The sequence below is a fragment of the Humulus lupulus genome, chromosome 9 (assembly GCF_963169125.1).
Source record: "Humulus lupulus chromosome 9, drHumLupu1.1, whole genome shotgun sequence".
Classification (NCBI taxonomy): Eukaryota; Viridiplantae; Streptophyta; class Magnoliopsida; order Rosales; family Cannabaceae; genus Humulus; species Humulus lupulus.
In genome coordinates, this window is record NC_084801.1 from 127,654,267 (window position 1) to 127,798,445 (window position 144,179).

At 39.7% G+C, this 144,179-nt stretch overlaps 1 protein-coding gene across 1 annotated transcript; it reads left to right on the forward strand.

Moving 5' to 3' along the window:
- The first annotated feature begins 5,972 nt into the window (after positions 1 to 5,972).
- LOC133802394 (BTB/POZ domain-containing protein At1g21780) lies at positions 5,973 to 9,059 on the forward strand. Its single transcript, XM_062240689.1, has 4 exons — positions 5,973 to 6,207; positions 6,280 to 6,425; positions 7,321 to 7,436; positions 8,056 to 9,059. The coding sequence occupies exons 1-4, from the start codon at positions 6,095 to 6,097 to the stop codon at positions 8,659 to 8,661; spliced, it is 981 nt and encodes a 326-aa protein (XP_062096673.1). The 5' UTR covers positions 5,973 to 6,094; the 3' UTR covers positions 8,662 to 9,059.
- Positions 9,060 to 144,179: the final 135,120 nt, after the last annotated feature.

The window sequence follows — 144,179 nt, forward strand, 5'->3', positions numbered from 1 at the left end:
TCATGCAAACATCTTCCTATTCAGGCTCGGTTATACTGGGTGTCGATAGATGTTCGATTGGCATGACATTCAGCTTGTCGACCTCGGTGGACGTGGCGAGCCTGGCTAAGGCGTTTGCATTCAAATTTTTCTCTCGGGGAACCTGTTCTATCGTGTAAAATTTGAAATGCTCGAGTGCTGCCTTCGCTTTTTCTAAATATGCAGCCATTCTCGTCCCACGAGCCTAGTATTCCCCTAAGGTTTGGTTGACCACCAACTGGGAGTCACTGTAGCAATGTATCACCTTAGCCTTGAGTTCCTTGGCTATTCGAAGTCCTGCCAGTAGAGCTTCGTATTCAGATTCGTATTTGACGCTTCGAAGTCAAATCTCAAAGCGGAGTGAAATCGACTTCCTGCTAGGGTGATCAGTATTATTCCTGCCACCGACCCATTTTCATTAGAAGACCCATCAACATAAAGTTTCCACAGCTCGCGGGTTGGGGTTATAACTTCATCGTGAGTCACTCTAGTGTATTCCACTATGAAGTCTGCCAGGGCCTGCCCTCTTATGGTTGTCCTCGGATGGTAGGTGTTCTTGAATTGTCCGAGTTCAACGGCCCATTTTAGTAATCGGCCAGAGGCTTCTGCTTGGATAAGACTTGTCTTAGTGGTTGATCGGTCAACACATGGATGGGATGCGCCTGGAAGTAAGGCCGGAGCTTTCGAGATGAGTGGATTAGGCTGAGAGCCAACTTCTCCATTAAGGAGTATCTCGATTCTACCCCCAGTAACCTCTTGCTGACATAGTATACAGGCTTTTGCACCTTCTGTTCTTCTCGGACGAGCACGGCGCTAATGGCGTGCTCGGTCGTAGCAAGATATAGGTACAAAACTTCCCCCGTGATAGGTTTCGACAAGATGGGAGGCTCCACGAGGTGCTTCTTGAGCTCCTAAAAAGCTAGCTCGCATTCTTTTGTCCACTCGAATTTTTTGCCTCCCCTCAAAATGTTGAAAAATGGAAGACAGCGGTCTGTAGATTTCGAGATAAACCTACTTAGTGCTGCCATTCGCCCAGTCAAACTTTGGACATCCTTATGCTTTCGAGGTGAGGACATATCAATTAAAGCATGGATCTTGTTTGGATTAGCTTCTATTCCCCGGGCGTTTACAATGAAGCCTAGGAAATTTCCTGACGATACTCCAAAAGAGCACTTCTAGGGGTTGAGCTTCATGTCATACCTTCGTAACATGGCAAAGCACTCTTCAAGGTCATCCACATGGTTACTGTTATGTTTAGATTTAACCAACATATCGTCAACATAAACTTCCATGTTATTACCTATCTGTTCGGAGAACATCATGTTTACGAGTCATTGGTAAGTGGCTCTAGCATTCTTTAGTCCGAATGGCATGACATTGTAGCAATACAGTCCTTTTTCTGTCACAAAACTCGTATGCTCTTGGTCTGGGGCATGCATGGCGATCTGGCTATATCCATAATAAGCGTCCATGAATGACATAAGTCCATGCCCAGTTGTGGCATCTACAAGTTGGTCGATCCGAGGTAGGGGGAAGCAGTCCTTAGGTCAAGCCTTATTGAGGTCTGAGTAATCAATACAGGTCTTCCATGTCCCGTTAGGTTTCGGAACTAGCACTGGGCTGGCGACCCAATCGGGGTAGAAGGCATCTTGTATGAATCGATTTGCCTTTAACCTATCGACCTCTTCCTTTAGGGCCTTCTTCCTGTTGTCATCCAGGAGCTTCGCTTTTGCTGCTTCGGGGGAAAGCTTTTGTAAATATTTAAAGTGTGGCTTACCACATTTGGATTTATCCCTACCATGTCCGAATGTGACCATGCAAAAACATCTTGGTTCTTTTTCAAAAATCAAATTAATTGCTATTTCGTTTCTTCTGGAAGGTTTTTCCCCACCTTCACTGTCTTCGGGGGGTCTACTTCTTTGAGCTTGACCTCTTCGAGCTCTTCTAATGGCTCGAGGTCGGCTCTTTCCTCTATTCTCAGATCAATTTCTTCATCTATCTCGAAGACCGTCCCATCCTTATTCTGAATTATGACAAGTGTTTATGCACTTGTGTGTCTCTTTCCTCTAATGGAAATGCTATAGCATTCCCTTCCTGCGAGCTGGTCTCCTTTCAGCGTTCCGATGCCACTAGAAGTTGGGAACTTGATGGCCAAGTGCCTCATAGAAGAAACTGCCCCCATCCCTACTAGGGCGGGTCTCCCGAGCAGCATGTTGTAGGCCGATGGTAGATCCACTACTACGAATTCCATCATCTTGGTTGTCGAGACCGGGAAGTCTCCCAAGGTTACCGGGAGTTCGATGGATCCCATACATGCAATCCCTTCTCCTGAAAAGTTGTGCAATGTCATTGCACAGGCCTTTAGGTCACGAAGCGTGAGTCCCATCTTTTCTAGGGTGGCCTTATAGAGGATATTCACTGAGCTCCCGTTATCAACCAGGACTCGGTGAACCCTCTTGTTCACGAGCTGAAGGGTGATGACCAGTAGGTCGTTGTGAGGAAACTGCACATGAGATGCATCGTCCTCAGTAAAAGTGATAGGTTGAGATTCAACCCTCTGCTGTTTTGGAGCTCTGGGTTCGGGTTCGTAAGGGGACCCGTCGCCAGTTTTCAGCTCATTCACGTATCGTTTCTGGGCATTCCTGCCCGATCCCACAATATGCGGTCCCCTCGAGATGGTTACGACATCTTCTCCATCAATCGGAGGGGGTCGCTCGTCCTCCCTTGCTCGGGAGTTGCTGTTCTAGGCAGGTGGTGCTGCTGCTGCCCTCTGGCTGGTAGAAGCCTGATTGGGGTTTTGATTCCTTACATATTGCCTGAAATATCCTCTCGAGATCAGGCCTTCAATCTCGTCTTTTAGTTGCCTGCATTCATCAGTTGTGTTCGATATCTCTATGGAATCTGCAGTATTTGCTGGAGTCTCTCTTTGCTTTATGGTTTCTCATGGGGTTTGGACGCCTAAAAGGGACCTAGTTTTCATTAGCTAGGTAGATATTCTCCCAAGACTCATTCAGCTCGGTGTACACTTTGTACACGGAGAAATATCGTTCCCCTTTCTTCTTCTTTCCCTCTTCCGCCTCTGGATTATTCCCTTCATTCTTCTTTCTTTTAGAAGGGTTATCCACAAGGGGCTTTGAGGCCGTAGGATCTGCCGAGGTCGAAGCAGAGTTTACGTTTGTTGTGGTAGTTACGGGCTGAGAGGCCATATTCAATGCTGACCTCGCCTCTTCTACATTAACAAACCTCTGAGCTCGTCATTGAACTCGGTTAAGGACTTCACGGGTTTCCTCTGCATATCTTCCCAGAGAGGGCTTCCAGGCATTACCCCAGCTCGGACAGCCATCAAATGACCGTTGTCATCTACGTCACGAGCTCGGGCGACTTCCAAATTGAACATTGTAAGGTAACTTTTCAATGTTTCATTCGGCTGCTGTCGGACATTGATCAAGGCGGACGCCTCGGGCCTTATTCTAATCATGGCTCTGAATTGCTTCTTGAAATCTCTAGATAATTGATCCCAAGAAGCAATTGAATGCCTCTTATATTTTTTGAACCAGTTTTTTGCTGGTCCTGTGAGCAAGGCTGGAAACAGCATGCATCTGAGCTCATAGCCCACGTTACCCGCTCTCATAATTGTATTGAACGTACTCAAGTGACTGTATGGATCGGAATTCCCATCAAATGGTGGGACATGAGGAATTCGGAATCCTTGAGGAAACGGGGTGTTGGAAATATGGGGGGCGAAGGGCTCGAGTTCCTCGTTGAACTCTTCGTCCAGATCCCGACCTCATTCATTTTGTAAGAGCCTGAACGCTCTTTCTAGTTGTTCGATCCTTTCTTGGACTTGATCCACGGGGGGTCTGACTTGAAACTGGTTATCGTTGATCACAATTCCAGCTTCGCGCCTCCGCATAGGATTCTTGCGTCCATTGAGGTGATCCCTCAGGTCTGGATTCGAGGGGTTATCATTACTCCGATTCTGGTTCAGGTGTTCCCGTAAATCTGGGTGATCCCTTCGATTCCCAGTATTTCTGCGTCCCTGGTCATACATACTGATTGATCTAGTGTCTCCTGAGCCTTCACTGATATGGCTCGTCGCACGGTTGTTTCGAGATGGATTCCTTTCTGGTCGTCTCGTCTCAATGTTGTGAGACCGAGACATTTGGCTTCTCATGGATTAGGTACCCCTATGCTCCCTAGCAGTCTCCCCATTTCCATGTTTTTTCCCAGCTCGTCTTTCCCTATCACCCTGAGTCGGTTGCGTGTTTCTCCTAGTTGGTGAGGGATACCTTATCGGCGATGGTGGGTGCCTTAAGGGTGATGGTGGCTGCCATCCATTACGGGGCCTAGAAGGTCCCGAGTTTGCCTGCACTGGTTCAGGAACATTCTGCGTGTTACCAGGATTTTGGGTCCGAGCCTCCGTGGGGGCTCGGTTCTTCCTAATCTCGGCCGGTACTTCAGCAGTTGAGTTGGTAGGAGCTCCAGCCCGGGTACTTCTCCGGGGCCTTAAAGGAGCAGGCTGTTCTGCAGGTGGCGGAGGTTGCTCCGTTCTTCGTGTGGCAACGTTTTTGTTAGGTCGCCCACAAGGCCTGCGTGGTGGAACATGAACACCTCGTGGAGGTGGAGCTTAGTCCTCAGGCAGAGGCGGGGGCTGAGCCGCCTGCGCCTCGGCAGCCAATCTGGCCAGCTCCTCGTTACGTTTCTTGGCCTCCGCCAACTACTTTTGCAGTTGACGATTTTCAAGCTCCACAATAGGGACATCGTTCAGGGTTGTAGTACATGTCCTCGTCATCCCTGGGGGCCGGTGGTCCTCGAGAGTCAGAGGACTCACTCCTCTCATCAGGGTCCAAATTCATCATCGGCTGCTTCCCAGGGCGCCAGGGGTAGTCAACTTCCTCTAAGATTTCCTCCTTGGGAACATTGGGATCATTCGCGGCCATAGTTGATTCAGGGAGGCTTCTTCGACTGAATAGACTCACGTACGTACTGCTTAATGCTCTCAATGAAAACACCAAACTGTTGATGCCGTTTTTCATCAACTTAAATCGTAGAGCAATTAAACAACGTAAACTATGAAGCGAATGAATAGTGAAGAAAGACAAGAGGGTTTTTACGTGGTTCAGCAGTTAACTCTGCCTAGTCCACGAGTCTATGTTATTAAGACTTAGGGATTCCTGGAAATTCTTCAGAGATGAATTACTCAGAGCTTTCTTTCAAGCAGTCAGATATCGATCCTTTACAAGTGGTCATTCCTCCTCTATTTATAGGGGAGGTTACAGAGTTCATTCCCACATATTTCGGGAAGATATTTTGTATATCAATTTAAATAATGACATTAAATGCAATATCTCCTATATACATGGAAACGTCCCATAAGAATCGGGAACGGATAACAGACTAAATGGTATCCCTTAAATATTGGGATCATACAACAATAAATATGTTCACACGAAACGAGCTATCTCAGGTGAATCATCAATCGGCATTGTGGCTGTCAAGACTTATGGAACTGTTACGAGCTTGCCACCCCACTTCAGGACATGCTCGGAGTAGATAAACACTGTCGAAGCTATCACACTCGAGCTTGCACTTCCCAAGCTTGGACTGTTTAATCTGAAGACTATCGGTAACTAATGTATCCCAATGTCATGCCATTTCAAACTCAGAAAGTATCCCGAGGTTATACATCTTCGAGGTCGTTGTTTTACTTCAGAGATTTTATAGCTGGACCATACAATATTTCCATACATTTCGAGCTCACACATGACGAGCCTAATTTTTGAGGTCATAACCTCTGGTTTTGAGTGTAACATAGTCAAACAAAGACTATTATGAAATCTAATGGACATTAACCACTTGAGGTGTTCAATCCCTCAAAGTTTGCCTAAGTAATAAACTAGAAGAGAAAATAACTTGATCAAAAAAAATTGATTCACTTCACTAGACTAACTATAAAAATAAAAAAGACATCTTTGAAAGTCTCAACAAGCTTAGACGCGAAGTTAGTCTCTGCCATTTTGAGTCGTCTCTGTTTCTGTGGAAGCCATATCTGAAGACCTGGAAGTAAAACTGGGTTATGGCGGATTCGAAGGTTGAGACCATCTCTCGCTTAGCTCAATGGAGGATCGAGAACTTCGGACCCTGCTCATACAAGAAATCCGACCCTTTTAAGGTTGGATTTTGGAACTGGTATGTACCTACTATGTACACTCAATTCCCTTATTTTTGAGTTATCACGGCAATTTATGAGGTGAGTTGTAGGCATTTGTCGGTGGAGAAGAATCGGTACATGTATATTCGTCTATTTCCAGAGCCTTCTCGGGTGTCCAAAGACCAGCCTCCGCTTGCTCGCTTTGTTCTCAGAGTATCCAACACCGGCAGTGGTCGCAGACCTTACATCTCTCCCAGTATGTCTTTTTTTCTATATTTCTTTTTGGAGGTTTGAACTGTGCTTCTCGAAGTTAATATCCATGTTTGACTTTTTCTGATATTTGAGAATCCAAGCAAAACTTTGATGAAAAAGGGAAAAAGGGAAGAAAAGAGGAAAAGGGCTTGTGATTCTTGGAATGAAATTTGAAACTTGATAAGTAGTTTGATGTGGAATCTGTTTATCAAGAGAGAAACCAAATTCATTGGTTTTTTTTTCTTTTAAAGATGGTGGAAACTGCAAGCTTTAATGGCATGTTATGTGTCACTGTCTATGGTTAGTAGTTCACGTTGATATGGAAGGACTTTGGGCTATGGCGTCGTTCAATTTAATGCATAAACGGAACCTAATTTTGGGTTGTTTCATAAGCTGATGCATGCTGATTGTTACAAAGGATTATGCATATTATTCTTAGGTTGGTTAGTTAGCTGGTTTGATGATTTTTCTGTTGAAGTTTCTTGTTTATGAGTATCTGATTAAACTCTTTGTTCTTCATAGAATTAGTCTGTTTTATATCATGAATTATAATAGGATATTTCATTTTCTATCTATTTTTTTGGTGCAAATCTGGACTCTAAATATGGTTTTTGGATTATTACCTGACTACTTAGCAATTTGAATTGTTTCTACTGAATTTAGAAGTTGGTGCTGAAATTGGGTACTGTTTAGAATTACACAATCATTGCAGCAAGGAAAATTGTTTTTGTTATTTAGTCTCTTCCAGCAGAACCTATTGAAACCAATATGTGTTATCAAAAGTTCCATTCCATGCTGATACTAATAATTTTAAATGGAGTAAGAAACATTTGAATGATTCTTTTGATGATTTTTAATGCTTGTTACTGAGCTCCTAAATTGTTATTATGATACTGCAGTTCATGAGAGGCTGCTTCGCAATTGTGAAGACTTTGTCTGGCCTGTAGATTCCACCTTTGTAGGTCGATTTATCATTGATGTTGAGTTTCTGGATTTGAAGATATGCTCAGTAAATGTCAGTTCCATTACTGTTTTTTTTCCATCAATTCTCATTTGTCTTAAGTTCAGTAATGGACTAACAACTAGTGTTCATTTATATCCATGCTGGGAAAGCCATTTTGCTCGTTGGTGCATGCATTATGATATGTTATGTATTATGAGGATCTGCTGGAGATTCATTTACACTTTGTTTGGTAGAGAGGAAGAGGAAGAAAATTAATAGAGATAGAATAATATAGATATATGAAAATTACTATTTTATTTATATAATTATAATTTTAATACCAAGATATTTTTGTCTCTTCTATTTTCTTTCCTCTTTTGGAAAGATATATTTGGGTGATCCCATCTTCATTTTTTTCTCTCTACTTTTCTCTTTGTTCCATTTTTCTCTTTTACCAAACACACTCATTTTAACTTTCTCTTCACTTTCCTCTCTTATATTTTATTTTCTCTCACCTTTCCACCATACCAAACACACTCATTTTAACTTTTTTTTCCACTTTTCTCACTCAAATTTCTTCACTTTTCCACCATACCAAAGTGATGAATGAAGTTATGTTACTTCATCTAGGATCTACATACTATTATTCTAAATGGAATGATCAGAACTTATGTTTTGTTCTTAATTGCAGGGCAGTGAAGCTAGTTCTATATGGCCTGTTGATGCAACAATGCAATCCATATCAAAACAAAGCACACTTCGATGCCTCTCAAGGATGCTTGATGAGTCAATCCATGCTGATGTAACCATCCACACAGTTGGTGGCACTTTAAAAGCTCACAAGGCCATTTTGTCTGCGAGTTCTCCTGTCTTCCATAGCATGTTCCATCACAACCTCATGGAGAAAGAGTCCTCCATGATTCACATAGAAGACATGTCAGTAGATTCTTGTATGGCCCTTCTCAGTTACTTGTATGGAACCATTAAGCAAGTGGACTTCTGGGAGCACCGTGTGGCGCTTCTTGGAGCTGCGAACAAATACGACATTGCAGACCTGAAAGATGCTTGCGAGGAGAGTCTCATGGAAGACATCAACTCAGGTAACGTCCTGAAGAGACTGGAAGAGGCCTGGCTGTACCAGCTGAACAAACTGAAGAAAGGGTGCTTGATGTACTTGTTTGAGTTTGGGAAGATATATGATATTAGAGAGGAAATGAACGAGTTTGTGAGGCGTGCGGATAGGGAGCTTATCACGGAGATTTTTCAAGAGCTGCTTACTGTGTGGAAGCCAGCTTAACCGAGCAAATTCGATCAAACAACCATGACCATCTAACCAACCAATTATAAAAGGGCTATTGAAAGGAAATATATGTACCGGTTGTAGATTTCATGTTTGATTTTCTAGCGTTAGCTACTTATAGTGCCCAACACAACTTTATGTTAATTAATAAAGCTGGCTAATCCATTTGACGGGCTGGTCTGATCCATGTTGTGCTGCCAACTAATCCGGCAATATCACCTGGATCGTGAGGCTGCTCTATGTTAATTGGTACAATTTAGTTTGGGTATTACATAAATCACCTCATATTAGTTGTACCAATAATAGTATGCTATGTTGGATATTTAACGTGGTATTGGTCACGATTGATACCTCAACTTCAATGGTAATAAGAAACAAAATCAAAGTTGTGTGCATTTGGTTTTAGAATCTTTGGACTCTTGTTATGATGTAATATTGAATGTAGAAAAACAGCCAGTATGAAATAAACTTCCTACGTGATAAATATGATTATGTGTATTCAGTATTTCTACAAGTTTTTGAAAAAACATGCTTACAGAAATGTCAGATAATAATAATGGCAAAATACAAATTTTGATATTCTGAAAAGGAAAAAAATACATTAAACATTATGCTGCAGTCTTATTTAAATTTTTTTTTTCTTATTCTCTCAATACTAAAAGGAATTTTCTTTAACAAATGTTAAACATTAAATCTACAACCGTAACTTTACAATATTTTTAAATACAATTTTACTATAACTCAAAAAATATATTTAAAGGCTCTGGAAAGCTCCCAATTGCTCCATACTAGGCAAAAAGGTCTTTAGCAATATTATAAAACAAACAAAAACCTTAATAGTTAAAAAAAAAAAATAGCTCAGAAAATTTCATTCAAATAATGTATAAGTTAGATAATCATATGGGAAAATTTGATAAATATCCAAATAAATCATAAATACGCATATGAATAGTTCAATTAAATTTTTATTCAATTCTAAATGTACATCAAACAAATTATCTTTGTTTATATTGATCAGGAGAGAACTTTCTCTCATATTTTTTTTCCAATAATAAAATATTTGTTATGTTTGTTATATTGGTAGAAAAATTTAATATTTTTAGAGATTTTATATTGTAAAAACAAAAAGAAAATTTATAAAAATGGATATTTTTCAATTTTTTTTTATAGTTCTTGAAAGTTTTTTCTTCAAAAATATGGTTTTTATAATATAAACTAGAAAACATAACTGTGATTCGCGCATTCTTTTATATAAAAAAAAAGAATAAATAGCATTTTTGCCCCCCGAACTATTATCACTGTCTGATTGATTGTATCCCCGAATGATTCGCGATATTTTAAATTCCCCCGAACTATTCCCGTTACTGAGTTGAGCGACTTCTATTACTTTCTATCATATGTGGCTAACGGAGAGTAGATTTGATATTTTTGGCACTGGCATGGCAGTGCCACGTGTTTAATTAAAATTTTCAAACAATTAATTTAAAAATTAATAATATTAAAATAATTAGATAATTAGTTTAAAAATTAATAATAAATTTTTCTAAAAAAATTAATTTAAATTAAATAGTTAATTTAAAATCAATTTTCTTATTAAAAATTAATTACATTAATTATTTATTTTGTTTGTTTGAGAAAATTAAAGTGAATTTGAATCAGCCAAAACTAAAATTAAACTCTTTAATTATACTTAACCCTAAGTTCTAAAATTAACTCACAAACAAACCCTCTCTTTGCAATCCAAGATTAGAGGGAACACAAAAATAGATGATAAATATATCAATAAAGTTGAAAAACCAAATCAGACATAGCTAAATCAAATGATTCAATCTGAGAAATTTCTAACTAAGCCACATCGCTGCAAATTGATTTAAATAAATAGTAAAAATTCAAAACAAAAATCCACATTGTTTGTCAATATACAGAGCACAAGCAAATAACTTAGATCCAAGAAAACCCAATAATCTATTATTCATCTTCAAGCTCGTATTCAAACAAAAAACTCAAATCTAAACTCGTACTCAAGCAAACACAAGAAGATTTCAACTTTTAAAACTCCATATCTGAAGAGGGGGGGGGGGGAAGCAAACTAAGAAAAAGAATGTTCAAAGTGGTCGACTAGGTTCATAGAGGCTTGCGATTGGGTGCTTCACATTTAGGTTCTTGCAGTTGTGCTCAGGGATGCGCGCCCTAGAATCACGTGGGTGCCTCAACTGGGCTCACGCACCTATGCGAGAGACTGGGCACGGAGGCAGAAGGAGCTGGGGGTCTCGGAGTTCATGGACATTGGTTGAAGAGGAGGTGCGGATGGGTTCTTGCAGCTGGGCTCGGGGACGCTCGCGCCTGTAATCACATGGATGCCTCGACTGGGCTCACGCACCTGCGCGAGAGGCTGGGCACGAAGGCGGATGAAGCTGGGGTCTCGGAGTTCATGGAGATGGGTTGAAGAGGAGGTGTGGATGGGTTCTTGCAGTTGGGCACGAAGTCGCGAATGGAGCTGGGGATGGGAGGTGGGTATGGCGGCTGCTAGGGTTCTAAGTGACGAAAGAAGATGAGAGAAATAGAAGATGGAAGAGAGAGAAAAGGGGGGGGGGGGGGGGGGTTATCGGGCAGGGTATTTTTTTTTTAAGTTTTAAACTAATTATCTAATTATTTTAATATTATTAATTTTAAAAAAAAAAATTTAAAATTTTAATCAAACACGTGGCACTGACCTGGCACTGCCATGTCAGTGCCCAAAGTGCCAAATCTACTTTCCATTAGCCACATAGGACAGAAAGTAACATAAGTCCCACAACTCAGTAACGAGAATAGTTCGGGGGGAATTTAAAACATCGCGAATCATTCGGGGGGCACAATCAGACAGTGATAATAATTGGGAGGGGGGGGGGGAACAAAAATGCTATTTATTCTAAAAAAAATTCACGATAAATCCAAAATAATTAAAGTACCAAAAATAAAACTCAACCAACTTGTTGTGAGCTTTGTTTTATTTATTTATTTATTTATTATTATTAATAATAATTATACGTTTTGCTTGATTTTTTGTAAAAAGTATAAATTATGTATAAATAAATCTATTTTTTGTGGAAGAGTTATTGAGGGATTACCCATTTAGATCATTTATTTTTAAAAATAAACTTTCAGACCACATGTTTTGTCAAAATGTTAAAAATAGGAATAGATAGATAAATTATTTGAATATTGCATTTTAGTCGATTACTTGTCTTTATTTCTAAAAATTAACCAGTAGGCCATGTATTTATTCAAAAGGCTAAAAATTATTTATAAAATGTAAATTGTATATATATAATTTATTTTTGTGCAAGGATTCACACCTTTTTTAATCTTGTATTTTAGCCGATTACCCATTTTGACTATTTATTTTTAAAAATGAACTTTTGGACCACATATTTTGTCAAAAGGTTAAGAATGGGAATATATAAATCGATTATTTTAAGCACATATATTTTGGTCAATTACTTGTTTGGAACCTTTATTTTTAAAAACTAACTTTTGGAACCCCTGTTTTATCAAAATGTTAAAAATAATAATAGATAGATTCTTAATTATTATATATGAAAATTTTTAATTGTCATTTATTATAATTATTATTAGAATAAAAAATGAGAAAAAGTTTTCCCCATAATTATTAATAAGCATAAATTAAAAAATAGAATAAAAAGTTAGAAAAATGACATTTATTATTATATTTATAATTTAATTAAAAAGTTATCATTATTAAATATCTAATTAAAGTTGAATTCAAATTAAATATAATTTTAATCAAATTTTTTATATAATTCAAATTCAAATTTAAATTATATATGTTGTTAAGATATATTTTTGTGAAACTATTTACGTTTAAATAAAAAAGTATAAATAATTTGAATAAATATTTATTATACTTATACTTCTTATTATTATTATTGACCATAAATTAGAAAAAATATAATTAAAAAAATAGAAAAATGCTTTGCTCTCAACTGTTTAAGCACATGATTATGTATAACATGGCGATAACTTATTGATTTTAATTGGTTTAAGTTAATTTATTTATTTTTACCATAGATATGAAAGGTTGCTAAAAAAATAATTAAAAAAATATGAAAAAATGTTAATAGTATAGACACACAAAATAATGAATCTAAATCCACATATAGAACACTTAATAACAACTTTTTGGCATGATATATTGTTGGGTTAATACCTAATACCAAACCTGAATGATGACTCTTTGAAATTGAATTATCATACACTAAGTATTTTTGGTCAAACATGAGACTAAAAACTAAGCACCAGAGACTAAAAAAAAAAAGGAAGTGAAATACCGAATTTGAAGTTTTCAACAATCAATCTTACAAACACAATGATAAATAAAAAATGAAAAAAAAAACAACAACAATAGATAGATAAGTAGATAGTACCATAATTAAATAGCATGAAAATAGTTTGTTAGCAAAAGTGGTTTCACAAATCAAAAGTGCCAATATGTAAAAATGATAGTAGTAAAAATAATTGAAAGAGAATTATCAATAAAAAAGAACATACAATATTTTCACCATGGAGAAAAATGATTACAAGTGAGAGAATTTTCTCTAGATAATTATAATTCAAGTCTCTTTTACCAATGAACTTCAACTCTAATTATAGTGAAGCATATAGGTAAACTTGATAATCTGTAAAATAAGATATTATAAATATCTTCACAACTTTTACAATATAAGAATAATTTAAATTCAATTAGAAACATATTTGAATTTAAGTTATATTATATATATATATATATAATATTTTAGTTATTTTTGTTGACGTCATTTTTCATCAACTTAATTATAAAGAGCACTAAACATGAATGTAGAAAAAATAGAAGAATTCAGAGATTTTTTACGTGGTTTAACAGTTAAAATCTGCCTAGTCTACGAGTCACTATTATTATCACTACTCTCTCAAAGCTTTGAATGAAAGCAATTTGTCAGAGTATTCGCTAGTATAGTTTGTGCGTAAATACAAATGAATTAGATCAGGCTATTTATAGACCTGGTTGTAGGAATATCTTCCCCCAAATCAGAGAAGTTACAATCAAGCATTCAAATTCAAAATATATGCATTAATAATATTAATTAAATGCGCTAATTAAGTAATATCCCATGATAATAGGGATTTAATATGCAGCTTTAATGAATCCCTAAGAAATAGGAATTTCCTAACAGCTATCACATGTGGTAAGCGCGTCATTGAGCTCGAACGTCGCGTTGACGCACTTTCGAGACTATCCAAGCTTCGAGCTCATCCTTCCAGTTGTTGTCTCCTCCTCATTCATGAATTCGGTCGAGCTCATTCTTCGGAAAATGTTGGTATCTTTGAGCCTGCAACTCATCCTCAAACTCTGATAACTGATCTAGAATCGTGTGTCAAATTATATAAGTGTACTGCTAACACTTATTATTTTCAAGCTTACTCAATTCGAGCCTATATTTCGAAGCTATTTATTTATTCTCGAAATTTGGGTGCAACATTTTTCCCCCTCAAAAGTGTTGGTTCGAATCCTTTGAGAAGGAAACTTTTGAACTTCACTTTTAGAAAATGTGCCCACCTACCACACTCGAGTGTGGACACGCGTCACCAGGGGATTGCTTACCGAGAGTACACAAGTACCCTTTTACATGCGCAAGTCCTTTCCCATTTTCTTTTTGCCACCAACTTTTTGAAATCAAATGTGATCCCTTAGATCATTTGTCATCCCATATCAAGGGTTTAGATCCATTCTGTAATGCCCTGGGTAACCAAGATCGTTACACTGTGTGTTTAAAATAGTGCAAGACTCGTTAATCAAGTCATTTGAACATAAATGTGTTTCTAAAGTCAACTGACAAGTTAGGGTTAAAATATTTTGATCATAGAACGGTTAATTTTCATTAAAATAAGAGTTTGATACATGGGATCCCAAAAATAAGGTTTACTTAGTGGATACATCCCTCAAAAGTTAGTACAACGGTAGCCAGTCTAAATGGAAAAATACAAGTTTGAGCTCTAGTCCCTGTAATTCCCTTGATCGTGGCAGTCGAGCAGATGGTGATGTACACTTCGCCCCCAAAGCTTTCCAACTCATGGTTGGTCCAGCTTCCCTTTTCCCTTACATGCACCACGTAGCACCGGTGAGCCAAGGCTCAACAAGAAAACCATAAACAACAAGCATAGACAGCAACAAGTGTATACAACAAACTTTAGTCCAATCAGTAGAGTACAAGTATTAAGTTAGGCAACGATAAACACATATACTAACAAACATATAATTCAATCTTTAATGCAATATTTAGGTATCGGCGCCCTTAGGCCGAGCCCTCTAGTTATTTAGCTGATCCGAGCTCGCTTAGGCCGAGCTGCGTTCAGTACGCTTAACATCAGCCCCGTCTCTCTTAGGCTGTACTTTCAGATTACACATAACAGAAATATAAATTACATAACACATATGTTCACTTACAGAGAATCTCAATCCCATTCAAAACCACTTGGGTGCAGTTTTCTTACCTCAAGTCCCGAGCAAAGGATAGAAAGAGGTCCCGAGCACGATCCTCAGTCTTGAGCCTTAATGGTAACCCTAGTCAGAAGCAACAATGGATAACTATCAAATTATAATCCAATTAAATGTTTTGGAAACAAATACTAGTCTCCGGGACCTCGAATTCTACTAAACCGGGTAGTAGAATTCGTCCCTAGCGCTTAGGTTTAGATCCCCGTGCCTCCCCGAGCCTAAAAACCAACCTAGGCTATGGCTGCCTAGGCGGGCCGCGACCTTGCCCTAAGGGTTGCGGTGTGTCTCAAGTCAGAGGTGCCAGCCTCATGCTTCAAAGGGGATGCGGGCCACGACTTTCCACCCTAGGGTCGCGGCGCACCCACAAGTCAGCAAGCTCCCAGGACCTTCTGAGGCACGCGGGCTGCAGTGCCCATGAACTGGGTCGCAGCGCGCCTCGTGAACCCAGAATTCCCTAGGTTTCTCCAACATTTTCCCAACTCAATTCAACCTAAAATCCCTTGCAACCTCAACCAAACCCAGAACCGAGTCTAGGACTCTTAACCACATAGTTTAGGCATAATAACTCACCCCAAAACCTACTAAAATTACCACCGCAAATCAGAACTCAATCAGCATCCAAAAACCAATCTAAACTCAACCTAACAATCTGAATTCCCAACAGAAACAAGACAGAATTCTTACCTCAGTTTTGTAGCTTGAATCCCCCAGTTGTTCCTTGGCTGACCCTAGCTTAATTTCCCAGATTTCCCTGCTGAATTCCTTGAGTTTTCTCCTCCAAAGCTTCAAAGTTCACTTAGGCTCTAGAGAGGGAAAGAGAGAACGTGTAAGAGGGAGAGGGAGAGAGTGCTTGAGAGTATTCCTAGTGATTCTAATCATTTCCTAAAGTATTTGAGTACAATCTTAACCCAAAAGATAGAAATACCCCTTAAATCAACTCAACCTCCTTTATCGCCCATAAGGGCATAATGGTCATTCCCCCCCCCCCCCCCCCTCGTTTCCCGCTAATTCCTTGAGTCGTCCTACAAATCCCCAATTAATCCCATCATGCCCAACTAATTACCAAATACTTACCCATTACTCGATAAATCTCAAATATACATTAAACTTCCCAAAATACCCTAAGCTCACCCTGAGCTGGGTATTATACCCTTTGTGACTATTCCGCTAATTCGCTTACTAGGATTGCCTCGAGCCGTATACTGCAAATATATCCACATAATAATGTGGTCCCAACCATTTAACACATATAATCCCATTTATGCCCTTAACGGGCCAAAATTACAGATATGCCCTTATAAACAAGAACAGGCCCACATGCATATTTAACATTCATAAACATGCATATAAATATATTCCTATCATCATATAAATCATGCATGCCACATAGTCACACATTTAATCAATAAATCACACACATATCCAATTATGCCCTCCCGACACGCTAATCAAGGCACTAAACCCTATTAGCATTTTTGGGTCGTTACACATTCGACCTTTATCATTCCTCTTGCCTATATATATCCTTTATTCTCCCCGACTTCATTCACTTTTGCATTTTAGCTTTCAGCAAAAGAAACATGAACCAGAGACCTCTTTACATGTTTTCCAAACTGAAGAAGCAAAGTACTCTCACCACCTTCGGCTCTGTGGGATTGTTCCTGCTACCCCTTCTCCAGTCAACGATCTCTTCGTTCCCACAATCAACATTGTGTAAGTTCTCTAATCTTTACCACTCATCATTTTTTTATACACATGTTTCTTCTTTGTATGTAAGAAAACTCCTCTAGTTCCTACCAGATTCTTGAAATCTTTTTTGCAATAGGTAGTTTTTGATTGTGTAGTCTTGTATTGATCAGAAACATGCTTTAGGAAAGAAATTTTAGTAAAAACAAATAAAAATGGATTTTTTTTTTTTTTTTTTCAGGTTATGGGGTATTAGGTTATAGGTTTTGTGTGGCTTAAGAAAAAGGGTTCTGGATTTGGGTTTTAACGCACGTATCCTGATAATATCTCCTTTTTGGGTAACTGCCCACTTTTTCCTAGAAGCTTGGGATACTCCAAACTGACAGTAACTGCCCCACTCTTGCGTGGGCCCACTCTCGATGCCCCGCGCTTATAATAGTTTGGTTTTGGCCTCTGAGTTAATCTCGCTATTTCGAGCCTTCCGGCTCGATTAATGAGATCTTGTTATCTCGAGCTTGTAAACTTGAGTTATCGAGATTTAATCTCTTCCACTATTTTAAATAATAGGCCCTCACCTTTTTATTTCTTGTTAGATGTCAAAGTCTGCAGAGAATTGGTGGGGGCCCAAGCTTGCGATCATTTATCACCCACCGTCTCATCAACCTGAGTCGCCTTTCACTCAAAACTAGCAGCTGATCCGGGAGCACAAAGAGCGTCTCGAAAATGAAGACATCCAAGCTCACTTTCGACGTTAGATCGATAAGGTCAAAGAGGGAAAAAGGAAGAAGCTTCAGTTTGCCGTTTACCCTGACCCAGATATCGAGATTCGACTAATCCCCCTAGATCCCAAGTGGAGGGTTACCATAGCCTTTCCCCAGGCGAGCTCTCATTCAGCTTCATGGAGGGTTCATCAAATCAACCATCCACACACACAGCCCCCAAATCTCTTTCCATCCCAGCCTTGAAGATCTCCTTCTTCGAGGTCGAACATTACTAATGCTCCATCACCTCGACCAGGCATATTGCAGAGTTGCTATCTTGCCATGGGTTAAAGCTATATGGCAAGCTGATGTGTCAGCCCACCATCTCCGACAAGAGGATTTGCTTTTCTCTCGACTAAGACGGCCCTTAAAGGAAGGTTAAGCTTGTGGCCTGAAGTCGCAAGCACATGCGAGCTGGGGTCTTACTACCCCTAAGGGACTATTTCCGGAGCTTCATGGATTATGCCGGCATCGCCCCGTTCCAACTCCAGACCAACTCATATAGGGTCTTGGCCGCTCTTAGATCCTTATACCACAAGATGAAGTGGGACGGGCCTTCGACATGGGAGATTCTATATCTCTTCTGCCTTAAGAGCAACCCATCTCAAGCTCATGGTGGAGACAGGCTTTACTATCTGTCGAGCTACCCAAAGGATAGACGGTTGTTCGAGGATATCCCCAAATATCCTCCCAACTTCAAGAACATCTTCTTCTGGACAGACGGTCTCGCTCCCTCCCATTTCTTCTAATTCCAACGGATTTGTAAGTATCCTATCATGGTCCTTTGATTTCTTTTTTTATTTCGAGCTCGAAATGCTCATCCAATCTTTTCTTGTAGCCAATTATCATCGCCCGCAGCCTACAGAGGCCATGAAGGACCACAGGGAAGCAATCCTCAAACTCCCTTACGGTCGACGATCCTTTAACTACCTTCTTCACAAGGACAAGCTCGGCTTTGTGGCCTTATTGGTGAGGGCAAGTCCACAGACGACTCGGGAATTCGCAAGTACGCGGGGTAGGAAGAAGTCCTAGTGCCAAAGGCTAAGCTTCTTGCCAGAAGTAAACCTATGGGCTCGAGCTCACACGACCTTATACTTCGCCCCGTCGAGCCCTTGTGCTTGGGTAACGAAGCACAAGACGAGGCCTTAATGAGCTCGTCTGAAGGAGGTACAGTTGTGCTCAACCTATCCAAATGGTCTCCCATTTTGCTTAGACAAGAACCCAATACCATAGTCTTATTTAACAACCCCCAGAACAATTTTACGGTCTGGTTAGGGGTAGACCTTAAGGTACATAGGTTTGATAGCTGGTTGGGGAAATACCAAACAGTGTATAGTCTAAATGAAGTTTGGGATGGGATAGTCATCCAATACGGGAACAACGACTATAGGGACCTTTCGAGGATGTCCTCTACTTTTAGGGAGGGGACTTCCTTAGCCTCGTCAGAAGATGGGGGGATTTCTTGGTCCCCGAGCTCGAGCTCAAAGGAGTCCTCCAATTAGTTTCTTAATACTTAGTCGTTTTCAATGTTAGACTTGTGTAGTTTCTCTTTTCTCAACATAACCGATCTTCCTTTCTCCTTTTCAAGTGAGATGGATTCCGATCTGGACAACATCCTGGGGATGCCTCTGAAGGCCCGAGGTAGGAAAATGGACACACCACCTCGAGCAAGGGCGCCCTTCCTTCGAAGACCACGAAGGTTGCTAAGAACCCTCTCTTGGCGACCTCGAAAGCTGCCCCCAATGAGCCCAAGGCCCAGACTCCTGACGGATGTTGAGGACGTCTCTCTCACGACTCAAAGGTAGCCGCAAATGAGCCTCCAACTGTCATGCCTTCTCCTCAGGGAAAGAAGACCCCTCCTCGGGGCCGACCTATGCTCGGACTTGCTGTCTCGGGCAGGCCAATCATGCAGCAACCTCAATGCCAATGTGTGGCGGTTTCTAAGGGGAGTTAACACCACAATCTCTTCGACCAAATTATGGAGCTTGGGATTTCCATAAGTCTGCTTTACTTGGATTTTATTTTTGCGATTATTTGTTATTTCTCTAACTGTTACAGTTTTGTCTTTCAGACTCTCCTTGAAAATAGATGTTGTCGAAACCCTGGTCAACGACACCCACCAATCTCGACTCCGAGCCAAGGACGACCTAAACGAGGCTAAGAGAGCCTAGACTAAAACCGAGGGTTTGCTCAAGGGGGCCAAGGAGACCCCAGCCCGTGCTGAAACTTTGCTCCAAGAGTCCAGGGAGGCCCAAGCCAAATTCGAGGATGCCCTCAATGCCTCCGAGGCTAAGCTCACTTTTTCCAAAGCCGATGCTAATAACTTGAAGGCTGAGCTCGACACCAGGACGGCTGATTTTGACGCTGCCAAGGCTGAGATTGATCGCATGAAGAAGGAGAAGAATGCCACTTATGAGTGTTAGATTAGCTTATACAAGATCTTTATTTATTTTCACGTATATCTAATATTAAACAAATTAATACGAGATAGCCTAAAACATGTTTCTAAAATTGAATTCAAAGAGAAACAAAGAATAGAATACTTATAGTATACGCAGCGGAATGAAACAGTCCTTCCTTCAATTTCTCTAACTCTTGTATCCTCTCTGTCGCAGAGTATTATCAAGAAACTGAACCGATCTTCTATTTTCTTCACAATCTTCCAATGTATCCTTAGAACCACCTAGACTAGTGTGGGAAATTCTCAATACATGAGATAGATATAGAGAGAAGAAGAGAAAATAACAAAGAGGCTTAAAAAGGACTTATGTTTAGAGAGAATCTAAAACTATCAGAAAATCTGACTTGTGACTTATGTTTTGACTTCTCTCTAAGCACTCCTTTTATAGACTCAATTAGACCATTTAATTTAATTAAAAATCAATAAAATAATAGTCATTTTGAAGCCCTAGGTCGAAATTATCATGGGCTATAGGCCCGTGAAATTTCCCATTTGATTATAAACCCATTGGACTTAAAATCAAGGCATGTATTATTTTCTATTGATTTAATTAATTAAATAATTATTTAAATCCTTTTATCAAATTAATTATTTATAATTTGAACCTTGATTTAAATTTATTTATTAATTTAGATACCAATTTATCTTAATTAATAAATCTGCCATAATTTCTCTTTTCTTCTCAAAATTACACAACTCTGTGAAACTATCCAAAATTGACCTGGTCAACTTTGATAATTCTAATTGATGATTAAATAAATTAATTGAGATTATCTAGAAGATTTTATCCAAGGTACAATGGGGACCATGGGCCTATGAAATCAAGCTCCAATAAGTTATCATAAATCTAACAAATAAATTTACTAACTTATTAATTCCTCGTGACTCCACTATAGACTCGGAATGTCACTCTTGAATTCATAGAACGCTATATAACAAATATAGATACGCTATTAATTATCCATTGTTACAACCATAATTTTCATTCAATCCTCTATAGACGGTCTACAATGAGATAGGACTAAAATACTGTTTTACCCATCATTGTATTTTATCCTTAAAACACTTAGTTCCTTGTAAATGATATTTCAGTAAACTAATTCAATTACTGAAATGATATCTCTATCATTTAACACCTTGAACCAAACTAAAAGGAAACCATCGTTTCACTTCTTCATCAAAAGCTATAATTGTTCATATCTATGATTAACACTCCCACTCAATTATACTACCGAGTTCCCAAGATGTAAGTATGGGCTAGTCCGTAGGGTACGCTGGTAATGAACAAGTCAAAGAACTCAAATAATACAATCAGTTAGAATACTAACTGTTAACCGAGATTTTCGGCAACTCTATTAATAACTATTATTTAATGACAATTATAATGAAAGCAGAGGATTAACACGGGGTTTTTACGTGGTTGGGGCGTTAACTAGCCTTAGTCCATGAGTCTATGTTATTAGAGCTTGAAGAACCTTTCACAATGGAGTTTCCCTCTGTATTTTGACAGAGTTACTGTATTTTTGGTGAAGAGAGACCCTTTTTACAGTGTTCAGTAGCTCGTATTTTTAGGCTTATGGGAACACTGGGTCTAGGCCGGGTACAACCCGGGCCCATCAGAGATATGGATATTCTGGGCCTCTTCAGAGGAAGCCCAATACAAAAGTTACAACATACATGAATTCCAGACCAGCTCAGGCCCAACAAGTTGACTCAAGAACTATATCTCGCCCGACAAAACGGTGCTTTTGGTCTGGACACTTCGAGTTACGAGGTAGATTCAGGAGACAAGACCAATCAGAGTACTTGACAGCGCAAACCTAAAACAACGGCGTGCAATCCCGAGGTGGCCTTTTCTGCAGGTGAAAAGTGGGGACAACGCCCACGCGGAGTGAGGCAGCTTCAGGGTCCTGGACGCTTGACCCCTTCAACCGGGGGTGAGGTGATCCGGGTCCGTTTACCTTTGTCCCGCTTCATTTACCACAGGCCTGGACCGTATCAGAGTTCGGGACCTGGACGCATAGGCCGCGGGGGTCCGAACGCCCTGTACATCACCCGGACTATCGTCCCGGAGAACGGACCCGGAGGGACATGCCGGACCCCTCTAATGGGCCAGACATGCATCCCCGGTCCATACCCCTCCCCTTGGACACTCTCCGTACCAAGAGGCCTTGGGCTGGGCCCGCATGCTTACATGGCCCTTGACAATGGGCCTGGACGAAGGCCCCGAGCCCATGCAGGAAATGGGGATAACATTTACCCCCCAAGCCTTCGCCTAGGTCTGCCAGGAGGAGGGTTGCATCATCCCCAGGACGTTCACGTGGTTGCCTCCCCAGTTCCTGCCCGAGATTGTGGGTCCGTGACAGCGGGCCGTGGCACTGGTTGGATGCTTGGCCCGAATCGTTTACCTTTGTCCCGCTTTATGGCAAGAATACACGTGTCACTAGGTGATTGCTGCACGGGTCTTGAAAGGTCGCCTAGCCCTCCCAAGGGTCGCTAGGCCTAGGCTAGGGTGTCAGCGCACGTCTCGAAGCGTCCCATCCGCATGGGGGGCCATCATTAATGTCCCTGGGACGAGGTGGACCGTAGGATGGGGCAACCTTTGGCATCCGTCACTCTTGGGCCATCAGATCTGAGACGGCGAGGATCCAACCTGAAAGGACTCATAAATGTCCCTGCGCGATTCCTGACCGTTCGATGAAGAGACACCTATCCGTTGGATTGTGGGCCAGGACTTAGGGCCATTATAAATACCCCACGAAAACCACATTTGACACTTTTACCTCTTCAAACCAGCTTAAGAACCGATAAACACTACTCGAGCCTTGCATGTCTGACATCACCGACGACATACACCGCCATCTGCTAACTCTGCGCCGCCGCCTGTTCCCCAGAACCCCAACTTCCACTCTTCTACCTGAAGACGCATCTCGGGTTTGTCCTGTCGACGAACTACAACATCGGCTGCACCACTTCAAGAACGAGGTTCTGCCGTCCTTACAGTCGGACAACCATCATCTTCTACGGCCGACACCTCACAGTAAGTTCTCCTGACTCTCTTGACAACTTTATGAACTTATGATGTTCTTTTGATGCGTGCGTTTAGGCTCTATGCTTAGAAGTTGTTAGGAAGGCCGCTTGGTTTGGGTTGCTCTGTATCCAGATGCCTCCCGGACAGAGAGCGGGCCTTAGTAGTCTCCTCTCCCGATCAGGGTCCCGGGGCTCTCTGGAGTCCCAGACCTGATCCGACGGGACTCCAAGCAGTCCTTAGGAGACTCCCCATACCTTGACCGACTTTCTTGGGTTTAGGTACTGACTGCTTGGTTTTCTTTCTTTGTTCCCAGATCGTCAGCTATGGCAACGGGTGTTACGCTCCATTCTGAAGAAGAGGTCAATAGGGCCCCTGTCGTCGTTCCTGGATCCCAGACGCCTAAGGGCAACAGGTGGGAAATGGACGTGACGCCCAACTCGTTCCAGAATTATCGGATGATGGTGCTCCTGGAGCAGCGTCTGGGCATCGAATCAACTCCGGGCCTCTTTCACAACTGCCTGGCCAGGATCGAGGAGCGGGCGCATACGTCCGTGGAAGGATTTGGAGCCTGGAGTGTTGGCCATATTAGCGCGGGAGCTACGCTCCCGCTTCACGCCTATTTCATGCGGTTCTTGATGTACGTGGGAATCGCACCGTTCCAGCTTCTGCCCCAAGCGTATCGTCTACTCGCTGGATGTCGGGTGTTTTGCGCCGCGAAGGAGATCGCGGAGCCCACCCCTGCGGAGGTCCTATACTTCTACAAGTTGGAGCCACAGGTTTACGTCAAGGACAAGACCCTGGACGGATTTTATAGGCTGAAGCCGCAGAGTAGCTATCCCGCTCCTACCAGCTCCTGGAGGCATCCCCCGGACGTCAGGCATTACTGGTTCATGACGTCCGGGTTCCTCGTGGACAAGAACCCCACACTGTTGCTGGACTTCCAGCGAGTGGGTAAGTAACTTTCTGGACCTCTCTTTTATTCCTCATCTTTTCTACTTGTATCTTATCATATATTCCAGGTGGCAGGGCCCTTCGCTCAAACTCCCCTTACTGGGTTCATTCTAGAAAGGAGGAGATTTTATTCCAAGTTGAGCACGGAGGATCTGGACATAGGGGGCTACGTCACGAATGACAATCTCCGACTGGTTGGGATGCTCGTGGCCACCCAGACCATTGTTATCCCGAACCTTCGGGGCATCCCCTGCGAGAAGAACGTCGACGTCCGAGAGCAGATGGCCCTGGACCACATTGCCACTGTGGTAAGAGCGGCGCTAGCCGACGCAGCCCGACGCAAGAAGGACCAGGCCCCGGCAGAAGTGGCCACCTCAGAAGAGCTGGAGGAGCTCTTCGAAGATGCCCTACCAAACGTCGGGACTCCCGAGGCTAGCATATCGGGGCAAGGTAACTCCCCTTTAATCTTAACTTATGCTCCCCGAGTCGGGGACTTAGCTAGGGATAGGCTAGTACCCCTGGGCCCCGCGCTTGGGGCCGTCGGGGAGATGAGACCTTTAATTCCCATCCCCGTAGGCTCGGAGGTCCTCATGTTCTTATCCGAGTTCCTCTAGTACGGGGGCTTCCTGAACCCGGACGACATAGGGGATCGGGTCCATTCGTTTGCTTTATAATAATTGAGTCATGCCCGGGGCACAGACGAGGGTTCGTCCCGGGTCATTTCTAACTTTGATTTGTGTGTTTTTATCTGATTGGTTTATCGTCCTAACTCCATTTTTTTTCTGTACTTTTGCAGGGGACTCCGATATGTCAACCCCTGCCAGCGAAATGAGGCGGCTCCTCAAGGAAAGGCGGCAAAGAAGGCGGCCAGGAAGAACAACGAGGCGACGGGCCCGGAGCTCCACCCTGACAAGGAATTGTCCGGGATGGAGCTTCACCCCGGTGAAGGTGCCCTGGCCGTGGTCCCTTTCTGGGCCGTGGAGCCTGCCTCAAACTCCGCCTCTGCCCCGCCCCCCGTGATTGACTTGGAGGCGGGCGCGGCTGTCAGCCAGAGCTCCGGAAAGAGGGGCCCAGATGCTGGCGCTGAAGAGGGCAACACCGGGAAGAGGCCCTGGACGAGGCGAGCCGGCTCGACTGAGGAGTCACATGGGGAGAGTCGGCTAGTCGCGAAGGAAATCCCTGCACCGCCGGTTCTCCCCCTATGCCCGACTCTTCTCGAGGAGGGGGAGTCAGCCCTGCGGGATGAGCCGTCCCGGCTGATCAACCGGACCTGGGAGAACGGCTGGTGCTGGAGGGACGAAACTTACAAGGCCTTGATGATCCGTCGTCAGGTTGAATTCGCAGAGCGTCCTGCCGAGTTCAGCACTTCTCAACCGATCGTGGACCGGCCAGCCGCCGAAGCGGGCTTTCGCCCTAAACTCGGCCAGGACACGGCCCCCCTGGCGGCTGACCTGCTGGACCAGGTTAGGAGCACCATGTCCAACCTTCAGCTCAAGAGGTACGCCACGATAGTCAACTCGGACGTACTGTTCATCTCTCAGGCTCTCCGTCACCAGGCCACCGCGGTAACTTTAACTTCTCTTACACTCCTTCCCTTACTTGTTGATGAGGGTTTTATTTTCTAACTTTTCTTTGCTCCAGGTTGACCTGTTGTCCCAACGGAGTGCCGAGCTTGCCATGAAGATGGAGATGGGCAAGCTGGAGTTGGAGGCAGCCGTGAATCAGAGGGAGGCCACCAAGGAGGCTCTCGGCCGGGAGACGGCCCGCGTCCAGGCAGAGGTGGCTCGCGTAAAGGCAGAGTGCGAGGAGCTCGGCCGTGCCAAGGCCGGGTTGGAAGAGGAGTTTTCCCGGAAGACTAAGGAGGCTGATGAACGGGCGACGCTCTTGGAGACGGCCACGGCTTAGTCCGCCCTGGATAAGGAGGAGATCCAGGCCTTGAAATCCCGAGTCTGCGAACTGGGCGATTCTCTGCTTCAGGAGAAGGCGGCGCACGAAACGACCCGTCGCAAAAAGGAGGAGGGCGAGGGCCTATTGGATGTCACCTTTGACGAGGCCATCTACATGGCCTGGTGCAAGGATAAGAGTATGAATCTCCTTGTCTTACCTGATCCCGAGTCAAAGCGGGCCGAGTACGAGGCCAAGGAGAGGGAGGATGCGGACCTCCGGGCGGATACGCTGTAGGCCCGAACCCCGGCCTTGTAGTTTCATTAGTGTTTTTGGGATTGTAATTAAATTTAAAACATTGCTACCTTCTTTGGTTTTCATGAAGGCTCCCTTTCGTTGTTCCAAGTAGAAATTTCATTTTGTTGCCGCGATTAACTGATTGCAAGGGTTTAGTTTCGGTTCCAACCGCCTGGACTAGACCCAACGACTTAACTTTCCAAGTTTTTAATCCTGGCACCCAGTCTAGGGCCCTCACGCTTGGTTTAACTCGGAGCTTTGATTCTTCTTTTATCAGTTTTAGCCCATGGCTTTGCCCTGGGGCAAGCCGGATAATTTTGTCTCCCGGACATCAATTGTCCGAACTGGACGAGCCTTGGGCTCCGTCCTCTTTATTTTACTTCCCCGGACGTCGTTCGTCCAGGGCGGGATCGGCCCTGGTTCCGGTCTTTCTTTATTTTATACCCCCGGACATCGTTCGTCCGGGGCGGGACCGACCGTCGGCTCGGTCCTTTGTTTTATACCCCTGGACGTTGTTAGTCCAGGGTGGGATCAGCCTTGGGCTCGGTCCTATAATTTATACCCCCGGACTTCGTTCGTCCGGGATGGGATCGGCCTTGGGTCGATCCTCTTTATACCCCTGGACATCGTTCGTTCGGGGCGGGACCAGCCTTCGGCTCGGTCCTCTAATTTATACCCCCGGACGTCGTTCGTCCGGAGTGGAACCGGCCTCCGGCTCGATCCTCTCTTTTTTTTATATCCCCGAACGTCATTCGTCCGGAGTGGGACCGGCCTTGGGCTCGGTCATATAATTTATTCCCCCGGACATCGTTCATCCGGGGTGGGATCGGCCTTGGTTCGATCCTCTTTATACCTCCGAACATCGTTCGTCCGGGGTGGGACCGGCCTCCGACTCGATCCTCTAATTTATACCCCCGGACGTCGTTCGTCCGGGGTGGGACCGGCCTCCGGCTCGATCCTTTCTTTCTTTTATATCCCCGGACGTCGTTCGTCCGGAGTGGGACCGGCCTTGGGCTTGGTCCTATAATTTATACCCCCGGACGTCGTTCGTTCGGGGTGGGATCAGCCTTGGGTCGATCCTCTTTATACCTCCGGACATCGTTCGTTTGGGGCGGGGACCAGCCTTCGGCTCGGTCCTCTAATTTATACCCCCGGACATCGTTCGTCCGGGGTGGGACCAGCCTTCGGCTCGATCCTCTTGTTTACACCCCCGGACGTCGTTCGTCCGGGGCGGGACCGGCCTTGGGTCGATCCTCTTTACGTTATACCCCTGGACATCGTTCGTCCGGGGTGGGACCGACTTCGGGCTCGTTCCTATAATTTATACCCCCGGACGTCGTTCGTCCGGGGTGGGACCGGCTTCGGGCTCGGTCCTATAATTTATACCCCCGGACGTCGTTCGTCCGGGGTGGGACCGGCTTCGGGCTCGGTCCTATAATTTATACCCCCGGACGTCGTTCATCCGGGGTGGGACCAGCTTCGGGCTCGGTCCTATAATTTATACCCCCGGACGTCGTTCGTCCGGGGTGGGACGGGCTTCGGGCTCGGGCCTCTTTATTTTACTTCCCTAGACATCGTTCATCTAGGACGGGACCAGCCTTGGGTTCGATCCTTCCTTATTTTATACCCCCGGACGTAGTTCTTCTGGGGCGGGACCGGCCTTGGGTCGATCCTCTTTATGTTATATCCCTGGACATCGTTCGTCTGGGGCGGGACCGGCTTCGGGCTCGATCCACTTTATTTTATACCCCCGGACATCGTTCGTCCAGGGTGAGATCGGTCTCCGGCTCGATCCCCTTTATTTTATACCCCCGGACATTGTTCGTCTGGGGTGGGATCGGGTGGTTTGCATCTCCCGAACCTTGGTGGTCCGAGCTGGGACTAACCTAAGCTTGCGCCTCGCCAGGTGTTTGCCTACACCCGGGATACCCCCCCGCAAGTGAGCGGAGACGGGTCTGGGGTCACTTGAGAAAGATTAGCATGGTTTTGCAATAATTTTTTTTTTATGACGTTTTGCACACGTCATTTCCATTGTTTGAAAAAGGTTTTCCCTAAGGCGTACATTGTTTACAACAAAAATATTAAACTGGGAAAGGCTCCCTGACTATTGATAGTATTTATGGAGATGCTCCGCATTCCAGGCTCGCGGGACTTCCGAGCCATCGAGCCGCTTTAAGCAGTACGTCCTGGGACACACTTCGTGTTGGATCTCGTATGGCCCCTCCCAATTGATGAATCCTTGGGCCCTCCTGATGAACTCTTCCAGGGTAGCCGCCTTGCTACGCTGCATGTCATCCTAAAGGGGGGACCCGGCCCGGATTCCGGACTGTAGTGCCACCAGGCGTTGTCCGTCGTCTACTTTCGTCTTGGAGGCTTCTTCAGTAAAGCACTGGATGTAGGCCCTCAGTGTCTCCGCGGGGAGTTGCTTAATATTTGCGAGGGCGCTGATTTGCATATCTATCCTCATGGCGGGCACGAACTGCTTTCGAAACGCTGACTGCAGCCCGGACCAGGATTGGATGGACCTCGGTTTAAGCCTCTTCCATCACTCTTCGGCGGGACCGCCCAAAGTGATCGAGAAGCAGAGGCATTTGCCGTCGTCACTGACATGGGCTACTGTCATGAGTCGGTTGTACTGGGACAGATGGTCCCTGGGGTCGGTGTTTCCAGTATAGGCAGTGAGGCTTGGCATCTTGAACCCTTGGGGAGTACGGCGTCCAGGATGTGCCTTGCGCAGGGCTCTTTATCCTCTTCGTCAGAGTCGGTGTCTACGCCCTCTTGCTTGCGGACCAGACGATCCGTGAACTTTTTCAATGCGACCATCTGCTCCATGAGCTGCTTGGCCGTGCCATCCTCCAGGGGGATTCTCTCGTTCCTCCTGTCATCGATGTTGTTCCTGAGGTCGCCATCTCGGGGGAGGATTTTTTCCTTGCGGGCCCGCTCCTTCCGAGCGTTCAGTCCATCGCGTAAGTCTATCCGAGGGTTGGTCAAATTAATTTTAGAGAATTTATAAGACATTCTTATCTTTATTGTTTAATACTTAAAATAACTCTTTATTTTCTCTTTTAAACATTAAAGTACCGCTTAGTTTGGTCAAGTTATGATTATCCACTCTCAAGCTTAATCATAACTTTGTGAGTGTAACCCATTATTTCGGAGTTCATGACTTAACTTAGGACATGCCGCCTTAGGGTCGGTCAAGCCTAAAATACATCATTAGTTCCTATCTATGTAAGAAATATAACCTTGCTATTGATATGTCCAGACACCTTCCTTAGGGGGACGAAAACAAAGCCGTCGCGAGGCGCTATTTATATCTCACGGTGTCATATTAATAATGGAGACCATGGGTTATGTTTGAGATATCAACCCTCTCCCACTCACTATTTTGTAATAAGTGTTTTTAACCTAATTAATTCCAAATTAATTATAGTTTCTTTAAACTTTATGAACACAATTAAAATTGGAAAGAAAGCGAGTTTCTAGGTCCATGTCCAATTTTAAATTACCAATCATGTTCATCTAAACTTTACTAAAAAACACTTTTTAAAATAAAGTTGGTTTAAAGAAATTAAGTCATAAAGACTTAAAAAATTGGTGTGACATTTTATCAAGTTTTCAAAATAAAACTAAGTAATTTACATGCAATTGATTTCACAAAACAATTCATATAAACATATAGGACAATCCTAATAATCATGTTTCTACTAATGAGATGCATGATTATGACTGTGTGGGTTTTTTTTATGTATGGCATACAATGCATGAACATGTTATCAATCACATTAACCACATGAAAATAATTATTTAAATAAACAAATAAACAATAAATGTTGAACTGGGTGCTTTTGGGTATTTCTAATTTTACAACCACTTTATAAAATTAAAATAAAATAAAATGCCTTGATCTCCATCGGGCTTCTTTACTTTACTGTCGGTAGGATTTGTGGCATTGTTGGTCCAGAACAATAATAAGAAAACAATTTTCAAATTATTTTTGATTAATTAAAACAAACTTTTAAATAATCATTCTTTTTATTTTTCTTTTTAATTAAAACAACTTTTAATTAAAAACTGAAATGAATTTAAATCTGTTATTTTGAAAAAATAAATTTTAAATAAGATATTCAAAAAAAAATTTGTTAAGACAACAAAAATATCTCATTGTTTAAATATCAAATTTCAAAAATAGGATATTTAAACATTTTAAAATTTTAAAAAAATAACAGATTAATTTCAGAAAAAAAAAAAATATTATGGACTGTCAGGCGGGGCCACACGGCGTCAAAACGGGGCCGCCGGGGCCAGACCGTACGGACATGTCCATACGGCCGTCCGTACGGAGTCCGTACGACGTCGGGCAGTGGCTCAGAGGTTGGCCTCGGAGGTGCGGTGGCTGATTTCTGAATTCCAGGCTCCGTTCTGACTTTTGTGTGATCGGAATTACAATTTTATGGTGTCGAAAACCAAATAAAATTACATAAATCCTATGCCCTTTAATGGCTTACACAATGATCTAATCATAAACAAATCGTAACCCAAAAACACAATACAATTAACGATTCAACATTCCCACGCATTCAATCATATTAAGCCATCCATTCATAAATAAATACATAAAATTAAACCCACACAGATTCAATATATATATGTGAAGATGGCTCTGGTACCATTTGTTGGTTTTTATTGATCAAATCAGAGATTATGCGCAGCGGAACAACAATCAAATTGTCAGATTAATCACAGAAGATTTCTAGATCTACTTCTTCACACTCATATATATATTGAATCAAGGACAAGAATAGAAACATTACCTCAGGTCCTTCCTTCCTGCTATCTTTTCGTATGGCTGAATCCTTGAGATCTCACACCAAGATCTTCCAAAATGTTCTCAGTCACACAAAGAACGAGTGTGGGCTCGCTATACAAATAATAGGCAATAACTATTTATCAGATATTCTCAACACATGAGATCTGATAAAGTTTGGACCTAGGTTTTGTGAAGAACAATGACCTTTGTTTTTGTCACTGATCTTTTTCTCTGAGAGAATCCTAGATATTTTTCTATCCCTGAAAACTTACGTTCTGTGAGAACTGATATCCAATATTTAATAATATCCAATATATTAAAATATTTGTTATTTTAAACAAATTCAAAATAACTGATCAGTTATCAGATTTTTGTTTAAATAATAATATTTAAATCAAATCAAAATATCTCATTATTTATTTAATATTTAAATAACTAAAATTGTGGAATCAAGAGACCAAGTCTCTCTCTTATGCGTGTAGCACAGTGCCTGTGCACTGCGCCACACGTGTACCACATGCATGTGCAGGCATGTGATTTTTCCCAATTTTATTATTATTTAAATACCAAAAATCCCAAAAAATAAATTAATTCAAAATTAATTATATTTTTGTTGAATCAAATAATTAATTAATTCTTAATTAATTAATTACACATAATTATTTAATAATTATGTTTGATACATAGAAAAATATTTTACTTATCACATAAGTCCTTTTTGCCCATTTTTGTATTTGCCTTTGACAGTGATTGTTTGAGCCATTTCGGGGACCATGGACCTATAACATTAAGCTCCAATAAATTGAAACTAAATAATTAAACTCTTTAATTATAATAGTTAATTTATTAATTCTGATATTACTCCACTATAAATTCAGAATTGCACTCTTTATGTTATAGATATACTTTTACATAAATCTTTTTCTTAAGTCGTCCATAGATATAACCATCTTGCAATAGTTCAACCCTCTAATTAATTAGTTCATAAATTAGAATGGAAGAATTACCATTTAACCTTTCTAATTTACTTCTTATTCCTTAAGTACCATTAATTCACTAGTGAATAATTAATCTATAATCTAATTATAGATTTGAGCTCAAAATCATTCAGTTCCAAAATTAACCCTTAAGGGAACTAATATACGATCCGTTAGGAAAGATTAGATTCCGTATTGTTGATACATGTTCCCAGCCATCCATGATATTAAATCTCCAAAACAAAAGTCATTAGCCTCATTCTTTGAAGAGACCTTAACGAATGAATCAAAAGATTTAATAAACATGAACAGGAGTTCATGCACACTCAGGATTCAGGTTGATCTATAAATGATCATCAGTTATGATATGAATTACAAGTCTTTATTGTTAAATGGTTTTTGGATAAAGACTTTAATTCACATCGGTCCTTGTCATATATAATCATATTATATAAAGCACCTTTACCGAGATGTCTTACCACATCAATAATCCGAATCTAGATTATTTGTATCATAATGATACTCAGTAAACCGTACTTACAACTCCAATTAAAGAATTCCATAACTTTAATTTGTTGTTGTTGACTATTTTTATTCATTCATGTGATCTTAATTCTCTCGTACTAATACAAGATCACATCCTCAATAATAAATATGGAATTTTTCTGATATTTACAAAATTATTCAAACAATAATTTAACAATCTAAATATAACAATAATAATAAACCCATCGTATTTACTTATTCACAGAAAAAACAAATGTCTTTACATGCTTTTAGGACACACTCCTAACACCTTCCCGCCCGTCTCGCCTTGGGGCGTGTCGGGGCTGTGCATTCCGTGGTCGCGTCCCCTGCGGATCGATCGGGTGGCCTCGTCTTGGGACGGGGTGCACCTTCTCTTTCTGAGGTAGCGGCGGGGAACGGGTCTCGGCTTTCGCGACGGGGGTGGTCTTCTCCCGGGTCTTCCGTCGCTCCCTGTCCGGGCCTCCTGGAGCTAGCTCGGGAAAAGGCTCCAAGGGAGGGACCGGGATGGCACCTCCGGGGACCCCAGCTTGCTCTCGTGGGGCAGGTTGCTGCGTTTCTAGAAGTGGGCCAGTTGCGGGGTTGGCTGCCGGACCCTGCGCGGCCATGAGTGCCTGCAGGGCTTGGAGAGACTCTTGTATCCGTCAATGCGCCTCCGCTTGTTCAACGATCCCGGCTTCCTGATCCAAGACTTGCTATCTTAGTCTGGTCACCTCCAAGTCTTGCTGATCGGGCTCTCTCTCGGGGGTCTTGGGATCCGCAGCTTCGTCGTGGTACTCCCCCTCATTTTCCTCTTCATAATACTCCTCGTTTTCCTCTTCGTACTCTGTCCCACCCTCGTAGTCTTGTGACTCGTCTTGGTGAGATGTTTGAGGAGGCGCGTTCTTGGGTAGATCCTGAGGGATATGCTGTGAAGGAAACGGGTCTCTGTTGCCTTGCTCTGGATTGCTAGGGTCGAAGGTGGTGTGTCGTGTGTTCACCATTGTAGTAAAGGCCTGACGTTAGCACTAGCTTCCTTCAGCTCTCAATGAAAGCACCAAACTGTTAACCGAGATTTTCGGCAACTCTATTAATAACTATTATTTAATGACAATTATAATGAAAGTAGAGGATTAACACGGGGTTTTTACGTGGTTGGGGCGTTAACTAACCTTAGTCCACGAGTCTATGTTATTAGAGCTTGAAGAACCTTTTACAATGGAGTTTCCCTCTGTATTTTGACAGAGTTACTGTATTTTTGGTGAAGAGAGACCCTTTTTACAGTGTTTAGTAGCTTGTATTTATAGGCTTATGGGAACACTGGGTCTGGGCCGGGTACAACCCGGGCCCATCATTGATATGGATATCCTGAGCCTCTTCAGAGGAAGCCCAATACAAAAGTTATAACATACATGAATTCCAGACCAGCTCAGGCCCAACAAGTTGACTCAAGAACTATATCTCGCCCGACAAAATAGTGCTTTTGGTCTGGACACTTCGAGTTACGAGGCAGATTCAGGAGACAAGATCAGTCAGAGTACTTGACAGCGCAGACCTGAAACAACGGCGTGCAATCCTGAGGTGGCCTTTTCTGCAGGTGAAAAGTGGGGACAACGCCCACGCGGAGTGAGGCGGCTTCAGGGTACTGGACGCTTGACCCCTTCAACTGGGGGTGAGGTGATCCGGGTCCATTTACCTTTGTCCCGCTTCATTTACCACAGGCCCGGACCGTATCAGGGTCCGGGACCTGGACGCGGGGGTCCGAACGCCCTGTACATCGCCCGGACTATCGTCCCGAAGGACGGACCCGGAGGGACATGCCGGACCCCTCTAATGGGCCTAGACATGCATCCCCGGTCCATACCCCTCCCCTTGGACACTCTTCGTACCAAGAGGCCTTGGGCCGGGCCCGCATGCTTACATGGCCCCTGACAATGGGCCTGGACGAAGACCCCGAGCCCATGCAGGAAATGGGGATAACACTAACCACTCATAATTGAGATTGAATTGACCTATGGTCAACTATATGATATGACTAGAATAGATAATAACGGTATGTTTACTTATCTTATCAACTGTCAATATCGGTCCAGTCTGATGTAACAAATACATCCGATCTTATCTACTTTGCTAATGTTCTGGAAAGAACATAACACTGTAATGTGTAAGTAAATCATATCGTAGATTGGCAAGTCAGTGTAAATCCTATGCACTGACTAATCTTAGGACTAACTTATTTTGAACATATAATCATATTTATATTCCACTGTGATGACGTCACTATAAATAAGATTAGCTATATGCTCGGGATTTAATAGAAGTTTATATTAAACATATATTCATGAAAATAAAACATGTGAGCAAAGTGATTGACCAAGTCAAAAAATGATTTCTATTCTTTTATTGATAATAAAATAAGATTACAAAGAATTTGGGTTTTAATTAGGGCATAAAACCCCAACAATGAGATCCTCAAGGATGAGAAGAAACGCATGCTCGAGGAATTCAAGGCGAGGAAGGATTGGGCCACCGACCAGGCCATGTACAAGATGTGGTCGCTAAACCTTGAGATGGACACCTCGTTCCTTTTGGACAAGGAAGAGGAGTTCCTAACCAAGTGGAAGGCTTGGTTGGCCGAGGAGGAGGTAACTGGCACTACCTTGGATGATGGAGGTGAAGAGGAGAAATGCGATGAAGCTGAATCTGCTCCTGCTGGCCAGAAGTGAACCATGTTTCTACAAGGGCTGTGTCCCTTATGTTTTATTTTATAATTAAATTTTTTTTAATGCTCTTTGGGCAAAGAAAATTATAACTCGAAGTTTGAGTGATTTATATTTTAATGGTAGTTTATATTTTGTGCTTAAATCTCTTTCTCGAAATTATTATGCATACTGTCTACCTTTATCGTTTTCCCTTTATCGTTTTCCCTTTATCGCATACTTCATATTTCTAGATTTGAAATATTTCGAGCATACCCATAAAGTACTTACTTCTATATTTGTTTATCTACACAAATACTGTCGTGCTTGAGTTCGAACTTCCATGTATTTGTACATAGTTCATTTGATTGCACATTTTTCGACTTTGTTAACTTCAAAATCGAATATTACTTTTACCATATATCTTCATTTAAAATAATTTTCGGCATATGACCTCGTTAGTCTAGTTATTTCTTGCTTTTTTATAGTAATTTTTCCTCATCCTCGAGTATGGTCTCGAGGTTGCGAGGTCGAAACTTTTTTGCAAAAATTTCCAACTTAACCTCGACTTCTAAATTTGGTTGGTTTATTTAAAATTCCAACTTTTAATTATGTCGAATAGAGTTTACCAGTTCATTCGAGACTTTTTTAGTGTGTTTTTGGTTAATATTCCATACACTTATTTAATTCGTGCATGGTTCATAATCTATACACTTTGACTAATTTTATTGCATTTTTATTGTTGCTATATTTTTGAACTCATGGTATGATTGTATACCACTTATGCCCCCTTAACATCCTATGATTGCAGTCTTAGGTTCTTGAATTTTGAGAGCATGCAAAAATTACAACAATAAAAATACACAACATTTGAATAAGAATCAGTGATTTATTGATAAAAAGAAAAAAATTAAGTACAATCTTAGTTACAAATGAATAAACATCATTCCTACATTACTGATAATAAGGTCGTAGATGTTCACCATTCTAAGCTCGTGGTACCAATTTTCCATTTAATCTCGCTAGTTTATAAACACTAGGCCGAATAATGGATTCAATTTGGTAGGGTCATTCCCAATTAAGCCCGAGCACTCCTGCTGAGGGGTCTTGTGGCCAAGAACACGCGTCTGAGCACCAAATTTTCTGTCTTGAACCCTCTTGTTGAAGTATCTTGTAGCCCTTTGCTGGTATGTATCATTCTTAAGTTGGGCTTCGTCTTGTTTTTCTTCGAGCTGGGATTGGTTTGAGGTCTGGTCGTATGCCTCACGTCTAATTGTTGGAATTTTGACCTCAATAGGTAGCATAGCTTCGCAACTGTAGGCCAGGGAGAAGAGTGTATGTTCTGTTGAGGACCAAGCTGTCGTTCTGTAAGCCCATAAGACTTGTGGTAATTCCTCTGACCATTTTCCTTTAGCCTCTTCGAGCCTTTTCTCAATGGAGCTCTTCAGAGTTTTGTTCACTGCTTTGACCTGGCCATTTTCTTGTGGATGGGCTACTGAGGAAAAACTTTTGACTCTCTCATTCTTTTCGCAGAACTGTGTAAACAATTTGCTATCAAACTGGGTTCCATTGTCTGATACTATTTTCCTTGGTACCCGTACTTGAAAATTATATTCTTCACCATGAAATCCAGAACTTTCTTCGAGGTGATAGTGGCTAGAGGATCGACCTTGGTCCACTTCGTGAATTAATCAATAGCAACTACAACATATTTTACTCCTTCTTTTCTCGTTGGTAGGGATCCTATGTGGTCGATTCCCCATACCGCGAATGGCCACGGGGAGTTCATCATGGTGAGCTCGGTTGGTGGAGCTCATGGGATTGAAGCAAACCGCTGACACTTGTCACAGTGCTTGACATATTTGAACGATTCTGCTTTAACTGTAGGCCAGAAGTATCCTTGCTTAATCACCTTTTTTGATAGACTATGCCCCCCAGTGTGGTCTCCGCAAAATCCTTCATGGATTTCTTCTAAAAAAAATTTTGGCCTTGGGTGGAGTTACACTTCTTAGCAATGGCATAGAATACCATGTTCTATACAATTTCATTTCCAAGATAGTGTTCCTTGGTATCTTTTACATAAGTTTCCTAGCCTTATTCCGGTCTGCTAGGAGGCTCCCGGTTTCGAGGTAGTCAATTATGGGGGTCATCCAGATAGGCTATGAGTCAATCATGCTGACATCTTCTTCTTCAGGCTCAATTATGATTGGGACCGGTAGAAACTTGACTGACACCACATTGAGTGCATCAACTTCCTTGGTTGTGGCGAACCTAGCTAAGGCATTTGCATTAGAGTTTTGCTCCCGTGAAACTTGTTCAATGGCAAGACCTTGAATTGCCCGAATGTTGCTTTGACCTTCTCCAAGTAAGCTGCCAATTTAATGCCACGAGCTTGATATTCTCCTAAGATCTGATTAACGACCAATTGGGAATCGCTATAGCAATGAATTCCTTTTGCTTTAAGCTCGGAAGCTATCCAAAGCTCTACTAATAGTGCTTCGTATTCAGCCTCGTTATTTGATGCCTCGAAGCCAAGCCGTAAGGCTGAGTGAAAATGATTTCCAGTCGGAGTGATTAAGATAATTTCTGCCCCCGATCCGTTCTCATTTGAAGACCTATCAACGTAAAGTCTCCACAGCTCACAGGCTGGGGTTATGACTTCCTCGTTGGTGATTCCCGTACATTCAACTATGAAATTTGCTAATGCTTGTCCTTTGATCGTCTTTCTCAGGTGATATGTGATCTCAAATTGTCCAAGTTCAACCTCCCATTTTAACAATCTCCCAGATGCCTCAGGTTTCGACAACACTCGTCTTAATGGTTGATCAGTCAATACGTGTACAGGATGTGCCTAGAAGTAAGGTCAGAGCTTTCGAGATGCATGTATCAAGCACAGGGCTATCTTTTCCATTAATGGATATCTCGACTCTGCCCCCAGTAACCTTTTACTAACATAGTAAACATGTTTTTGTACTTTCTTAACCTCCCGAACAAGTACTGCACTGATTTCATGCTCGGTTGTGGCAAGGTATAAGTACAATACTTCCCTTGTGATTGGTTTGGATAAGATTGGTGGTTCGGCGAGGTGATTTTTTAGGGCTTGAAAAGAGAGCTCGAATTCATCTGACCATTCAAATTTCTTGCCCCCTCTCAAAAGATTAACGAATGGAAGACATTTGTATGTAGATTTCGATATGAACCTACTTAAGGCCACCATTCGTACAGTTAAACTCTGGACATCTTTACGTTTTAGAGGTGAGAGCATATCGATTAATTCCTTGATCTTATCCTTGTTTGCCTTGAGCATTTACTATGAATCCGAAAAACTTTCCTGAGGATACTCTGAATGAGCATTTTTGTGGGTTAAGTCTCATGTTGTATTTTCGGAGTATAGCAAAGCATTCTGCGAGATTATTAACATGGTTACATTTATATTTGGACTTGACTAGCATGTCGTCCACATAAACCTCCATGTTATTCCCTATTTGCTCGGCAAACATCCTATTTACCAATCTTTGATATGTGGCCCCGACATTCTTGAGCCTGAAAGGCATCACATTGTAACAGTACAAACCTTTACCAGACATAAAGCTCGTATGCTCCTGATCGGGTGCATGCACGACTATCTGGTTATATCCAGAATACGCATCCATGAACGACATGATGCCGTGACCTGCTGTTGCATCTATGAGCTGATCGATTCGAGTTAGAGGAAAGCAATCATTTGGACATGCCTTATTGAGGTTCGAATAATAAATGCAAGTTCACCACTTTCCATTGGGCTTCGGAACTAGCACGGGATTGGCAATCTATTCGGGATAGAAAGCATCTCGGATAAATCGATTTTCCTTTAGCATTTTGACCTCCTCTTTCAAGGCTTTTTCCTTTCATCATCTGGGTGCCTTCTTTTTTGTTGCTTTGGTAGGAATCCTTTGTCTATGTTGAGAGCATGGCTTATAATTTTTGGACTGATCCCAATCATGTCTAAATGCAACCATGCGAACACATCTTGATTTTCCCTTAGAAAGTGGATTAATTGTTATCTTGCATCCTTTAGAAGGTTATTTTTTATCTTTACCACCCTAGTGGTATCCTTTTCATCGAGCTCTACTTCCTCGAGCTCTTCGATTGGTCTGAGATCGACCCTATCGTCTTCTATCCTGTGGTTAATCTCTTCTTCGACTTCGTAGACTATCTCGCTTATTTCTCGGATGATGACAAGTGCTTGTGCACTTGTTTGGCCTTTCCCCCTCATTGAGATGCTATAGCATTCTCGAGCGGCCAATTGGTCTCCTTTCAGAATCCCAATGCTAATAGGTGTTGGGAATTTGATGGCCAGGTGCCTCATAGATGAAACTGCCCCCAGCCCAATCAGGGCTGGTCTCCCGAGTAGTACATTGTAGACCGAAGGGGTGCCTGTTGGGGTTTTACGCCCTAATTAAAACTCAATTCCTTTGTAATCTCATTTTATTATCAATAAAAGAATAGAAATCAATTTTTGACTTGGTCAATCACTTTGCTCACATGTTTTATTTTCATGATTATTTGTTTAATATAAACTTCTATTAAATCTCGAGCATATAGCTAATTGTATCTATAGTGACGTAATCATAGTGGAATATAAATATGATTATGTTGACTTAGTTTTTCGCCAACGAGATATTAATGTTGGAAAAACTCATTGCAGGATCTTTATTTATTTTCATGCAATTTACATATTATCAAATAAACATGCAAATTCCTAGAACATGCTCCTATGAAATTGATACAAATACAGAGTAAAGTAAAAACTTACATTACGCAGCGGAACTGGAACAACTCCATCCTTCAATCTCTCTAACCCTTGATTCCTTTCTGTAGCAGAGTATTATTAAGAGATTGAACAAGATCAACAACACAGTCTTCCTCACCAAGCCTTTGATCAACCTAGAACTAGTGTGAGCTGGTTCTCAACACATGAGATAGAGATCTTGAAGAGAAGAAGAAGAGAGAGTGGCCAAGAAAGGTTAGACTGTCTAGGTTTTCTCTTACCAATCAACTGAAACTCACTTGCTTATGAAAACCCTAGATATCATATTCCTTATATAGGCAACTTAATGGGATTTATTTAAATTTAAATTAATTAAAAATAATAAACAAAAATAAAAGCCTTGGGCTGCCATAAATGGACTTGGGCCCAATCTCTTTGTTTTGAATTTAAATCCCAACTGGGCCTAAATTCAAAACCTTTTATTTATTTTTTTAATTAATTAAATACTTATTCAAATTAACTAATTATAATTTGAAACTTGATTTAATATTATTTATTTATATTGATACCAATTTATCAATATTAATAAATTTACCCAAAGATTCTCTTTTATTCTCTAAATCTCATATCTCTGTAAATTTTCCAAAATTGACCTAGTCAACTTTAAAAATCCTAATTGATAATTAAATCAATTAATTGAGACATTCTAGATGATTTAATCAAAGGTGATATGGGGACCATGGATCCATGAAATCAAGCTCCAACAAGTTACCGTGAATTTATTTACGAATAATTACTACCTTATTAATTCCTCGTGACTCCACTATAGACTTGGAATTGAACTCTTGAATTCATAGAACGTATTTTCAAAACCATAAATACGGTATCCATTGTTATAACAATTACAATCAGTCAATCCTCTATCGATGACTTATTAACGAGCTGGGTGCAAATTACCGTTTTACCCCTCATCAGTATTTTATCCTTAACTCTCACTAAGTTCCTTATAAATGATATTTCCGTGAACTTAATCACAGAAATGAGATCTCAATCATTTAACCTTTTGAACAAAGCAATTAAGGAAATCATCTTTTCACTTCTCATACAGAAGTTATAGATTTCGTATCTATGAATAATACTCCCACTCAATTACACTAATAAATCTCCAAGATGTAAGTATGGGCTAGACCGTAGGGTAAGCTGGTAACGAACAAGTCAAAAGATTTAAATAATATAATTAGTAGAATATTATCACTCAGAATTAATATCGACTTAATAAATGGTCAACGTTGTGACATTGATTAGATTTGATAACAACGATACTTATTTATCAATCAATAATCAATATCGGTCCTAGTCCGATGTAACTAAATACATCCGATCTTATCTACTTGGTCGAAGCCTTGGACAAGACATCACACCCTGAATGTGTAAGTAGATCATATCGTAGATTGCCTAATCAGTGAAAATCCAATGCACTGATCTAATCTTAGGACTCGTTCTTTTGAACATATAATTACAACTATAATCCATTGTGACCTAGTCACTATAATTGTAACTATCCATATGTTCGGGATTTTATAAATGTTTGTATTATTTCAATAATCGTGTAATAAAACAAGCAAGAAACACAATTGTCAAACTAAATGATTTCTACTACTTTTATTGATAATATAAAATCGTGCTACATGTCCGACATGGTTTTATAAGGGCATAAAACCCAACAATTAAGAAATAAAAAGGGCAGATTAGCGCTTAATATTAAACCGTAAGGAAATAACTAGAACTCACTCAAAAGGACAGAACTTTTACGTGGTTCAGTGGTTAAAATCCACCTAGTCCACGAGTCAATATTATTACTGTTTCTCTCACTGGTAGAGTTTCTGTAATACAGAAAAATGGTCCCCTTCCCTGTCCAATATTCCCAGTATTTATAGGGGAATTTCATGGACAGGTTTGGGTAACTGTGTCAACACATCGCGTAATAATTAATACAGATTATTCTCATTTACATTGGGATATGATTTGATAACATAATAAACACGTTCCTGCTTTTTCGTGTAATAAATGACATAAATACGATACAGCCTGGTCATTAATGAGTGTATAAAGAATCACCGAGTCTCTTGGGATCCTTCAGTATGCATTATATCTAGGTCCTCACGAGCTGAATATCTCATACGAGCTCAAGCTTGACAACTATCTGACTTCGAGCTCGTGTTTGACAACTATCTTACTCTTAGCTCGTAATGAATTTTGGACGCCTAATATTAGGTCTGGTCATTATGAATCTTGAGCTGCTCACATGGTTAATAATCAAATATTCTACTTGGTTATCTTTCAATGTATTTACCTGCCAATTGTACCCTAGCTGATAGAGTGAACGCGTGTTAAAATCAGGGTACAACATTTGCCCCCCAATCTCATGCTCGTGTTTGATGTCGTCACTTTCTGACATACACAGTAGGGGATTTTAGACTTCTGTCACATAAAATCGTGTCTGCCCTATTACTCAAGTACTAGACACGTGGCTTTCTGCAATTGACGTCTGTTCAGGTTTCGAGGACTGAAATAACTGTCCTATCAACTTTTTTCTGCCATCTGGTCTATTTAATCTTGGCCCTTGGATCTCGAGCTAACCCAATTGGATGGCCCATATTAATTTCCATAGTTTACGTATAAATAGGGTGATCAGTCCTCAGACTTCACCACCTTTGTATTAAAAAAATCTCCTTTTTCAAACTCTCAAGCTTCCTTTCTTCTTCTCCAGAATCTCCATAACTTTTCATCGTATCCCAGACCTTCAGAAGCTTTCCAGGAGCATCCCGTGGCCGTATCTACACCCTCTCCGAATCGAACATATTTCCTGTAAGTATTTCATCCCCTGGTTTGAGTTTTTTTTTTCATTTCTACTTTGAATATGTTCGATGTTCGACATCGTTAGGCTATTTTTAAGTGCTAATAGGAAATAGATTTTGGTTTAAGTTCCATGAGTGAATCCATACGTATTTTAAAAATAAGACATTCATAAAACTGGGCAAATTTCTGGGTTAATCTGGGGTAGCTCTAATGGAAAATCAGTTTAAAGAATACCTACTTGGGGTATAGAAACTGAAGGGATTTAGGTTTAATACCATGTAGCTTAGGGGTTACGATTCCTTAGGCAGTTTTGCACTAAACCGCTTTCCAAAGGAAAGTAGTGGGCCTGAAATTTTTGACACGTGGATCCCAAAGTATCTAGGGATTTTAAGAAACCAAGGCACGTAGCCTAGGATATCGCGTGGCATCACGCGATGAGACTAGGATAAACTTTAGCTCGTATAAACTTTCAAACATTGAAAGTAGTCCTTTTCGTCCTCCGTACCTCCACGACCATAGTTATAGACCATCTTAGGTCACCTACTAACTAGGTCGCTTTGTCGTCAGGCGATCTGAATTATGGCACCTCCAAAGAAGATCGTCGTGAGCTCATCTACCTAGTACAAGGACAAAGGCAAACAAGTCGCCTTCGAATCTCATATCCCACATTTTGGTCTAGTGGTGGAGAGGGAGGTCGCCGTTAACCCCAATGCTTTCTTCGAGGTTGAACATATAGTCTCAAAGATTACAACTCAGGGGAAAGTAAACAAAATTTTGCTGAGTCATAACATCGAGCTAGGAGCTGGCGGTCTCCTCGCCCGACCTGCCTTTGAAGGAGAGCAGAGTTGTGCCCCCTTCCAAGATGATTATAGGGCTTGGAGTGTCGAGCACCTGAAGGCTGGTACTTTCCTTCCATTGGACAATACTTCGTAGATTTTTTAAACAACGTCAAGTTGGCTCCCTTCCAGCTCCCCCCAAATTCTTACAGACTTTTGGCAGGGCTAAAATATCTGTTTCTGAGGCATGAGTGGGATGTCTCTACTCCAGCAGATATTTTATATTTCTTCTGCCTCAAAGCAAGTCCAGACCAGAAGGGACGAGGTGATGGATTTTACAACCTTACTCGGTTTCCGAACTCCACTTTTGTCATTGAGCTCCCAGCCATCCAAATGACTATAAAGATTCATTCTTTATGTTGAATGGATTCAGAAATTGTGAACATCGCTACTTCAATCAACCTCGTAAGCCTTCTATCTTTGTAAACTCAGCACGTGATTTTTTATCACTTTCATTGTAATTTTTTTTATATATATTCTGATTAAGTTTGTTCCTTGTGCAGCTATATTCGTGAGGACGGAATGATCTGAGACCCTCGGGGGTCAATACGAGACTTTGTCCCATCTCCCTCCTGAGGAAAAAGATTATTACTAGGTCGTGAATGATGCCACCATGTTGGCATGCAAGTTGTTCGGCGAGGGTCAGCACTAGCTCTGAGGACCCAAGCTCTGCTCCCGGTTATCCTTGAGCTCCCCTCCTCTCAAGAGGCCTTGCCAACCACTGAGGAAACTGACGAGGAAGAAACCGTGGTGCCCCTCATGCGAAAAAGACAGGCTCCCGAAGTTAGCTAGGGGCCCGATCTTGACCGAGCTACGTCGGGGCAGTAGCAGGCCCCTCCGGCCAAGGTAACCCATACCCCTTTAGAGAGTTAGATCGGGTTGCTGCCAGCTTTAGGTTAATATGCTTTAATCCCACCAGCTCGTTAGTCGCCATCCCACCGATCCAGACCTAAACGTAACCCTCCTCCAATGTGTGGATTGTTTAGTGGTACACTATGACCACAACAATCCCAAAGGCACCATTGTAGTGGATAACACGCTAAACCTTAGATCCTCTATCTTTGAAGAATATGGTACTAACCGTAGGACTTGGCCTTCTCTGCTCCAGGGTGCATTTTCTCCTAGGTTCAAGCAGTACGTAGATGAATCCAGCCCCGAGGAGGGACCTGAACCCCCTAGGATCCAAGAGGTTGTAGCCTTAGATTCCCCCCTCCCCTCCATTAATCCAAGAGTTGGAGGTCATGCCTAGTCTGGTTCATACACCCGAGCTGATCGTAATAGATTCGTCCCCTAGCCCGGAGGGTAGGATCCTTGTTCTTTTTTTTTTTTTTTTTTACCTTTGAAACATTATTCCTGTCAATTAACTCCTCTTTGTTCTTTTTAGGTGAAGAGATGGAATCGAAGGAGCTCCTGATTTAAGGAGTGCCTTCCAGGCTGGAAGGTCTAGAACTGGTCCCATCGTGAAAAGGCCTAGGGTGGCGAAGAAGGCCACCCTTAAAACGGGGGATAATGCAAAATCCCCCTCTAAGGGTAAAGATGCGAGCTCTGCTCAAGAGCTAGCTCTGGTAACAACTATCACTGTTCGACAAGTTCCTCCTCCCCCTCCTCGACATATGCCTCCCTCACACCCCCAAGTAATTCAAACCGAGGCCCTTGTCGTCCGGATACCAGTTGAGCCATACGATCTGGACAAGATCCCTAAGGCATTTTGGGGTATCGTGTATGAGACAGCGAGTCACATGGTGGTCCATGCATATAAAGCTAGTGCTAGGGATCTAAGGGCCATAGAGGAGCGCAACCCGAAGGATGTCATTGAGTCTTCTGTGGGGATGAACCTCACCGTGAGTCCTTTTCCCACTTCTGATTCTTTTTCTTTACTATGTGTTCTTCCTCCCCCTTTTTTTTATTAACTTGATTTGTTATTCTACAGTCCGTCCTAGCTCGTGCTAAGGCCAAAAACTAAGAGCTCCGAGCCAAGCTAGTCACTGCCAAAGTCGCCCTGAATGCTACTCAAGAGAGTGAGCATGCTGCCAAAGCTGCCTTGACAGTTGCTCAAGAGAGTGAGCATGCTGCTAAGGCTGCTCTTATCTCTTCTCAAGAGGGTGAGTAATCCGCAAAGACCGCATTGTCCGCCTCTCAGGCTCAGGTCACAGAGGCGAGCTATCATGCTGAACAGCTTCAGGCCGAAAATGACGAACTCAAAGCGAAGCTAATCGAGGCAGAAGTTAAAGCCAAGGAGGAAGAAGCATTGTCATCGTCAACAATGGAGGAGATGCTTTACCATTGATGGGCTTTCAACCAGGAGGGGAACTTCTCCTTCATAGAGCCTGGGCTGTGGGATCCGTATCTTACTAAATTCAAGATTCAGTTTTTGCAAGAACCCTCAGAATCTGGCGAGGCTTCCGAAGCAGCTGAGGGAGACAGTGAGGAGGTTACTTCAGCGGGGCGAGCTGACGGAGCCCAATGACTTTATTTAAGATTTTCTTTTATAATCATTATCATTTTCTAACAATCCCTTGGGATTTAAACAATTGCCTTCGAGCTTAGCTCGAGGTTTTTTCTCTTCGATGTGACGAGATTTTTCTTATTTGAATATACATCTAACTTGTGATCTATTTGTCTTTCCTTTATTATTTTCTCATGTTTATGAATCCTTAGACTCTTGCACATTAAAAATCTTAAGGACCAACTTTAGATCAAGATAGGTTATATCAATCTTGGTTGTATCCAAGATTTTGCTCACTTATTTGTGTCATACCTGTTAAGAATCAGGCCATGAATCTGGTTTTATCCAGGGTTTTTAATAAGCTTAATAACATTATACCTATTGAGAATCAAGCCTCGAACCTGGTTATATCTAGGATTTTTTTTTTAAATTTATGTTTAGTTCGTGCTAAGTTTATTGAAAACTCAAGCTTTAAAGAGCCGTTGAATAATCAATTTCTCCAAGCCTCTAAGCTTTGGACTTGGTTATATTCGGGGTTTTAGATGAATTAAAGGTTACTTTGTGCTAGGTTTATTGGAAACTCAGGCTTTAGAAAGTCGTTGAATAATCAATTTCTCCAAGCCTCTAAGCTTCGGACCTGGTTATATCCAGGGTTTTAGATGAATTAAAGCTTAGTTTGTGCTATGTTTATTGAAAACTTTAGCTTTAAAAAGCCTTTGAATAATCAATTTTTCCGAGCTTCTAAGTTTTTTAATCTTATTCGAGTAGGCTTAACTTTTTCAAAAAACTCACCGACCTCAGTTATGTGTCCCCCCAAGCAACCAGAATGTATAAACTTTCCTGGTTGCTTTTACAATTATGAGAACACGAGCTCACAATGATAAAATTAAGAAATGGTTATTTAATAATCCATATGTCAAAACGACTTTTATAAATAAGCCTTACATTGATGGTAGTACTATTGATAATACTTTTTCAAGTGAAGAGAATTCCAAGTCTGTGGGACTAATTCCCCATTCAATCGAGCTAGCTTAAAAGTTCCCTCATATAAGACCTCTACGATCTGTGGTATGGTCATTCCCAGTTCGAGCCCAACACACCATCCTTAGGGTCTTTATTTGCCAAAAAGACCCTCCGGAGAACCAGGTTGCATAATCCAAGTCTACGCCCCTTGACTTTTGAATTGAAATAGCGAGTGATCTTTTTTTGATAATGGGCGAGCTGTAATTGTGATTCCTCTCATTTTTCTTTGATTAGATCGAGAGATGCGTTAAGTAGCTTGTTATTCTGTTCTTGATCAAACGTCCTTTGCATGTGAGTAGTTATCATTGCTTCAATTGGAAGCATGGCCTCGCTTCTGAAAGTTAGGGAAAAAGAAGTATGCCCCATGGAGGTCTTATGAGAAGTTCAGTAGGCCCAAAGTACTTGCGGGAGCTGTTCGGGCCATAATCCTTTGGCTTCGTCTTACCTCTTCTTCATGCTCGCCTTAAGGGTCTTATTTACAGCCTCGACTTGCCCGTTGGCTTGTGGGTATGCTACAGACGAGAAACTCTTCGTTATGCCGTATCTTTCACAAAATTTTGTGAAGAGATCACTATCGAACTGCGTCCCGTTGTCTAACGTGGTCTTCTTAGGGAGTCCAAATCGACAGATGATACTTTTCACCACGAAATCTAGGACTCTCTTTGAGGTGATGGTTGCCAAAGGTTTTGCTTCTACCCACTTTGTGAAGTAATCGATCGCCACCACCGCATATCAAACTCCTCTTTTTCCCATAGGTAGGGAACCTATCAGGTAAATTCCCCATGTTGCAAATGGCCATGGGGAGGAAATCATTGTTAGCTCGACTAGAGAAGCTCAGGAAACTATGGTGAAACGCTGGCATTTTTCGCAATTCTGAACATACGAGATCAAATCTTTTGTTAAAGTGGGCCAAAAATAGCCCTGTCTCAATACCTTCAGCGCCAGGTTTTTCCCCCAGCATGATCTCCACAAAATCCTTCATGTATTTCTTACAAACTTGTTTTGGCTTCATCAGGCAGAACACATCACAGGAGAGGCAATGAATGACCACACCGATATAAGGTTCCATCGACTATTACGTACCGTGGAGCTTGATAGAGTATTTTTCTCACGTATTTCCTGTTATCGGATAACTTTCCAGTTGCGAGATATTCCACTATAGGAGTCATCCAGGCCGGTCTTATGTCAATCATTCTAACCTCCATTGCTTCTCCCGTTACACTTGGGCTTTCCAAGAACTCCACTGGTACTACATTTAATGTTTTAGCCTCTTTTATGGTAGCAAGTCGTGCAAAAGCGTCAGCGTTAGAATTCTACTCGCTGGATATCTGTTCAACAGAGGTGTACTCAAATTCAGACAGTTCCCCCTTTACCTTGGCTAGGTAGGCCGCCATCTTGATTCCTTAAGCTTGATACTCCCCCAATACCTGATTTACCACGAGTAGGGAATCACTGAAGCATTGGATGGCTTTCACCTTCATCTCTCTTGCCACCCTCAGCCCTTCCAGTAAGGCATCATATTCTACTTCATTGTTGGATGCCTCAAATTTGAATCTTAGAGCTGTATGGAATCGATGTCTCTCTGGCGAGATTAAGATTATTCCAACTCCTAATCCATTCTCGTTCGACGATTCATCAACGAAGATTTTCCATAATTCCTGTGTCGACTCCCTCATGAGCTCGTCTTGAAAACCAGTGCATTCAGCCATAAAATCAACAAGGGCCTGACTCTTGATTGAATTTTGTGGCATGTACAATATCTTGAACTGGCTAAGTTCGATGGCCCATTTTAAAAGACGTCCCAACGTTTCAGGTTATTGCAAAACCTACCTTAAAGGTTGGTCGATTAAGACATTGATAGAATGGGACTGGAAGTATGGTTGGAGCTTTCTGGAAGCCAATATCAGACAAAATGCCAACTTCTTTATCAGTGGGTATCGTGACTCAGCTCCAAGAAGCCTCTTGCTTACATAATACAATGGTTTATGAGCATGGTCTTCTTCTCAAACTAACACGGCACTGACTGCATTCTCTGTCACGGCCAGATAAAGGAATAGAGATTATCCAGGTATTGGTTTAGATAAAACTAGGGGCTCGGCCAGATGTGTTTTTAGGTCGTGGAATGCCTGTTCGCACTCCTCGGTTCACTCAAATTTCTTGTTTCCTCTGAGCAAGTTGTAGAATGGCAGACACTTGTCAGTGGATTTCGAAATGAAGCGATTCAAAGATGCCACCCTTCCAGTTAGGTTTTGAACATCTTTTCGCGACCTGGGTGAAGGCATTTCGAACAACGATATGATTTTTTCAGGATTCGCCTCTATTCCCCTCCTGTTGACTATGAACCCCAGAAACTTTCCAGATACCACCCCAAAAGTGCATTTCTGGGGATTCAGCTTCATGTCATATCTCCTTAATATTCCAAAACATTCTTCCAGATTGGATACATGATTATTGGCAGTCTTCGACTTGACAAGCATGTCATCGACATACACCTTCATATTTCTCCTGGTCTGGTTAGCGAACATTTTGTTGACCAAGCGTTGGTATGTAGCCCCAACATTTTTTAATCTGAATGGCATAACTTTGTAACAATATACATTATGCTCGGTCATGAAACTAGTATGCTCCTGGTCCGCAGGGTTCATCGCGATCTGGTTATATTCAGAGTACGCGTCCATGAAAGACATGAGCTCATGACCTATCGTGTCACCTACCAATTGGTCAATCTTGGGCAGTGGGAAACAGTCCTTGGGACAAGCTTTGTTTAGGTCAGAGAAGTCGATACAGGTTCTCCACTTCCCGTTCGGGTTCAGGACAAGCACGGGATTGGCCACCCAGATGGGTATTTTTCCTCCCAGATAAGCCCGTATTTTAGTAACCGATTTACTTCTTCCTCAAGGGCTTCAGCTCGAATTTTTCCAAAAAGTCTCCGTTTTGGGGATTTTGCAGGCACATTCTTGTCCAAATTTAAAGTGTGCATTATTATATTTGGACTGATTCCCACCATATCCTCATGAGACCAAGCAAAGACATCCAGGTTTTTGAATATGCATCTTTCTAATTCGATCTTAATCGTTTTAAACAAAATGTGTAAATATATTTCTAATAAGAGAACTTGCCACATCAACAAATCTCGTCAAAACTAATTTACTGATATAAAACCCAGATATGTTGAGACATCCAAAACCGCATGTTAAGACATGGGCCCAGGTTGCGGCTAGTTACATTCCTCATCGCGACCATTTCTCTCTGACTGTGAGGCCGCGTGTAATTCCCTAGTTACTCCAAGACCGCTATTGTGAACTCTAAACAGTGCTTAACTCGCTAAACAAGTCATTTGGTTATAAACGTGCATCTAGGTGTTATTAACAGGCTAAGGTAAAAAATTATGATAAAAAGGAATGGGTATATTTTATTTAAGACATAAAACTGTACACGGGCCCATAAAAGTGTTTACAAAGTTATTTACAATCCAAAATGATCATTCCCTTCATAGAAATGCTATAGCATTCCCTGGCAGTGAGTTGATTGCCTCTAACTGTGCATATCCCCGTAGCTAAGGGGAATTTCATTGCAGGTGGTGGATAAAGGTTATGGCTTCAAATGCCATCAGCGCATGTTGGCCCAAAATCACATTGGACACGGCCGGACAATCGATTACCACGAACTCGAGTACTTTGGAAACTGTTTGAGACTCTTCTCCCAATGTCACCACCAGTCCGATTGTCCCAATGGCCGCTGATCCTTCACCCAAAAATCCGTACAAGGTCATCGAGGTCGCCTTCAAATCGATTACGGATAACCCTATTTTTTCCAGGGTGGGCCTGAAAAGTAGATTCCGTTATCTACTAGTGTTCTTCGGACCCTTCAGTTGGCGAACTGAACGGTTACTACCAACGGATCATTATGTGGGAATTGGACGTGGCTAGAATCCTCTTTCGTGAAAATGATTGGTTGATTTTCCAATCGTTGTTGTTTCGATAATCGTTGCTTTGGGACGAACTCCACCCCGTTATGAGCCTTCAGGTCATTAATGTACCTATTTTGGGCCCCGCTGCTCGTGCCCGCTAAATGAGGTCCTCCCACAACAGTGGTTATATCTCCCCCCACTATCGGAGGGGTTCGATCTGATTTACCTGAGCTCCAGATTGGCCTATCGAAGCTTCAGGGACTGATTGGGGGTTCTGCCTGGTGGGCTGATTAGGAACCACCCGATTTCGGGCGTATTGGGACAACGGTCTGACTCTGTTGAGAGTTTCAATTTCATCCTTCAGCTGCCTATAGTAATCAGTGTTATGACCGATGTCACTATGGAATCGGTAGAATTTTGAGGGGTCTCTCTTCGCCCTCTGGTTCCTTAATGGTTCTGCCTTCTTCCATGGAAGGCGGTTAGAATTTGCCAAAAAAATGTGCTCCTTGGTGTTTGTTAGGTCGGTATAAGTAGTGTAGACTAGTTTGAACTTCTCCACGGACTTGTTTTTCTTTGACCCGCTCTGGTCGCCCTCACCACTCCCATTCCTTTTGTTATTCCCCCTTGTTTATTCTAGACAACGGTTTGATTCGTAGCTGCAACATCCATTGTCGTTCCAACGGGTTGGACAGGGGTCTAGCTGGTTCTTGCGACAGAAGCTCGCGCCTCCTCCAGGTTTATCCATTCTTGAGCTTGGGCCAAGAATTTTTCTACGCTCTTAACTCCTTTTCTTTGGAGTTCCTGCCATAGGTCACCCCTGACTAGGATTCTCGTCCTCATTTCCATGAGCTTAGAATGACTCTTGTATTATTTAAACCACTGTCTGGTAGGCCCGACCAGAGTTGCAGGAAATAGGATACACCTTAGATCAAGCCCGATATTGTGGGCCATCATCATGGTGTTAAACATTCCGAGGTGATCGGACAGATCTCCGTCTCCATCAAACTTTGACATGTGTGGCATCCTAAAACCTATAGGATATGTTGTTGCCGCAATGTTCAGAGAAAAAGGCTCGAGCTCCTCGTCTAAGTCGCAATCATCATTTTCCTTCCCGGACAAGAGTCTCTTCATTTGTTCTTCCATTAGATCTAGTCTCTCAAGGGTTTAGTCCCTAGGTTAGCTGGGGGCTGTTCAACAGTTCCCATCCTATCATACGCTTTTGATGGGTTATAATCCCCCCAAGCTCAAGCTTGGTTAGGTGGGGCATTCCCATTGTTGCGTACTATGGATGGACCTCCCTCGTGTCGAGTATAGTTAATATCTTCATCTCGGGCTGGATGCCTTCTTTGTGAGTTCAGATGATCGATCAAGTCGGGCTATGGATTATACCGAGGACTCTATGCTGAACTCAAATGATATCTTAGATCACTCTCGGACCTACCACCACGATGGCTTCTGTCCAATAACTTCCGTTTATGAAGCTTACAACTCGCGGTTGAGATCGAGGGCCTGGATTCTCAACACGCGTTCGTGGGGCGGAATTATTCGCGGATGGGGGAGGATTTCTCCTGCTGTCCCCATAAGCTGGAATATCTCATTGAGTAGGAGGTGGTGTCAGATGCCTTACATGTGACAAAGGATGCCTTATTGGTGAGGCTATCCTTGTTCCATCAGGACGGACTAAATTAGCCTGCCTCTGTTCTCCTCCAACGTCCCTACGTCTTTGTGCCTGGCGCTCCGATCATGGCACAAAGGGATTTCTTGGAGCGTTGTGCCTCCGTGAGCCTGTCCCAGCCCCTCCTCGTGGATTGTCATGGGCATTTCTGGGGATCTGTGAAGAAGGCACCGAACTTGGGGTCGCAGTCTTGACCGATCGACTAACATGCTGATGACCCCTGTGATGGTCAGTGGGCTGAAAATTTTGGTGGTGTCACCCTGAAGGCATAGAACTTGGAGTGGTGATTCTAACAAATCGACTCGGTTTAGACCGGTAATTCCTATGGGACTTATGAGGCCTACTTTGCCTCTTTCTGGCATTAATGTCGGTTGCAAGAGGGGCTAACCAAGCCAAAACCTCCTCAATCTGCCTGTTTGCTCTAGCGAGATGGCTCCTCAATTGCATGCTTTCCATCTCGATGGCAGTTAGATAGTCTACGTTAGGGTTTGGCGGTAATGACGCCGAACTCCCAGTATTGCCCTGACCCGCCATTTATTTTCCTGGACGTTGCTAAACATCAAGACCCCTTTCATTGGGAACAACGGTATGATGGGCCTCCTGCCCATCAGGCTATTCTGCCTCATTATCGTCCATCGAACGAGTGACCACCATGATAAAAATTGATTGGAACTTGGGAAGCACTTATTTACTCTCAATGAAAGCACCAAATTGTTGACGCAGTTTTTCGCCAACGAGATATTAAGAAATAAAAAGGGTAGATTAGCGCTTAATATTAAACCATAAGGAAATAACCAAAACTCACTCAAAAAGACATAACTTTTACGTGGTTCATTGGTTAAAATCCACCTAGTCCACGAGTCAATATTATTACTGTTTCTCTCTCTATTTTGGCAGAGTTTCGGTAATACAGAATAATGGTCCCCTTCCCTGTGCAATATTCCTAGTATTTATAGGGGAATTTCATGGACAGGTTTGGGTAACTGTGTCAACACACCGCGTAATAATTAATACATATTATTCCCATTTACATTGGGATATGATTTGATAACATAATAAACACATTCCTGCTTTTTCGTGTAATAAATGACATAAATACGATACAGCCTGGTTATTAATGAGTGTATAAAGAATCCCCGAGTCTCTTGGGATCCTTCAGTATGCGTTATATCTAGGTCCTCACGATCTGAATATCTCATACGAGCTCAAGCTTGACAACTATCTGACTTCGATCTCGTGTTGACAACTATCTTACTCTTAGCTCGTAATGAATTCTGGATGCCTAATATTAGGTCTGGCCATTATGAATCTCGAGCTACTCATGTGGTTAATAATAAGATATTCTACTTGGTTATCTTTCCACGTATTTAACTGCTAGTTGTACCCTAGCTGAGTGAGTGAACTCGTGATAATTTCATAGTACAACAGATTATATGTTCAAACATAAGTTAGTCCTAAGATTAGTCAGTGCACAGGATTTACACTGACTTGCTAAACTACGATATGATCTACTTACACATTGTAGTGTTATGTTCTTTCCAGAACATTAGCAAAGTAGATAAGATCAGATGTATTTGTTACATCAGACTGGATCGATATTGACAGTAGATAGGATAAGTAAACATACAGTTATTATCTATTCTAGTCATATCATATAGTTGACCGTAGGTCAATTCAATCTCAATTTTGAGTGGATAGTATTCTAACTAATTTTATTATTTGAGTTCTTTGACTTGTTCGTTAATAGCTTACCCTACGAACTAGCCCATACTTACATCTATTAGGAACGAGTTTCCTAATACGCAGCGGAATGGTGGTGGGTTGGCCCAATGTACAACAAAAAATTTGTAACATATTTAAACTACCTTTAAATATGCGGATCCATTAATATACATATATTAATCATAAGCAAGTAAATAGAAAACATACCTCTTGATGCCTATCAAGTGTCCTTGTTGTCTTTTCGTAATTTGAATGAACTTCCTATCTAAGCTGCTCCCAGGTACTCCCACCAAGATCTTCCACAACGTTCTCTACACCTCAAGATGTGTGTGGGCACTTAGAGAATAAATGATGGTTAATATTTGATTCTACTTGATGTACTCAACACATGAGATCAAGAGAATAAGACCTGAAATTGGTTCTGTATCTTTTCAAGAAGAGATAGAAAAGTATCGTTCTTCTTCACATAGCAAATAAATTGTCTTGAATATTTTCTGATAAGTCTAACATAAATAGAAAATATTTAAATTTAAAAAATAAATCTGTAACCAATTTACAATTTATATTTTAATTAATTAATTATCTTATTAATGAAAATATCCAAAAACTAATTTTTTGAATTTTCCATTAATTAATTAATTAAATAAAATTGAAAAATCTATCCTTGAAAATTATGCAGTACATGCCACACACAGTCCATGGACTGTGTGTGGTCGTGTACCACCCTATATTTTAGGGATATTTGATTTTTCTATTTTTATTTAATTATTTATTCAAACTACTTTGTCATATTAAAATCTAACAACATGATAGCTAATTCAAATTTGAATTAAATATCTTTTTAACTAATTATCAAATATAATTAATCATTTGAATAAATATCGATCTTTTAAATTTAAATCTAATTTGAACTTATCAGATTATTATCTCCCACTCAAATAAAGATATTTAATTAATTCTACCAATTAATTAAAACCAATAATAATTTCAAAATTAAATATTTAATTTATTATAATTTTGAAAATTATAATTAATTAATTATTTAATATAATTTCAAAATTTACAAAATAATTAAATATTAATTAATTTTGTTAATTACAACTAATTTGTAATTAATTAATTAATCACTATTATCACATAATTGCATATTTGGCCCGAAGTACAAATTTCTTCTTAAATATGTCTTTCAACTATTTTTCTTTTTATATCAACTCTTGCCTTGAATAGTGTTGATAGAGCCAATGTGGAGACCTATAGACCTATAATTACAAGCTCCAATAAATTTTAGATTATTAATTAAACTCTTTAATTAAATAATCTTAATTTATTAATCTCATGATTATTCCACTATAAATATGATACTACACTCTTGTAATTATAGACATTTCATTTACGGAGTACTTTATAAAATAAAGCGTCCATTGATATAATCATTACATACAAATTAACCCTCTAATATTAGTTCATAATTAATTGGGAATAAAATTACTTTTTTACCCTTTTAATTATATCTTGTTTCCTTAAGTACCATTGACTTTACTAGTGAAGGTTAATTCATAACTAAATTATGAATTTGAGCTCAATAACCTTTTCAGTCCCAAAAGTCAACCCTTAAGAGAATCATTATTCAATCTCTTACGAGAAGGTATAGATTCCATATCTGCACACTATGTCCCCAGCCATTTCCATTAATGGGTTCCCAAAATAAAAGTTTCTAGCCTGATTATTCTGACAGACCCTAACGAGTGAATCAAATAACTCATATAACATAAACAAGAGTTCATAGTAACTTTAGGATTAAGATCTATCTGTATATGATCATCAGTTGACATATTTAATTAATACTTTGAAACAGTATTTAATTAAGTATTAATAAACATATCTGGTCCAATTATATATTTTCTCTAATATATAAAGCACATCCACTAAAGTGTCCTACTACACTAGTGATCTGGATCTAGATCACATGTATTCATAATACTAGTGGACCGTACTTGCAGTAATTAATCTAAAGATTCCTCAACTTTATTTTACTGCGAACTATTCAAGTTCATTTATCTCAAACACAATCCTCACGTAGCAATACGTGTTTGAGATCACATATATGAACTTAGGAATTTTTTTGATATTTACATAATATTATCACAGTATAATATAGTCCATAAAATATATGCATAACAAATTCAATTTATGTATTTATTTCTTAAAACAATGTCTACTACATATGCCTTCAGGGCACAATTCCCAACAATCTCCCACTTGCCCTAAAGCAAATGAGGCATATATCTAATTCCCATGTTTCTTACATGCTCCTTAAAAGATTTTATGGATAAAGTCTTTATGAAAGGATCTGCAAGATTATGCTCTAAAGCTATCTTCATAACTGCAACATCTCCTCGATGAACTATCTCTCTAAGCAAGTGATACTTCCTCTCAAAGTGCTTTCCCCTCTTGCGACTCCGTGGTTCCTTTGAGTTAGCTACTGCCCCACTGTTGTCACAGTATGGGACTAGTGGCTTATCCACATCTGGCACTACCTCCAGATCGGAATAGAACTTTTTGAGCCACACAGCCTCCTTAGCTGCTTCACAAGCTGCTATATACTCAACTTCCATGGTGGAGTTTGCAATGCTGGTCTGTTTAATACTTCGCCAAACTACTGCTCCTCCTCCAAGAGTAAACACTGATCCAGAAGTTGATTTTCAACTATCTCTGTCTGATTGAAAATCAGAATCAGTGTAACCAGTGGGGTTCAGGTCTCCACCTGAATTTACAAGCATATAATCTCTAGTATTTCTAAGATACTTGAGAATATTCTTCACTGCAATCCAATGACTCAATCCAGGATTGGATTGATAACGGCTGACTATCCCTACTGCATAACAAATGTCAGGTCTTGTACACAACATGGCGTACATTAGACTGCCTACCGCTGAGGCATAGGGATATTGTCTCATATCTTCCTCTTCCTGAGATGTTTTGGGACACTGCTCCTTGGAAAGGAATACTCCCGAATGGGTTGGCATATCACCCATTTTGTAGTTTTTCATATTAAAGCGTTCTAGCACCTTATCAATATAAGTTGCTTAAGATAGTGCCAAAGTTTTGTTATGTCTATTTCTAAGAATTTTAATGCCCAAAACATACTTGGCTTCTCCCAAATCTTTCATTTGGAATTGTTCAGCTAACCAGTTCTTTACCTTTGATAATGATGTTACGTCATTTCCAATTAGTAGTATATCATCAACATAAAGAATGAGGAATACTACTACACCATCTTTAATTTGTTTATGGACGCAAGGTTCATCAACGTTTTATTCAAAATCAAATGTTTTAATTGTGTCATCAAATATAAAATTCCAAGATCTAGAAGCTTGTTTAAGTCCATAGATGGACATAAGAAGCTTGCAACCTTTTTGCTCTTGACCTTTTAATTCGAACCCTTCTGGTTGAGACATGTAAATGGTTTTGTCAAGGTAGCCATTCAAAAAGGTTGTTTTGACATCCATTTGCCAAATCTCATAATACATGCACGCATCAATGGACAAGAGTATACGAATGGATTTTAGCATGGCTACAGGAGAAAAAGTTTCTTCATAATCAACCCCTTCTTTCTGTGTGTAACCTTTGGCTACAAGCCTTGCTTTGAAAGTCTCTACTTTCTCATCCGCTCCTCTTTTCTTCTTGAATATCCACTTGCAACCAATGGGTTTGATATTCTCAGGTGGATCTTCAAGAACCCAGACAGAATTGGAAAACATATGTTGACGCAGTTTTTTGCCAACAATGTATTAAGAAATAATAGGGCTGATTAGTGCTTAATAAACCGTAATGAAAAATAAAATGAATTCACTCAAGAACACATAACTTTTACGTGGTTCAGTGGTTAAAATCCACCTAGTCCACGGGTGATCCTTGAGTAAGCAATATACTAGAATTACCACGAGCTGCATATCTCCTCCAAGCTCATGCTTCGACAGCTACTTTAACATTCTAAGCTCGCGCTTCATAGAAATTGCATCCTTATTTTGGGTTAAACCCAGGACGCCTAACACCATGTATGACCACGTGAAACTCGAGTTTTCCACGAGGATAATAGGCAGATATCATTCCTTTGGTTATCTCTCCGTATATTTATTTGCCAGCTGTACCCGAGCAGAGTGAATGACTCGGGCTAAAATTAGGGTACAACATTTTCCCCCCAGGCTCCTGCTCGTGTATGACGTCGTCACTTTCTGACCTACATAGTAGGGGCTTTTAGACTTCAGTTACATAAAACCACGCCTGCCCACTACTTGAGTACTGGACACGTGGTGTACCGCAATTGGCGTCTGTTTGGTTTTGAGGACTGCAATAATTGTCTTGTCACCTTTTTGCCACCATTTGGTCTATTTAATCTTGGCCCTTGGATCTTGAAATAACCCAACTAGATGGCTTAGATTAATTTCCACAATTTATGTATAAATAGGATGGCCAAATTTCAAACTGCACTACCTTTGCATTTAAAAAATTTCCTTATTCTGAACTTCCAAAACTTCCCTTCTTTCCCAGAATCCCCAAAACCGTTCATCGTGCCCAGTCATTTAGAAGCTTTCCAGGAGCTTCCCGTTTACGAGTTTACATCTTACCACCGATGAACACACTTCATGTAAGTATCTCATTCTTTGGTTTGAAGAGTTTTTTTTTTCTTCTTTTTTTATCCAATGGAATTTCTGTTCTTCACCATGTTCATCTGTAACACTCATTGTAGTTGTTGTTAGGCTATTTATAAATGTTCTTAGGGAATAGGTTTTGACTTAGGTTCAACGGGTGAGTCCAAAAATGTCTTAGAAATAAGACGCTCATAAAACTGGGAAATTTTGGGGTAACTTTATTAGTGAATTAATTTAAAGAATACCCATTCGTGGTAAAGGACATGAAAGGTTTTTAGGTTTAGAACTAGATATCTTAGAGGTTACGATTTTTTGGGTGGTTTTTCCCTAAACTGCCTCCCAAGGAAAGTAGTGGTCTGACATTCTGACACACAGATCCCTAAATATCAGGGGTCTGTTAGGAAACTGAGGCATATAGCTTAGGATATCGCGTGGCATCACGCGATGGAGCTGAGGGTAACCTTAGCTCATATAACAAAAGTAAACGGTTTCCCCCCTCGTACTCTCACGTCATAGTTTTAGATCTGCTTAGGTCGCCTACTAACTAGGTCGTTCTGTCATTAGGCGATCTGATGGCTCCTCAAAAGAAGAATGCCCCAAAGAATAATGCCTCGAGCTCATCCTCTCAACAAAAGAACAAGGGGAAGCAGATCGCCCCAAAATCTCCCATCCCGCACTTCGATCCGGTGGTTGAGAGGGAGCTTATGGTTGACCCCAACGCATACTTTGAGCCTGAGCGTATCATTTCAAAGACCACGACCCAGGGGAGGGTAAATAAGATTATGTTAAGCCACAACATAGGGGTTGGAGCTGGAACTCTCCTCGTCCGACCTGCGATCGAAGGGGAACGAAGTTGTTCCCCTCTCCAAGACAACTTCACAACTTGGAGTGATGAACACCTGAAAGTTGGGGCCTTTCTTCCCCTGGACCAGTACTTCGCGAATTTCTTGAATTAAGTGAAGCTGGCTCCATTTCAACTCCCCCCAAATTTTTATAAACTTTTGGCGGGGCTGAAGTACTTGTTCCTAAAACACGAGTGGGAGGTCCCCACTCTAGCAGAAATTCTGTATTTCTTCTGCCTCAAGGCAAGCCCCGACCAGAGGGGACACAGTGATAGATTCTACTACCTCACGTGATTCCCTAACTCGGCCTCCGTCATCGAGCTTCCCAGCCATCCAAAAAACTACAAAGACTTGTTCTTTATGCCGAATGGATTCTGAAACTGCGAACATTAATACTTCAACCGACCTCGTAAGTCTTCCATCCTTGTGAATTCAGCTCGTGAATTTTTATTCCTTTTAAGATATATTTTTTTTGTACATGTCTTGATTGAATCTGTTTCTCGTGTAGCCATATTTGCGAGAGCAGAAAAGTCTGTGACCCTTGGGGGCCAATATGAGAAGCTGTCCAGACTTCCCCCCAATGAAAAGGACTATCGCCAGGTCGTGAATGATGTCACGATGATGGCATGCTAGTTGATCGGTGAAGGTCAAACACTAGCCTTGAGGACTCAGGCTACCCTTCCAGCGATCCCCAAGCTCCCATCCTCTCAAGAGGCCTTGCCAACCATTGAGGACGAGGTGCCTCTAGTGCGAAAAAGGCAGGCTCCCGAGGTTGTTCGAGAACCCGATCTAGAACGAGTTGGGTCAGGGGCAGCAGCCGGCCCCTCCAGCCAAGGTAACCCATACCCTTTTAGGGAATTAGATAGGGCTTTTGTCGATTTTAGGTTAGTTCATTATAATCCAAATCAGCTCGTCCACCTTCATCCTTACAACCCGGATCTAAATGAAACCCTGCTCCAGTGCGTAGACCACCTAGTGGTATGCCATGATAGTAGTTTATCCTAAGGGAACAATCGTAGTTAATAACACCTTAAACTTTAGATCCGCCATTTTTGAGGAATATGGGACCAACCGTAGGACCTGACCTTCTCTGCTCCAGGGGGCATTTGCCCCTGGATTTAGACAATTTGTAGATGAATCCAGCCATGAGGAAAGACCTGAGCCTGAGCCCTTTATGATCCAAGAAATATTAACTGTAGAGTCCCCTTCTCCTCCATTAGTTCCAAGGCCAGAGGTCATGCCTATCCTAGTCAAAACACCCGAGCTGGTGATAATAGACCCCTCCCCCAGCCCAAAGGGTAGGATCTTTGCTTATTTTCTTTCTTTATAAATGCTTTTTGAAACAATATTTTGTGAACTAACTCTCTTTGTGCTTTTCAGGCAAAGAGATGGAACAACCAGGAGCTCCCAATATTTGACCTGCTTTACCGGATAAGAAAGCCGGCTCGGGCCCCGTCGTAAAGAGGCCCAGGTTTACGAAGAAGGCCACCCCTGCAACGGGGAACACCTCAAAATCCCTCACCAAAAATAAGGAGACGAGCTCAACTCGGGAGCCAGCTCCGATGGCTAAGGTCACTACCGAGCAACTTCCTCCTCCCCCACCTCGCTTTATGGCCCCTCAAGTTATACAGACTAAGGCCCCAGCCCCCACCGTCCACATACCAGTAGACACTCAGGACCTGGAGAAGATCCCTGAAGCCTTTCAGGGTATTGTTTATGAGACTACGACTCACATGGTGGGGCACGCCTACAAGGCCAACGTGAGGGACCTGAGGACCATCGAGGAACGCAGCTTGGAGAATGTTATGGAATCAGCCATGGGGATGAACCTCACTGTAAGTTCTTTTTCCTTGGTGAATTTTTTTTTTATTATGACTAAGTCTACATCTCTGACTTGTTTTGTTCTTTTGCAGTCTGCCCTGGCCCAGTATCGCATCATAGCCCGTGCCAGGGTTAGAAATGAAGAGCTTCGAGTCGAACTGAATGCCGCCAAAACTGCCCTGACTGTTCAAGCCGCCAAAGCTGTGTTGACGGCTGCACAGAAGAATGAGCATGATGCCAAGGCTGCTCTCGCCTCGTCCCAAGAAAATGAGCAGGCTGCAAAGACTGCATTGTTTGCCTCCCAAGCTCAAACTGCACAACTGCAGGCCGAGGTTGATGAGGTCAATGCAAAGCTGCTCGAGGCCGAAGTCACAACCAAAGAAGAAAAAGCAGTGCCACCATCAACCATAGAAGAGATGTTGTACCATTGCTGGGCCTTCAACCCGGATGGGAACTTCTCTTTCATGGAACCCGGGCTGTGGGATCCGTACCTTGCAAAATTCAAGGCTCGACTCTTGCAAGAACCGTCAGAGACTGGTGATGCGTCTGGAATGGCGGAGGGAGATGGCGAGGAGGTCACATCTTCGGGGTGAGCTGATGAAGCTCAATGATATCTCCTTTGTATTTTTTCATTTGTAATTGTTTAACAATTTTTTATATTAAACAATTGCCTTCGGGCTTAGCTCGAGGTGTTTTCTCCTCGAGATAATTTGCTTGCTTTATTTCAATATACATCTAACTTTTGATCCATTTAATTTCCTTTACTATCTCTCATGTTTATGAATCCTTAGACTTGTACATTCGAGATTTTAGGAATTGATTTTTAGATCGGGATAGATTTTATCGAGCTTGGTTATATCCAAGTCTTGTATGTTGATTTGTATCATACCTATTTAAGAATCAGGCCTTATACCCGGTTATATCCGGGGTTTTTAATAATTTAAACTTAGTTTGTGCTAGGCTTATTGATAACTCGAGTTTTAACAAGCACTTGATATTAAACAATTTTCCCAACTTTCCAAGTTTTGAACCTAGTTACATTCAGGGTTTTAAATGATTTAAACTTAGTTCGCGCTAGGTTTATTGAAAACGTGAGCTCGTAAAAAGCTGTTGAATAATCAATTTTTCCAAGCTTCTAAGTTTCAGAACTGGTTACATCCAAGGTTTTAAATGATTTAAACTTAGTTCGCGCTAGGTTTATTGAAAACTCGAGCTCTTAAAAAGCCGTTGAACAATCAAATTTTCCAAGCTTCTAAGTTTCGGACCTAGTTACATCCAGGGTTTTAAATGATTTAAACTTAGTTCGCGCTAGGTTTATTGAAAACTCGAGCTCTTAAAAAGTCGTCGAATAATCAATTTTTCCAAGCTCTAAGTTTGTTAATCTTATCGAGCAGACTTAATTTTGCCAACCTCGGGTTATGTGCCCCCCAAGTAACCAGAATGTAGAAACTTTCTTGGTTGCTTTTACAAACATTAGAACACGGACTAATACAATCTTAAAAAGAAAAATTATTTAATAATCCATCTATTATTTTATCAAATGGATTTTATAAATAAGCCTTACATTGATGGTGTTACTACTGATAATATTTTTTCAAATGTAGAGCATTCCAGGTCCATGGGAATACTTCCCCATTCAGCCGAGCTATCTTGAAACTCCTTCACGCAAAACCTCAACAACCTGATATGGTCCCTCCCAGTTCAGGCCTAAAACACCATCCTTGGGATCCTTATTTGCTAGAAAGACCCTTCAGAGAATCAGGTCGCCCAATCCAAATCTACACATCTTAACTTTAGAATTAAAATAGCGAGTGCTTTTTTGTTGATAATAGGCGAGCTGTAACTGCGACTCTTCTCGTTTTTCTTCAATCAGATCGAGAGATGCATTAAGTAGTCCATCACTCTGCTCATGGTTGAATGTCCTTTGCCTGTGAGTGGCTACCATGGCTTCGACTGGAAGCACGGCCTCACTTCCAAAAGTTAAGGAAAAAGGAGTATGCCACGTGGAGGTTCTGTGAGAAGTTCAGTAGGCCCAAAGTACTTGCGGGAGCTGTTTGGGCCATAGTCCTTTGGCTTAGTCTAACCTCTTCTTCAGGCTTTCCTTTAAGGTTTCATTCACAGCTTCGACCTGCCTGTTGACCTGCGGATATGCTATTGAGGAGAAACTCTTCATAATGCCATAATTTTCACATAAATCAGTAAATAGATTGTTGTCAAATTGTGTCCCATTGTCTGACACGATCTTTTTAGGAAGCCCAAATCGACATATAATACTCTTCACCACGAAGTCCAAAACTCTTTTTGAAGTGATGGTTGCTAGAGGCTCGACTTCTACCCACTTCCTGAAATAGTCGATCGCCACCACCGCATAATGAACTCCTCCCTTGCCCATAGGTAAAGACCCTATTAGGTCGATTCCCCATACCGCAAATGGCCATGGGGATGAGATCATCGTTAGCTTGACTGGAGCAACTCGAGCAACTATGGAAAAGCGCTGGCATTTGTCGCATTTCTAAACCTAGGAGATGGAGTCTTTTGTTAAAATGGGCCAAAAATAGCCCTGCCTCAATATTTTCAGTGCTAGGTTTTGCCCCCCAGCATGATCTCCTCAAAAACCTTCATGCACTTCCTGCAAAATGGTTTTAGCCTCCTCGGGTAGAACACACCGTAGGAGGGGAAATGAATGACCACGTTGGTACAGTGTCCCATCTAATATGACATACCTTGAAGCTTGATATAGTATTTTTCTTTCATCATTTCTATCCTCAGGTAACCTTCCTATTGGGAGGTGTTCCATTATGGGGGTCATCCAGGTAGGTCTTGTGTCGATCATCTCGACCTCTATCATTTTTTCTGTCATGCTTGGACTCTCCAAAAACTCTACTGGCACTACATTCAAGGTCTCGACCTCTTTGGTGGTGGCAAGCCTTGCCAAAGCGTCAGCATTAGAATTCTGCTCACGAGGTATCTGTTCAACAGTACTATACTCAAATTCAGATAGCTCCCCCTTCACCTTAGCTAGGTAAGTCACCATCTTGGTGGCTCGAGCTTGATACTCTCCAAACACCTGATTAACCACGAGCTGAGAATCACTATAGCACTGGACGACCTTCGCTTTGAGCTCCTTTGTCACTCTCATTCCAGCTAGTAGGACTTCATATTCGGCTTCGTTGTTGGATGTGTCGAATCCAAATCTCAGAGTTGTATGGAATCAATGCCCTTCTAGGGAGATTAGTATGATCCCAGCTCCCGATCCGCTCTCGTTTGATGATCCATCTACGAATATCTTCCACAACTCCCGCACCGGTTCCTTCAAAAGCTCCTCTTGAAATCTAGCACATTCAGCCACAAAATCAGCAAGGGCCTGACTTTTGATTGAGGTCCATGGCACATACAATATCTCAAACTGGCTGAGTTCAACTGCCCATTTTAAAATACATCCCGACATTTCAGGTTTCTGTAACACCTGCCTTAAAGGTTGGTCGGTCGGTCATGACGTTGATTGAATGGGACTGGAAATATGGCCGGAGCTTCCTGGAAGCCAATATCAGACATAATGCCATTTTTTCTATCAGTGGATACTGTGATTTATCTCTGAGAAGTCTCTTGCTTATATAACATACCGGTTTTTAACACAATCTTCTTCTCAAACTAACATAGCACTAACTACATTTTATTTCACGGCCAGATAAAGGAATAGAGGTTCTCCAAACATAGGCTTAGATAATACTAGACCAAGTGCATTATTAGGTCGAGGAATGCATGCTCGCACTCCTCATTCCATTCAAACTTCTTGTTTCCTCTGAGCAAGTTATAGAATGGCAGACACTTGTCAATAGATTTTGAAATAAAACGATTCAAAGCGGCCACCTTTCCAATCAGGCTTTGAACTTCTTTACGCGACCTGGGCGAAGGCATTTCTAATAATGATATGATTTTATCAGGATTCACCTCTATTCCCCTCGTATTGACTATGAATCCTAGAAATTTTCCCGATGCTACTCCAAAAGTACACTTCTGGGGATTCAGCCTCATGTCATACCTCCTTAAGATCTCAAAACATTCTTTCAGATCGCATACATGGTTCTTGGCAATCTTGGATTTGACAAGCATATCATCGACATGTACTTCCATATTTCTCCCAATCTGATTAGCAAATATTTTGTTGACTAAACGTTGATATGTAGCTCCGACATTCTTCAGCCCGAAGGGTGTGAATTTATAACAGTATACGTTAGTTGGGGTCATGAAGCTAGTATGCTCTTGGTATGCAGGATTCATCGTGATCGGGTTATATCTAGAATACGCATCCATGAAGGACATGAGCTCGTGACCTACCGTGGCATCTACCAACTGATCAATCCTTGGCAGTGGAAAGAAATCCTTGGGGAAAGCTTTGTTCAGGTCGGAGAAATCGATGTAGGTCCTCCATTTCCTGTTGGCTTTGGGACCAACACGAGATTTGCAACCCAAATCAGGTATTTTGTTTCACGAATAAACCCACACTTTAACATTCGAGCTACTTCTTCCTCCAGTGCTTCAGCTCGGACTGTTCCCAGACGCCTCTGTTTTTGGGACTTTGCAGGCATGTTCTTGTCCAAGTTTAGATTGTGCATGATCACACTCGGGCTTATTCCCACCATGTCCTCATGTGACCAGATGAAGACGTCCAGATTCTCTTGTAAGAAATTGATCAGCTCTTTCTTCCTTTCATCATCCAGATTTTTCCCAATCTTAAAAACTCTTGAAGCTTCTTTGGGATCTATACTTAATTCCTTGAGCTCCTCAATGGCCTGGAGCTCTGACCTATCCTCACCCATTCATGGATCAATGTCATCACGTGGGATGACACCGCTATCCTTTGCCTCTTGAGGTTCTTCCGCCCTACAAGTAACTTCCACTTCCTGGGATTCCTCACCTCCATCACTTATGGCCATAGCTTGTTGCCCGAGTTGTGATTTTCCCATCATAGAAATGCAATAGCATTCCCTGGAAGCAAGTTGATCTCCTTTGATGGTGACAATTCCCGCAGCCGAGGGGAACTTGATTTTTAGGTGGCGGATAGAGGTTATGGCTTCAAATGCCATCAACGCAGGACTACCCAAAATCGCATTGTATGCGGCTGGACAGTCGATTACCATGACCTCAAGCAACTTGGAGACAGTTCGCGAACCTTCTCCTAATGTTACCACTAATTCAATCATTCCGATGGCAGCCGACCCTTCACCAGAAAATCCATATAGAATCATTGAGGTCGCCTTCAGTTCGGTTACAGACAACCCCATTTTTTCCAAGGTGGACCTAAAAAGTAGATTCACATAACTCCTGTTATCGACTAGTGTCCTCCGTACTCTCTGGTTGGCGAGCTGAACAGTTACGACCAAAGGATCGTTATGTGGGAATTGGACATGGCTATCATCTTCTTCTGTAAAAATGATTGGTTGTTTTTCCAATCGTTGTTGTTTTGATAACCGTTGTTCCGGGACGAACTCCACTCCGTTATGGGATTTCAGTTCGTTAATATACCTCTTCTGGGCTCCTCTTCTCGTGCCTGCTAGATGAGGTCCTCCTGAAATGTTGGCTATATCTCCCCCTATTATCAGAGGAGGTTCGTCCTGATTCGCTTGAGCTCCAGCTTGATTCATTAGAGCTTGAGTAGCTGACGGAGGGTTTTGTCCAGTGGGCTGACTAGGGATCACTCTATTTCGAGCGTATTGGGCCAAAGGTCTCGCCCTAATGAGAGTCTTGATCTCATCCTTGAGTTGTCTACAATCATCAGTATTATGACCAATATCATTGTGGAATCGACAGAATTTCAAAGGATCTCTCTTCACTCTTTGGTTTTTCAATGGTTCTGGCTTCTTCCATGGAAGGCGAGTAGAATTGGCTAAGAAGATGCGCTCTCTAGTATCCATGAGGTTGGTATAAGTTGCGTAAATAGGTTTGAATTTCTCCCCGGAATTATTTTTCTTTGTTCCGCTCTGGTCGCCCTCAACATTTTCCTTCCTCTTATTATTTCCCCCTTGGTTATTCTAGGCAACGGTTGGAGTCGTAGCTGCAACATCCATTACCGCTCCAATGGCCTGTGTAATGCCCTGAATTTCCTAATAAGGTTCAGGACCTTGATTAGGAGGCCGGGAGGGCCATAATTGCTTTATTATGCTATTTAATGATAATATGCATGTTTAGGTGTATTAAATATGCATGTGAACCCATTTTTGATTAATTGGGTGATTTTCATATTTTGGCCATTTCGGCCATTTTTGGCATATATGTGAAATGGGCGTGATGCTTTGTTATTATTTGGTTATGCCAAGGTTACCCAGCATAAGATGATCCTAGGAGGTAAGCTAGTGGGAAAGTCACAACGGGACTTAAGCTTGACTTGGAGTAAGTCAAGGGGTATTTAGAGCATTACCGGGTTATTGGGTAATGGGAATTAATATTTGGTGATAAATTGGGAGTTAGTAAGATCAGGGGGACATTCTGGAAGTTTTGACTATAATGTCCCCGGGGGTGTTTTCGGGACCCCGAGCATTAGGTTTTAGTGGAAGCTACTTAAGCTTGAAGTAACCTTTTAAGAAAATAAAAAGAACATTCTGTACGTTCTCTCTCCCTAAAGTTCCCTTTTCGTTTCCCGATCGCATTTTCGAAGGTATCTTGAGTTCTAGGACTCGGAATCAAGCGAGGATCGAGGCATAGCAATCCTAAGGAGAATTAGAAGCTTATTAGCCGAAGGATTTAGTTGGATACAACTCAATCGGAGGTAATTCAAGTTTTAAGTTCTAAGTTTTTAAAGTTTTAAGCTTGAATTAGACTCTGTGTTTTGATGAATTTTTGGGTGATTTGAGACTTGGTTTTGTTGGTTTTGGATGATGGGGATGTTTGGGAACTTTGATTTTTGAGTTTGGAGATGTTTGGATATGTTTTTGGGAGGTTTTAAAAGGTTGGAAACGGGGAAAAATGGCTGGTTCGAGGTAGGGCCGCGGCCCTGTTCTTGGGCGTCGCGGCCCATGCTTGAAGAAGCAGGTGGAGGTTCTGTTTTGTCTAAGGGTCGCGACGCTTGTTGTCATTTTTGGGAAAATTAATGTTTTGAGCATGGGAACTTAACTCTAAGGGCCCGGGATCGATCCTACTACCTAGTTGAGTGGGATTTGTTGTCCCGGAGGCTTGGATTGGGTTTGGAAGTATTTATTTACTCATTTTGATGAGGTTTTATATTATGGTTGTGACTAGGTTATCACTAGGGGCTTGGAATTGGGGTCGTTCTTGTGGCTCGTTTGTTGGTAACCTGTGCTTGGACCCAAGGTAAGAAAACTGCACCCATGTGTCACATGCATGGCTATTATTGATGCATGTTGGATGTTAAAATGTAAACATTGATAGCATAATGAATGCTTGGAAATCTTGCCCATTTGCATACGGTTATTATTGAGGCATGCTGGATGATTAAGTGTGATGCATGTGATGCACGAGAAACATGTGATTAGGGCATGCCATGAATGATGAATATGAGATTGGTCAGAGCTTGAGTCTCTGTGTTTGTGCATGATCATAATTATGCTAGCAACTGTTTAGTAAGCATGTTGAATGCCCTATTCTTGGATAATTGGCATATGATACACATTGATAGCATTGCTTACCTATGCATGGTACTGACTAATTAGTCAGATTTGGCAAAGGTGCTAGTATCAACTGTGAAGCTGTGACTCATTAGTCAGGTTCGACAGTGGTACTGGGCACTGGTCACGTTGCACTGACTCATTCATAACGGCCTTAGCGTGTATCACGCAAGCCAACAGAGATTAGATCTAATCGACTTTCTGCATTGAATGACTCAAAGAGCATTAATGCCAGACTGACCTCAAGTTCGAGGAACATTATAAGCGCTTGAAGGCTAGTGGCTTACCTAGCAGCCACTCTTCCATTTGAATTAGTGACTTGCTTGTCAGTCACTCAGTATGGTTTACCAGAACCTGTTGAAGGCTAGTGGCTTACCTAGCAGCCACTCTTCCATTTGAATAAGTGACTTGTTGGTCACTCAGTATGGTTTACCAGAACCTGTTGGGGCTGGTGGCTTACCTAACAGCCACTCCTCCATTTGAATTAGTGACCTGCTTGTCGGTCACTCAGCATGGTTTATCGGAATCTCAGGTGTTGCGACACTCATCTGATTAGGATTGACTTGATAGTCCTCCAATCAGAAGGCCAGGATTTCTTATCCTGGATACCCCAGCATTGTTTGAGGTCATTTGCATGCTTGAATAAAGCTATGCTTGCTAGGCATGCCAGATATGGTTTGACATCATGATATGACTGTTCATGAGCATATGAGTTTTCTTGCTGGGCTTCGGCTCACGGGTACTTTGTGGTGCAGGTAAAGGCAAAAGGAAGCTGGACCATCCTTGAGTTGGAGAGCTTAGGTGATGACATGTACATATGCAGCTGCTCGACCAATACTTGGGCGAGGTTTGAAAGAGGAACTAGGGTTAAACCCTGTTTTGCCGCTTAGAACGGCCTGTTGTAAATATTTTCTTGTAATAGACTCTGAAATTATATTTTTGGGATCCCAATGTATACAGTAAACGTTCTAGTGAAACGTTATACCTTAACCAAAGTTTTTAACCCCTAAACCGCTAATCATGCTTAGTTACACGTTTATGGCCAAACGACTCGATTAGCGAGTTTAGCACTGTTTGCAATGTACACTGTTACAGGCTGGACGGAGATTTGGCTGGTTCCTGCGACAAAAGCTCGCGCCTCTTCTAGATTAACCCATCTTTGAGCTCGTGCCAAGAACTCGTCCACACTATTAACTCATTTTCTTTGTAATTCTTGACACAGGTCACCTCCAACAAGGATACCCGTCCTCATTGTCATGAGCTTGGAGCTATCGTCGGCATCTCTAGCTCATGCAGCGACATTGGCAAACCTACTTAGATATGCCTTCAACGATTCACCAAGTTGCTGCTTTACATTAGCTAATGAATCAGCCTTAACCTAAGCTATCTGGGAAGCCCTGAATGCTTTCTTGAAATTAGCAGAAAACTTCTTCCACGAGCTAATTGAATGCCTTTTATACTGTTTAAACCACTGCCTGGCTGGCCCAATAAGAGTTGAGGGGAATAAAATGCACCTTAGATCAAGTCTGACGTTGTGGGCCATCATCATGGTATTAAACATCCCAAGGTGATCAGATGGATCTCCATCTTCATCAAACTTTGACAAGTGTGGCATTCTAAAGCCCACCGGATATGTGGCCGCCGCAATATTTGGAGAGAAAAGCTCGAGTTCACCCTCTGAGTCACAATCATCTTTATCTTTTCCAGATAAAAGCTTCTTCATTTGCTCCTCCATCTAAGCTAGCCTTTCGAGGGTTTCTTCCTTGGTCCCTAGGTTATTTTGGGGCTTGTTCAACATCTCCCATCCTATCGTGCGCGTTTGATGGGTTGTTGTCCCTCCAAGCTCGAGCTTGGTTCTGTGGGGCATTCCCATTATCACGTACTATAGAAGGACTTCCCTCTCAACGAGTATGACTAACATCCTCATCCCAAGCTGAGTTTCTTCTCTGTGAATTCAGATGATCACGCAGATCAGGCTGTGAATCGTATAGAGGGCTTTGTGGCGAACTCAGATGATTTCTTATATCACCTTCGGAACTACCACTTGAACAACTTTTAGTCCAATAACTTCCATTTGCGAAGCTTACAGCTCACGGTTGAGGCCAAGGATCTGGATTTTTGACACGTGTCCATGGGACATAGGTATGGGCAGACAAAGGAGGATTTCTCCTGCCGTCTCCATAAGCAGGAATGTCCCGTGTAGGACAAGGTGGTGTCAGATGTCTTATAGGTGACGAGGGATGCCTAACCGATGAGGCAATCCTTGTCTCATCAGGGGAAACTAAATTAACCCGCCTCTGTTCTGCCCCATTATTTCTAGCTCTCTGCACCTGACGAACTAATCGTGACGCAGGAGGGTTTGCTGGAACATTCCTAGGTGCGGTTGAGGTCGCGGTTCTAACCGATCTACTAACATGTTGATGACCCTTATGAGGGCCACTGGGTTGAGCATTTTGACGATCTCGCATTGTAGGCATAGAACTTGGGGTGGCAGTTCCGACTAACTGACTTGGTTTGGATCGGTTATTCCTGTGGGACTTATGAGACCCACTCTGCCTCTTTCCGACATTAACGTCAGTTGCAAGAGGGGGTAACCAAGCCAAAACCTCATCAACTTGCCTGTTTGACTTAGCAAGATGACTTCTTAACTACATATTTTCCAACTTAACTACAGTTAAGTAGTCTGGGTTTGGATTCGGTGGCAATGACACTTAACTCCCAGTATCACCGTGACCCGCCAGTTGCTTTCCCAGATGTTGCTGGACTTTAGGGCCATGCTCGTTTGAAACAGTGGTATGATGGGCCTCCTGCCCACCAGGCTGTTCTATCTCATTGTCATGCATTGAGCGAGTGAGCACCATGATGAGATTTGGCTGGGATTTTGATGAATACACTAATTTCCCTCTCAATGAAAGCACCAAACTGTTGATGCGGTTTTTCACCAACAGTGTATTAAGAAATAATAAGGTAGATTAGTGCTTAGTAATAAACCGTAACGAAAGATGAAATGAATTCACAAGAACACAAATCTTTTACGTGGTTCAATGGTTAAAATCCACTTAGTCCACGAGTCTATATTATTGATGTTTATCTCTCTATTTTGGCAGAGTTTTAGTATTACAGAATAATGGTCCCTTTTCCTGTCCAATGTTCTCAATATTTATAGAGAAATTCCATGGATAAGTTTGTATAACCGCATGAGTCAATCACAGATTTACATATTTATTTCATTTAATACAAACAACTCCCATTTATACTGGGATATGATGTGATCACAAAATAAATGGTCTCCTAATATCTGGGACATTAAATATGACAGGGTGGTCATAAATAATCGTATAAATATATTTGAGTCTTTGGGGATTCGCTGGTATGCAATATATCAGAGATACCACGAGCTGAATATCTCTTCTAGCTCGTACTTCTATAACTGTTTGAATATTACGAGCTCGCGCTTTACAACCTTCATGTCTGTAGCTCGGGTTAAACCCAGGACGCCTAACACCACACGTTCCCATGTGAAACTAGATTTTCTTACGTGAATAATAAGCAGATATCATTCCCTTGGTTATTTCTTCGTATATTTATTTGCCAGCTATACCCGAACTGAGTGAATGACTCGAGCTAAAATTAGGGTACAACATTTAATATCCCAGATATTAGGAGTACATTTACTTTGTGATCAAATCACATCCCAATATAAATGGGAATTATTTGTATTAAATATCATAATTATGTAAATGTGTGATTGACTCACGCAGTTACCCAAACATGTCCATGAAATTCCCTTATAAATACTGGGAATATTGGACTGGAAAAGAGAGGATTATTCTGTAATACCAAAACTCTGCCAAAATAGAGAGAAAAATAGCAATAATATTGACCCATGGACTAGGTGGATTTAATCACTAAACCACGTAAAAGCTTTGTGTTCTTTAGTGAATTCATTTTATTTTTCATTACGGTTTATTAAGCACTAATCTGCCCTATTATTTCTTAATACACTGTTGACGAAAAACCGCGTCAACAGTTTGGTGCTTTCATTGAGAGTGAAATTAGTGCTTCATAAAAGTCCCAGCCTATTCTCATCATGGTGCTCACTCGTATAATGCACGATAGTGAGATAGAACAGCCTGGTGGGCAAGAGGCCCATCATACCGCTGTTTCAAACAAGCATGGCCCTGAGATCCAGCAATGTCCGGGAAAGCAACTGGCGCGTCACGGCGACACTGGGAGTTTGGCGTCATTGCCACCAAATCCAAACCCAAATTACCTAACTATCGTCGAATTGGAAAACATGCAATTGAGAAGCCATCTCGCTAAGGCAAATAGGCATATTGAGGAGGTTTTGGCTCAGTTACCCCCTCTTGCAACCGACGTTAATGTCGAAAAGAGGCAAAGTGGGTCTCACAAGTCCCATAGGAATAATCGATCCAAACCGAGTTGATCAATCAGAACTGCCACCCTAAGTTATGTACCCATAGGGCGAGATTTCCATAATGCTCAACCTAGTGGCCATCATAGGGGTCATTGGCATGTCAGTCGATCGGTTAGAACTGCAACCCCAAGTTTGGTGCCTCATTCACAAGTCCCTAGTAATTCCCATAGAAATCCACGAGGAGGGGCTGGGACAGGCTCACAGAGACAAAATGTTCCAACAAACCCTCCTACATCGCGATCGGATTGTCAGGCGCAGAGAGTTAGAGATAGTAAGGTAGAACAGAGTTGGGCTAATCTAGTTCACCCTGATGGAACAAGGATTGCCTCACCAATAAGGCATCCTCCGTCACCTATTAGACATCCAACGCCACCTTGTCCTAGACGGGACATTCCAACTTATGGAGACAGTAGGAGAAATCCTCCTCCATCTACCAATACCTGCGTCCCACGGGCACGTGTTGAAAATCCAAATCCTCAGCCCCAACCGCGAGCTGTAAGCTTCGCAAATGGAAGTTACTAGACTGATAGTTTTCATAGTGGTAGGCCCAAGGGCGATCTAAGAAATCATTTGAGTTCAACACAAAACCCTCGGTACGATTCACAACCTGATTTGCGTGTTCGTCTGAATTTGCAGAGAAGGAATCTAGCTCAGAATGAAGATGTTAGTTATACTCGACAAGAGGGAGGTCTGTCCATAGTACGTGATAATGGGAATGCCCCACAAAACTAAGCTTGAGCTTGGAGGGACAATAACCCATCAAACGCATATGATAGGATGGGAGCTGTTGAACAACCCCCTGATAACCTTGGGACCAGAGACCAAACCCTCGATAGGCTAGCTCTGATGGAAGTGAAAATGAAGAGGATTTTATCTGGAAAAGACAAAGATGATTGCAACTCAGAGGATGACCTTGAACCTTTCGCTCCAAATATTGCAGCGGCCATATATCCAGTAAGCTTCAGAATGACATACTTGTCAAAATTTGATGGAGATGGAGATCCGTCAGACCACCTCGGAATGTTTAACACCATGATGATGGCCCACAATGTCGGACTTGATCTAAGGTGTATTTTATTCCCTACAACTCTAGTCGGGCCAGCCTGGCAGTGGTTTAAGCAATACAAGAGACATTCCATAAGCTCATGGAAGAAGTTTTCCTCCAAGTTCAAAAAATCATTCCGAGCTTTACAAGTGGCTCGAGTTGAAGTTGATTCATTGGCCAATGTAAAGCACAAACCTGGCAAAACGTTGAAGGCATATTTGAGTAGATTTTCCAATGTCGATGCACGAGCTAGAGATGCTAATGATAGATCTAAGCTCATGGAAATGAGGACGGGAATCCTCGTCGGGGGAGATTTGTGGCAGAAACTCCAAAGGAAAGGAGTTAAGAGTGTGGATGAATTCTTGGCACGAGCTCAAGAATGGATTAACCTAGAGGAAGCGCGAGCTTCCATCGTAGGAACTAGCCAACTCCCTGTCCACCCCGTTGGAGCGGTAACAAACGTTGCAGCTACGACTCAAACCGTTACCCAGAATAATCAAGGGGGAATAACAAAAGGAAGGGAAATGGTGAGGGCGACCAGAGCGGAATGAAGAAAAATAAGTATGGGGAGAAATTCAAACCTGTTTATGCTACTTATATCGACCTAATGGACACTAGGGAGCACATCTTCTTGGCAAATTATGCTCGCCTTGCATGGAAGAAGCCAGAACCGTTGAAGAACTAGAGGGCGAAGATAGATTCTTCAAAGTTCTGCCGATTCCATAATGGCATCGGTCATAACACTGATGACTGTCGACAGCTGAAGAATGAGATCGAAACTCTCATTAGAGCAGGACGTTTGGCCCAGTACGCCCGAAATCGGGTGGTCCCTAATCAACCCGCTAGACCAACCTCTCAATCAGTCCCCGATGCTCCAATAAGTTAAACAGGAGCTCAAGCAAGTCAGGTCGACCCTCCTCCAATAGTAAGGGGAGATATGACCACCATATCTGGAGGACCTCATTTGGCAGGCACGAGCAGCGGAGCCCAGAAGAGGTACATCAACGAGCTGAAGTCCCATAACGGAGTGGAGTTCGTCCCAGAACAGCGGTTATTGAAACAACAACGATTGGAAAAGCAACCAATCATTTTCATAGAAGAGGATGCTAGCCATGTCCAATTCCCACATAGCGATCCATTGGTCATAACCGTTCAGCTCGCCAACCGGAGGGTTCGAAGGATATTGGTAGATAACGGAAGTTCTGTGAATCTACTTTTTAGGTCCACCTTAGAAAAAATGGGGTTGTCTCTAACTGATTTAAAGGCGACCTCAATTACTCTTCTGGTGAAGGGTCGGCAGCCATGAGGACGATCGGATTGGTAGTAACATTGGGAGAAGACTCGCGAACTGTTTCCAAGTTACTTGAGTTCATGGTAATTTATTGTCCAGCTGCGTCCAATGCAATTTTGGGCCGACCTATGATGATGGCCTTTGATGCCATAACCTTTATCTGCCACCTAGCAATAAAATTTCCCTCAGCTGTGGGAATATGCACTGTCAGAGAATGATATAGCATTTCTATGAAGGGAAAATCACAACCCGGGCAGCAAGCTATGGTCATAAATGATGGAGGTGAGGAGTCCCAGTAAGTAGAAGTTACTTGTGGGATGGAAGAACCTCAACAAGCAAAGGATAGTGATGTCGCCCCACGTGATGACATTGACCTACGAATGGGCAAAGACAGGTCAGAACTCTAGGCCATAGAGGAGCTCGAGGAAGTAAACATTGACCCTAAAGAAGCTTCAAGAGTCATAAAGGTTGGGAAGAAAATGGATGATAAAAGGAAGAAGGAGTTGGTCAATTTCTTACAGGAGAATTTGGACGTTTTCACCTAGTCACATGTAGATATAGTGGGAATAAGCCCGAGTGTAATCATGCACCCTTTGAATTTGGACAAGAACGTGCCTGCAAAATGCCAAAAATGGAGACGCTTGGGAATGGTTCGAGATGAAGCTCTAGAGGAAGAAGTAGCATGACTATTAAAGTGTGGATATATCCGTGAGGCAAAATACCCGATCTGGGTCGCCAATCCCATGCTAGTCCCAAAGCCAAATGGGAAATGGACGACCTGCATCATCTTCTCTGATCTGAACAAAGCTTGTTCCAAAGATTGTTTCCCACTGCCAAGGATTGATCAGTTCGTAGATGCCATGGCAAGTCACGAGCTCATGTCCTTCATGGATGCATATTCTAGATATAACCAGATCGCGATGAATCCTGCGAACCAGGAACATGTTAGGAAAAAATAAATTGCCTCAATTGGAAAGGTAAGATAATACAACTCTATGCAATATATTACAAATAAATAATGATTGATTAAAAAGAGTGTTACAACTCTATAATTGAAAATACCAACAAACAAAGAAAGGAAGAGGAAGAAGGAGAATAAGAGAATGGTGAAAGATACAACTCTAAACAAAAGATTACAAGTAAAGGAAAGGAGTTTGAAACAAAAGAAAAGAAGATTACAACTCTAAAAAAAATTACAAATAAATAGAAAATGAAAATAAGAAGAAAAGCAATAGAGAAAAAAGTAAGAACAAAACAAAAGGAAACTCTCACTTACACAACCTAAGTGAAGAGGGTTGGGGATCACCAACTTGAACAAGGTTTATAACCTTTATCCAAAAGCTTATTTCCCCCTAACTCAAGCACTAAGGGATCTCTCTCAGATATTGGAAATGCTTTATGGAATTATCAAGCCTCAAGGTGTTTCTATCCAAGTGCTCTAATGGATAGAAATGTTGTGTCTTTCAAGTGAGCAATAGGGTCTTATTTTTAGAGTTTAGAGACACCCTTTGAATTTCAAATTTCACCAACCCCCATGGCTGTTAACAATGATTAATTGGATTATTATGGAATTAAAAATGAGATTTGGGAGTTATTTGGATTTTTTGAGCCGTTCAACAAAGATTGAAAAAACTGAAAAAATGGTCAGTTTTGGCCTGTGGCCGCGGCCAGGGACATTAGTGGCCGCAGCCACTACTCTCTGTCCCACAGACCGCGGCCACCAACATTTAGTGGCCGCAGCCACTGACCATTTTCAGCACTTGAAAATGTGCTATTTTTCCAAACGGTTCCAAACCCTCCCAAATGATTTTGTAACCCCCAAAACACATTATTGGGGTTAAAATCATATCTCTAACAGTCATTTCACATATGGCTTTATGAAATTCATCTCAATATTGTGTAACACCAAATTTACACAATAAAGGGTAATATTTGGAAGTTACAAATTTCTAACACCAAATATGTTACATATTTGGATACATCTCATATATCTAAATATTGTAACTCTCTCTTATATGTTACAATATGTGACACTCTTTATCACATTTATTTAATCTAAAACATTATATTATAATATAATATAATATTACATTATATTATAAAATAATATAACATTCCCTCACTAGATTAAATAGTTATCTATTGTAACACTCATTGAATCAATCATTATATTTAAAATATAACATATCTCCCACTTGATTAAATAAGAACTCTCTCTTATAGGAGTCATTATATTAGTGCATAAAGCAAAGTGTTTTTCAACTTGAACTTTACTATAGTGTAATTATCACAAAATTTGTCGAAAATTTGGTTGCACTAGGCATTGAACCATCTTTTCATGATAACAAATCGATGATAACACACACACCTTTGCGATGTTCACTTGAGACCTCTATGTCTTGCTTTGCACCGTTAATGGCCATGTGCACTTTCCATTCATAAACGTTCTTGAGAATACTTCCAATTCTCATGAGAGGCGGCACCACTCCTAGGTCCATATAGGTAGAATTCTTATAGTATTTTGTTACCAAAAATACTTGTCTTCACAAGACTGAATTCTATTAAAAAACCTTTCGGTTTTAACCCTCAACTTGGTAACTCACAAGTACTCAATATCTCAGATGGGACTTGTTTTGAGTACAACTAATATTCACTTGATTAACTTGTTGTTACCTATTGAACCTAACACTAGTTAAAATAACTAGTGTTAAGATAGGTTACCATCAATTGTGAATCTCTTTAGGGAGTTTAAGTCCCATCCCTCGATATGATGCAGCCACTAAATCCCTTGTTAGTGGCTTAGTGAAAGGATCTGCCAGATTTTCACTTGTTCTCACATAGGATATTGAGATGACTCCTCTTTAAATCAATTCTCTTACACATCCATGTCTTAGACTAATATGTCTAGACTTCCCATTATACACTCCGTTGTATGCTCTAGCCAATGTCGCTTGGCTATCACAATGTATTGATATAGTAGATACATTCTCTTCGATTAGGGGAATCTCTATCAACAGATCCCTTAACCATTTGGCCTCTTTGTCGGTAGTAGCTAGAGCTATAAACTCTGCTTCCATAGTGGAATGAGATATACAGGTTTGTTTCTTGGAACCCCAAGAAATTGCACCTCCACAAAGTGTAAATACCCAACCAGTTGTGGACAAGTTGTCCCCAAGATTGGATATCCAACTAGCATCTGTATATCCTTCTAAGATTGAAGGAAATTTGGAGTAGTGAAGGCTTAGTCCTTTGGTTTTCTTGAGATAACCTAGGACTCTTCCAATAGCCTTCCAGTGATCCACACTTGGATTACTTGTAAACCTACTAAGTTTACTTACCGCAAATGCTATATCAGGTCTAGTACATTGGGCAGCGTACAATAGACTCTCTATAGCACTAGCGTACTCCAATTGAGCCACCGCTCTTCCTTCATTCTTTTCTATTTTTACACTATGATCGAATGGAGTATTGGCATCTTTAACCTTGAGATGGTTAAATTTGTTCAATACTTTCTCAACATAGTGGGCTTGCCCTAACGCAAAACCCCCACTATGTTTCTTTAATTTGATACCAACTATGGTATCAACTTCTCCAAGATCTTTCATCTTGAAGGTTGATGATAGAAACCTCTTCGTTTCTTCTATCCCTTTCATGCTGTTACTTAGAATAAGCATGTCATCCACATATAAGAAAACAATGATCACATATCCCTTACAAGTTTTGGAATACAAACACTTGTCTCCATTTTTATGTCTAAACCCATTAGACATGATGGCTTGATCAAATTTCTCATGCCATTGCTTAGGAGCTTGTCTCAATCCATATAAGGATTTTACAAGTCTACATACTTTATGTTCATATTTTGGTAGGACAAACCCTTCGGGTTGTTCCATATAGACCCCCTCATTGAGGTCACCATTACGAAATGTCGTTTTGACATCCATTTGATGAACATACAAGTTGTGTATAGAAGCTAAAGTGAACAATATTCTTATAGAAGTTGTTCTTGCAACAGGCGCATAGGTATCGAAATAATCGATACCCTCTTTTTGCCTAAACCCTTTAGCTACTAATCTAGCTTTAAAGGTTTGGATATTGTCGTCGGTGTGGTATTTTCTCCTAAATACCCACTTACACCCAATTGGCTTAGACCCCGGTGGGAGATCTACCAATTCCCAAGTGTTGTTGGAAAGAATGGAATCCATCTCATCATTGATGGCTTCTTTCCAAAATGCACTATCTCTCGATTGCATAGCTTCTCTATAAGTCTTAGGATCATCCTTAACGAGAAGTACAATAGGAATTTTCCTAATGACTTCCTCTCTATTTCCTTCTACCATGTAGAATGAAATTCGTTGAGAATCTATCTCATCCACTACTAGACTTTTATGATTTTTAAGCCTTTGAATTCTTCTAAGTTCAAAGGGTTGCTTTACATCCTTTTGAGAATTCTCCTCTTGAGAATCAACTTTGGATTTAGAAGCTTGAGAATTTTTCTCATATAACAAATTCTCCGTTAGAGATGTTGAAGCTTGAGAATTGTTGTCACATAACATATCCTCAAAAAATTCAACTTCTCTAGATTCAATCACAATATTAGACTCTAAGTCTAATAGCCTATAAGCTTTACTATTGTTGGCATAACCAACAAAAGCACACTTTGTGGCTCTTGAACCTAACTTTGTTCTATTAGGTTCGTTTTTCTTGCAATATGCAAGACACCCCCACACTTTGAAGTACCCTATGTTGGGTTTTCTTCCTTTCCATAACTCATATGGAGATATCTCATTTTTCTTCATCGATATTCGATTAAGAATGTGACAAGCGGTTAACAGCACTTCACCCCATAAGTTGAAGTTCAACTTAGAAAACACCAACATAGAATTTATCATCTCTAGATAAGTCCTATTTTTCCTTTCGGCAACACCATTGTGTTGTGGTGTATAAGGTGCAGTGCACTCATGAATTATACCATTTTCTTCACAAAATGTATTGAATTCATTAGAGAAGTACTATCCTCCTCTATCACTTCTTAGCACCATAATCTTTTTATTTAGTTGATTTTCAACTTCTAATTTATAAATTTAAAAGCATCAAAAGTTTCATCTTTATGCTTTAAAAGAAACACATAGGTATATCTACTAAAATCATCTATAAAAGTAAGAAAATACATTTTACCACCTCTAGTTAAAACACCATTTAATTCACAAAGATCACTATGGATTAAATCTAGTAAATTAGATGATCTTTCTACACTAGGAAATTGTTTGTTAATCATTTTCGCCTTAACACATGTTTCACATTTACCATAGTTTTTAATATTGCATGCAATCATACCACATTTTACTACTCTTTTTATGGTTGAAAAACCTATATGCGATAGTCTAAGCTGCCACAAAAATAAAGAATCATACTCAACAATATAGGCGAAATTAACATTTTTATTGATAACATTGAAAGTTACATCATTGGTGCACAATTTAACCATACCCTCACAAGAGTACGCCGTTCCCAAAAATACATTTGATTTGGTAAGTATAAGTTTACCGAACTCAAAAATGGCTTTAATGCCGGGCTTGCCAAGCAAATCACCACTTACCAAGTTTCTACTCATTTTGGGAACATAAAGTACATTCACTAATGTAACTTTCTTACCGGAGGTGAAAAAGACTTCAATGGTACATTTGCCAAGTACTTCGGATTTTCCCTCATTACCTTGAATCTCATGGTTGCCCTTTGACTCTTCAATGGTCTTGAACAATGATTTGTCATAGGTGACATGAATGGTGGCACATGTATCATACCACCACCCTTTCACCTTGCCTTGGACCGCATTCACCTCACTAAGGGTAGCAACTATGTTTTCCTCTTGAGTTGCATTCACCTTAGGTCCTTGTTAGTCTTTTCTATGCCTACACTCTCTAGTATAGTGACCCTTTTTCCCACACACAAAGCAAGGACCTTCTCGCCCTTAAACTTGTTTGGGTTGGCTTTTGGACCCAAAGGTTTCTCGTTACCCTTTTTCCCTTTGTTTTTGGGATGTTTTGGTTGTGACACCGCATTTGCTTTGGAAGTCTCTCCATTAGACCCCTCCACAAGTTTATCTCTACATATCGATTCCTCCTCAATTTGAATATGTTTTTGGATTTCCTCCAAAGAATAATCCTCATTTTTATGAAGAATTCTTTTCCTATAGCTCTTCCAAGTTGGTGGTAATTTAGCCACTATAGCACCAACTTGAAAGGCCTCGGGAAGCTCAATCTTTAACACTTTCAATTTGTTAACAATTATTTGCAATTCCTGTATTTGAGGAAGAATAGGTTTATCACAAAAAAAATTGAAATCAAAGTATTGAGATATCAAAAACATTTTGGTACCTTCCTCTTCCGCCTTGAACTTTTTCTCAAGTGCATCCCATATCTCCTTAGCCGATTTGGTCTCTGTGTAGAGATCATAGAACCTATCAGAGAGAGTGTTGAGGATATGACCCCTACAAAGGAGATTGTCCTCCTCCCTCTTCCTTCTTTTCTCCACCTCCTCGAGAGTGTCCTTGTCGGATGGCGTTGGGAGAGGTTCTAGAGTGGATTCTAGAATGTAGGCGATTTTGAGAGTGGTCAAAAGGAATCTCACCTTGTCTTGTCACCTAGTAAAATTGGACCCATCAAACCTATCCAACCTCACTAGGTCTTGACTCATTATCTTGAAGGTCTCACCTTCCATTGAAACAAACAAAGGGCTAAGCTTTTGAATGTTAGGAAAAAATAAATTGCCTCAAATGGAAAGGTAAGATAATACAACTCTATGCAATATATTACAAATAAATAATGATTAATTAAAAAGAGTGTTACAACTCTATAACTGAAAATACAAACAAACAAAGAAAGGAAGAGGAAGAAGGAGAATAAGAGAATGGTGAAAGATACAACTCTAAACAAAAGATTACAAGTAAAGGAAAGGAGTTTGAAACAAAAGAAAAGAAGATTACAACTCTAAAAAAAAGTTACAAATAAATAGAAAATGAAAATAAGAAGAAAAGCAATAGAAAAAAAAGTAAGAACAAAACAAAAGGAAACTCTCACTTACACAACCTAAGTGAAGAGGGTTGGGGATCACCAACATGAACAAGGTTTAAAACCTTTGTCCAAAAGCTTATTTCCCCCTAAATCAAGCACTAAGGGATCTCTCTCAGATATTGGAAATGCTTTCTGGAATTATCAATCCTCAAGGTGTTTTTAGCCAAGTGCTCTAATGGATAGAAATGTTGTGTCTTTCGAGTGAGCAATAGGCTCCTATTTATAGAGTTTAGAGACACCATTTGAATTTCAAATTCCACCAACCCCCATGGTTGTTACCAACGATTAATTGGATTATTATGGAATTAAAATTGAGATTTGGGAGTTATTTGGGTTTTTTGAGCCGTTCAACAAAGATTGAAAAAACTGAAGAAAAAAAATGGTCAGTTTTGGCTTGTGGCCGCGGCCACTACTCTCTATCCCACAGGCCGCGGCCACTGACCATTTTCAGCACTTGAAAATGTGCTATTTTTCCAAACGGTTCCAAACCCTCCCAAATGATTTTGTAACCCCCAAAACACATTATTGGGGGTTAAAATCATATCTCCAACAACCATTTCACGTATGGCTTTATGAAATTCATCTCAATATTGTGTAACACCAAATTTACACAATAAATGGTAATATTTGGAAGTTACAAATTTGTAACACCAAATATGTTACATATTTGGATATATCTCATATATTTAAATATTGTAATTCTCTATTATATGTTAAAATATGTGACACTCTTTGTCACATTTATTTAATCTAAAAAATTATATTATAATCTAGTATAATATTACATTATATTATTTATAAAATAATATAACAGAACATACTAGTTTCATGACCCCAAATAACGCATATTGTTATAAAGTTATGCCCTTCGGGCTAAAAAATGTCGGAGCTACATATCAATGCTTGGTCAACGAGATGTTCGCTAATCAGATCAGGAGAAGTATGGAAGTGTATGTCGATGATATGCTTGTTAAATAAAAAACTGATGATAACCATGTGTCCGATCTAGAAGAATGTTTTGGGATATTGAAGAGGTATGACATGATGCTGAATCCGCATAAGTTCACTTTCGGTGTGGCATCTGGAAAATTTATGGGATTCATAGTCAACACAAGAGGGATAGAGACGAATCCTGATAAAATCATATTGTTGTTAGAAATGCCCTCACCCAGGTCGCGTAAAGAAGTTCAAAGCCTGACTAGAAAGGTGGCAGCTTTGAATCGTTTCATTTCAAAATCTACTGACAAGTGCCTACCATTATACAACTTGCTCAGGGGAAACAAAAAATTTGAATGGACTGAGGAGTGCGAACAGGCATTCCTCGACCTAAAAACGCACCTGGCCGAGCCCCCAATGTTATCTAAGCCTATGTCTGGAGAACCTCTCTCCCTCTATCTGGTCGTGACAAAAAATGCAGTTAGTGTCATGTTAGTTCGAGAAGAAAACCGTGCTCAAAAACCAGTATATTATATAAGCAAGAGACTTCTCGGAGCTGAGTCACGATACCCACTGATAGAGAACTAGCATTCTGTCTGATATTGGCTTCCAAGAAGCTCCGGCCATATTTCCAATCCCATTCAATCAACGTCATGACCTACCAACCTTTAAGGAAAAAACCTGAAACGTCGGGGCATCTTTTAAAATGGGCTATCGAACTTAGCCAGTTCTAGATATTGTACATGCCACAGACCTCAATCAAAAGTCAGGCCCTTGCTGATTTTATGGCTGAATGCACTGGATTTCAGGAGGAGCTCTTGAAGGAGCTGGTGCAAGAGTTGTGGAAAATCTTCATGGACGAATCATCAAACGAGAACGGATCGGGAGCTGGGATCATCTTAATCTCACCAGAGGGGCATTGATTTCATACAGCTCTGAGATTCAGATTTGAGGCATCCAACAACAAAGTCGAATATGAGGCTTTACTAGCTAGGCTGAGAATGGAAAGGGAGCTCAAAGTGAAAACCATCCAATGCTATAGTGATTCTCAGCTCGTGGTTAATCAAGTGTTGGGAGAATATCAAGCTCGAGGTACCAAGATGGCGGCCTACCTAGCTAAGGTGAAGGGAGAACTGTCTGAATTTGAGTACAGTACTATTGAATGGATACCCTGTTAGTAAAACTCTAATGCTGACACTTTGGCACGGCTTACCACCACCAAAGAAGCTGAGACATTGAATGTAGTGCCAGTGGAGTTCTTGAAAAGTCCAAGTGTGACAAAAGAAATGGTAGAGGTCAAAATGATCGACACAACACCAACCTGGATGACTCCCATAATGGAATACCTCACAACAGGAAGGCTACCTGACGACAGAAAGGACTCAAGAAAAATACTTTATCAAGCTCCGCGGTATGTACCGACGTGGTCACTCGTTGACTCTCCTACAATGTGTTCTACCCGAGGAAGCCAAAACCATTTTACAAGAAGTACACGAAGGCTTCTGTGGAGATCACGCTGGGGGGCAAAACCTAGCACTGAAAAATACTGAGGCAGGGCTATTTTTGGCCCACTTTGACGGAAGACTCAATCTCGTATGTTCAGAAGTGCAACAAATTACAGCGCTTTGCCATAGTTGATCGAGCTAACGATGATCTCATCCCCGTGGCCATTTGCAGTGTGGGGAATTGACCTAATAGGGTCCTTACCTATGGGCAAGGGAGGAGTTTGTTATGCGGGGGTGGCAATCGACTATTTCACGAAGTAGGTAGAAGCTGAGCCTTTGGCAACCATCACTTCAAAGATATTCCTGGACTTTGTGGTGAAGAATATTGTATGTCGGTTTGGGCTTCCTAAAAATATCGTGTCAAAAAATGGGACACAGTTCGACAGTGATCTTTTCACTAACTTCTGTGAAACATACGGTGTTATTAAGAGTTTCTCCTCAGTAGCGTATTTACAGGCCAATGGACAAGTCGAGGCTGTGAACAAAACCCTAAATGCAAGCCTTAAGAATAGGTTAGATGAGGCCAAAGGAGTATGGCCTGAACAGCTCCCGCGAACCGAACTTCTCACAGAACCTCCACGGGACACACTCCTTTCTCCTTAACTTTTGGAAGCGAGGTCGTCCTTCCAGTCGAAGCCATGGTAACCCCTCACAGGAAAAGGACATTTAGCCAGGAACAGAATGATGAGTTACTTAACACATCTCTCAACCTGATTGATGAGAAACAAGAGGATTCGCAGTTACAGCTCGCCCATTATCAACAATCACTCATTACTTTAATTCTAAAGTCAAGAGGCGTAGTTTCGGATTGGGCGACCTAGTTCTCCGAAGGGTCTTTCTGGCGAATAAGGATCCCAAGGATGGTGTCTTAGGCCCGAACTGGGAGGGACCATATTAGATCGTGGAGATTCTGCATGAAGGAACCTTCAAGATAGCTCAGTTGAATGGGGAGATAGTCCCACGGACCTGGAACGCCATGCATTTAAAAAAGTATTATCAGTAGTACCATCATCCATGTAAGGCTTAAGTATAAAAGCCATTTGATTAAATAATAGATGGATTTTTAAATAATTTTTCTTGTTAAGGCTGTATCCGCTCGCGTATTTAATGTTTGTAAAAGCAACCAATAAAGTTTCTACATTCTGGTTACTTGGGGGGCATATAACCCGAGGTGGGTCAGAATCGTTGGATAAGTTTAAATTATTTAAAACCCTAGATACAACCAGGTCCAAAACATAGAAGCTTGGAAAATTGACTATTCGACGACTTTTTAGGAGCTTGAGATGTCAATGAACCTAGCACGAACTAAGTTTAAATTATTTAAAATCCCTGGATACAACCAGGTCCAAAACTTAGAAGCTTGGAAAATTGAGTATTCGATGGCTTCTTAAGAGCTCAAGATGTCAATAAACCTAGCATGAACTCAGTTTTAATCATTTAAAACCCTAGATACAACCAGGACCAAAACTTGGAAAGTTGGGAAAAAAATTTTAAATCAAGGGTTTTTCAAAGCTCGAATTATCAATAAACCTAACACAAACTAAGTTTAAATTATTTAAAATCCCGAATATAGCCGGGTTCAAGGCCTGATTCTTAACTAGTATGATATAAATCAATACATAAAGTTTGGTTATAACCAAGCTCAAAATATCTATCCCGATCTAAAAATCAATTCCTAAAATCTCGAATGTACAAGTCTAAGGATTCATAAACATGAGAGATAATAAAGAAAAGATAAATAGATAAAAAAAAATAGATATATAAATTGAAAATAAAATTATCCCGAGGAGAAAAACCTCGAATTGAGCTCAAAGGCAACTGTTTACAAAAAAATAAAAAAAATAAAAACAAAAGGAAAAAAGGTCATTGAGCTCCTCCAGGTCGCTCTGAGGATGTAACCTCCTCACCATCCTGCTGCAGAAACATCCCCCGTTTCTGACGGTTCTTGCAAAATCCAAGCCTTGAATTTTTCAAGGTACGAATCCCACAGCTCGGGAGCCATGAAAGAAAAGTTCCCATCCTGGTTAAAGGCCCAGCAATGGTACAACATATCCTCCATGGATGTCAATGAGGTTGCCTTCTCTTCTTTGACTGCGGCCTCGGCCTCAAGCAGTTTTTCTTTGGCTCCATCAACCTTGGCCTAAAGTTGTGCATTTTGTGCCAGGAGGGCAGTCAAGGTGGTCTTTGCAGCCAACTCGCTTTCATGGGATGAGGCAAGAGCAGCCTTGGCCTCGTGTTCGTTTTTATGAGTAGCCGCCAAGGCAGTTTTTGCGACCTGCTCGGCTTCTTGAGCAGCTATCAAGGCAGTATTGGCGGCGTTTACTTCGGCCCGGAGCTCATCATTTCTAGCCCTAGCGCGGGCTATACTACGATATTGAGCCAAGATAGACTGCAAAATAACAAGGCAAGTCAGATATATCCTTAGACGCAATAAAAAGAAAGATGTCACCAAGGAAGGATAACTTACAATAAGGTTCATCCCCATGGATGACTCCAGGATGTTCTCCGGGCTCTGCTCCTCAATAGTCCTCAAGTCCCTCGAGCTGTTCTAATAGGCGTGCCCCACCATATGGCTCGTTGTCTCATAAATGATCCCCCGAAAGGCTTCAGGGATTTTCTCTAGATCCTAGGGATCTACTGGTATTCAGACGGTTGTAGCTGGGACAAGGGGAGCTAGAGGATCAGCTTGTATTACTTGGTCTCGAAGAGGCACGAATCGAGGTGGAGGAGGAGGAGGAGGAACCCTAGCAGTAGTAGTAGACAGCGGAGCTGTCAAGCTCGTGCCTTTCCCCGTAGTAGGGGATTTTATGGCATTTCCTGCTGCCGGAGGGGCCTTCTTCGTAAATCTGGGCCTCTTCACATCGGGGCCCAAGCCAGTTTTCTCGGCTTGGAAGGCAGTACGGAGGTCAGGAGCTCCGGGTTATTCCATCTCTTCGCCTGAGAAGAGAAAAAAGGGGATTAGTTCACAAATAAAGTCAAAAACATATACAGGGAAAGAAAATAAATGAAGATCCTACCCTCTTGGCTGGGGGAGGAGTCTATAATCACGACCTCCGGTCTTGGGACTACTGGAGGAGAGGGAGAGTCTACGACTAGTATTTCTGGGATCCTCGGAGGTTCAAGCTCAGGTTCCTCCTCGAGACTAGATTCCTCTACATATTGTCTAAATCCAGGGGCAAAGTCACCCTGGAGCAGAGAAGACCAGGACCTACAGTTGGTCTCATACTCCTCAAAAATGGCGGACCTAAAATTTAAGGTATTGTCGACAACAACTATCCCCTTTGGATAACTAGTGTCATGACGCACCACTAGGTGTTCTACACATTGGAGCAGGGTTATGTTACGGTCTGGGTTGTGAGATGACGATGGACGAGCTGATTTGTGTTAACCTAACTAACCTAAAATCAGCAACAACCCTATCTAGTTCCCTATAGGGGTATGGGATACCTTGGCCAGAGGGGCCGACAGCTACCCCTGACACAGCATGATCTAAATCAGGTTCCCAAATACCCTTGGGAACCCGCCTTTTCTGCAAAAGAGGCACCTTGTCCTCTTCCTCATCCTCGCCTTCAGTGGATGTCAAGGCCTCCTCTTGAGAGGATGGGAGCTCGTGGATTACCGGGAGGGTAGCCTGGGTCCTTAAGGCCAACGTCTGTCCTTCACCAATCAACTGACATGCTAACATCGTGATGTCATTCTTGACCTGGCGGTAGTCCTTCTCGCTGGGTGGAAGCCCAAACAACGTCTTGTATTGACCCCCGAGGGTCATGGACTTCGCTGTCCTCGCAAATATGGCTACACGAGAAATAAACTCAGTTAATACATGTACAAGGGAAACATCTTGGAAATAATAAAATTTCACGAAGAGAGAATAAAGAACTTACGAGGATGGTTGAAGTATCTGTGTTCGCAATTCCAGAACCCATTCGACATAAAGAACAAGTCTTTATAGTTGTTGGGGTGGCTGGGAAGCTCGATGATGGGAGCAGAGTTCGGGAATCTAGTGAGATAGTAGAACCCATCACCTTGACCTCTCTGTTCTGGGCTAGCCTTGAGGCAGAAAAAATAGAGGATGTCTGCCGGAGTGGGGACCTCCCACTCATGCTTCAAAAATAAATATTTTAGCCCCGCCAAAAGCCTATAAGAATTTGGGGGGAGCTAAAATGGAGCCAACTTCACGCAGTTCAAAAAGTCAGCGAAGTATTGGTCCAAGGGGATAAAGACTCCTGCTTTTAGGTGTTCGTCACTCCAGGCCGCAAAGTCATCCTTGAGAGGGGAGCAGCTCCGTTCCCCTTCAAAAGCAGGTCGAGCAATGAGAACTTTAGTCCCGACCTCAATATTGTGGCTCAACATGATATTGTTCACCCTCCCCTAGGTCTTGATCTTGGATATGATGTGTTCAGCCTCGAAGAAGGCGTTGGGGCAACCACCACCTCCTTTTCCACCACCGGACCGAAGTGGGGAATGGGAGACTCGGGGCCGACCTCCTTCCCCTTGTTCTTTTGCTGAGCAGATGAGCTGGAAGACTTCTTCTTGGGAGCCATCAGATCGCCTAACGAACAGAACGACCTAATTAGTAGGTGACCTAAGAGGATTTAAAGGTTACGACAAAGAAGTACGGAGGGGGAATGGTTTACTTTTGATATATGAACTGAGTTAGCCTCAGCCCCATCGCATGATGCCACATGCTACCCTAATTTATGTGCCTCAGTTTCCTAACAGACCCCTAATATTTAGGGATCCGTATGCCAGAAAATCAGACCACTACTTTCCTTGGGAGGTGGTTTAGTGCAAAACCACCCAAGAAGTCTGACCCCTAGGCAACCTGGTTTGAACCCAAAAACTTTTCATCTCCTATATCCCGAATGGATATTTTCTAAATTCACCATGGAGATTACCCTAGAAATTACCCAGTTTTATGAATGTCATAGTTCTAAAGATATTATAGGACCTACCCATTGAACCTATAAGTCAAGGCCTATTCACTAAAAACATTCGGGAAATAGCGTAATATTGAATACAGTGAATAGTGCGGATGAGCATGGTGAAGAACAAAAAAGACCAGTAAAAGAAATTTAAACCAAGATATCAGAGGTACATACAGTATGTTCTTTGATGACAAGACGTAATATTTTGCAAAGGGGAGTTCTTGGAAAATTCCCGAGTAATGGGGTACAGTAAATGATTTTTTGAGATTTCTGAGAAAGAAGAGGGGTTCGGAAATGAAAATCACGAAAAATTTCAAATGAAAGGTGGTGAAATCTGAAAATTGCCTATCCTATTTATACGTAAACTACGTAAATTAATTTGGGCCATCCAATTTGGTTAGTACAAGATCCAAGGGCCATGGTTAAATAGACAAAACGGCGACAAAAAGGTGACAAGACAATTATTGCAGTCCTCGAAACCCGAATAGACGCCAATTGCGGTATAGCATGTGTCCAGTACTCGAGTAGTGGGCAGACATGGTTTTGTGTAATAGAAGACTAAAAGCCCTTACTGTGTAGGTCAGAAAATGATGACGTCATACACAACCAGGAGCTTGGGGATAATGTTGTACCTTAATTTTAGCTCGAGCCATTCACTCAGTTCGGGTATAGCTGGCAAATAAATATACGAAGAAATAACCAAGGGAATGATATTTGCTTATTATCCATGTAAGCAACTCTAGTTTCACATGGGCACGTGTGGTGTTAAGCGTCCTGAGTTTAGCCTGAGCTACAGACATGAAGGTTGTGAAGCGCGAGCTCGTAATATTCAAACAGTTGTCGAAGTACGAGCTAGAAGAGATATTCAGCTCGTGGTATCTCTGATATATATTGCGTACCCGCGGATCCCCAAAGACTCGGATATTTTTATACGATTATTTATGACCAACCTGTCATACTCAATGTCCCAGATATTAGGAGACCATTTATTTTGTGATCAAATCATATCCCAGTATAAATGGGAATTGTTTGTATTAAATTTAATAAATATGTAAACCTGTTATTGACTCACGCAGTTACCCAAACCTATCCATGGAATTTCTCTATAAATATTGAGAACATTGGACAGGAAAAGGGACAATTATTCTGTAATACTGAAACTCTGCCAAAATAAAGAGATAAACAACAATAATATAAACTTGTGGACTAAGTTGATTTTAACCACTGAACCACGTAAAAGAGTTATGTTCTTGTGAATTCCTTTCATCTTTCGTTATGGTTTAATACTAAGCACTAATCTACCTTATTATTTCTTAATATATTGTTGGCAAAAAACTGCGTCAACATTAAATATGACAGTCTGGTCATAAATAAATGTATAAGGGGATCCCGAGTCTCCAGGGATCCTTGAGTAAGAAATATACTAGAATTTCCATGAGCTGGATATCTCCTCCAAACTCGTGCTTTGACAGCTACTTTAACATTCTAAGCTCGCGCTTCATAGCCATTGCATCCTTAGTTCAGGTTAAAACCAGGACGCCTAACACCACGTATGACCACGTGAAACTCAATTTGTCCACGTGGATACTAAGCAGATATCATTCCCTTGGTTATCTCTCCGTATATTTATTTTCCAGTTGTACCCGAGCTAAGTGAATGAACTCGGGCTAAAATTAGGGTACAACAACATCGATTCCATTTCTTGGTTCATAGTGTCTTGCCATTTGTCCTTGTCATAATCATTCATTGCATCTTTAAATTTCAATGGATCGTCTTTGTTTGTGTCAAACACAAGCAATTGAACTTAATGTTCATAGCGTGTGGGTTGCTTACTAACCCTCCCACTATGACGAGGTTCTCTACTATTCTGACTAGAACTAGCAGTTTCCTCTTGCCATTTTTCATTGGTTGTTGTTGGTGACTTTGCGACTTCATTCGAGACCATCTCCTCCAATACAACCTTACTGCGAGCTTTGTGGTTATTAACTTAGTCATGTTCAAGAAAAGTTGCATTTGTCAATACAAATGTTTATTTTCTTTTGGACTATAGAAAATTCCACCTCTAGTCTCTTTGGAATATCCCACCAACATGCACACTTCAGAGTGTGATTCCAACTTCCCAGTCTTTTCTTTAAGCACATGTGCAGGACATCCCAAATTCAAAAATGGTGTAAACTAAGTTCACAACCATTCCATAATTCCATGGGTGCCTTCTGGATAGACTTAGATGGAACAACATTCAATATGTATAGAGCATATTGAATTGCATAGCCCCAGAATGACAGTTGTAATGAATAGAAACTCATCATTGATCTAACCATATCTAATAATGTTCTGTTCCGTCTTTCTAAAACACCATTTCACTGTGGCGTTCCAGATGCTGTGAATTGGGATTGAATACCATGCTCACAAAGATGGTTCTCGAATTCAAAATCCAAGTACTCTCCTCCTCAATCAGATCGAAGAACTTTTAGTGATTTACCTAATTGCTTTTCAGCCTCTGCTTGAAATTCTTTGAACTTTCCAAAAGTTTCAGATTTTCTTTGCATTAAGTATAGGTAACCATATCTTGAATAATCGTCAATGAAAGTGACAAAGTATTTATAACCTCCTCTTGCTTGTACATTAAGTGGACTGCAAACATCTGTATGTACCAGCTGAAGTGGTTCTATAGTTCTTGAACCTTTAGCAGAGAAAGGTCTCTTGGTCATCTTGCCTTCTAGACAGGATTCATAGACAGGGAGAGATCCAATAGATAGTTCTCTTAAAGGACCACCTTTACAAGCCTATTAATTCTGTCTAGACCAATATGGCCCAATCTCAAGTGCCACAGATATGTTTCACTATCGGAATCAGTCTTTTGTCGTTTAATAGATCTAGGATTAGCTGTTTTAAATAATTCAGAATTAAGTAAAAAAAATTGGCATTCATTATACGTATGAAATTTTTGTTTATCCCAAAGCATTTGCATAACAAGTAAATAGATAATTTCTTTATATAATAACTACTTTATTAATAAAAGAAATAAATGTTATGAAAAAATAGAAATAAGTTTCCAAACATTAATAATCAAAATTACTAATAATAAACTAAATTTCTAGACTGTAGTTTTCTTTGTTCAAAGCAATCTTGAATTTCTAAAACAAAATAAAATTTTTAAATTGTTCAACTAACAATAAAATTTCTAAATAAAACTACTATCCAACTTCTCCAGCTTTACTTGCTATCAAAATCCTCATCAGTCTCTTCCTCATTTTCAGGGTTCTGATTCTGCAAAAGGAAAAACAAAGAAAAATATATTAGTGGCATATCTTTTTTAATCTACTATCCAAAAATTTGAATCTGTTATTCAATGTATTTGAATCTACCATTCAAAGTTGGAAAAATATATGTAAATCTCATTTACCTTTTTTGTTTGATACAAATGATGACACTCAGCATGGTTGCCACATCTCATGGGCTGAGTTATAGTGTATATATTTTTCCTTAGTTTCGTCAGGCATGGTTGAAAGCATGCAATAACGTGCCAACCGATCGAATTTCATCCAATTTGCATATTTTTCTTCTGCTTCATAGCTAGTAGCCAAAGGTGGTTCTGTTGGAGGTTTGTTACAGATGGTTGACATTAATTTCTTATAAGAAAAAATGGTCAAAATGCCTCGAAACCATTGTCGCACGTTTTCAGGTTCAAAAACCAAAGATTTGAGAAAGGCGTTGGTGTGTAGTTCACCAATAGACATTTTCACTGGAAATAAATAAATAAACAAAAACTAATTTATGCATATAATAAATATTAGTTATTTTCATAATAGTAAACGTGATGCATGAATGCAACAATTAAAGAACACATAAAAAATAATTACTAATTCCACGATTAATTAATTTGAACATTAATGGACCAGCCTTAGGGTAGGTCAGACTAATTCCAAATTAATTTTGAGACAGGTTCTCAAATTTATAAGTGAAAACTTAAATCAGTAGTTCTCTTTTAACTTATAAACAACCGCTTGTTTGGTCAAGAATACACTAGTCCGCTCGAAAGCCTAATGTACCTTGTGAGTGTAACCCATTATTTTAGATCAATGAATTAACTCAAGAGTGTGCCTTAGGGTCAGTCAAACTTGAAATACATCATTAAATCATATTCTTGAAAAAGAAGTTTGCCTTGAGAATAACACAATCAGAAGCCTTTCTTAGGGGGACACAAGCAATGGTGCCGCGAGGCCCTCTCTATGCTACCTCGGTGCCAACTAATAATGGAGACAATGGGACTTATTGTCATAATTCCCTCTCCCACTCACTATTTTAAAATATGTGTTTTCTCAAAACATCCTATGCTTTTTAAGTGGTTTGTAAAAATAAAGTGATCTATTTTTACCAAATGATATTCTAATAATTACTAATCCAATTAAGCAAAATTAAAATAATAGAACTATGCCCTAATTAATTCAATTTTAATTTGCTATAATTACTAGGAATATCATTTCTTATTTAATAAAACAATTTTATTAAATACTAGAAATTAAACAACTTTTAAAATCTATTTTTGCTCTTGAACTAGTTAAAACTAGATTTATTATTATATGGTCCATCACATAAAGCATATAATCACAAAGGACAATCCTAAGGCATGTTTCTACTCATATGAGATGCATGCATAATTTTAAATAATGTGTGGGATATATGTATGGCATGCCAAAAATGCATCATAAAGTATTAAACAATTTAATCACATTCAAACATTTAAATAAATAAATGCGGGCTGGGTGTCTTGGGTATTTCTAGAAAAAAATTACAACACTTGAAAAAATATACACAAAAAATGTAAGAGACTAAATAAAACCTAAAGAGATCTCTATCTTCAACTTTGGGCCTTCACAATTAGTCTTGATCATTTAAGCCATTTATCCATTTAACTTTGAATTAAATAACTTTTAATTATCTTAAACAAATTTTAAGAATAATTAACTTGGGCTTTAATGCCCAATAAGTTATTAGGCCCAGTTTTGAATTTGGGCTCATACAATTAATTCAAAATAAAACAATGTTTAATTCTGGGCTAAAATTAATTAGGCCCATAATTTAAATGGATAACAATGTGCAAACTCTAGGATTAAAAATCCTAGGGTCCGCGGCACACTAAGGCTCAGGATGAGCCTGTTGGGTGGTGTGCGACTGTTGGAGAGTGCAGCTGGGGCGCACGGTGTGCGTGCGATAGGCGTAGGCGCAGGGGCGCAAGGTGCGCACGATAAGCGCAAGGAGCATAGCTGGGCGAGGCTCAGGCTTCGGGGTACGGAACCCAGGGCTTGGGCCTTACAGAATTTTTTCAAATAATTTAATGCAGAAACTTAAATTACAAAAAACTCCTATGCCCCAAAATGGCTTACATTTTTCATCTAGAAATTTAAGAACAATTCCTAAACTCAAAACACCATATAATTAACGACCCTTAAGAATAAACTTTAATCATACATACATCCATTCATTCACATATATTGCAATAACATAAGAATGCATATTATGTCCACACAGTAATTAATGTATGCAGAGATTAATGACCGCCCTGGTACCAATTGTTAGGAACGAGTTTCCTAATACGCAGCGGAATGGTGGTGGGTTGGCCCAGTGTACAACAAAAATTTTGCAACATATTTAAACTACCTTTAAATATGCGGATCCATTAAATAGAAAGCATACCTCTTGATGCCTATCAAGTGTCCTTGCTATCATTCCGTAATTTGAACGAACTTCCTATCCAAGCTGCTTCCAAGTACTCACAACAAGATCTTCCACAACGTTCTCTACACCTCAAGAAGTGTGTGGGCACTTAGAGAATAAAGGATGGTTAATATCTTATTCTACTTGATGTACTCAACACATGAGATCAAGAGAATAAGGTCTGAAATTGGTTGTCTTTTCAGGGAGAAACAGAAAAGTATCGTTCTTTTTCACAGAGCGAATAAATTGTCTTGAATATTTACTTATAAGTCTAACTTAAATAGAAAATATTTAAATTTAAAAAATAAATATGTAACCAATTTATAATTTATCTTTTAATTAATTAATTATCTTATTAATAAAAATATCCAAAAACTAATTTTTTGAATTTTCCATTAATTAATTAAATAAATAAAATTAAAAAAATCTATCCCTGAAAATTATGCTATACACGCCACACACGATCCATGGACTGTGTGTGGTCGTGTACCACCCTATATTTTAGGGATATTTGATTTTTCTATTTTTATTTAATTATTTATTCAAACTACTTTGTTGGATAAAAATCTAACAACCTGATAACTAATTTAAATTTGAATTAAATATCTTTTTAACTAATTATCAAATATAAGTAATTATTTGAATAAATATCGATCTTTTAAATTCAAATCTAATTTGAACTTATCAGATTATTATCTCTCACTTAAATAAAGATATTTAATTAATTCTACCAATTAATTAAGACCAATAATAATTCGAAATTAATATTTAATTTATTATAATTTCGAAAATTATAATTAATTAATTATTTAATATAATTTTGAAAATTAATTTAATTATTTAATAATATTTCAAAAATTACAAAATAATTAAATATTAATTAATTTTGTTAATTGTAACTAATTTATAATTAATTAATTAATCACTATTATCACATAATTGCATATTTGGCCCGAAGAACAAATTTCTTCTTAAATATGTCTTTCAACTATTTTTTCCTTTTATATCAACTCTTGCCTTGAATAGTGTTGATAGAGTCATTGTGGGGACCTATGGACATATAATTCCAAGCTCCAATAAATTTGATATTATTAATTAAACTCTTTAATTAAATAATCTTAATTTATTAATCTCATTATTATTCCACTATAAATATGAGACTGCACTCTTGTAATTATAGACATTTCATTTATTGAGTACTTTATAAAATAAAGCGCCCATTGATATAATCATTACATACAAATTAACCCTCTAATAATGGTTCATAATTAATCGGGAATAAAATTACCGTTTTACCCTTTTAATTATATCTTGTTTCCTTAAGTACCATTGACTTTACTAGTGAAGGTTAATTCATAACTAAATTATGAATTTGAGCTCAATAACATTTTCAGTCCCAAAAGTCAACCCTTAAGAGAACCATTATTCAATCTCTTACGAGAAGGTATAGATTCCATATATGTATACTATGTCCCCAGCCATTTACATTAATGGGTTCCCAAAACAAGAGCTTCTAGCCTGATCATTCTGACAGACCCTAACGAGAGAATCAAAGAACTCATATTACATAAACAGGAGTTCATAGTAACTTCAGGATTAAGATCTATCTGTATATGATCATCAGTTGATATATTTAATTAATACTTCGAAACAGTATTTAACTAAGTATTAATAAGCATATCTGGTCCAGTTATATATATTCTCTAATATATAAAGTACATCCACTAAAGTGTCCTACTACACTAGTGATCCGGATCTAGATCACATGTATTCATAATACTAATGGACCGTACTTGCAGTAATTAATCTAAAGATTCCTTAACTTTATTTTACTGCGAACTATTTAATTTCATTTATCTCAAACACAATCCTCCTGTACCAATACGTGTTTGAGATCACATATATAAACTTAGGAATTTTTCTGATATTTGCATAATATTATCACAGTATAATATAGTCCATAAAGTATATACATAACAAATTCAATTTATTTATTTATTTCTTAAAACAATGTCTACTACATATGCTTTCAGGGCTCAATTCCCAACAACATCTTGGGAACTCGGTAGTATAATTGAGTGGGAGTGTTAATCATAGATATGAACATCTATAGCTTCTAATAAAGAAGTAAAATGATGGTTTCCTTTTAGTTTGGTTCAAGGTGTTAAATGATAGAGATCTCATTTCAGTAATTAATATTAGTTTACTAAAATATCATTTATAAGGAACTAAGTGTTTTAAAGATAAAATACAATAAGGGGCAAAACAATATTTTAGTCTCATCTCATTGTAGACCGCCTATAGAGGATTGAGTGACAATTATGGTTGTAACAATGGATAATTAATAACGTATCTACATTGCTTATAGAGCATTCTATGAATTCAAGAGTGCAATTCTGAGTCTTTAGTGGAGTCACAATGAATTAATATAGTTAGTAAATTTATTTGTTAAATTTATGATAACTTATTGGAGCTTGATTTCATAGGTCCATGATCCCCAATGTACCTTGGATAAAATCATCTAGTCTCAATTAATTGATTTAATTATCAATTAGAATTATCAAAGTTAACTAGGTCAATTTTGGATATTTATACAATTTAGAGAAGAAAATATATTTTAGGGTAGATTTATTAATTAAGAAAAATTTGTGTCTAAATTAATAAATAAGTTTAAATCAATGTTCAAATTATAAATAATTAATTTGATAAAGGGTTTAAACAATTATTTAATTAATATATCAATAGAAAATAATACAGGCCTTGATTTTAAGTCCAATGGGCTTATAATTAAATGAGAAATTTCACGTGCCTAAAGTCCATGAGAATTTCGACCATTAGGCTGATATTATCTATTATTTTATTTATTTATTCATTAAAATAAATGACATAATTGATTCTATAAAAGGAATGCTAAGTGGGAGTTGAAATTAGATTTTAGAAAGACTATATGATAGAAAATCAGAAGATCTATTCTTGATGCTCTTGGTTTTAGATTCTCTCTACAGCATAAGTCATTTTCTGAGCCTCAACATTCTCTTCTACTCTTCTTCTCTTTGTATCTATCTCATGTGTTGAGAATTGCCCACTCTAGCCTAGGTGATTCTTAGGATACTTTGGATGGTTGTGAAGAAATTTGAAGATCGGTTCAATTTCTTGGTGATACCCTACGATAGAAAGGATACAAGGGTTAGAGAAATTGAAGGTAGGACTAATACATTCTGTTGCGTATAATGTAAGTGTTCTTGTCATTATCTCTATTTAAATTTAATTATAAAAACATGTTTTAGGTTGTTAAATATTAATTTGTTTAATATATGATTTACATGAAAATAATTAAGCTCTATATAAGTTTTTCCAACAGTGTCCACCACTATGAACTCCATTATCTTGGTTACTAAGACCAGATAGTCTCCCAAGGTCACCGGGAGCTCGATGGATCCCGTGTTAGGTATTCCTTCTCTTGAAAATCCGTACAACATCATCGCACAGGCTTTCAGGTCTCAAATGGAGGGTCCCATCTTTTCCAAGGTGGCCTTATAAAGGATGTTAACTGAGATCCTGTTATCTATCAAGACTCGGCGCACTCTCTTATAGGCGAGTTGGAACTTGATGACCAAAGGGTCATTGTTGGGGAATTGGACGTGCAAAGAATATTCTTCAGTGAATTTAATGGGTTGAGTTTCAACCCTCTGTTGTTTCGGAGCTCGGGGTTCAGGTTCATAGGGAGATCCATCCCCCGTCTTGAGTTCATTGACATATCTTTTCTGGGCATTTCTACCCGACCCTCCAATATGCGGTCCCCCGATGATGGATATTACATCTTCTCCATCTATCGGGGGAGGTCATTTATCTTCCCTTGCTTGTGGGGCTGTATTCTATTGGGCAGACTGTGTAGTGTTGGAAAAACATTCAGAGTACGCAGGGGAATATGCATGATGGGCCCATTGTGTAGAATAATAAAAAATTTCATTAATCATATAAACAGTTTATATGACCAAGAAAACATCCAGACATAAACATTAACATACAATATTATTAATCATGCAACATATATATAAATATACAATATATGTATATATAACATACAAAAACATAAATATTCAAGAACATGAGCAATTACCTCTTGAAGCCTATCAAGCGTCCTTGAGTCTTTTCGTATATTTATCAATCTTCCTATCCAACGCTTTGAGAACTCAAACCACGATCTTCTAGAGTGTTCTCTACACCTCAAGATGTGTGTGGACACGTAGAGAACATGGGTTTGCAATTTAGGAATCACAAGTATTTCTCAACACATGAGAACTTTGATTATGGTTTGAGAAAAGTTAGGATAAAGAAGAAGAAGAAGAAGAAAAAAAATTTGTTTGACAAAAATTCTGAAACCTATTCTGAATTGTATTTTATGTCTGTCTATTTCTTCTCTTTATTCTATATCATATATAAAGAAATAATTATATTACCTTATTATTCCTAATAGTAATAGTAATATTATAATGGTGATAGGAATTGATTTAGGTAAATATCTAACTTACCAAATTTGAAAAATTATTTTCAAATTATTAATTAATTAAATAAATAAAATAAAAACAACATTGATACAATATCAGTGTAGTAGTACACTCATCGTGAACTGCTATTCCCTTTTCAGGGATATTCCATTTATTTTATTTATTTATTTAACTAAAATCAATCTTCCACAAAATAAGATATTTATCTTCTTAAGGAAAAGAAGACAACCATTTCAAAATTCAAATTGATGATCATCATTATCATCATCTTTTAAAATTCAATAAATCAAATACTATTTTTGACTTACCAATTTTATTTTCTCTCACTCAAATAAAATAATTAATTTCAAAATTTTATTTATTTATATATATATATGAATTTTGAAAAATTATATATTTAAATTAATAAATATATTTTCAAAAATTAATAATTAATTCCAAATTAATTACTGAACCTCAATTATCATATAATTGAATACTTGACCAGAAGAATAAAACTCTTCTCAAATTCCTAAATTACAGTTTTGCCCTGTATCAATTCTTACATTGATATGGTGTTGATAGAGCCACCCTGGGAACCTATGGACCTATAATATCAAGCTTCAATAAATATTAGATTATTAATCAAAGCTCTTTGATTAAATAATCATATTTATTAATCTCATGATTACTCCACTATAAATATGAGATTGAACTCTTGATAATTATAGACATATATTTACTGAGTACTTTATTAAAGAATAAAGTGTCCATTGATATAATCATTACATACAACATTAATCATCTATTAATGATTCATAATTAAAAGGGAATAAAATTATTGTTTTACCCTTTTAGTTATATCTTGTTCCTAGAGTACCATTGACTTTACTAGTGAAGGTTGTGTCACAACAAATTTGCGACGTGAGTGCTCATAACCTTTTCAGTTCCAAAAGTCAACCCAATAGGGAACCATTATTCAATCTATAAGAAGGTATAGATTCCATATCTGTTAAACTATGTCCCCATCCATATACATCATTGAGTTCCCAAAACAATTGTTCTTAGCCTGATCATTCTGAGAAACCTTAACGCATGAATCAAAGGATCAGATGACATATATAGGAGTTCATAGCAACCTCAGGATTAAGATTATCGTGTGTATGATCATCATTTGATGTGTTTGATTAATACTATGAAATGATGTTTAAACAAGTATTAACAAATCAGATCTGGTTCATTTTTATATATCACTATATATAAAGTACATTCACTAAAGTGTCATACTACATTAGTGTCCCGGATCTAGGTCACTTATATTCATAATACTAGCAAACCGTACTATCATTAATTAATCTAAAGATTTCATATCTTTATTTTACTGCGAACTGTTTTAAGTTTATTATCTTAATCTTGATCCTCTCATATCAATATGAGATTAAGAGCACATAGATAAACTTCAGAATTTTCTGATATTCACTTAATATTATCAACATATAATATCGGACATAGTTTATATATATAATAATTCAATTCAATTATTTATTTCATTTAAAATATTTGTCAACTAAAATTGCCTTAAGTGCACTATTCCCAACATTTAGTAGTTACCCTCTACCCAGACGAAGCTTGGGTTGAATTCCTGTTTCTAACATACTACCCAAAGTATCCTCTCGAGATCAAACCTTCGATCTCGTCTTTCAGTTGTCTACATTCATCGGTGGTATGACCAATGTCTCTATGGTATTTGCAGAATTTATTGGTATCCCTTTTAGAATTTTGATTTCGCATCGGATCAGGTCGTCTGAAAGAGATCTAGTTCTCATTTGCGATAAAAATGTTCTCCCGAGTATCTGTAAGCTCGGTATAAACTGTGTAAATGGAGAAGTATTTATCTCCTTTTTTCTTCTTACCCCCCTCCGCCTCCGAGTTATTCCCTTCATTCTTCTTTCTCTTTGAAGGTTTATCTTCTGAGGGTCGCGATGTGGAGGGTGCAGCCGAGGTCGTGGTTGAGTTAATGTTTGTCGTTGTAGTTATTATGGGCTGAGAAGTCAGCTTTAGAGCTGATCTCACCTCTTCTACATTGACAAACCTTTGAGCCCGATTGTTGAACTCGGTTATGGTCCTCATGGGTTTCCTTTGCATGCCGTCCCAAAGGGGACTCCCTGGCAATACTCCAGCACATACTGCCATGAGATGACCACTGTCATCGACAATGCGAGCTCGTGCCACTTCTATGTTGAATCTCGCCAGGTAGCTTTTTAATGACTCTTCTAGCTACTGCCTAACATTAGTCAATGATGAGGCCTCGAGCTTGACACTCTTTATGTCCTAGAATTTCTTCTTGAACTCTTTAGTCAATTGTTCCCATGACGAGATCGAGTGTCTCTGGAACTTGTCGAACCAGTTATTTCATGGCTCAGTGAGTGTGGTCAGAAAGAGCATGCACCTTAGCTAGTATTCGACATTTCTGGCTCGTATTATTGTGTTAAACATACTCAAGTGGCTATATGGGTCAGAAGCCTTATCAAAGGGTGCCACATGGGGTATCTTAAATCCATAAGCAAATGAAGCTTTTGATATGTGGGGAGAAAAAGGTCGAGCTCCTCATCGAAGTCTTCAACCTTGTCCTTATTTCTTTCTTCTTGAAGGAGCCTAAATGCTCTTTCAAGCTAGTTGATCCTTTCTTGGACCAAATCCACTGGAGGTTGAGCTTGCATTTGTGGTAGGTGGTTACTGTTTGCAAAAACTCCAGCTCCTTACGAAGGCTTTTTTCGGTTATTTAACTGTGTTTGTAAATCTGGGTTTGACGAGTTAGTCTACCCTCGGTTCTGATTCAGGTGATCTCGAAGATCATGATAGTCATTCTCATAATTCCCGTTATTCCTAGGCTCGGTGTTGTACACACTCATCGACCGGCTGAGGTCCAGACTTCCACTAAGGAAGTTGACATTCCTCTCTAGTTGTTGTTGCGTGGCTCAATTGCTACGATGTGGGATTTCTATTTTCCCCCTCTCCCCAGTCGTTTGTGACCTCAACATATGACTTCCTGTTGGCTGAGGTGCCCTATGTCCTCGATGAGCCTCTCGTGGGGCCTCACATTCACCCCCTTGTCCAGGTCGAGCCCTATGGTTTCTGTCTCGGCTCCCACTTCGAGAAGGTCTCTGGGCTGCCCGATGCCCTGACCGATCCCCTACCCAGTTTGTTGGAAAACATTCAGAGCACGTAGGGGAATAGGCATGGTGGGCCCATTGTGTAGAACAACAAAAAATTTCATCATTCATATAAACAGTTTATATGAACAAGAAAACGTCCAGATAGAAAACATTAACATAAAATATTATTAATCATGCAACATGTATATAAATATACAATATATTTATATATAACATATAAACACATAAACAAATGAATATTCAAGAACATAAGCATTTACCTCTTGAAGCCTATCAAGTGTCCTTGAGTCTTTTTCGTATATTTATCGATCTTCCTATCCAATGTTTTGAGCACTCAAACCATGATCTTATGGAGTGTTCTCTACACCTCAAGATGTGTGTGGGCACATAGAGAACATGGGTTTGTAATTTTAGGAATCACAAGTACTTCTCAACACATGAGAACTTGGATTGTGGTCTAAGAATGGTTAGAATAAAGAAGAAGAAGAAGAAGAAAGACTTTTTGTCAAAAAAAAAATTGAGAACTATTCTGAATTCTATTTGTATTGTATTGTCTTTCTTCTTATTATTCTATATCATATATATAGAGATAATTCTATTACCTTATTATTCCTAATAATAATAGTAATATAATAATATTATAATGAAGATAGGAATTGATTTAGGTAAATATATAACTTACCAAATTTGAAAAAACTACTTTCAAATTATTAATTAGTTAAATAAATAAAATAAAAACAAAACTGATACAATATCAGTGTATTGATACACACATGGAATAGTCCTTGGACTGTGTCATGCATGAACTGCTATATCCCTTTTCAGGGATATTACATTTTTCTTTTATTTATTTATTTAATTAAAATCAATCTTCCACAAAATAAGGTATTTATCTTTTTAAGGAAAAGATGACAACCATATTTCAAAATTTAAATTTTAAATTCAAAATTCAAAATTCAAATTAACGATCATCATTATCATCATCTTTTGAAATTTAATAAATCAAAAACTATTTTTGACTTACCAATTTTATTTTCTTCCACTCAAATAAAATAATTAATTTCAAAATTTTATTTATTTATTTATATATATGAATTTCAAAAATTATATATTTAAATTAAATATATTTTCAAAATTGAATAATTAATTATTCAACCTCAATTACCATATAGTTGCATACTTGACCCAAAGAATAAAATTATTCTCAAATTTCCAAACTGCAGGTATACCCTTGTATCAACTTTTACCTTTATATGGTGTTGATAGAGCCACCCTAGGGACCTATGGACATATAATATCAAACTTCAACAAATATTAGATTATTAATCAAAGCTCTTTGATTAAATAATCATATTTATTAATCTCGTGATTACTCCACTATAAATATGAGATTGAACTCTTGATAATTAAAGACATATATTTACTGAGTACTTTATTAAAGAATAAAGTGTCCATTGATATAATTATTACATACAAAGTTAATCCTCTATTAATAGTTATGTTACACCCAGATTTCGAAATAAGAGGTTATGACCCCGAAAACTGAGCTCGTCACATGTGAGCTCGAAATGTATGAAAACATCATATGGTCCAGCCGTAAAACCTCTAAAGAAAAACAACGACCTCAAGGATGTGTAACCTCGAATATTCTCTGAGCTCGCGATGGGCAATGGCATGACACTTAAATATATTTTTCATCAATTGCCTTCAGGCGGGATAGCCCGAGCTCGGGAAGCGCAAGCTCGGGTGTGACAGCCTCGTCAGTACCTACCTATCCCAAGCATAGCGTGAAATTGAGTGACAAGTTCGTGATTGACCCATAAGTCTTGACAGATTCAATGCCGATTGCTGATCTCGAAGACCTGATGAATCACCTGGGATAGCCCATTACGTGTGAACATGTTTATTGTTGTGTAATCCCAATATTTAAGGGATATCATTTAATCTGTTATCTGTTCCCGATCTTCATTGGACATTTCCGTGTATATAGGAGATAATGCATTTAATATCATTATTTCAATTGATTTACAGAATATCTTCCTGAAATATGTGGGAAATGATTTCTACGACCTTCCCTATAAATAGAGAAGGAATCACCACTTGTAGAAGACCGATTTCTAATTTCTGGAGAGAAAACTCTGGGTAATTCATCTCTGAAGAACTTCTAGAAAACTCCCAAGTCTTAATAATATAGACTCGTGGACTAGGCAGATTAACTGCTGAACCATGTAAAAATCCTCTTGTTTCTCTTCATCATTCATTCGCTTCATTGTTTAATTGTTTAATTGCTCTACAATTTAAGTTGACAAAAAACGGCGTCAACAGTTTGGTGCTTTCATTGAGAGCATTAAGCAGTACGTGCGTGAGTCCATTCAGTCAAAAAAGCCTCCCTGAATCAACAATGGTCGCGAATGATCCCAATGTTCCTGAAGAGGAAATTGTAGATGAAGCTGACTACCCCCGATGCCCTGGAAAGTAGCCTATGGTGAATTCGGACCCTGATGAGAGTGGTTCATCCAACTCTCAGGGACCACCAGCCCCCAGGGACGACAAGGACATGTATTACAATCCTAAACGATATGTCCCGATAGTGGAGCTCGAAAATCGTCAAATGCGAAAGCAGTTGGCAGAGGCCAAGAAACGTAATGAGGAGCTAGCCAGATTGGCTGCTGTGAGTTCTGGTTACCTGAAGTGACATTCCTTGGACATATCGTAGGTGCGGATGGGATTGAGGTGGATCCATCTAAGATAGAGGCGGTTAGGGATTGGCCGAGGCCAAGGAATGCCTCGGAGGTGCGGAGTTTTCTTAGGTTGGCAAGTTACTACAAAAGGTTTGTAGAGGGCTTCTCAAAGATAGCAGCACCAATGACAGAATTGACGAGGAAGAATCTGAAGTTTATCTAGTCAGACAAGTGTGAAGACAGTTTCCAAGAGCTGAAGCGACGACTTATCACAGCGCCGGTGTTGAGTCTTCCTTCGGGGGAAGGGAAGTTTGTTGTTTACTGCGATGCATCGAGGTTGGGCTTAGGTTGTGTTGATGCGGAATGAGAAGGCTATAGCATATGCATCGCGACAACTGAAGTAGTATGAGCAGTGGTATTCTACTCATGATTTGGAGCTGGCAGCAGTGGTTTTTGCACTGAAGATTTGGCGGCATTATTTGTATGGGGAGAAGTGTGAGGTATACACTGACCATAAGAGCCTGAAGTATTTCTTTACACAGAAGGACCTGAACATGAGACAGAGACGTTGCTGGAGTTGGTAAAGGATTATGATTGTGATATTCTTTACCATCCGGGGAAAGCCAATGTTGTGGCAGATGCATTGAGCCGCAGAGGTCCAGGTCAATTATATAGTTCTGTTCAGGTCTCAAGGGAGTTAGCTGATGAGATGGTCAGAGCAGGGATAGAGTTGGTGGTAGGCCGATTGGCTAATATTACTCTGCAGTCAACCCTGCTAGAGTGAATCAAAGAAGGGTAGTTGGTAGACGCTCAGTTACAGAGGGTTAGAGAGGATGTCTTAGTGGGAATACCTAAGGACTATTCTGTTTCTGAGGTTGGTTTGCTTCGTTATCAGGGATGGATTTGTGTTCCAGCTGATGAGGGGATCAAACGAGAGATACTGGATGAGTCTCATACGATGCCATACTCACTTCATCCAGGTACCACGAAGATGTATCAGGATCTGCGGACTTTATATTGGTAGCCCGGGATGAAGAGGGATGTGGTAGAGTACGTTGCTAGATGCTTAACCTGTCAGCAGGTGAAAGCTGAGCATCAGCGACTAGCAGGGTTGCTTCAGCCTTTGGGTATTCCTGAATGGAAATGGGAGGACATTACTATGGATTTTGTGGGAGGCTTACCCAGGACAGTAGGACTTCATGACTCGGTGTGGGTGATAGTGGATAGATACACCAAGTCAGCCCCTTTCCTTCCAGTGAGGTCGACATATACTGTGGATCAATATGCTGAGTTGTATGTGAGGGAGATCGTACGTCTCCATGGGGTTCCTAAGTCTATAGTGTCAGACCGGGATCCTATCTTCACTTCCAAGTTTTGGGGTGGTTTGCAAAAGGCTTTGGGGACTCAGTTGAAGTTTAGTACAGCCTTTCATCCTCAGACTGATGGACAGTCTGAGAGGATGATCCAAGTATTGGAGGATATGCTTAGAGCATGTGTGATTGATTTCGAGGGTTCATGGAGTAAGTATCTTCCGTTGATTAAATTTTCGTATAACAATAGTTATCAATCAACGATTGTAGTGGCTCCCTATGAGATGTTATATGGGAGGAAGTGTAGATCACCCATTCATTAGGATGAGATGGGTGAGAGGAGATATTTGGGGCCAGATATGGTTCGGAGAACAAGTGAAGCCATAGAGAAGATCCGGGCTAGAATGCTCGCTTCTCAGAGCAGACAGAAAAGCTACGCTGATCCTAAGCATAAGGACGTGGAGTTTCAGGTTGGGGACCACGTTTTTCTTCGAGTTTCACCATTGTGAGTGGTGAGAAGGTTTGGAAAGAAGGGCAAGTTAAGCCCTAGATTCATTGGACCATTTGAGATCCTGGAAAGGGTTGGTCAGGTGGCTTACAAATTAGCTTTTCCGCCATCGTTATCTGGGGTTCATGACGTATTCCATGTTTCTATGCTTCGGAAGTACATCTTGGATGTAACTCATGTGTTGAGATATGAAGATTTGGAGTTACAGACGGATTTGGCTTATGAGGAGCAACCGGATCAGATCTTGGATCAAAAAGATAAAGTATTGCAGAATAAGACGATTCCTCTTGTTAAAGTGTTGTGGAGGAATAGTAAGGTCGAGGAGGCGACCTGGGAGCTTGAGACAGCAATGTGGGATCAGTATCCCGAGTTGTTCAGGTAAATTTCGAGGACGAAATTCTCATTAGGAGGGGATAGTTGTAACGACCCAAAATCGCTAATAAGGCTTAAGGGCCTTGATTAGTGTGCCTGGAGGGCATAATGGGAATTATGTGTAACTTTAATGATTAAGATGCATGATTATGATTTAAAGCATGTTATATGACTATTTGAATATTTGAGATGCATGACTATGTGTATTAGTATGCATGTAGGCCCTGATTAGGTTAGAAGGGCATAATCGTAATTTTGGCCATTTTGGGCATAACTGTATTGATATGTGTGATAATTGTCGAGACCACATTATTATGTGGATATATCTGTGATCTGTGACTCGAGACGATCCTAGTGAGCAAAGTAGCAAAAAAAGTCATAGCGGGGATTTATACCCGGCTCGGGGTGAGTCTAGGGGTATAAATGTGAATTTGGTGAGTATATTGGGATCTATTTTAATATTGAGGAATATAGTTGGAGACTAGTTAGGTATCAGTGATTAAGCGGGAAATATTAGAGACACTCAAGGAGTTAGCAGGAATTTGGTAAAATGATTAAAATGCCCCTAAGTGGATTAAAAGGTTTAGACTTAATAGGGAGGGCATAATAGTCATTTGGCTTACAGGAGTTAAGTATTACCAAGGCTTTATGTTAGTGGAGATTGTAGAAAGCAATAGAAGTCTGAAAAGAAAAGAAGGAAAAGAAAGAAAAAGGAAAGGGAGAAAACAGAGAGTTCCTAAGGTCGGTTTATGCTTCTTTCATCAATTTCTTGAGAAACTTTGGAGCAAAGCTCAGGAAGGAGAGCTGAGTTAGGCTGAGCATCAAGAATCCTAGGCTAGGCTTGGAGAATTGGCAGAGGTTTAGCAGGAACACCTTAGCACTTGAGGTAAGGTTCTATAGTTTCTTCAGTTTCTGGTTTTGGTTTTTGAACTATGGTGCATAAGCTGAGTTTGATGGGAATTCAGGCCAAGAGTTGAGGGAGAGCAAGCCAAAGAGGTGTAGAGGTTGTCTTGAAATTGAAACCCCATTAAAGGTAAGAATTCTAAGCTTCTAACTCTGATGTTTTGACTGGTTTTGCTGAGTTTCTGAGCTTAGGGTCAGCTATGGTGAATTTTGGGATTAGAGATGCATGTGATTGGGTTTTGAGTATTTGGGGTGCTTGGGATGAGTGGAGTATGTTCATAAGGTTGTTTTTGAGTTTGGTAAAGGTTTGGAGAGGTTTTGGTTGAGTTTGGTTCGAGGAAATCTCATGAAGGGAAAACTGGTGTTTGTCTGTCTGTGACTCTGTAGCGCTAGGCCATGCATGCTAAGGGGATTTTGCTTCTGTTTGTAGCACTGTAGCACCCTCCCATGAGCGTTGTAGTGCTACCCTGTCTTCTGAAGGGGATTTTAGGGTTGTTTGCAAGGGTTTTTGACCAAGGGTTTGGGGTTTGATTCCACCACCTTGTTTGGTGGAACTAGGACTTCCCGAGGGCTCGGGATTGGCCCCGAGGCTAGGTTTTGGACTTGAGGTTTGATGATGACTTTGGCCTATGGTTGTGTTTAGGTGAGCGCTAGGGCTCGAGAGGGATCGTGCTCAAGGACTCAAGTGATCAAAGCTAGCAAATCGAAAGGTAAGAAAACTGCACCCGGTTATATGATTGTGATGGGACTAAGTGCTCTCGATACTTGTATTATGTCAATGAAGGTATTACGCCATGGGACATGTGATAGCGGCCTAAGGGTTCCGTACACAATATTTGCGCACAGGGCGCGGCTTGGCCACTGGTAGCCGAGGACAGCTTAATATTCACTGAGCTCGGTTTAAGCGGGCCGGAGTCAGTGGGATAGCGGAGGGAGCGGCCTGAGGGCGCTAGCCCTAGTTATCATTTGTGAACTGATTTATGATATGAGTTGATATGTTTAGTGTGTTGGATACTTAATTATACTGAATGCTTATATGGTTGAGAACATGTGATACAATACGAGATATTGATTTGTCTGTTGATTGCTTATGCTCTGTTGTGTGTTTTCTTGCTGGGCCTTGGCTCACGGGTGCTACGTGGTGCAGGTAAAGGTAAAGGCAGGTTGGACCAATCCTGAGATGGAGAGCTTCGAGGTGGAATGTACATAGCCAGCTGTTCGATCACCATGGTCGAGGAGTGGATCAGGACAGGGATTACCTAACTGTTTCTTTTGCCTTAATATGGCTTGTTGTTGTATCTAAACCTTATGACTTTTGTAAACGGTTTTCAAACTTAATATTTTTGGGATCCCGTGTAAACATGAGATATTTCTTAATGGAAATGTGGCTTTTGAGACCAAAACGTTTGAACCCTAGTTCCTGCTTCAATAACACGCTTTTAATTAAATGACTTGATTAGCAAGTCTAGCACTTGATAAACACACAGTGTAACAGTCTTGGCTATCCAGGACGTTACAAGACACCCACCATCGCCAATAAGGTATCCCTCACCAACTCGGAGAAACACACAACCGACTCAGGGTGACAGGGAAAGCCGAGCTGGGAAAAGGCGTGGAAATGGGGAGACTGTTACGGAGCATAGAGGTACCCAACCCACGAGAAGCCAAATGTCTCGGTCTCATACTATTGAGACGAGGCAACCGGCAAGGAACCCATCTCGAAATAACCACACAACAAGTCATGTCAGTGAAGACTCGAGAGACACTATATCAGTCAGTATGTATGACCAGGGACGTAGAAATACTGGGAATCGAAGGGATCACCCAGATTTATGAGAACACCTGAACCATAATCGAGGGAATGATAATCTGTCGAATCCAGATCTGAGGGATCATCTTAATGGACGCAAGAACCCTGTACCAAGGCTCGAAACTGGGGTTGTGATCAACGATGACCAGTTCCCACTGCTTCAAGTCAGACCCCCCGGAGATCCAGTCCAAGAAAGGATTGAACAACTAGAAAAAGCATTCAGGCTCTTACAAAATGAACGAGGTCGGGATTGGGACGAAGAGTTTGACGAAGAACTCGAACCCTTTGCCGCTCATATTTCTAGCACCCCGTTTCCTCAAGGATTCTGAATTCCTCATGTCCCACAATTTGATGAGAATTCAGATCCATATAGTCATTTAAGTACGTTCAACATAATCATGCAAGCCAGTAATATGGGCTACGACCTCAGATGCATGCTGTTTCCAGCCTCGCTCACGAGGCCAGCAAAAAACTGGTTTGAAAATTATAAGAGACATTCGATTGCTTCTTGGGATCAATTATCTAGAGATTTCAAGAAGCAATTAAAAAGCCATGGTCGGAATTAGGCTCGAGGTGTCTGCCTTGACCAATGTCCGACAGCAACCGAATGAAACATTGAAAAGTTACCTCACACTGTTTAATTTGGAAGTCGCCTGAGCTCGTGACGTGGACGATAGTGGCCATTTAATGGCTGTCCATACCGGAGTAATGCCTGGAAGTCCTCTCTGGGAGGATATGCAGAGGAAGCCCGTAAGGTCCTTAACCGAGTTCAATCGACTAGCTCAGAGGTTTATTAATGTAGAAGAGGCGAGGTCAGCATTAAATATGACCCCTCAGCCCATAACTACAACAACAAACACAAACTCTGGCTCAACCTCGACGGATCCTACAACCTCAAAACCCCCGGGGACAACCCTTTAATAGGAAGAAGAATGAAGGGAATAACCCCGAGGCGGAAGGGCGAAAGAAGAAGAAAGGGGAAAGATATTTCTCCGTATACAAAGTGTATACCGAGCTCAATGAGTCTCGAGAGAATATCTACCTGGCTAATGAAAACCAGGTCCCTTTCAGATAGCCTGACCCCATGGGGAACCAAAAGGCTAAAAGAGACTCCAACAAGTACTGCAGATTTCATAGAGATATCGGACATACAACCGATGAGTGTCAGTAATTAAAAGATGAGATCGAAGGATTGATCTCGAGAGGATTTTTCAGACAATATGTCAGGAACCAAAACCCCAATTAGGTTTCCACCAACCAGAGGGCAGCTACAGCACCGCCTACCCAGAATAACAACTCCCGAGCAAGGGAGGATGAACGACCCCCTCCGATTGATGGAGAAGATGTCATAACCATCTCTGGGGGACCACATATTGCAGGATCGGGTAGGAACGCCCAGAAATGATATGTGAATGAGCTGAAAACTGGTGATGGGTCTCCCTACGAACCCGAACCCAGAGCTCCAAAATAACAAAGGGTTGAATCTCAACCCATAACTTTTATTGAGGATGACGCATCTTATGTACAATTCCCTCATAACGACCCGCTGGTCAACACCCTTCAGCTCGCGAACAAGAGGGTACACCGAGTCCTAGTTGATAAAGGGAGCTCAATAAATATCCTCTACAAGGCCACCTTAGAAAAGATAGGACTCGCGCTTCGCTACCTAAAGGCCTATGCAACGACGTTGTACAGCTTTTCAGGAGAAGGGATTTCCTTTATGGGATCCATCAAACTCCCTGTAACCTTGGGAGACTTCCTGGTCTCGACAACCAAGATGATGGAATTTGTAGTAGTGAATCTGCCATCGGTCTATAACGTACTGCTCGGGAGACCCGCCCTAGTAGGGCTGGGGGCAGTTTCGTCTGTAAGGCATCTGGCCATCAAGTTCCCGACTTCTAGTGGCATCGGGACTCTGAAAGGAGACCAACTCGCAGGGAGGAAATGCTATAGCATTTCTGTCTAGGAAAGAAACAGACAAGTGGACAAACACTTGTCATAATTCAAAATAAGGATGGGACAGTCTTCGAGATAGACGAAGAAATTGATCCGACAATAGAGGAAAGGGCTGATCTCGAGTCATTAGAAGAGCACGAAGAGGTCAAGCTCGAAGAAGTTGACCCCCCAAAAAATGTGAAGGTGGGGAAAAACCTTCCGGAAGAAACGAAATAGAAATTAATTTGCTTTTTGAAAATGAACCAGGATGTTTTCACGTGGTTACATTCGGACATGGTAGGGGTAAGTCTGAATGTGATAAGCCACCCTCTTAATATTGACAAGACCTTCCCCCCGAAGTAGCAAAAACGAAGACTCCTGGACGACGATAGGAAGAAGGCTCTAAAGGAAGAGGTCGGCAGGTTAAAGGCAAATCGATTCATACGAGATGCCTTCTACCCAGATTGGGTCGCTAACTCGGTGCTAGTTCTGAAACCTAACAGAACATGGCAAACCTATATTGATTACTCAGACCTCAATAAAGCATGTCCTAAGGACTGCTTCCCCTTACTACGGATCGACCAGCTCGTAGATGCCACAGCTGGGCATGGACTCATGTCATTCATGGATGCTTATTATGGATATAACCAGATTTCCATGCATGCCCCGAACCAAGAGCATACGAGTTTTGTGACAGATAAAGGGCTATATTGCTACAATGTCATGTCGTTCGGGCTCAACAATGCTGGAGCCACATACCAACGGCTCGTAAACATGATGTTCTCCGAACAGATAGGTAATAACATGGAAGTTTATGTTGATGATATGTTAGTTAAATCTAAACATAACAATAACCATGTGGACGATCTTGAAGAGTGCTTTGCCGTGCTACAGAAGTACAACATGAAGCTCAACCCCCAAAAATGCTTTTTTGGAGTATCATCAGGGAAGTTCCTAGGTTTCATTGTAAACGCTCGGGGAATATAGGAAAATCTTGACAAGATCCAACTGTTAATTGACATGCCCTCACCTCAAAAGCATAAGGATGTCCAGAGTTTGACTGGATGGATGGCGGCATTGAGTAGGTTTATCTTGAAATCTACAGACCGATGTCTTCCATTTTTCAACCTTTTGAGAGGGGGGAAAAATTCTAATGGACAGAGGAATGCAAGATAGCATTTCAGGAGCTCAAAAAGCACCTCGCGAAACCTCCTATCTTGTCGAAACCTGTCACAGGAGAAATTTTGTACCTATATCTCGCTACAACCGTGTACACCATTAGCGTCGTGCTCGTCCAAGAAGAACAGAAGGTGCAAAAGCCAGTATACTATGTCAACAAAAGGTTACTGGGGGTAGAATCGAGATACCCCTTAATGGAGAAGTTGGCTCTCAGCCTAATCCACTCATCTCGAAAGCTCCGACCCTACTTCCGAGCACACCCCATCCATGTGCTGACCGACCAACCACTACGACAAGTCTTGTCCAAGCCAGAAGCCTCTGGCCAATTGTTAAAATGGGTTGTTGAGCTCGGGCAATTCGAGATCACTTATCATCTAAGGACAACCATAAGAGGACAGGCCCTAGCAGACTTCATAGTGGAATGCACTGGAATGACTAACAATGAAGTTATAACCCCAGCCCACGAGTTGTGGAAACTTTATGCCGATGGGTCTTCCAACGAAAATGGATCGGGGGTAGGAATAATACTGATCACCCCAACTGGAAGTCAATTTCACTCCGCTTTGAGATTTGATTTCGAAGCGTCTAACAATGAGGCTGAATACGAAACTCTACTGGCGGGACTTCGAATAGCCAAGGAACTCAAGGCTAAGGCGATACATTGCTACAGTGACTCCCAGTTGGTAGTCAACCAAATTTTAGGGGAATACCAGGCTCGTCGAAAAAGAATGGCTGCATAATTAGAAAAATAAAAAGCAGCTCTCGAACATTTCAAATTCTACACAGTAGAGCAGGTTCCCTAAGAACAAAATTCAAATGCAGACGCCCTAGCCAGGCTCGCCACATCCACCGAGGTTGATGAGCTAAGTATTGTGCCAATCGAGCATCTATCAGCACCCAGTATAAGCGAGCCCAAACAGGAAGATGTCTGCATGATTAACTCCAAGCCAACCTAGATGACCCCAATAGTTGAGTACCTTGAAACCGACATTCTCCCAGCAGAACGAAACAAGGCCCAAAAACTGATGTATCAAATTCCCAGGTTCACTATTGTGGAAGGAAGGCTATATCGAAGAGGATACTCTATGCCAATACTCCGATGTGTGACTCCACCCAAGGCTAAGAAGATCCTAGAAGAGATACATGAAGGATTCTATGGGGACCACACTGGGGGGCATAGCCTATCTAAGAAAATTATACGCCAAGGGTACTTCTGGCCCACTATCAAAGTAGACTCACTTGATTACGTCAAGTGATGCGATAAGTGTCAACGGTTCACCACAATCCCACGAGCTCCACCTTCCAAGCTAACTATGATGACCTCCCCATGGCCATTCGCGGTCTGGGGAATTGACCTCATAGGGTCGTTGCCAACAGGCAAAGGCGGAGTTAAGTACGCAGTAGTCGCGGTAGATTACTTTACGAAGTGGACCGAGATCGAACCTCTGGCAACAATTACCTCAAAGAAATTCTTGGACTTTGTGGTGAAAAATATAATCTCCCGATATGGAATGCCAAGGAAGATAGTATCGGATAATGGTACTCAGTTCAATAGCAAACTGTTTACCAACTTTTGTGAGAAAAATGGGATATTAAAAGCTTCTCCTCTGTCGCCCATCCCCAAGCAAATGGTCAAGTCGAGGCTGTGAATAAAACCCTGAAGAGTTCTATGAAGAAGAAATTCGAAGAAGCTAAGGGAAAATGGCCCGAAGAATTTCCCCAAGTCTTGTGGGCATATCAAACCACAGCACGTACTTCAACAGGACATACCCCTTTTTCTCTGGCATATGGATGTGAGGTTATGCTACCAATTGAGGTCGAATTACCCACCATTCATAGCCACGCTTATGATCAAGCCTCGAACCAATCCCAGCTCGAAGTAAGTTTAGACCTGATTGAAGAAAGACGGGACGAGGCTCAACTAAAAAATGTAGCATATCAGTAGCGAGTAGCTCGGTATTTCAATAAAAAGGTTCAAGACAGAAAATTCGGTTTAGGAGACTTGGTGTTAAGGCGTGTGTTCTTAGCTACGCGGGACCTGGCTGCTGGCGTCCTCGGGCCTAATTGGGAAGGACCTTATCAGATCGAATTGGTTATCCAACTTGGCGTCTACAAATTGGCAAGATTGAACGGGGATTTGGTACCATGAGCATGGAATGGCGAGCATCTACGACCTTACTATCAATAGCGTAGGAATGATGTCACCTGTAACCATCCTTGTTTTTCTTTACAATGCGTCTATTAATAAATTGTTCAATTCCGAATAAAGTTCATTTTCATCTCAATATGCTGTATTTTTTGCAAACTCTCTTAATTTAATAACCTATGGTCACACTCATAGGATATTAAGGGGGCATTAGTGGTATATATACCGTAAACTTGAAAAAAATAAGAAATAGCATACACGAAAAGAATAAAAGTGTTTGGACATAACCAAACTATTAAAGAATAAAAGTGTTTAGATTTAACCAAATACGCGAGCTAAGATAGTTTGGACATAACCAAACTATTAAAGAATAAAAGTGTTTGGATTTAACCAAATACGCGAGCTAAGATAGTTTGGACATAACCAAACTATTAAAGAATATAAGTGTTTGGATTCAACCAAATATGCGAGCTAAGATAGTTTGGACATTACCAAACTATTAAAAAATAACCAGATTATTAAAAGTAAAGTATTTGGATATAACCGAATACGCGAGCAAAAATAATTTGGACATAAAAAGTAAAGTATTTGGATATAACCAAATGCGCGAGCCAAGGTAATTTGGATGTAACCAAATGCGCGATCAAGATATAACTAGATAAAAAATGTATAACTATATGGATTACGAACCAAAAACATGACCTAAATAGGTTTGGAACAAACCAGCAAAACAGAAAGTTGTAATATAAATAAACCTACTTCAAGTTAAGCCGATATCGAAGCTGGAATATTTTGCAAAAAGATAGTTTCGACCTCATAACTTTGGGGAGCTACCCGAGGACGAGGAAAAGTAACTAGAAAAGCATGATATAACTAAACTACCTACATTACACACCATATAAGTACTTTTGAGTGCATGGTAAAAGTAAGTTCCGACCTTGATAAGTAACGAGATTGGATACGGATACATCGAGTAAACTGTGCATGAATGCATTGAATCTCGAGCTTAAATCCACCACCTGTTTGTATGAATAAACAAACATAAGGACACTTAATATAAATTGCTTGAAATATTTCGACTTAAGAAATGTAAAGCAGAAATATTAAAGTAAAGTCAAATACGGTATTATAAATATCATAAGAAAATAGCTCTTTTACGAGCTATAAATTATCTTAGCCCCAAGGGCATATAAAACAAAGATAAAAACTATTACAAAGGTTTCAAAGGGACGTAGCCCCGGATTGAGATTTAGGAGGAAGGAGCACCCTCCTTAGCCTTCTCAACATCCTCCTTAGCCTTCTCTGCCTCCTCCCGAGCAGCCTCCTCCGCTTCAAGCCGAGCTTTCCATTTGGCCACAAGCTCCTCCTCAAAAGAGCCTAGGAAACTGGTATCGAGATTAGCATTGCTGGCCCAGATCGTGTACATGGCCAGGAACTGCTCGGTCCTTCCTCTCCTTGAACTCTTCGAGGAGACGGATTTTTTCCTCCTCCATTATCTCGAAGGTGGCCTTTTTCTCCTCCTCAAGCTTGGCATTGATCTTCTCAAGCTCCTCAAGCTTGGCATTCAGCTTCTCGAGCTCTGCTATCTTGGACTTCATCTGCTCAGCCTCAGCCTCCAGTTTTGATTTTTCAACCTTAAACTCGTCTGCGAGCTTGAACTAAAAATCCTTCGCCTCCTAAGCATATGACATGCTCGAATGGATCTCATTGTTCAGCTTGTAATTTAGCTGAGAAAACGCAGTAAGGGACTGACACACAAACAAATCAAGATGGAACATACACCAAACACAACAATAACGATAATAAGGAGAGAGAAGTTACCGCAGCAGCGAGCTTGAAACTCTTGTCATAAAGAGTGGTGTAGTCCCGAGCATTGTTCAAGAACTGCCACTGGGGAGCCTTAAAGATGCTAATGCTCTGGCCAACCCGAGACAGGACGTCCGAGCCTAGTGTAGCCCCATGGGTCCCGGCAGCATTGTCGACAACATACTCATCAACATGAGTAGAAATCGACAACAGAGGCCCTTTGGACGCTGGTTTCTTTGGAAGAGGGCCGAGCGTGGGGAGAATCTTGACAGCAAGAGGTGGAGGAGGAGCATTTGTGGTGGACGCATTAACTTGGGAGGCGGGACCCGCAACTGGGCTAATAGCAATGGGAGCTGGGGGAGGAGGAGTCTTCTCGATCCTCTTAGAAACCTTAGCAAGTCGATCAGACTTCTACGAGGCTCTCACGCGCTTGCTCTTCTTAGCCCCCTTACCCATGGCGAGCACAGTCTCGAGATCAGAATCCATAGTGCCTGCACAGTCACACCACATTATAAGAAATTTCAAGACACAAAAAGTTAGCATAATGCAAACAGTCAAGGAATAAAAGGACAAGTAACGAAGAACCTAACTGGAACTCTCCCCCGAGCTCGTGCTCGGAGACCACATAATTCCCCCATCTTCGGAAGAGGCAGGGGGAGTCCCTTCCCTATATGTGGAAGTCAACCTCGAAAGGTCCTTATAATCATTTGTCCCGTATTTGACGGCTATTCCATCCCAGACCTCGTTCAGACTATACATAGTATCGTACTTCCCTAACCAACTATCAAACCTATGAACCCTCTCATCTACCCAGGACCATACATAAAATTGGTTCCTATCATCTTCGCACAAGATTAAGGTGTCGGGCATATGCTTAAGTAGCGAAGGAGACCATAAGGCCGAGCTAAGGATGACCGTACCTCTGTCACTCGAGCTCGAAGCCTCATCATTGGCCTTGTTCCCTGAGCACGGACTCCTGCGATGGCGAGCTGGGCATCGTGCCTTAGAGCTTCGCCTCGGAGGAAGGCTGCCGGTTGGGAGAGGCACAAACTCCCACTTGGTGTACTTCTTGTTGGACCAGTCATTTATGGATTGATCCTCTTCTAAGAGACCACAAGCCCGAAGCTTATCTTCATGAAGAAGATAAGACAGGGAGCGCCTGCCATAAGGGAGTTGAAGCAAAGTCTCCTTATGCTCCTTCATTTCACCAGTGGGAGTAGAACAATGATAGTTGGCTGAAGAAGTAAATGTATTATGAGTGGTTCGAGCCTAAGCAAGAATTCAAACACGAAAAGAAAAAAAAGAGGTCGTATACTTACAGATTCTCCTGAACGAATAGTGTCTAGAGGGAGCCAGACCGTCCGTCCAAAAGAAGGCCACCTTGAAGTTGGGAGGATGGTTTGGGAGATCCTCGAAGATTTTCTTCTCACGAGGATAGCTCGAGAGATAATAGAATCCATCTCCTCCCCGAGCTCGGGAGGGATTTCTTTTCAAGCAAAAGAGATATAAAATCTCCTTTGGTAAAGGTCCTTCCCACTTTAGGTCGTGGTAAAGCGACCTCAGGGCTGAAAAAACCTTGTATAAGTTGGTGTTGAGTTGGAAGGGAGTGAGCACGACGAAATCCAAGAAGTCCTTGAAAAAGGACATCAAAGGCAATAAGGCCCTTGCCCTCATGTGCTCATGGCTCCAAGCCACATATTTTAACTTGCTGTCGGGATTACCATCTCTCGGGGCGTGACAGCTTTGCTCGTGGGAGGTTGGAGCTCGACACCTCAGCGAGCCTGATAGTCCAATTCTGTGGAGGGCCAAGATGTCAGAGATCTGCCCTAGTGAAGAAATCGAGCTCCAATAATGCTCGGCCTCAAAAAATTCTCCCCTCGAGGTGGGAATAGTTGTTGGCTGCGAGGTAAATTGAGGATTTGATGGATCTTCCATCAGTTAAAATTTGAGCTCGCCTAGTTTTAATGCGACCGTCACTTTAAGAGTAGGGTCGAGAGGGATCGGTCTGGGCTCAAGGTCCGGGTCTGGATAGATTGCGACCCTGAGTTTTTTCCTTTTTCTCTACTCAACCTCGTCAATTTGGCATCGAAAATGAGCTCGGGTGTCTTCTTGCTCGCACCTAAGTTCATGTTCCCGTATCAAGTGCTGGTTTCGAGTAAAAGGTGACTCTGGGCTCGGAGTTGCCGGTGAGTAAGGAATCGCAAATTTTGACCCCCACCGCTCTTCCGAGTTCTGTGGCATCTAGCAAGAGAACAAAAGGGTGAGGGCCAGACAAGCTAGAGATTAAGAATGAAAATCAAGACAGCCTAAGCTCGAATGATCGAGACTATGGAACAAGCTCGATCCAAAGAACGAGATCAGGCTCGGAGCGTGTATTCCACGAAAAGAAGGTGGATTTATTTTTTAGGATCCCGGATTTTCAAGAAAAAAGTTGGCGGTTACTCAAAAAGTGATATTATTGGGAAACATGAAATTTGAAAACCCTAATTCTATACCCCGTTCCTTGGTCTACACGATATGATATCTGAAATCTAAATAACATGGTAAAAGAGCCATATTTGCATCTTTTATGAAAAATTTGGGTTTGAAAATCCATAACATCGAATGAGCCTACAAACTACACGATATTGACTAAGGCGTCCTAGTACTAAGCTAGCGCCCAAAGTTCAACAATAACATAAACGTGCATGGAAAAACAAAATATATACACGAACATACGAGGTTAAGAACAGATACTTACACAATGTAGCTGGTGAGTACAAAGAAATTGATGACCGAAGGAGTGGTTGCAAAGATGATCTCACGGAGTCGAACAAGCCAACGTTGTTTTGTTTTCTTGGTTTGGGGAACATGCAAGAACTAGGCAAATTCAAATTCTGGTTTTTCTTCTTTTTCCTCTGAAAACACAAGGCGAGAAAGTGAAATGAGGAAGACGATGGGGATGTATTTATAGGCCCCTGGGAATGTCAAATGTCGGGCTGATCTGAGCCATTGGCCAGATTTCGTATCTGATATGACGGTCAAGGACAAATGAGATTATGGTACCATAACGTTGGCAGGCGAACAAACATGGGCATGGTACCAAGGCACTCAAGTACTCTGATTAGTCAATACCTAGCTGACGCGTGTCCACACTCGAGTGCAATTGATGATATAGTTTCCAAGAGGGGCAGTTCAAAAGTTTCCTTCTCATAGGATTCAAACTGATACTTTTGAGGGGGCAAAATGTTACACCTAGATTTCGAGATAAGAGGTTATGACCCCAAAAACTGGGGCAATGGCATGACACTTAAATATATTTTTCATCAATTGACTTCAGGCGGGATAGCCCGAGCTCGGGAAGCGCAAGCTCGGGTGTGACAGTCTTGTCAGTACCTACCTATCCCGAGCATAGCGTGAAATTGGGTGACAAGTTCGTGATTGACCCATAAGTCTTACAGATTCAATGCCGATTGCTGATCTCGAAGACCTAATGAATCACCTGGGATAGCCCATTATGTGTGAACATGTTTATTGTTGTGTAATCCCAATATTTAAATGATATCATTTAATCTGTTATCCATTCCCGATCTTCATGGGACATTTCCGTGTATATAGGAGATAATGCATTCAATATCATTATTTCAATTGATTTACAGAAAATCTTCTCGAAATATGTTGGAAATGATTTTTGCGACCTTCCCTATAAATAGAGAAGGAATCACCACTTGTAGAGGACCGATTTTTTATTTCTGGAGAGAAAACTCTGGGTAATTCATCTCTGAAGAATTTCCAGAAAACTCCCAAGTCTTAATAATCCTCTTGTTTCTCTTCACCATTCATTCGCTTCATTGTTTAATTGTTTAATTGCTCTACAATTTAAGTTGATGAAAAACGACATCAACAGGTTCATAATTAAAAGGGAATAAAATTATCATTTTACCCTTTTAGCTATATTTGTTATATTATTTTATAATATAATGTTTGAGATTAAATAAATGTGACAAAGAGTGTCAAATATTATAACATATAATAGAGAGTTACAATATTTAGATATATGAGATATATCCAAATAATGTAACATATTTGGTGTTACAAATTTGTAACTTCCAAATATTACCCTTTATTGTGTAAATTTGGTGTTACACAATATTGAGATGAATTTCATAAAGCCATTTGAGAAATGGTTGTTAGATATATGATTTTAACCCCAATAATATGTTTTGGGGGTTACAAAATCATTTGGGAGGGTTTGGAACCGTTTGGAAAAATAGCACAAAATTTTGTGCTGAAAATGGTCAGTGGCCGCGGCCAGTGGGACAGACAGTAGTGGCCGCGGCCACGGGCCAAAACTGACCATTTTTTCATTTTTTTTCAATCTTTGTTGAACGGCTCAAAAAACCCAAATAACTCTCAAATCTCATTTCTAATTCCATATTAATCCAATTAAACATTGGTAATAGCCATGGGGGTTGGTGGAATTTGAAATTCAAAGGGTGTCTCTAAACTCTATAAATAGGAGCCTATACCTCACTTGAAAGACACAACATTTCTATCCATTAGAGCACTTAGCTAGAAACACCTTGAGGCTTGATAATTCCATAAAGCATTTCCAATATCTAAGAGAGATCCCTTGACCACTCTCAAAATTGCCTACATTCTAGAATCCACTCTAGAACCTCTCCCAACGCCATCCAACAAGGACACTCCCGAGGAGGTGGAGAAAAGAAGGAAGAGGGAGGAGGAAAATCTCCTTTGTAGGGGTCATATCCTCAACGCCCTTTCTGATAGGCTCTATGACCTCTACACCGAGACCAAATCGGCCAAGAAGATATGGGATGCACTTGAGAAAAAGTTCAAGGCGGAAAAGGAAGGTACCAAAAAGTTCTTGATATCTCAATACTTTGATTTCAAATTTTTTGGTGATAAACCTATTCTTCCTCAAATTCATGAATTGCAAATAATTGTTAACAAATTGAAAGTGTTAAAGATCAAGCTTCCCGAGGCCTTTAAAGTTGGTGCTATAGTGGCTAAATTACCACCAACTTGGAAAGCTATAGGAAAAGAATCCTTCATAAAAATGAGGATTATTCTTTTGAGGAAATCCAAAAACATATTCGAATCGAAGAGGAATCGATATGTAGAGATAAACTTGTGGAGGGGTCTAATGGAGAAACTTCCTAAGCAAATGCGGTGTCACAACCAAAACATCCCAAAAGCAAAGGGAAAAAGGGTAACGAGAAACCTTTGGGTCCAAAAACCAACCCAAACAAGTTTAAGGGAGAGAAAGGTCATTTCTTTGTGTGTGGGAAAAAGGGTCACTATGCTAGAGAGTGTAGGCATAGAAAAGACCAACAAGGACCTAAGGTGAATGCAACTCAAGAGGAAAACATAGTTGCTATCTTTAGTGAGGTGAATGCGGTCCAAGGCAAGGTGGAAGGGTGGTGGTATGATACATGTGCCACCGTCCATGTCACCTATGACAAATCATTGTTCAAGACCTTTGAAGAGTCAAAGGGCAACCATGAGATTCAAATAGGCAATGAGGGCAAATCTAAGGTACTTGGCAAAGGTACCATTAAAGTCTTTTTCACCTCCGACAAGTAAGTTACATTAGTGAATGTACTTTATGTTCCTGAAATGAGTAGAAACTTGGTAAGTGGTGATTTTCTTGGCAAGCCCGGCATTAAAGCCGTTTTTTAGTCCGGTAAACTTATACTTACCAAATCAAATGTATTTTTGGGAAAGGGGTACTCTTGTGAGGGTATGGTTAAATTGTGCACCAATGATGTAACTTTCAATGTTATCAATAAAAATGTTAATTCTGCCTATATTGTTGAGTATGATTCTCTATTTTTGCGGCATCTTAGACTATCGCATATAGGTTTTTCAACCATGAAAATAGTAGTAAAATGTGGTATGATTGCATGCAATATTAAAAACTATGGTAAATGTGAAACATGTGTTAAGGCAAAAATGATTAAGAAACAATTTCCTAGTGTAGAAAGATTATCTAATTTACTAGATTTAATCCATAGTGGTCTTTGTGAATTAAATGGTGTTTTAACTAGAGGTGATCAAATGTATTTTCTTACTTTTATAGATGATTTTAGTAGATATACCTATGTGTTTCTTTTAAAGCATAAAGATGAAACTTTTGATGCTTTTAAATTGTATAAATTAGAAGTTGAAAATCAAATAAATAAAAAGATTAAGGTGCTAAGAAGTGATAGAGGAGGAGAGTACCTCTCTAATGAATTCAATACATTTTGTGAAGAAAATGGTATAATTCATGAGTGCACTACACCTTATACACCACAACACAATGGTGTTGCCGAAAGGAAAAATAGGACTTATCTAGAGATGATAAATTCTATGTTGGTGTTTTCTAAGTTGAACTTCAACTTATGGGGTGAAGTGCTGTTAACCGCTTGTCACATTCTTAATCGAATACCGATGAAGAAAAATGAGATATCTCCATATGAGTTATGGAAAGGAATAAAACCCAACATAGGGTACTTCAAAGTGTGGGGGTGTCTTGCATATTGCAAGAAAAACGAACCTAATAGAACAAAGTTAGGTTCAAGAGCCACAAAGTGTGCTTTTGTTGGTTATGCCAACAATAGTAAAGCTTATAGGCTATTAGACTTAGAGTCTAATATTGTGAATGAATCTAGAGAAGTTGAATTTTTTGAGGATATGTTATGTGACAACAATTCTCAAGCTTCAACATCTCTAAAGGAGAATTTGTTATATGAGAACAATTCTCAAGCTTCTACATCCAAAGTTGATTCTCAAGAGGAGAATTCTCAAAAGGATGTAAAGCAACCCTTTGAACTTAGAAGAAGTCAAAGGCTTAAAAATCATAAAAGTCTAGTAGTGGAAGAGATAGATTCTCAACGAATTTCATTCTACATGGTAGAAGGAAATAGAGAGGAAGTCATTAGGAAAATTCCTATTGTACTTCTCGTTAAGGATGATCCTAAGACTTATAGAGAAGCTATGCAATCGAGAGATAGTGCATTTTGGAAAGAAGCCATCAATGATGAGATGGATTCCATTCTTTCCAACAACACTTGGGAATTGGTAGATCTCCCACCGGGGTCTAAGCCAATTGGGTGTAAGTGGGTATTTAGGAGAAAATACCACACCGACGACAATATCCAAACCTTTAAAGCTAGATTAGTAGCTAAAGGGTTTAAAAGAGGGTATCGATTATTTCGATACCTATGTGCCTGTTGCAAGAACAACTTCTATAAGAATTTTGTTCACTTTAGCTTCTATACACAACTTGTATGTTCATCAAATGGATGTCAAAATGACATTTCTTAATGGTGACCTCAATGAGGAGGTCTATATGGAACAACCCGAAGGGTTTGTCCTACCAAAATATGAACATAAAGTATGTAGACTTGTAAAATCCTTATATGGATTGAAACAAGCTCCTAAGCAATTGCATGAGAAATTTGATCAAGCCATCATGTCTAGTGCGTTTAGACATAACAATGGAGACAAGTGTTTGTATTCCAAAACATGTAAGGGATATGTGATCATTGTTTGCTTATATGTGGAAGGCATGCTTATTCTAAGTAATAGCATGAAAGGGATAGAAGAAACGAAGAGGTTTCTATCATCAACCTTCAAGATGAAAGATCTTGGAGAATTTGACACCATACTTGGTATCAAAGTAAAGAAACATAGTGGGGTTTTGTGTTAAGGAAAGCCCACTATGTTTATAAAGTATTGAACAAATTTAACCATCTCAAGGTTAAATATGCCAATACTCCATTCGATCATAGTGTAAAACTAGAGAAGAATGAAGGAAGAGTGGTGGCTCAATTGGAGTACGCTAGTGCTATAGGGAGTCTAATGTACGCTGCCCAATGTACTAGACCTGATATAGCATTTACGGTAAGTAAACTTAGTAGGTTTACAAGTAATCCAAGTGTGGATCACTGGAAGGAAATTGGAAGAATCCTAGGTTATCTCAAGAAAATCAAAGGACTAAGCCTTCACTAATCCAAATTTCCTTCAATTTTAGAAGGATATACAGATGCAAGTTGGATATCCAATCTTGGGGATTACTTGTCCACAACTGGTTGGGTATTTACACTTGGTGGAGGTGAAATTTCTTGGGGTTCCAAGAAACAAACTTGTATATCTCATTCCACTATGGAAGCAGAGTTTATAGCTCTAGCTGCTACCGGCAAAGAGGCCGAATGGTTAAGGGATCTGTTGATAGAGATTCCCCTAATCAAAGAGAATGTATCTACTATATCGATACATTGTGATAGCCAAACGACATTGGCTAGAGTATACAGCGGAGTGTATAATGGGAAGTCTAGACATATTAGTCTAAGACATGGATATGTAAGAGAATTGATTCAAAGAGGAGTCATCTCAATATCCTATGTGAGAACAAGTGAAAATCTGGTGGATCCTTTCACTAAACCACTAACGAGGGTTTTAGTGGCTACATCATCTCGAGGGATGGGACTTAAACTCCCTAAAGAGATTCACGATTGATGGTAACCTATCTTAAGACTAGTTATTTAACTAGTGTTAGGTTCAATAGGTAACAACAAGTCAATCAAGTGAATATTAGTTGTACTCAAAACAAGTCCCATCTGAGATATTGAGTACTTGTGTGTTACCAAGTTGAGGGTTAAAACCGAAAGATTTTTTAATAGAATTCAGTCTTCTGAAGACAAGTATTTTTTGTAACAAAATACCGTAAGAATTCTACCTATATGGACCTAGAGGTGGTGCCGCCTCTCATGAGAATTGGGAGTATTCTCAAGAACGTCCATGAATGGAAAGTGCACATGGCCATTAATGGTGCAAAGCGAGACATAGAGGTCTCAAGTGAACATAGCAAAGGTGTGTGTGTGTGTGTGTTATCACCGATTTGTTATCATGAAAAGATGGTTCAATGCCTAGTGCAACCAAATTTTTCGACAAATTTTGTGATAATTACACTATAGTAAAGTTCAAGTTGAAAAACACTTTGCTTTATACACTAATGCAATGACTCCTACAAGAGAGAGTTCTTATTTAATCAAGTGGGGGATATGTTATATTTTAAAATATAATGATTGATTAAATACGTGTTAAAATAGATAACTATTTAATCTAGTGGGGGAATGTTATATTATTTTATAATATAATGTTTTAGATTAAATAAATGTGACAAAGAGTGCCACATATTGTAACATATAATAGAGAGTTACAATATTTAGATATATGAAATATATCCAAATAATGTAACATATTTGGTGTTACAAATTTGTAACTTCCAAATATTACCCTTTATTGTGTAAATTTGGTGTTACACAATATTGAGATAAATTTCATAAAGCCATTTGAGAAATGGTTGTTAGAGATATGATTTTAACCCCAATAATATGTTTTGGGGGTTACAAAATCATTTGGGAGGGTTTGGAACCGCTTGGAAAAATAGCACAAAATTTTGTGCTAAAAATGGTCAGTGGCCGCGGCCACTGAATGTTGATGGCCGCGGCCAGTGGGACAGAGAGTAGTGGTCGCGGCCACTAATGTCTCTGGCCGCAGCCACAGGCCAAAATTGACCATTTTTTCAGTTTTTTCAATCTTTGTTGAACGGCTTAAAAAACCCAAATAACTCTCAAATCTCATTTTTAATTCCATATTAATCCAATTAAACATTGGTAACAGCCATGGGGTTGGTGGAATTTGAAATTCAAAGGGTGTCTCTAAACTCTATAAATAGGAGCCTATAGCTCACTTGAAAGACACAACATTTCTATCCATTAGAGCACTTGGCTAGAAACACCTTGAGGCTTGATAATTCCATAAAGCATTTCCAATATCTGAGAGAGATCCCTTAGTGCTTGAGTTAGGGGAAAATAAGCTTTTGGACAAAAGTTTTAAACCTTGTTCAAGTTGGTGATCCCCAACCCTCTTCACTTAGGTTGTGTAAGTGAGAGTTTCCTTTTGCTTTGTTCTTACTTTTTTCTCTATTGCTTTTCTTCTTATTTTCATTTTCTATTTACTTGTAACTTTTGTTTAGAGTTGTAATCTTCTTTTCTTTTGTTTCAAACTTCTTTCCTTTACTTATAATCTTTTGTTTAGAGTTGTATCTTTCACCATTCTCTTCTTCTTCTTCTTCCTTTTCTTTGTTTATTTGTATTTTTCAGTTATAGAGTTGTAACTTGATTTAATCAATCAATTTTTATTTGTAATATTATTGTATAGAGTTGTATTATCTTACCATTTCCATTGAGGCAAATACTATTTTTCCTAACAATATCTTGTTCCTAGAGTACCATTGACTTTACTAGAGAAGGTTGTGTCACAACAAGTTTGCGACGTGAGTGCTCATAACCTTTTCAGTTCCAAAAGTCAACCCAATAGGGAACCATTATTCAATCTATAAGTAGGTATAGATTCCATATATGTTAAACTATGTCCCCAGTCATATACATCATTGAGTCCCCAAAATAATTTTGTTAGTCTGATCATTCTGACAAACCTCAACGCATGAATCAAAGGATCAGATGACATATATAGGAGTTCATAGTAACCTTAGGATTAAGACCATCATGTCTATGATCATCATTTGATGTGTTTGATTAATACTATGTGACGGTGTTTATACAAGCATTAACAAATCACATCTGGTCCAGTTCTATATATCACTATATATAAAATACATTCACTAAAGTGTCTTACTACACTAGTGACCCGGATCTAGGTCACTTGTATTCATAATACTAGTGAACCATACTAGCAGTAATTAATCTAAAGATTCCATAACTTTATTTTACTATGAACTGTTTTAAGTTTATTATCTTAATCTCGATCCTCTCATGTCAATATGAGATTAAGACCACATAGATCAACTTTGGAATTTTCTGATATTCACTTAATATTATCAACATAATATCGAACATAGTCTATATATAATAATTCAATTCAATTATTTATATCATTTAAGACATTTGTCAACTACAATTTCTTTAAGGGCACTATTCCCAACACGGTTCCCATTGGGAGCTGGCTGTGGTGCCTCTCGAGCTGGAGAGGGGTGTCTTATCAGAGAGGGTGAATGCCTTATTTGTGATGGCGATAGCCTTCCGTTATTGGGTCTAGAAGGTCCAAAATTGGCTCAGACAGGCTCTGGGTTGTTCCTGACAGGTTCGGAGTTATCATTCCGAGGTATTGAAGGAGTTCGGTTATTCCTACTTCCAGCATGCGCATTTCCCGTAAGGTTATTCCTAGCAGTGTTTTGAGTGTTTTCCCCAGGTCAACCATTGCCAACATTTATCCTGGGCCTCGCTTGGGTCTGCTGGGCCCTTTGCTCAGCTATTCTGCCTACCGTACTTCCTCGGGGTCGTCCTCTGGTCCTTCGAGGTGGTACCTGTACTTCAGCAGCTTGCCTAGCCAACTCCTCATTTCGTCATGTAGCCACGACCAACTGTTCACGCAATCTGCGATTCTCCAATTCCACGATTGGTATGTACCTTTCATGATTATAATACAAATCCTAGTCGGGTCTGGGTGTGACAGTCAGAATCCTGTGATCCCCAGGGGGAAAGACCGAGTAAAAGTTGTACAATTCCACATCGCCTGGGGAAGGTCAAGTGTCATGATTCTAAGACTGTGTAGGTATGGGACTACACAGTTGAAGATGGGTTAAATGGATTGATGGGTACTACCTATGCCAACAAGATGCATCTTCTATTTGGTAGCCCATCACTTGAGAACTCCAAAGTTAAGCGTGCTTGACCTGGAGTAGTCTCATGATGGGTGACCTCCTAGGAAGTTTTCCCAGGAAGCGTGCAAGTGAGGACAAAGCACACTGGAAAGACTTGTGTTGGTTTGTAGAGTCAATCGTCATTCCAGGAAGCAGCCATAGTGACATGGGGCGTTACACTGGGGGTCTGAGCAGGTTGCCCCCTGGAGGCCGATGATGCACACCCTCATCGGGGCTCGATCCACCATGGGCTGCTTCCCAGGCTTCCATGGGTGGTTCTCAGTCTGAGGAGTACGCCCCTCGGGGATTTGGGGTAATGGTGGCCCACCAGTTCCAGGTATATTCAAGGCGGCCATTGATGATGTGCAGGGGGTTTTTGATTAAACAATACAAGGATTCGCTTAATGCTCTCAATGAAAGCACCAAACTGTTGACGTTGTTTTTCGTCAACTTAATTATGAAGAGCACTAAATACGAATGTAGAAAAAATAGAAGAATTCAGAGGTTTTTTACGTGGTTCAGCAGTTAAAATGTGCCTAGTCCATGAGTCACTGTTATTATCACTACTCTCTCAAAGCTTTGAATGAAAGCAATTTGGCAGAGTATTCTCTAGTACAATTTGTGTGTGAATACAAATGAATCAGACCAGGCTATTTATAGACCTAGTTGTAGGAATATCTTCCCCCAAATCAGGGAAGTTACAATCAAGCATTCAAATTCAAAATATCAGCATTAATAATATTAATTAAATGTGCCAATTAAGTAATATTTCATGATAATAGGGATGTAATATGCAGCTTTAACGAATCCCTAAGAAATAGGGATTTTCTAATAGCTATCATGTGTGGTAAGCACGTCATTGAGCTTGAACATCGCGTTGACGCCCTTTCGAGACTATCCAAGCTTCGAGCTCATCCTTCCACTTGTTGCCTCCTCCTCATTCATGAATTTGGTCGAGCTCATTCTTCAGAGAAGGTTGGTATCTTTGAGCCTGCAACTCATGCTCGAACTCTGATAACTAATCTAGAATCGTGTGTCAAATTATACAAGTGCACTGCTAACACTTATTATTTTCGAGTTTACTCTTTTCGAGCCTATATTTCGAGGCTATTTATTTAATCTCGAAATTTGGGTATAACAATTTTCAATTTAAGTTTTAGATTATTTAATTATTATAGATTTTTTTAGTGAAGCATAAACTTAGTAATTTAAGAGATAAGATATTATAAATATATTAACATTTGTTATAATATAATAATCATTTAAATTCAATAAGAAATTTACATTACATTAAATAAAATAATATATAATATTTTAGTTATTTTCAAATTTATTTTTAATGATTAATTGATTAATTTTTATAGATATTTTAGGTTTTTTTTCTTTCTATAATTCAAATTCATGCTTTAGGTTATTTAAAATATAGATAGATATTTATAATATAGATTTATTTTTTGGTAATAGTATAATTTATATTTTTATTATTAATTAATTATTTTAACTATTTTTGTGACTATATACTTATTAGAAAATTAATTAAATAGCTATAAATTAAAAATATTGATAAAATGGTATCTAATAAAATTTAAATTTAAATTTTTGGTTATAGATTTTTTAATTGATCTATTCAATTATTTTTATAATCATTTTTTAATAAATAGTAGAGAATATATAGACTATTGTATAGTTCCGAATAATAATAAATATAATTATATAAATTATATATGGTTATATATAATTATACGGTTTTGTTACTTTTCTGTAAAAAAAAAATTTAAAAACATATTAATCTTAAACAGATGAAAGACTGATAGATAAGTCTCTAACTTAACAGATGAGTGACTGATGGGTAAGTCACACAACCACTTATAATATTCATCGAACTTGAGGTCGGTCCAGCATTAATGCTCTTTGAGTCATCCAATGCAGATGTCGATTAGATCTAATCTTTATTGGCTTGCGTTGAACACGCTAAGGCCGTCCTGACTTATAAGTCAGCACTGTGTGACCAGTGCCCAGTACCACTGCCGAACCTGACTAATGAGTCATAGCTTCACAGTTGATACTAACACCTTTGCCAAATCTAACTAATTAATCAGTACCATGCACAAGTGAGCAAGATTTTCTAAGCATTCCATAATCAATTCATGTCCACATTTACACAATCAACATGCCTCAAGAATAACTATGCATGTCACTTATGGGGTGCAGTTTTCTTACCTCTGATTCAAGCTAGAATGAATAGAAGAACGATCCTTGAGAATGGTCTAGCTTTTAGTCCTTTAGCGGTCACCTAATCATAACAAATTATAGGATACCATTAATAAAAATTATCAACATAGGTTCCCAAACCAAGATCTAGCCTCCGGGACATCAATCCCCACTAATCCGGGTAGTAGGAACGATCCCGAGGCCTAAAACCATGTTCCCGGGGCCAAAACACTCAAACGGGCTCAACCCTGCTCAAGGGCTATGGCCCTGGCACCTTGGGCCGCGGCCCCCAGCCACCACTGAAGCAAGGGCCGCGGTGCCCAACATCAAGGGTCGCGGCGCCCAACCCAGAACACGCCCAAACTCGTTCTCCAACATCCCAAAGCCTCCAAAATCATGTCTAAACATTACCAAATCATCAAATCAAAGATCCCAAGCTTCCCAATGGTCCAAAACCATCAAAACCCAAGGCTCAATCAAACCAAAAACTCATCAATTCACAAAAGCCAAGTCAAAGCTTAGAAACTCTAAAAACTCAAAACTTTAAACTTAGATTACCTTCGATTGGGTTGTTTCTCGTCAAATCCTTCGGTCAAGAAGCTTCTAATCTTTCCTAGGATCGCTATGCCTCGATCCTTGCTTGATTCCGACTCCTAGAACTCGAGTTTTCTTCAAAAAGGCTTTGAATGGTAAAAATGAACTAACGGGAAAGAACGAGAGGTTTTCTAACGTACGTTCTATCTGACAAGCTACTTCAAGCTTAAGTAACCTCAAATAAAACCTAGTGCTCGGGGTCCCAAAAACACCCCTGGGGACATTATAGTCAAAACTTCCAGAATTTCCTCCTGATCTCAATAACTCCCAATCTATCATCAAATAAACATTCTTATTACCCAATAATTGACCCCGTTATGACAAAACCGCTAATCAATTATATAGGACCGTCTCATGCCGAATAGCTCGAATATATCTCCATAATAATGAAATCTCATTCACAAATCACATTATGCACCCAAATACTCGAATATGCCCTCAATGGGCCAAATTATCAAAACATCATAATATTCAAATGTGGACTCACATGCATCCATATAACATCATATTATAATATAATTTACATAAACATGCATCTATTCATTTAATGGCATAATTAAACAGTTATGGCCCTCCCGGCCTACTAATCCAGCCACTAAACCGCATTAGGGATTCGGGGCATTACAAAACTATTTTAGCAGTCTTAGAACCACTCAGGCTTCCATTATAGAGCCTTATATTTTGGTTGAGCTCATATATTTTGAAAAATGCCCACAAATATGATGAGTAAGAGAAGCATCAACAATATCAGCTCTTCTACCTTTTGGGACAACTTGTAATATTTGTCAGAAATCACCACCACATACTATTGTAAGTCCTTCAAAAGGTTTCTTTGTTCTTAGAATATCTCTAAGGTCTTATCCAAAACTTCAAATCATAACTTATTTGAAAAAAAAAAAAATTTTAAAGATTAATAAACATTAAAAATTGAAGAAATACGTAAGTGGATTGTATTATCATTAACACATAAATCAATCAAATTTGGCAATATAAATCGGAACCCATTAATTCCCTTTTCTAGCCTCTTAAGGGAAGTTGTCACAAAAAAAAACACAATATAAAAAAGAAATAGATCTTATAATTAAAAATATGGATATTAATTAAAAATGTCATATAAATTCAAGATGTGAATTAATTTAATGTGAATCTATATTTGATTTATTTATTATTTGTTGACGCCGTTTTTTGTCAACTTAAATCGTAGAACAATTAAACAACATGAACTATGAAGCGAATGAACAAAGGAGAAAAGAAAGAGGTTTTTTACGTGGTTCAGCAGTTAACTGTGCCTAGTCCACGAGTCTATGTTATTAAGACTTAGAGATTTCTGGAAATTATTCAGAGATGAATTACCCAAAGCTTTTTCTCAAGTCAAAAGAAATCGATCATTTACAAGTGGTCATTCCTCCTCTATTTATAGGGGAGGTTACAGAGTTCATTCCCACATATTTCGGGAAGATATTCTGTATATCAATTTAAATAATGACATTAAATGTAATATCTCCTATATACATGGAAACGTCCCATAAGAATTGGGAACGGATAACAGACTAAATGATATCCATTAAATATTGGGATTATACAACAATAAATATGTTCATATGTAACGTGCTATCCCAGATGACTCATCGGGTCTTCAAGATCAACAATCAGTCTTGTGGCTGTCAAGACTTATGGTACTGCTACGAGCTTGCCACCCTACTTCAGGACATGCTCGGAGTAGATAGACATTGTCGAAGCTATCACACTCGAGCTTGCACTTCCCAAGCTCGGACTGTTTAATCCGAAGACAATCGATAACTGATGTATCCTAACGTCGTGCTATTTCGAACTCAGAAAGTATTCCGAGGTTACACATCTTCGAGGTCGTTGTTTTACTTCAGATATTTTACAGCTGGACCATACAATGTTTTCATACGTTTCGGGCTCACACTTGACGAGCCCAGTCTTCGAGGTCATAACCTCTGGTCTCGAAATCTGGGAGTAACATTATTATAATTATTAGATAATTAGCTAGTGCTAAATCTCTTTTTAAAATATTGAATTTTGAATTTGAAAAAACAAATAAATATGAAATGAAATTTTTCGAAGATAAATGCTAATTATATACGATTGATATATTATTATAATTATTGTAAAATTAGTAATTAATAAATATATTATTCATAAATAAATCAAGGTGTTTTAAATTTTGTTTTTGAAATATCAAAACAATAAAAAGATAATTGTGGAATGGAAAATCTTGAAGACAAATGTTGATTTTTTATTATAATTATTAGAAAATTAGTTATTAATAAATATTTTATCTAAATTCAAATCAATTTTTAAATTAGAGTAAAAAGAAATTTTAAGATGCCATTGAATGAGTAATTTACCTTGAAAGAATATACTTAAGTAATTTCTTTAATTAATAGTATATAGCTATAAAAGTAATTAGTTGGGTATTATGGGAAAAAGAGACACAACAAAAACACTACGGATTTCATTAATATTGTTAGTTTTTTGTAGGTGATATGATAACTTATATACTTGATTTAGATTCAGTTTTTACTACGTATAAAATAGTATCTCAAATTGCCATTATATATTTAAGTAACAATTTTTGTAGGAGATTTTTTCTTAAATACACATTTTTTTTGTTTTTACTTTTTTACAATTCCTAAATTTTTTTTTCAAAAATACGCACTCAAATTTTTAAAAATACGATTTTCAAAGTTTCATAATTACGAAAATATAGATTTTAGGAAAAAAAAAAGCAACTACAAAACATCTTGAAAACAACTTACTGGATCAACTAAACATCAACCCAAAAAAAACCTAAAAACAACACAAAAAAAGAAAAAAGACAAAATTGTAAAAATGCAAAAATTTCCTTAAAACCGTAAAATTGAAAGAAAAAAAATATTTGACCGTAAAAACATAATTTTTTAGCGAAAATTAGTATTTTATGTAAAAATCTCTTTTTTTTTCTTTTTTTTTTTTTACTTGTGACCTATTGAATCAAAAGGATGAGACACACCTCATCAAATACATAGGAAAAACAACAATAAAATATTTGACCTATCATATATCTCTAATGTCAGATAATTTAGCCCATTGATGACTTTGATTATTGCAAATAAAGAATATTAATACATCTCCAGTGTCAAATAAAGAATATTAATACAACAATAAAACATTTGACCTATCATATATCTCCAGTGTCAGATAATTTAGCCCATTGATGACTTTGATTATTGCAAATAAAGAATATTAATACATAATGCACATGTGTATAAAAGAATATTATATTTTGTTCAAACCATAAGGGCAATTGGCTCAAGCTACATATTCTTAAAACCAAGCATAATTAAGTGTCTTCTTCTACATATTCTTAAAACCAAGCATAATTAAGTGTCTTCTTCAATCTATGGTTCCAACTGAATTGCTCTCTGCTCTCATAATTTGACTCTTCACCACTGGTCAACATATGGGAGCAGCTGGGTGTAGCCTCTACGGCCAGATATTGGTATATATGAGGTAAGCCTGTTGCAATTCCATTCTACAAAACACCAAAGTTCATGTTACTCTTTGACATTTCTTTCACATAATTTTTTTTTATCACATTGATGAGTAGATGAGCACCTTATTAATAGGAGAATTAATCAATGAGGACGGTGACATTAAGGCAGAGAGTAGCTCAGTAGTGGTATAGTAAGAAGTTAAGCCCTACTTGTCTTATTTTTGATTGGGCATCATCCCATGTTGATTGGATCAACATTTATTGTGGAGTAATTCTCACAACTTTTCATTTGTTTATAACAAACCTAACAACTATTATTTAGTTGTAATAATATTTAGTTGTCTAGGTGTCAAGTGGTTGTATAAGTTAGTCCTTTATTTCATTTTTGTAAGAAGTATTCATTTTTAGAAAATCTGAGAGAGAGAGAGAGAGAGAGAGAGAGAGAGAGATATGTATACGTGAGGAGAGAGTTTCTTCTGGGTGTTTGAGAGTTCTTGGAGTATTTTGTGAGAGTTAAGGTGTATGGTTCAAGAGAAGCCTTGGCTGGGTTTTGTACTCAAGAAATAGTTGCTCAAAGAAGAGTTAAGATCTCTGTGTTAGGCTTGTAATCAGATCTTTATAGTGGACTAGCTCTGCTGGATGTAGGCAACAAATTGTTGCTGAACCAGGATAATTTCGGTGTGTTCTTTCCATTATTTTTTTTCCATTTCACTTTGCACTCTAATTGTTTGAATTAAGTTCTGGTTTGCATTTATTTTTTTCCAGATTTGTTGCATCTGTGAGTTTTGGTGTTGAATCTACGTCCAACAAAGTTCTGGTTTATATTAGAGTTTTCCATATTTGTTGCATCTGTGAGTCTTGGTGTTGAAACTACATCAACAAATCAGAGCCAGGTTGCGATTCTTAAAGAAAAAAAATTTGTCAAGACTCAACCAAGATTGATCAAGAACTCATGGCAATAGCAAAGCTTGAACTGGAGAAGTTTGATGGCAGTGGTGATTTCAGTTTGTGGAGAGAAAAGTTGAAGGGCTGCTTGTTCATGAGAAACTTTCCAAGGTTATTGGTGATCAAGAGAAATTGAAGGAAAAGTATAAAGACAAGAATGATGAACTTGAAGAATTGCAGGAGTTAGCCTATTATACGATCATCCTTCATTTTTCAGACAATGTCATCAAAAAAGTGCAATCCGAGAAGATTGCCTTTGGTGTTTGGGAGAAATTAGAGCAGTTGTATATGACACATTCAGTGTCAAAAAAAATCAATTTACTTGAACGGTTATATGGATTCAAAATGAATCCATCCCTATCCCTTGATGCTAACATTGACATTTTTAATCAAATAATACTTGGCTTGTCTAATATTGATTTTAAAATTGATGAGGAATCTCAAGCTGTGATTTTTTTTGCAGGCTTTACCTGAATCTTACAGAGAGGTAAAGTCAGCCATGAAGTATGGGCGTGAATCAATATCCCTTGAAGATGTTCTTGGTGCTGTCAAAGCTAAAGAATTTGAGTTGCAACTAGAAAAAGAGAATAACAAAGAAGAGGTGCTTTTAACAAGAGGAAGACCCTTCAAGAAAGAACTAAGGGGGAGAGATTTCAACAAGCCAAGAGATCACAGTAAGCTAAGGTGGAAGTCTCCAGCAAGATCAAAGTCCAAGGGGCGTGAACCAAAGAAATGTTTCAACTGCAGAAAGGTTGGACACATCAAAAGATTTTTTTGGGAATTAAAGAAGCAAATGAAGGACAATTCAAACCAAGATTCAACATCTGTAGCTGAGGAGAATGAAGACTCAACTGGGAAATTATATTCAATCTCAAATGAAGGGAACTCACGTGATTGGATAATGGATTCCAGATGTACTTACCACATGTGTCCGATTAGAGAGTGGTTCTTCGAATATAAAGCTCATAAAGGTAGAGTTTTGATGGGAAATAATCAATCATGCTTGGTTGAAGGAATTGGCTCAATAGCAATAGAGCACTTTGATGGAACAGTAAGAATACTTGAGAATGTTGGACATATTCCAGATTTGAGGAGAAATTTGGTCTCACTTGGAACATTTGATGATGAAGGGCTTCAGTGCAAATCCAAACATAGAGTTCTCAGAGTAAGTAAAGGTTCCCTTATTATTATGAAAGCAACTAAGAGAAATGGTTTGTAATTTTTGGTAGGAAAAACTATCTTGAAAGGAGAAGTTGTTGTTGTAATGCAAGTTGATGAACTTACTGAATTGTGGCATGTGAGAATGGGCCACATTAGTGAACAAGGATTGCAAGAGCTGTACAAACAAGGTTTATTGGAGAAACATAAACCAGGGAGTCCAAAATTTTGTGAGACTTGCATAAGAGGAAAACAACATAGATTGAAGTTCAAACTCAGCAAGCACAAATCAAAACAAATTCTTGATTATGTCCATGCAAATCTATGGGGTGCAAGTTGTGTCTCAACTCATGGTGGAAAGATATATTTTCTCTCTATTTTAGATGACTATAGCTGTAAGGTTTGGGTGTATTTGTTAAAGAAAAAATCTGAATGCATAACTAAGTTTAAAGAATGGAAATTACTTGTTGAAAATCAAACTAGACTAAGAGTTAAAGTTTTAAGAACAGATAATGGTCTAGAGTATATAAACCATGAATTTAATTTTTTATGCAAAGAATCGGGTATAGAAAGGCATCGAACAGTTATACATACCCCTAAACTAAACGGTGTAGCTGAGAGAATTAATATGGCTCTTTTAAACCAGGTTAGATGCTTACTTTTAGGGGCTGGTTTGTCAAAAAGATTTTAGGGTGAGACTTTAGCAACTGCATGCTATCTTGTTAATATAAGTCCTAATAGGAAAATTGATTTGAAAACACCTGAGGAATTGTGGAAAAATAAGAAACCAAGTTTGTCACACCTTAGATCCTTTAGATGTGTAGCTTATTCACATAAAAGAGGTGATAAATTGGAGTCAAGATCTGTTAAATGCTTGTTCCTAGGATATCCAGAAGGTACTAAGGGATATATGTTGTGCTCTCTAGAAGACAATCACTTTAAGGTCATTATAAGTAGGGATGTGGTATTTGATGAGACTAACTTTCCACACTTGAACAAAGTGAAGGGAGATTATATTCATGATGTAGGTATAAATGACAATGTTGGTGAGATGATTGAATTTGAAGTTCAAATTCCCAGAATTGTTGCATCTGAGAATGAACAAGATGAATCTAGTGGTTTGAAAGATGAAACCAGTGGTTTGATGACAAATGAAACTAGGAGTTCGAGTTCAAGTGCTGAGATTGAAAATACTACAAGATCAGATCACATGCATCTTTTAGCTGATTACCAATTAGTTTTAAGACAAAGCCAAGAGAGAGATCAAGCCAGTAACCAGATTTGGAGATGAGGTAGATTTGGTTGCATTTGCATTGACCACAGCTATTATGAAAGAAAATGTTGAAGAACCAGCAACTGTTAAAGAAGCATTAATGAGCAAAAAGTCAAATAAATGGAAAGCAGCCATGCAAGAGGAAATGGATTCTCTTAAGAAGAACAAAGCATGGGATTTGGTGGAAAGGCCAACAGAGAAGAAGGTTGTTTCATGCAAATAGATTTTCAAAATTAAAGAAGGTCTTTCAAGTGAGGAATCAACTAGGTACAAAGCAAGAGTTGTTACAAAAGGGTTCACTCAAGAGGAAGGAGTGGACTATACTGACATATTCTCACCTGTGGCTAAGTTTAAAACAATCAGAATTTTACTTTCATTAGCTACCATTCATGATTTTGAGGTGGAGCAAATGGATGTAAAGACGGCGTTTTTACATGGAAATCTTGAAGAAACTATTTTTATGGAACAACCTGAGGGATTCAAGGTGGAGAAACCAGGGAAAGATCTAGTGTGTCAACTTAAGAAGTCACTTTATGGGCTGAAGCAATCTCCTCGGCAATGGAATAAGAGATTTGAAATGTTTATTACCTCACTTAGGTTCACAAAGTCCAACTTTGATGCATGCTTGTATCATAAGGACTTAGAGAAAGCTGAGGCTATCTATCTACTAATATATGTAGATGATATGCTCTTGATTATCACGGAAAAGGAGAAAGTGAGTTTGTTGAAGCAAAAATTTCACAGTGAGCTTGAGATGAAAGATCTCGGAATGGCAAAGAAGATTCTTAGCATTGAGATGCATAGAGACAGATTGAAGAGGAAGATGGTGTTGTCACAAATGAGATACTTTAGAAAGGTGTTACAGAAGTTCAATATGTTGGATGCCAAACCAGTAAAGCTACCACTTGCAAGACACTTCAATTTACAGTTGATCAATCACCAAAGATAGAAGAAGAAAGGGAAAAGATGGCAAACATACCTTATGATATTGTTGTAGGAAGTATGATGTTTGCCATGATTAGCACAAAACCTAACATAGCTCATGCTATGAGTGTGTTAAATAGATACATGTCAAATCCGGGGATTCAACATTGGGAAGCAGTCATGTGGTTGCTGAGATATATTAAAGGTACAATGGATTGTAGGTTATTTTTTTCAGGTCAGCAAAAACAAGCTACTCTAGAGGGATTCGTTGATGCCAATTATACAGCTAATAAGGATAATAGAAAGTCCTTAACTTCTTATATTTTCCAGCTGAATGGTAATAGTATTTGTTGGAAATCTCAACTACAACCCGTTGTTGTACTCTCCACTTATAAAGTCATAATATATGGCAACTACCGAGGCCTTCAAGGAAGCGATTTGGCTACAGGGATTATTACAAGAATTGAAGATTTTGAAGGGAAAAGCTACTATATTTTCAGACAGCCAGTCTTCAATACATTTGTGCAAAATTCTTCATATCATGAGAAGTCCAAACACATTGATATCCGAATTTTTTTTATTAGAGAAAAGATTGATCAACAAGTGATCAAATTGGAAAAGGTTCCCACTGAAGAGAACCCTGCTGACTTGGGAACTAAAGTATTGACTTTGGACAAGTTTAGTCATTGCTTAAACTTGATCCAACTTGGAGAAAAATGAAGAGGGTACTGAGCTAGGATGTCCACTCATCAATATTCAGATTCAAGTTGCAAGAATTAAGGTGGATTTGTGGAGTAATTCTCACAAATTTTCATTTATTTTTAACAAACCTAACAACTATTATTTACTAGTAACAATATTTATTTTTCTAGGTGTCAAGTGGCTATATAAGCTAGTCTTTTATTTCATTTTTGTAAGAAGTATTCATTTTTAGAAAAGCTGAGAGAGAGAGAGAGAGAGAGAGAGAGAGAGAGAGAGAGAGATCTGTATACGTGAGGAGAGAGTTTCTTCTGAGTGTTTGAGAGGTATAGGAGTATTTTGTGAGAGTTAAGGTGTATGGTTCAAGAGAAGCCTTGGCTAGGTTTTGTACTCAAGAAATAGTTGCTCAAAGAAGAGTTAAGATCTCTGTGATTAGGCTTGTAATCTAATCTTTATAGTGGACTAGCTCTGCTAGATGTAGGCAACAAATTGTTGCTGAACCAGGATAATTTCAGTGTGTTCTTTCCATTATTTGTTTTCCATTTCTCTTTGCACTCTAACTGTTTGAATTAAGTTCTGGTTTGCATTTACATTTTTCGAAATTTGTTGCATCTGTGAGTTTTGGTGTTGAATCTACGTCCAACAAAGTTCTGGTTTATATTCGAGTTTTCCAGATTTGTTGCATATGTGAGTCTTGGTGTTAAAACTACGTCAACATTTATATTGGCCCCATGAAAAATTGAAGAAGATTCTGGTCTGAAAAATCGATTACAATGAAAAACTGAAAATATATTTTATAAAAAGTGGAGAAATACGAGACATAACACAAGAGGAGAGAGCGTGAAACTTTTATTGCTGACGAGATATTTTAAGGGAAAATAAAAATAGAATCTAAATAATGTTTAATATGAGAAATCTCTATATAGAGAGTGGTTATAAGATATATTTTTAAAGTGCCACAACAACTTTTTAGGACAAAATAGATTAAAAAATATGAAAACTTTAGAAAAATAGATAAAGTAGTTTTAAGAGACTTTAGAGTGTCACATCATTTTTTTGTAGCTCTCATTTATATAGATATATAGATATATTGTCCCCCAAAATATTCCTTACATATATCAAACATCTACTACATATATCAAATTATCAACCCTACATAAATTTATAAATGTCAAAAAAAATTATAAAAGTTATATTTTTTAACAAGGATCGTAATTTTATTTATTTATTTGTTAAAAAACGGATGCAAATTTCTTCCCCAAAAAAATAACAAATACTTAAGGGAAAGTTTTATAGATTTGGTTTTTAAATAACCAATTTTAATAAATATGACCTTTCCATATTAATAACTTTCTAAAATAAGTTTTAAGCTGCCGTATATTTATATGGAAAAAATATCTCATATATTTAAAAACTAGAAAATATAATCACGCTTTGTGTATTCTTTTCTAATGATTAAAATATATATTTTTTAAATTATTTTTGGGATATTGTGTGGTAACGACTAAGGAGTCATTTTCACCCTATTTGTACAACATGTTTCTTATATGGATATGTGGATGTGTCTTGACCCCAATTATTTTTTATGATAGTGTTCATTGTATAGCGAATAATTTAAGTGATGAAAAAACAAAATTCAAACAACTTGTTGTACTCGTGCTTTTTTTTTATTTATTTATTACTATTATACAATTTGTGTGATCTTTTATAAAAAGTCCAAATTATCAAAAAAAAAAATTATATTTTGTGTAAGGGTTATTTTGGTCGATTACTCGTTTGGACCTTTTATTTTTTAAAATTAACTTTTAGACTTCGTGTTTTGTCAAAATGTTAAAAATAATAATAAATAGATCGATTATTTGAATGTTGTATTTTGACTAATTACTCGTTTTGACCTTTTATTTTTTAAAATAAACATTTAGCTCATGTATTCAAAAGGTTAAAAATTATTTAAAAAAATTAAATTATATATATAGTTTATGTTTTGTATAAAGGTTCACACTATTATATGAGTTACAATCTCATCCCTCTAGATGTAGAACATATTAAACTTCTCACTAGAGGTTTTGTAAATGATTCCAATTCGTTTCAACTTGTGAAATTGAAATATAAGCAGAAGCAATAAGTACTCGCCTTTAATTAAAAAAATCTCATTGATGAAACTATGTTGCCATGTGAAAATTCATCAAGGTAAGCCATTAAGCTCATGAAACTCATCATAAAGCAATATATATACATTATTTATGGAGAAAAATTGAAATTATTATCATTATTATATTTATATAGAAATTAAAATTATTTTAATTATCAATGCATAGAGTAAAAGGGTGAGATATTATTATATATAGATTCTTTTTATAGTTAATTAATAATCATAAATTAAAAAAGAATAGAATAAAAAATGTGGAAAAATTAGAAAATAGATATAGTGGTTTAGAGAGATTTAAGAGTGACACATTATATAAATTGTTGACGCGGTTCTTCGGCAACAGGTA

Bases quoted from the DNA above. Each gene is read 5' to 3' on its own strand.
- LOC133802394 (XM_062240689.1), top strand. From the start codon at position 6,095: ATGGCGGATTCGAAGGTTGAGACCATCTCTCGCTTAGCTCAATGGAGG. The intron at 6,208-6,279 runs GTATGTACCTAC...GGTGAGTTGTAG, and splicing joins AAGGTTGGATTTTGGAACTG to GCATTTGTCGGTGGAGAAGA. The intron at 6,426-7,320 runs GTATGTCTTTTT...ATGATACTGCAG, and splicing joins CAGACCTTACATCTCTCCCA to TTCATGAGAGGCTGCTTCGC.